The sequence below is a fragment of the Salminus brasiliensis genome, chromosome 22 (genome assembly GCF_030463535.1).
Source record: "Salminus brasiliensis chromosome 22, fSalBra1.hap2, whole genome shotgun sequence".
NCBI lineage: Eukaryota > Metazoa > Chordata > Actinopteri > Characiformes > Bryconidae > Salminus > Salminus brasiliensis.
This window is the reverse complement of record NC_132899.1, coordinates 27522836-27667014: the sequence shown is the minus strand read 5'-3', so window position 1 is coordinate 27667014 and position 144179 is coordinate 27522836. Positions and strand designations below refer to the sequence as shown.

The 144179-nt window shown below is 37.7% G+C and overlaps 3 protein-coding genes across 6 annotated transcripts; 2 read left to right on the top strand and 1 right to left on the bottom strand.

Annotated features, from left to right (window-relative positions):
* Window positions 1–71024: 71024 nt before the first annotated feature.
* Window positions 71025–119364, top strand: LOC140543577 (cadherin-20-like). The gene is made up of 12 exons (XM_072666667.1): window positions 71025–71229; window positions 106489–106793; window positions 108018–108312; window positions 109153–109272; window positions 109719–109886; window positions 110599–110786; window positions 111503–111756; window positions 112545–112681; window positions 113138–113259; window positions 114371–114488; window positions 117106–117357; window positions 118131–119364. Exons 2-12 carry the CDS (start codon window positions 106587–106589, stop codon window positions 118649–118651), a joined length of 2382 nt encoding a protein of 793 aa, XP_072522768.1. The 5' UTR covers window positions 71025–71229; window positions 106489–106586; the 3' UTR covers window positions 118652–119364.
* Window positions 119365–127163: 7799 nt separating this feature from the next.
* On the bottom strand, window positions 127164–132011 carry LOC140544432 (bucky ball-like). Its single transcript, XM_072667954.1, has 7 exons — window positions 132005–132011; window positions 131687–131845; window positions 130732–131318; window positions 129572–130475; window positions 128646–128756; window positions 127967–128089; window positions 127164–127195 (listed from the first exon to the last, which is right to left on the bottom strand). The coding sequence occupies exons 1-7, from the start codon at window positions 132009–132011 to the stop codon at window positions 127164–127166; spliced, it is 1923 nt and encodes a 640-aa protein (XP_072524055.1).
* Window positions 132012–133136: 1125 nt separating this feature from the next.
* Window positions 133137–143602, top strand: kbtbd2 (kelch repeat and BTB (POZ) domain containing 2). Of its 4 annotated transcripts, none has more exons than XM_072667665.1 (4): window positions 133137–133199; window positions 137355–137972; window positions 138716–138881; window positions 139373–143602. In XM_072667665.1, the coding sequence occupies exons 2-4, from the start codon at window positions 137797–137799 to the stop codon at window positions 140933–140935; spliced, it is 1905 nt and encodes a 634-aa protein (XP_072523766.1). In that variant the 5' UTR covers window positions 133137–133199; window positions 137355–137796; the 3' UTR covers window positions 140936–143602. The 4 variants fall into 4 exon arrangements, with proteins under 4 accessions (XP_072523766.1, XP_072523770.1, XP_072523767.1 ...); XM_072667669.1 differs by having other exon boundaries at window positions 133154–133173; XM_072667666.1 differs by lacking the exon at window positions 133137–133199 and adding an exon at window positions 133208–133815.
* The last annotated feature ends 577 nt before the right edge of the window (window positions 143603–144179 follow it).

The window sequence follows — 144179 nt, the reverse complement described above, 5'->3', positions numbered from 1 at the left end:
AGACAGCCCTCACATGTCGGATTCTACTTCTACCTATTTGTGTCTCTTTAAATCAGTCATACATTCAGCACTGGCCATCTGTGGACGTGTTTTCATGGTGTTTGGATGCAAAATACAGTGTAATGCACTGTTATCAACTGGTATCACTAACAATGCTAACCTGGTACAATGCTAACCTTAGATTGACCATAAAACGCCAGTAATGAATTGCCAACCCGTTTGTGGTAAACTTCTAAGTCTTTTACTTACTGCTTTTGTAAAATGTTTTGACATAGTGTATAATTATCTGAATGTTTTTCTGGAAAATGTTTGGCTCGAATGTGATGTCTATCCCAACTCCAACATGAAACTTCCAAGGTAAATGTAATGCACAATAACAATATAACAGATGGACTACAGTTTGTAATTACAGAACTGCAATATGCTGCTGTATGATAGGGGGGGCTGATAAAAATGGACAGTGAGTGTAGAAACAAAGTTGTGTTAATGTTATGATCAGTGTATAAATATGACAAAGAGAAATTTGGTGTATTATATGGTATTTGTATTTTGTTTAATAGAAGCATTATATATATATACAAAAAAAAACATAGAAACTTATACCATAAGTTATAGCACTGGCGGATCAATAGGAAGAGTTGTTTGGACAAATTTAGAAATAGAATAGAAAAGAAAAGAAAAAAAAAGGTTGTATGTCACTGATAAACATTAAAAACATAAATTAACTTTTGATGTGGGAAAAAAGCTCTCTGTCATCTCTCCTCTCTGTTTGCAAGACAGTATGAAGTCCTGTTCCTTTTGTTTTTCCACTTCTCATTTATATTGTTATTTTGTAAGTGTATTTTGAGTGTGTGTGTATTTCATGTTGTTAGACTGTTATCTCTGCTATTATCACATACAATATGTGTTAGTAAAACACGAGCATCACATATACAAAAAAAACAAAAAAACATTCTAAAGACCTTTATTAACATTGGTCCTCCAAATGACAAAATACCCTTCCAAACAGTGTTAATGCCCATGCCACAGGACTATGCTGTAATGTGTGCTTAGCTTTGTCTTATTTTGTCTAAAGTAGCAAGTTTCTACTATCTCTAGTGCCAGAAACCTGGGTTCTTTTGGCATGGGTGAACATTTAGTAGTTAATAATGAAGCCATTTGGCCTGCAGGCTAAGGACAGAAGCTGTGGAAGGCCATTGGAAGTGAAGGACGAGAAGGGGTGTCCAGTACAGGTCCAACAGCTGTTATCATATTTATCTTAGTTACAGAACATAGCTCCAAGCCATATCAGCAGGACAGACATTTATTTTAAAATATTTTCATCCTGATCATATGAACTCTCTCTTGCTCAAATGTGACACTGCAAAGTGTTTTAAAGAATCCCTTTAACCTTAAGGGGTACTAATGCAAAAAAAAAAAAAAAAGGAATTCAGAATTACTTGGATTTCTGCATAGGTGATTAATAGTGTGGTCATAATGATAGACAAACCAAATCTAAGACTTGTACTGTTTATGTATTTTATTAAGATCATTAAGTAAACATCCACAGTTTAAAAAAAATAAATAAAAGAATTTGATAACCTGCTGATCCCTATTTTTGTTTTGTGTTTGAGGTCTTCTGAAAGTTGCTTGCACCAGGGCATTGCTTAATACTAACTAATTTTTCTTGAGAGGAACAATGTGTCTGTACATTCTTCATTTGCCTTTATTTAACGGGCACACAAAATCTTCTCTTTAACCGAAACACCTGTTGCAAATTAACTCTTGGAAAATCATTAACACAAAGGTTAACATACTTTTTTTCTAGCCTGCACTGTGATTGTTTGCTCAATGTGCACAATAAAAGACACAAACAGTACATTGTTTGTATAATAATTTTGATAGATTGTGTTTGTCTATAATCGTGATCAGACTTTTAATACTACCTTTTTAGTGAGGTTTTCTAGCATAACAAGTTGTCAAGTTTCTGCTGGGAGATACTTATGATGTCTTTCCAACTCTGCAAACCTTGGATGGTGGCTAGGTGAAGATGCAGGTTGTAAATTATGTGCTGGGAATGGTACATTGAAATACATTTTATCAGCTACAGGTTCCACGTTGCATTGTGGTAACTACACTGAGCCCAGATATTATGGTACACTCAGAAAGTAAACAGACAGATATAGAGCTTACAATTGAAACAACGAAACCAACCATACAGCTTGGCGTAGCAAGTATAATTCTCGGCAACGAGAATGTCAGCGTGAGCTCCCTAAGTACCCCAGCCTCAGGTGAATCCAATCAATGAAACAAAAACACGTGAAAACTGAAACCAATGAACATGAACCTAGTGAACCTAGACATGAACCAAACGTCAACTTAAGAGTCCTTGAACTTGAAGCCTGTGGACCGCGGCTCGGGACCGGACCTGACACATTTAGATGGAACTAAAACGCTGAGACCACGTAAGTCACGTAAGTTTAGTTGCGTCTGACGAGCGCGTGTATGTATGTATGTATGTGTGTGTGTGTGTGTGTGTATGTGTTTATTATTTTGTTTATTATAGTGAACAACTTTGAGTAAATGGATGTCCACTTATTCAGCCTAACCTGACTGCTGGGGTCCCCTTAACCTGTGTCAGACCAGCTGCCACCCACCATACTGACCACCAGGCTCCCCTGCCACCCACCAGACTGACCACTACTAGTATTACCACCATTATTCTTCATTATTCTTACCATGACTATTATGATTATATTAGTTATACTATGTTATCATTATTACAACAGGGGCTTTATGGCCACAAAGATCTAAAAAATATGTTTGCTTGACCACAACAATAATACTTAATTGGAAACTAAGTAAAAATGAAATAGGTAGTAAACTAAATGTGTTATGTAAAGTTAACTTAAAGATATCTTTGCAGTATAAAAACTTGCCATGTAAAGGGAGTATACTTAAAAACATTACTAACAAAAGTTTTTGAAATAAAAGAACAGGGCAAATTGAAACTGATTTAAAGCTTATTATATCTTACATCTTTATATATGTAATTTTCAAATGTTCATATTTATTTAAAATATATTATACAATGCACTGATATAAGGTTCTGCAGGGGCAGTGAAGCTGTTTAAGACCCAACCTGATTGGTACTGGTCAATTAAAAGAGAACGAAAAAAGAATGAGCGTGTGAGTCAGTCTATTGACCTTGTCGGGCTCTGGTTGGGTAGCAAACCTCTACTCTGAACTCTTATTTTCTGTTTTACATGTCTGTGGCTAAAATCTTTTAAGGTTGACTTGAACATCTGAATAATACTCTACCTCTGAGTATTTTGAATATCTCACCAACATTGTGTATTTAGGGGATGTGGAGTATATATCTGTAAATGCATTTGCTTCCTTAGATTGTGCATTGTGTGCACTCTGTATGTATTAATGATATATTTGATACTTTTGTTAAGCCATATTCATTCATGTCAGTGTTATCATTTTTGCTAAAATAAAAATAATGAAAAAAGAAACGAAAAATAAGAAGTGGAAATGAAACTTTGCTCTCTTTTTCTGGGTCATGTGAATAATGACACAATTTTGAAATGAATGGACTTTAGACCCCCTAATGAATAGACCCCACACAATAAATAATCTAAGGATTCACCACTGATACAGAAAACAAAAAAGGTGTTTGTCTGCCTACTTTTGAGATTAAGAGATTTTTATTTTAGAGAACTAAAACAGTATTCTTATTCATTCCTATTCACAATTCATAACTGCATTATCCTGGGGTTACATTTAGAGAGATAATGGATTCATTCAAAATAATTGTTTCAAGGCTATTAGATTTTTACCACAGAATGTGTCAATCCAATGAATGAAATCATTGAACTGTTCCAGTTATATAAAGACTACTTGTATTTGGTGCTTGAGACCTGATGATGCTTTTGGGATGTTTTCTGATACAGGTTGGTAATATGAGCTACACATACACAGTTAGTCTATCTAGAGCTCCAGGGGTGCCTGGAGCTCCAGGCTCAGCCGTCTGCTGCTGCTTGTTAATTCTGCCCTTGAGAACATCTCTCCCAAACCTTTCTTTACTCCCCTGTCTTTGGTCCTGGTGATTAGAAACTTTTAGAAAGTCCCCTTCCCCTCTCTTCCTCCTCCAATTTTCTCTTACTTTTGGGCAGAAGAAGAAAACTAGGCTGACATTTGTCAGGTATAAAACTGTAGGGGAGGGAACAGACAGAAAGCATGTTACTCATCATTTGCATTTTGCTTTGAATCTCTGGAGCTTGCTTGACACAGCTGTTTTGGCACAGCACCTCTCATTTCTTGCAGTCTCAGGGGGCAATGTGTTATGGAAGAGTTATGAATATGCAAGCAAGAGAAAACTTAATAAAACAAATTGTGCAGGTTCATATTTTGATAGCCCTCACATGAAAGGGTTCATATCATGGGAACCATAATGTTCAATCGTTTCTTTGAATATGTTATTTTTCTTTCAAGTGTTTGATTTAGTTTTCAAACAATAAACTTCAAAATGTAATATTTGGGGTGATGTGGAGTAGTGATCATCAAACATCCTGACCTCACTAATGCTCTTGTTGCTGAATGCAATTAACAAGAGCTGAATGCATTGAGTAAATACAGTTATTCAACAAAAGCATAAAATACCTTATCAGCACATGGAAAGCAGTAGACGACACCCTGTCTATGCCCCCATTAAGGTATGAACCATATATTATTTATAGAGCTCTAGAATAGGGAGGCCCAAGTCAAGGTAAACCTGATTATTGAACCGGGTTGTTCAAATAAAGAATTATATAAGAATAAAGAAAGAATGCATATTTGCCAAAAGAGTATAAAGAAACATAATACATTTTTAGTAATCTATTAGTTGTAAAGTCAAACACAAAGTGAGAAATTAACACAATATCTAATGAGAAAAAGCTATAATATAACTAATATATTCTGTAATCTTTGCAATTAGTTAAGAATATCATCTGCAAAAAGTGAGGTTGTGTGGATGCCAGGGAGAACCTCAAACCCAGCAGAAACTGAAACTACTCTAATCGGGTTAAAAACTGTCCTACGCATTATTAAAAAGTGGAAGGACAGTGAGGAAACATCATCTCTGAGGAAGGAATGTGGTCGGAAAAAAATCTTGAATTATGATGATTAGCAATCACTTAAATGCTGAGTGAAATCAAATTGTAGAAAAAACAAGAGTAGATCTTAGAGATATGTTTGTGTATGTAGTGAAAGTAAGAGTATTTCCACACACAATGTGAAGGAAACTTAAAGGATTATGACTAAACAGCTGAGTAGCCACTTGTCAGTGAGGCTAAATGGCAAAAACGGCTTCAACTTGCTAGGAAACATAAAGATTGGACTCTGGAGCAGTGGAAGAAGGTCATGTGGTCTGATGGGTCCAGATTTACTTGCCATGCCTAGTGCCTATTGTACTAGCCATAGCTAGTCTATGAGGGCAGTGCTTTGAACTGGGGTTGCTGCAGTTGGTCAGGTCTAGGTTCAGCAGCGTTATGTTCCCAAAGAATGAGCTCAGCTGACTACCTGAACATACTGAACGACCAGGTCATTCCTTACATGGATTATTTCTTCCCTGACGGCACAGGCATATTTCAAGATAACAATGCCAGGATTCATCAGGATCAAATTTTGAGGGAGACGTATTTTAGTCAGGCAGTGTATTTCAGTGTAACATTGTTTTCTTCCTTAGTATATTCTTCAGTATATTGTCCTTAATAGCTTAGTATTGGACCTATCCAAAGAAGAACTATTGTTCTAGAAGTTAATTTAGGAAGATTTACATGCATTTGGAACATATATTTGACAAGCTCAGTTGTTAGGTGTATAGCTGTCCTTGTATTAAAAAAAAACTGCCAAATGGGTCAAGAAATAAAAGCTTTTGCTACCAGTGAGACTCTTATATATCTTATATTCCGACCAATCATCAGCTTCCACCTGTCATTAAAAGATTTCTACTTTCATGCCTGCTTTGCTGTTTCCAGGTCTGCAGGTCCTCTGCTGCTCCGCACTCCCCGCCTCCCCGAGACTGGCTGCCCTGAAACTCCAGTTGACTCAGGATGTGCAGAATCACATGGACTCTGTTTGGGGCTTCGAGTGTAGGTTGTTTGCCCTTGAGAGGCTAACAGACTTCAGCAGACATGCTCTGCCTTTGGCTTCAGATCTCCCCTGCCCTTCTGCCACCTCCACTGTGCTGCGCCCCTCACTGGTGCGTCTGCTATCTTGACTCTTGACCTTCCTTCAGTCTCTTCAGTGCTATGCCTGTTCAGGCCTGTGTAGGTTTTTCATTTCCCCTGATGCGGTAACTGTGTCTCCCTTTTTAATGTGGTCTGATATACTTCAGGGTAAAGACATTTGCCGTCTCTGCTTCCCCTGATTCCAGCTGTTGACCAAATGGTTGATTGTGGTGACGTTTCTGTTTTTCTTAAAAGGGCTGTGCAATCTGTCTTTTGGTGAGTCTGCTATGACATTTGGGGTCTACAATGTTGTTTTGTTTTGCTGGACTTTTTATTTTTTTTTTTTATTATTCTGGACTGGACTGGTCTATCATGGACACTGAATTGCTAGTTTGCCACTTTGGCAGCCACTGTGTTCTGACTTATGCCATTAATTATATTCAAGAATGTCAGCCTTGTGCTCTAGAACCTTCTATGGTGGGGCTGCTGTCCATTGTGCTGAATCCAAATGCGAACCCCGCAATAAGCATAGCAAGCAAACTTATTCATGCCCACTGCAAATGAGGTTTGACATTTACAAACTTTCAGCTGTTTGCAATCTGGTTGGCATTAATAGTGTTTAATTAGGGTTTCACTTGTTTGCAAAAGTAATATTGCAAGTTTATGTTCTGTGTCTGTCTAGTACATGGCCAATTACCTTCATTCCCCCATGTACATTTAAGATAAACTCACGGTTGATTTCTTTTTTTTTTTTGTAACAATCCTGTATCCATAACTCATGAAGCAGTAAGTCTCTGTTACAAAAACCTTGTATCTCTAAAATGGAAACACCCCTAATCAAATTAACCACCCTTCAAAAACAAAAACCCCATAGCCCCAAATTTTTACCATTACTTTTTTCTCTCATCAATTATAGTATATTCATCATCGGACAAACAATACAAACCCTAGATATAGAGCAACTATAGGCTTGATATAGAACAAACCATCAGCAAAGACTTGACTACCCAAGACCTTATCTTTACAGACAAATCAATCAGAACCCATGAATGTTTCAAATATAATACAATAAATACTACTTTCTTTGCCTGGTGGAAAGCAAATTAAATACTCAACCTGCAACTCACCCTGTGTAAATTCACCCCAATCAGGCACAACTCTATGTTTAAAATGAACAATAAACCTATCATCTATCACCACTTTTTAGTGGGAAAGTTTTGTGTTCTCTCCAGCAATTAAACTGGGCCATCCATGGGTCATTAGCCATCTGTCCTTCAGCAGAAAAGCTCAATATCCAGTTAGGTACTATTTAGGTTATATTTTTTTGTGTGTATATGTATGTGCATGTTTATAGAAGTTTAGCATCCCTGCAAAACAAAACGATTAACTAAAAAAAACAATAATTGTAGAATTTATAACACTGCAATAGAGTCTGTTTATATAAAAGTGGAACATATTAAAACTGTAACACTCCCAGAAAAAAAGTCTGCTCCATTATGTCTTCCCTTGATGTAATAACAGTATCAATCCTGTCAGATAAGGATCACATTAGTTATTTGAGATCATGTTCATGTTAGCACATCGTCTACTAACATTGTGCTTTATGTCCAAACAGCATAGCCATTTCAGGATGACATCCGTTGCGTTTATAGGTTCATATCAGGTTTGCTAGTGTACCAAACAATCAGACCGTAATTATCTGGAACAGCACATGAAATGTCAAATAGGTATACTTGAACCTTGGGTGACATACAGTGCCCTCCATAATTATTGGCACCTCTAGTTAAGATGTGTTCTTTAGCTTCTAATAAATTTAGTTTTTTTCTAAATAATATAGGACCACGATGGAAAAAAGAGTAAAATCCAAACTTGAAAAAAATCCCACATTAAGAAATAATTGTTTAACATCAAATCATGTGTGCCACAATTATTGGCACCCCTGATGTTAAAACATTGTACAACCCCCTTTTGCCAACAAAACAGCACAACAATCTTCTCTTATAATGTTTCACAAGATGGGAGAATACAGATAGAGGGATCTTTGACCATTCCTCTTTGCACAATCTCTCTAAATCATCCAGCGACCTGGGTCCTCTCCTCTGCATTCTCCTCTTCAGCTCACCCCACAGGTTTTCAATGGGGTTGAGGTCTGGGGACTGAGGTGGCCATGGGAGGAGCTTGATTCTGTGTGTGGTGAACCATTTCTGTGTAGATTTGGCCATATGTTTTGGGTCATTATCTTGCTGAAAGACCCAGTGACGACCCATCTTCAGCTTTTGGGCAGAAGCCACCAGATTTTGTTTTAAAATGTCCTGTTATTTAAAAGCATTCATGATGCCATGCACCCTAACAAGGTTCCCAGGGCCTTTGGAAGAGAAACAGGCCCACAGCATCACTGATCCTCCCCCATATTTCACAGTGGGCATGAGGTGCTTTTCTGCATACTCAGCTCTTGTGTTATGCCAGACCCACTTAGAGCATTTGTTGCCAAAAAGCTTGGTTTCATCTGACCAAAGCACACTGTCCCAGTTGAAGTTCCAGTACTGCTTAGCAAACTCCAAACGTTTGTGTTTATGATTGTGAGTGAGAAAAGGTGCATGCCTCCCAAACACCTTGTTGGCATGCAGATAGCGCCTGATGGTTGTTTTGGAGACTTTGTGACCCCAAGAAGCTACCATTTGTTGCAATTCTGTAACAGTGAGCTTTGGAGACCTTTTTATTTCTCTTATCATCCTCCTCACTGTGTGTGGTGGCAAAATAAACTTGCGTCCTCGTCCAGGCTTGTTTACCACTGTTCCAGTTGTTTTAAACTTCTTAATAATTCCTCTGACAGTAGATATGGACAGGTGTAGGTGAGTGGCTATTTTTTGTAGCCATTGCCTGACTTGTGAAGGTCAACACACATCTGCCTTACTTGAATGGTATGTTCCTTTGTCTTTCCCATGTTGAAGAGAAATGGCCTCTGTGTCACATCATATTTATACCCCAGGGAAACAGGAAGTTGTGAATTACTAATGAAATGTTCCTACATACTCTGATCAACTTCGTAAACTACTGTAGAATTGACAGAAATACTTTAATTACATTTATTTCCTAAGAAATGTTAGGGGTGCCAATAATTGTGGAACAGGTGATTTTATGAAAAATAATTATTTCTTAGTCAGGGTTTTTCCCTTAAAATTCACTTGAGTTAAAGGTTGGATTTTACTCTTTTTTTCCATCGTGGTCCTATATTATTTGGAAAAAAACTCAATTTATTAGAAGCTAAAGAACACTTCTTAACCAGGGGTGCCAATAATTATGGAGGGCACTGTATGCCCCCCAGTGAAAGAATGGGTAAAAATAAACATTTTCAGAAGCTAGGTGGAAACTTTACAGGACAGGACTGATGCTGATTTTAGGGCAAGAGAATGCATAAGCAAGTAATTAATTGATAATTTATCACCAATGTTTTTAATGTGAATAAAAAATATTACAAATAAAGAGCATGCAAATTACAGTACATTTATTCATGTTACATTTCAGGGCTGTAAAGGACAAAAAAGAAAACAAACTGTAAACAATCAGAAAAGAAACATTACTTAAATTTGTGTGAACAGTTACCCACTTAATTTTAACCCACTTGCTTAGAACAACAATAATGACAATAATAACAATAACAACAATAAGTAATAATAATAATAATAATAATAATAAGTCAGACCCATATTTGGACAGTGACACAGTCATAATTTCCTCCTAGGTATATTACCATGGATATATTTACCTTGGATATATTCTAGCCGTGGCGCAAACTTTCCCCCAACCTTGTAAATCTTCCTCTCAAAATGGCTGCCTTTACCATTTCCTGTTCCAAACTAGTTTTTTTCTTTCAAAAATAAAGTCTCCCCTTTATATGAAACCAACATAAGGGGGGAAATGGGGTTCCAGCACCTAAATATTGCTTTAGCAGATGAAAGTCCAAAGTGAAAAATGAGTTCAGGAAAATGGAGGATATTATGGCGCTTTGGCTTAAGTGGGTGAATTGGGAAAAAATGTAAATAGGCTAATGACGTAGTCTAATAATGCACACAACTGTTTAATAAAATGACTGGACAAATTGTGGGCTAATAGGTTAGATTATATTTGTAACACATTTTAAATTATGTTAAATAAATACATAAATAAGATAACCTCAAACAAACTTTACAAAGGTCAAATCCTTTGCTGCTTGCTAGTTAATATTGCTACAGAGCTTTTACAATAATTTTAGTAACATTAACATTTAGTAGCATTAGTAGCATTGACAACAACTAATCCTAAGAATCTGAAAATTATGCAGATAAAACAATACTGAACACTGTCGACATCAGGAGACCTAACATTAGAAGCTACCCCCTTGCTTGAACTTAACGTGGACTGCTCTTACTGAAGCTGTGCAGTCCAAATGTGTTGGCTGATTTGGTCACTCACTTTTTGCTATCTATTTCATATGCTCATTTTGTTTTGTTTTTTTCAGCCAAATTATGCCCTCCTTCACTTGCACTGACATCTTTTTGGACAGCATATTATGAGTTTCCCTTTAACAGCTGCCAAACACAAATTCAAACTGCTCGAACTGAGTGCTTATCAGTCAGTTGTCCAATTTCGAGATGGAGGGACTATGTAAAAATGCCCTAAATTCCTAAACAGTTAATGTGAATACTTAATTAAATAAATGAATCAGAAATAGAAATACTATTGATCCCAGGAGGGAAATTGCAGAGAGTGAGAGTCTGTAACAGGCTGCATGCATGGCCTGCGTATGCACACTTTTGAATAGGTTGAATAGGTACTGTAAGGTACTGTAGTTACTGTGTTTCATGGATTATGTGATGAAGGATAAGTGCAGTGATGATAAAAAACACATTCTTACATTAAATCTCAGTTATTTAATGTTATTAGTTATTATAATTGGATTGTTTAAACGTATATCAGCCTTGTTACGCCTTATAATTACAGTGTGGGCATTCATAATGATCATGAAAAAAAATTAATAACAGGGAAAAAAATCATTATTTCATTAATAAATTGTCATTAACACCATGGCAACTTAAATTATTTTATTAATGTAAATGTTGTTAAGTGTGTCTTTATTTGTGTGTGCATGAAAGAGGGGTGGGATGGGTTGAAGACAAACCACCCTAGTAATACTGAAACAAGTATAGATGAAAAGGTATTTACATATTCTTAAATTGTACAAAAAAATCCTAATCATACAGAAGTTTCGAGTTTCATTATTACGCTAAGCAAGCTTCACAGTGTTCTTTTAAAGCAACAACAGGTTTCATTATATACACGTTCTTAAGATTTGAGTGTAGTGCAAACCACACACTTCTAAAACAGAATTAATGTTCTTTATTATGCTTAGCGATCATAAAAAGCCCTTTAGATGCCTTCCAGTGCACATTCCCTGAGCTTTACAAACTGTTATTCATCTTCATACTACCTCAATGACAGCCTATTTACATTCACAAATGAATGGGCTCAGGAGGAGAGGGTAAAAATGACCTCTGTGTGTATAAAAGACAAACAGTCATTCTACACAAAAGGCTGCCTTTAAAGGACCCATATCATGGGACACATAATTTACCTTGCTCTTGCAATATACTTGTGTAGTATTTTTATTCCCAAATGAGCCATTCTCTCTGTAATCTGTAAAGTCCATGCATTGAACGATGCTACAAAAACAGCTTGTTAGTAATTATCATGGTTGTGGTGTCACAACCCTGTTCACATTAACATCTAAACCCTGCATTCAGCCCACAGCATTTTATGATGAGCTGCCCCCTTAGCTACTAAATCAACCAACTGACTAAATTCAAGTCAAGTGGGTTTTATTGTCATTTCAACTACATACAGAGTACACAGTGAAACGAAACAACGTTCCTCCAGGACCATGGTGCAACATAGACACAATGCATACAAAACACAAGTGCAACACAATACAAGTGCGGACAGACAACACAACACAGTACAGACAGAGAATAATAAATAATTGGCGGTAGTGTGCAAATTATGCAGTGTGTAATAAATATTGAGTCAAACACTTATTTTTTGGAAGTGGTGAAACATCATTTATTGAAGGTAAAGATAGATTTAAAATCTGTGTGAAAAAGTAATGTAAAAGCTAAATAAGTGAGTCTTTACATCACTGTGGAGGAATTTACTCTTTAATTTGGGTACATTAAAGGGCTTATGAGCATGAACTGACCCTTTAAGGTCCTGCCACATCATCTCAATAAGATCTTAATAATAAAATCAAGACTTTGACTTAGCCATCCCAAAATCTTAATTTTGTTTCTTTTGAGCTTGTATTGTCTTCAGCCTTATATGGTATTTAGTCTTATAATATGGATTGTTTAAATTTGAGAGTTCAAGGTCCCACAATAGCTGGGCTTCTCGCTCTTTCTTTCTTTCAATTCCAGACCAATGAGAATTCAGTTAACAATTGGGAGAGTTGAAAGGTGCAAACCACAGCTGACCAAAAAGAACACAGGCTTATCTTTCATTTGCTAAACAAACCATATCTAGATGACCCCAATCAATTTTGGGATAATATTCTGTCAAAGGTGGAATGTTTTGGAAGACATGTATCCTGTTACATAAGCTAACACCACATTCCACCATTATCATCATACCTACAGTCAAACATGTTGATAATGTGATCATCTGGGCAACTTGTCATAACTGATGGGACCAGGTATTCTGCTCTGTCAGAAAATGTTGAGAGAGAATGTCAGTTTGTGACTTAAAGCAAAGTGCAGTTGGGGCATGCAGCAGAACAATGATTCTAGGCACAAAAGCAAGACCATCTCTGAATAACTTGAAGTTTATTTTTATTCAGCAATGATGTGCAGAGGATGAGGAGATACTGTGTTGACAACATTTTATTGTGCATAAAAAGTTTATTACAAATAAGTACTTGATCAAGTAAGAGTCTATGATGAAGCATTAGAAGTTTCTGCTTGAGATGCACAAGCCAAACTGAATCGTCTCTCTCTCTCTGAGTAACATCTCTGGGTTCCTTGCTTACATAGACAAGTTGTTATGGTATGGTTGAGGTGATGCATATGGCCCTATATGGCCCTTGCTTAAAACTATTCGCATTGGTCTGGAATTGAAAGAAAGAAAGAGCGAGAAGCCCAGCTATTGTGGGACCTTGAGCTCCCAAATTTAAACAATCCATATTATAAGACTAAATACCATATAAGGCCTTCAGACACTACATTTCAAAACCAAAAAGTCCAGATACCATATAAGGCTGAAGACAATACAAGCTCAAAAGAAACAAAATTAAGGTTTTCGGCTGGCTAAGTCATGTTAAGTGAAGTCTTGATTTTATTATTAAGATCTCATTGAGATGCTGTGGCAGGACCTTAAATGGTCAGTTCATGCTCGCAAGCCCTTTAATGTACCCAAATTAAAGAGTAAATTCCTCCACAGTGATGTAAAGACTCACTTATTTAGGTTTCACATAACTTTTTTCACACATATTTTAAATCAATCTTTACCTTCAATAAATTGTTTCACCATTTCACCACTTCCAAAAAATAAGTGTGTGTCTTTATATTAAAATGAGTTGAATGATCTGTCATTTTTACATGTGACAAACAGGGGCGTAGCTAGCCCTTTTTCCTGTGTCTGATCTAGTCATACCGACGCATTCATCATTTTTGATGAATCATTTTTGCTTTGCACTTCTGATTGTAATTTCTACTGCAATATCTACCTCATACTGCCTATAATTCCATTGCTGACGTTGCAGCTAATGTTAGCCCAGTCAGACATTCAGTAGTATTTATACTCTGCCTCATCCAGCTCTCTCGCCAAATGCATTGTCTGGTAAGTCCAAATACAATATAAAAAATTATTTTTCTTCTTTTAATTAATACTGGTGTGCGCTGACTTTCTCGCAGCAGCGTCTCAGGTGTTAAGCTGGACTGTTGTAGCTTCAGTTCGTCTAATAATAATAATTATGTTTTGCAATAAAATATCCACACCTTTTATGTAATATTTGACTAACATGAAATTGATAAAGAGGATTGTTCATATTTGTCATTTAAAGGTGATCTGTTAAATTTAAAGCAATTACCTGTGTTTTTGATGCCAAAATAGTCTACAGTATGAAAAGTGAGATTTAGTACAAATTAAAATAATGTGGTCAGAGGCTAACAGCTGGATGTGTTGTGAAGTAGATTTACTGTTCAAAGAAAAGTGCCCCATACATAGAGCTTAGCTTTTCAGCTGCGCTCTAAGCATAATGGCAGTCTGCGACGCTTGCTCTGAGGAGTGGGGCTAGCCAAATGAGTAGGTGAGTCAGGCTCTACTGTGCATGCTTAAAGTTTACAACATGGTGAACAATTTTTTCTTAATTTCTACAGAACAGAAGGAAATAGAGCAATGTTTTCTACAGTCATCAAAAATATTTAAAATGTGAAAAAAATGTCTTGTTATATAGTTGTGATTATTTTCCTGAAATTCTGGCTGTTTAGGTTATATTTTTGCAATATGATATGTATTCTTCTTTGTAAGCTTTGATTTTGATATGCTCATGTTATGATCAGATTTAACTGTATGCAACTAATTTGTACTCAGAATCAATTATATTCTTGTCAAATATCATGTATTTATATAGTTCACACTGCATATTATTCTGTAAGGGATAACTACAAAGCAGACAGAAGCGTGCATGACCCAGAAAAACATGCCTGTCTGTGTGTGTATCTGCGCATTGTTTGTTTCCTGTCGTCTCCAATTATCTGCAGTAATGTTTGGAGAGCAGGGAGTGACAGGGGAAATTAGCTCTTTTAGACACGCAGGCTTTGGTGACCTGTTCAGAGATTCTGTGCCAACTCTACAAACACAAGCACAAAGAAACAGGCTCGGTCCAGATTAAAGGGCTAATGCAGACAGGCAGTTTAAATCCACATTCATTCACAACCTGGGCCAGGTTCAGACAGCCTGCCGCAGTGGGGCCTGTTCAATTAAAGCAATCTACAGCTCTGCAACAGCACATCCTTAAGAAAGTGCTTTACTGTAACACACACTTTTTTTGTTTTTTATCATTAATATTGTCCATAATACTCTATAAGTATATATTTTTATATAAGTAAGTATATACTTGATGAATGAAATGTATGAATGAAATGTAATAATTTACCTGTTTTTTTTTTTTTTTTAAGAAGAGGCATATTTTTACCTAACTAAACTTTTTATATAAAGCTGTGATTGGGGAATGGGAAATGGGAAACTAGGCATAATGAAAAGTGCTTTTGAATATTACTTTTCTTTTATATTCATGACATACATGCAATTCTTGTCTAGAATAGACCTCTGTAATTGTCCATGGTTTTGTGGTTGGCAGCATGCTCAAATAACTCTGAGTCTAAGCCATGTTTCTAGTCACCATACTCTAAATCATTTTGTGTAAAATTGGAATTTGTTAAAAAAAGAATAACACATGAGGATTACTGATTAGGCAATGGCATGAATTACAGGAAATGTGTTTTTTCCATGTTGAAAGTCCTCTTTCTAATATAATGTATTAGCTGGCCAAAATGTAAACAACGTATTACAAGTATTAGTTTTTCACACTGGGCACATGCTTATTGTTGCCTGCAAACCCTGCATAGTAATTCAGGAATAACCATTCTGTTCTGTAATCATTTTGTGCTAACTTTATCTTGGAATGCTGAAGTAGGGGACAATTTTGGTTCTCTCTCTGCAGCCTGGCTCTTTTGAGAGCTGTGGGTGAATCATTTCCTTCTCTTCTTTCTTCTAGATATTCTTCAAGGTCATTGCCTTCTACTTGCATCGAATGCAAGTATAGGGTATTCTTTGTATGCATGTGTATCAGTAATTGATACCGTCTCTAACAGTCTATCAGCTTTTATCAGTACTTCAGTAGTTCAGGTAGAATTGTGCCTAGCATTTTCATTAGCCTATTTTTGTTACTCTGGATAAAAGCATCTGATAAATGCTGTACGTGTTACTGATTTTTTTTTATTACCATAATTTCATTTTAGCACTTTTCAAGTGCACTGGTCAGTGCAGTGTGGCAACAAGTACACTTTGGTGTGCTGTAGCATAATAACGTTTAGCATACTCAAGTCTACTTTTTTCACTAGGGATAGGCACACAAAGCTGGCTAGTTTCACTGGTTATGAGCCATTGCAGCTTGAGCCTAAACAAGCTAATGTTTGCTTATGCTTTCATTTTACAAACAATAACTGTAACATTCCAGGTTATAAACATGCTTGCTCAACTTTAATTCTGTGTACAGATCCAGATGTTTGTCTTTGAGGGTGTGTTAGGTAAGTAGGTTTGTAGTGTTTTTGGTCACATGCCCCAAACAATCAGAAATGTTAATAAATAAGAATAAACTTGCAAACTATGAAATTATAAATAGGCATGCTTATAAAAGCTTGCTTACCTTTGTAAGCAATGCAGTATCACTGGTTATCCAACAGTATAATTAAGTACAGGTATATTACAGAACCATTTAGTTTATCCACAGTTTATAAATACTTTAGGCACATCAAAGTATTGATGCTTGAGCAAGTGAGACGCATGTTTGCTTGTTGCACAGTGATCTTTCAAGTCCTAATGTCAGTGTTGCAAAATGTGGCAACAGTGGTTCATAAACAGTCACACTTCCTCAGTGCTCTTCCTCTTCTACACTGCAGTCATTGAATCCATCCTGTGCACATCCATCACTGGTTTGGAGCAGCCACAAAGCTGGACAGGAACAGACTGCTGCGAACAGGGAGGACAGCTGAAAGAATCATCGGTGCTGATGCCCTCCATTCAGGACTTGTACTGCTCAAGAACCAGAAAACAGGCAGACTCCTCGCACCCTGGTCACAACCTCTTTCAGCTGCTCCCATCTGGCAGACGCTACAGAACTTTGTCCATTAAGACTGTCAGACCCAAGAACAGTTTTTACCCTCAGGCCATCACCTTCATCAACAGCTGATCACCATCATCAGCTATAGGCCATAGATATTACTGAAAGCTATTACCACTTTTATCCTACAGTTACTGCATTACTGCACCATTATTCATTTAATGTGTACACTATATATTTAATCTGTATAGTGTTGCATACTGCTATTCTGTATATAACACTGTAAAGCACACTGTATAGAAATGTCCTAGTAAAGTCTATGTATACTGTGTAGACTATTGTACTATTGTTCTCTGTATATTGTGTATTGTCTCTTTATTTGTAGAGTAATTATATGTAGAGTAGCTGTATATTGTTAACACTAGAGAGACACTAAAAGCCAGAATAAATTATTTGTGTGTGTGAACATACTTGGCCAATAAATTCTGATTCTGAGAAGGTCCTCTCCCCCATCAGCACAGTGCCAGCCAGGGCATCTGTTTACTAACATAACTTGTAGTTAGCACTCTCCTCCAAGTCTGTTCAGCTGTCCAATGACCTTGCTTAAGTGGCAGAAAATAGTAGCTTTTGCTTGTACACAGACTTGTACACAAAGTATTGTTCACACTTGCAACACTGGTGGTGCTGTGTGATGGAAGAAGTCCTAGCCACTGGAGAATTACTAAAACTATTGTGAGAATATAGAAAAATATGTAGTCAGATAGTCTACTGACTTGCTACTTATTTTTATGACTTTTGTACCAGATCATAAATTATGTATAAAGAAAGTGCGACAAAGAGGTAAGAGGCAGTCTGGAATGGTAGAAAAGTGTAGATGAAATGCTAACATTGTTTGTTTTTTTTTTGCATAATTGTGTATATGTTACAGTAAGTATTACAAATGATTTGTTTTTTAATTCAATTAGCACAACGTGTCTAAAACCCTTCTTTCACTTTGTCATTGTGGGCTACTTTAAACTCACTCTATTACAGAATAAGTCTGTAACGTAACAAAACAAGAAAAAGGTAATAGGGATGAGCAGACTTTGTTGGCGGTATATATATACACTATATTTCCAAAAGTATTCGCTCGGCTGCCTTTGCATGCATATGAACTTGAGTGACATCCCATTCTTAATCCATAAGGTTTAATATGATGTTGACCCACCCTTTGCAGCTATAATAGCTTCAACTCTTCTGGGAGGTCTGACACAGATCTTTGATAGATAGGACTGGCTCACAGTCCCCGCCTAAATTTATCCCAAAGGTGTTCTGTCCGGGTGAGGTCTGTCAAGTTCTACTACACCAAACTCGCTCATCCATGTCTTTATGGAACTTGATTTGAGCACTGGTGCGCAGTCATGTTGAAACAGGAAGTGGCCATCCCCAAACTGTTCCTACAAAGTTGGGAGCATGAAATTGACCAAAATCACTTGGTATGCTGAAACATTAAGAGTTCATTTCACTGGAACTATACGGGCCAACCCAACTCCTGAAAACCTCCCCCCTCCACCAAACTTTACACTTGACATAATGCAGTCAGTCATATGACAGAGATGGGTCCAATGCATGGAATTTATTGACAGAACTAGATAAACAAAAGAGGGCAAGAGAGACAAAACGGCAGCAACTACAGGGCACAAAGACAAACTAAACCCAAACGTGACAAATCAAAGGGCCAACATAAAACACACCTGAGACTGGGGGGACTCCGGGAGGTGAGCTTGAACGAAGGGCAGGAACGGAGAAGGGAAAACCAACAAAAGCCAGCAGGCAGGGCCTGGGAAGAACAAAAGCTGTGCTATCCTGGTGCTGAGTCTACTAAGAGAAGGGGAAACGAGAGCTGGGGGACCAGCAGCAGAACCAAAACGGCAAGGCCAACCAAATCTGGCACTGCCGAGTGAGCGTGGGTAGTAGAGCTAGACGCGATAGTCGTAAGTCTATGCCGGCTTGCTCGCAGAAGGGGTAATTGAGCTGAAGCTGGCCTAATCAAAATGTGCTCAGAGACGGGAACCTCTTGGGCTACCTCAAGGTTCCAAACCATTTACAGTGGGGAAAAAAAGTATTTACTTAGTCACCAATTGTGCAAGTTCTCCCACTTAAAAAGATGAGAGAGGCCTGTAATTGACATCATAGGTAGACCTCATACCAGGCCGTGATGCATCTGGTCAAGATGCTCTCCACAGTGGACCTGTAGAAGTTGCAGAGTTGCACTCTGCTCCCCCTTCTACTAAAGTCAACTTGGTTTTGCTGATGTTGAGTCGTTGGTTGTTGTCAGTGCACCACTCTCCATGGAACTTAAATTTCTTTCTGTATGGTCCATCATTATCTAGGTACAGGTATTTTTTTGTACTGTGTACTGTTACTTATTATTGTATTGTTATTGTGGCTGTGTCATCCACCCAACATATCAGACTGTGTTGTCTTTTCTGTACATCCAAATTAGACTTCTTTGCAGCCCCTTTAAAGGGATGTTTTGAATGTAAATTTGTTTTATTGAGGAACAAAAATGTTCAGTAATGTTCAATTGTGATTCTGTTTACTGTCCAATATTTAGCAAATATAAACATGGTTGGTGTTTGTGCCTCCTCTGCAGCCCCTGGCCCATTCCGCCTTCTGTAGGGTCAGTACAAAGAGCAGCGCACAATCATCAACACCAAAATCGGACCCAGTAACACCAGTCACCTCAGCATCATCAGGGTACAGGTCATGTAGAGTGTGAACGCTGTTACAGTTCCTAAAATGTACTGTTCACGCAGGCAGTCCATAAATGGAAACAGCCAAATTACTTGTTTTGTGATGTCGAAACCCAACTTCTACATCCTTCCATTCAGCCTACAACAATTTAGCCCATTTACTTAGAGGTTAGGAGGAATTTTTAACCAGACTGTTTTATAAATGGGACAATATGGGACAATCATAACTAATTTACATATATCAAAGGCACAGGACCAGCATTTTTAATTCTAGAAGATAGAGAGAGGTTGGTAACTGTCAATGGTAAATTAGATTATGACATAAATTGACCCAAGTGGGGACCTATCCTTATCCTAACCATATGTGACTGTTGTTATGCTCATTTGTACTGATATAATCATAGTAGTGATGGTAAGAATAATGAATTATTATTGGCAATAATATTGATCATAATAATAAAAATAATAACAGTATTAGAAGCATTAGAAGATCCATAGTTAGAGTAAATGTAAACTTCAATGTAGTCAGTAATTGAGGGTGGGCAACTAGCCAGAGGCAAGTAGCAGTAGCCGGAGGATGAGCAGCTGGTCTGACGTGGGTAGCAGAACCCGACATCAATCTTCCATCAGTCACAGGCTGGACAGGTGGGCAGTGATATACCTGGAAGAAGGTAAAGAGAAGGAGTTCAGAAAAAGTGTAGCTAGTGACTCTGGCAGATAGGACGATAATTGCCTAACTAAAAGCAGAGATCCAGAAGGACATGAGAGCACGCTGAAACACTGTCATCCACCCAGCTCATCATCCACAAACTTGAGTGATCATGTGCATCTCAGTTTACCACAATTCCCTATGTCCATGAACCACTGGATCTGCAGCCGGGACCTAAAAGATATCCATAACCTCTTAGATGCCCTTTCAAGTGAAATAAAAACATGCTACAAGTGTCCTTGTAATTTAGATAAAAGAAAACCCTTTGAAGTAATGAGATGCAGTGTGGTAGAGTCTGGGGCCTTTGGGGTAGGCTTTGCCAAAATGCATGCTGTGACAACATCACAAAAGCAAAAACTTTTGCTATGATTTTGAATTTACCTCTCAAACCCTCCTTATTAAACATATATACTTTAAAAGCATCCAAAACACATTATATGGCTGCTAACAGATCTTTTCTACATTTTTGTAAGAGGTTAATAAATGAGGGTAATATTTAGCTTGCATTTTGATGTTATCTCACCTGCTCCATTAAATCTGATGTCCGAACGGCCGAGTCGCTCGCTGTCTTCAAACGCAAACTGAAGACCCACCTCTTCCGAGAGTACTTGGGCGAATAGAGTACTATGGTTGCCTTATTGTATTGTGTTTAGTAATGTCTAAGCTTAGAGGTCTCTTTGAATTATTAGTCTATTCTAACTAGCTAAGGTTTCTTTCTTGGGTAAATAGCAAAGCACTTTGTAAGTCGCTCTGGATAAGAGCGTCTGCTAAATGCCTTAAATGTAAATGTAAATGCTCTGCGTGTGTGTTTTTTTTTTATTTTTATGTACCCTTTAGGTCAGATTAGACCATGTTAGGTTAACTGTATTTATAACTGTACAAGACTTGAGAGTGCCTAAACACTACAATATCTAGTAGTCTGCTTATACCTCCCATCAGTCTAGCCATAGTGTGTCAGTTTTGTTTATTCTAAAACAGAAGTACTCCAAAAATGATGGCCAATCAAAAGATGGTTCACTGTATGTTGTGTCCTACCTCCTGATATTTGGGGATATTACTAATGAACAAGATGTTACTGTGTTCTTCCTTAGGAGTTAATGATGATCAGAAACAGTGTTATGAAGTGAAACACATGGTAAGTCATCAGTAATGATCCAGGTTATATAAGCATTGATTTCTGCATTGATATTGATTCAACATATTAAACTATTATTTTTTAATCAAAATTTAAATGCCGTAATGATTTCTGGTTTAATATAAGGGGATTCAACATTGATTCAAAACAGAAAACAACTTAGTAATAGTACCCCCTTCTAAAACACTCCATAAGTCAGTTTAGTTGAATTACTATAGCTTTTTGCCTAAATAATATTTGTAATATTAATGACAATAATTACTATAAAAGCATTTAAGAACTGTTATATTCAGTCTTAATTGAAGACTGTAGGGGTAGGATTTGATCGTGGAAGGAGATGGTGAAGCTTTGGTACAGAGTTGCATCTAGCAAGTGAAGAGATTGACAGCAAATGAAAAGCATGGAGCACATTAGTTTAGTGTTAAACTTACAGTGTTATGAAATAACAAAATTTTGGGAGAAGGACCACCCCGAACTCCTCCTGTCCCTCAAGCCTCTTATGTACCCCAGCTTCTCAGTTCAACTCTGTGTCAAACAAACAATGCAATCGTCTCCACTCTCTCCACTCTCCACTCCCTCTCCTCCCTCTTTCATCATCACAGCAGACCACAGGAAAGCTGACCTGGAATCCAGGCCAAAAATATACTCCTTTCATTGCTTCTCAAGACGTGGTTCACACTAGCAAAATATATTTGTAGTTTACTATACACTGCTTCACCAAATACAAATATGTAGCATACTGATATTTACTACCGTCTTGGTACTGTTCTTGCAGTTTTAGCCAGTTTAGTCTGCACATTCCAGCTGTGTGCTTCCAGTGATTTGACTTTGGAGAGCATCTGAAACAACTACATTCAGGGCATTTTAATTATTGTTTAGTTAATAGTGAACTACCATAGTCATTACTATTACCTATTGAGAAATTAATCAGTACCCCTTGGCACTGAATAGTAGTGACTTAGGGGTTGCAGCACTAACTAGTGTGTTAGCTAGTTAGCTAATGTTATCACTACTTATAACTGTTACATTTATACGCTTTAACAATGGTGTCAAATTGTGCAGTTGGTTGCATTAACAGACACACAAGTTCTTTGCAGATTTTTTGGAATGTGTTATGGTATTGTAAACTAGCCAGCATGATCTTATTAATTGTTAGCCAGCCAGCTAATGTTAGATCAGAAAGATGTGCTGGACTCAGTAGTCTTTGTACTCGGCCAGTCTTTGTACACGGCCAGTGGTCTCGCCAAATTTATTTTCTGGTCTGAACCAAGTCCACATACAGTTTAAAACACCATTTAAAACAAAAAGAAGTGTCTGTTTTTTAGAAGAATAAAGGGCTGATTATATTGAGTAAATTGCCCTCACACACATCATTTATGTTTACAAAGCTAGCATAAAGGTGACATATTACTACTTACCCTGACCTTTTAGCTCTCTATATTTTCTTTTACCTCCATTCATTTTCTTATTTCTCTTGCAATCACTGTTTGTTTGCTTGTTAAATAGTTTTTTTACTCTCTGCATGCTCTTTCTCCATGGGTCTACCAATCACAACTCTATCCAACTGCACTTCTGCATGCCACTCATCTCTCGCTTCCCTGCAATTCTCTCTTAGCCTCTGTGCGTAGAGTGTGATTAAGGTGTGTTTACATGTGGTCAATGGGCCAGCGAATGATCCACCTGATTACAGGCAACAGCTTTTTCGATCGCCAAGGTAACCTAGGGGGGTCTTACTGCACAGCTGGGTCAAAACCTCACTCAATTCTGTTGAATTTAGACAAGAGAACCATATTTATCGTTTGTGTTCTGGCCTCTGCCTTTAACCCATCCATGCAGTGAACATACACATACGCACTAGTGATCAAACACACACAGTCACACACAGTGACCACACATAAACTAATTAAGGTGTGCTGCAGGTGACTTTAAACCCATATGATGACTAGGGCATTAAGAGGAAATCTAAAACCAAACCTGTGCTTTTTTAGCCCAATTACATTATATACTTTCGAATATATAAATATATAAATATATAAGTTTTTAAGACTTAATTCATTTTTAAGTTTAAAAAGAATGTTATGACATGAGCGAGCAGCGACAAAACCAAATACTCCATACAATACCATTATATTGACCGAAACACAAAACACAAGCCATGAGTAGCCATGTACACCCTGTGTCTGATTGCATTGTATTGATGTTCTACCTCAGGAAAAACCTGTGATTTAAACTGGTCAACACTTTTTTTGAGAATATTAACTGTAATCAGACAGTAATGAAAAATTTTAGTAACTGTTTCTCAACTGTCCACTAATATTGCTTTTAAATGTAATGCAAAGGGTTAAATGCTTAGCTAAATTTCCTTTAAATATAGATGTGAAGATATGCAATAATAAATATCAATAATAAACACTGGTATAGCATTCTTGAGTGTTATTGCATAATTGTTTCTTCAGGAGACACTCAACTTCCAATGGAAGTCAACGTAAAATTTTATTACATCATTCTGGAGTGTTGCTATTGGTCCATGCATTATAAAATGTCAGGTTCATATAATGTCAAAAAGTGAAAAACAGTTAAAAAGGTTATATGCATAAATGTAGTATTTGTCATTTTAAATAACCCTCCCTTAACTTGATACACATCCATAGTTGACAACATTCTTTGACATCTGTTTCTTATTGCCAGCTTAGTTATTCTATTTATTACATTGACATTGTTAAGAAAGCATATTAATTGTAATAGGATCAGGACAAGAGTGCACTTCTGCCCTATAAAAGATCATCTGGAGGACTCCTTCCTCTGTTTATCTCTGCTCTACTGTCTTTCACCTGAAAGCTCATCACAATGTTTATAACAGACTGCATTCTCCTGACGAATCCGGCAGTGATGATAGGTAAAGAGAAACAGCTTGGGTATAAAGCAAACAGGCTTATATGAGAGAGAGAGAGAGAGAGAGAGAGAGAGAGAGGAAGGGTGAAGGCGAGACAAATAAGGAAAGCAGTAAAAAAAAAACAAAGCAAGCAAAGAAAGAGACAGGATTGATGCAGACGCTATCTGTTAACATTTACTCAATTCAAGATAGCACCATCTGTCCTAAGTCATATTATTTACAGAAGGGACAGGATACCCTTACACACCTTGAACCTTGTACCCCTCCTTTTTTCTCTTTATTCAGCTAGTCATCTTTCACTTCTTCCCTTTCCTCATCTATCCACAAATTATTGTCAGTGACAGCTATGAAATAGTCAGAAGCATAACTGACAGCTGGGCACATTTACCACGTTGAGTCAAAAGATCTCTAGTTTTAGGTCTGCAAAAAAACCAACATGAATTCTTATTGTAAGAGCATTGTGTGCACTTAATAACCTGGGATAGATTTTAAGGCATTTCATTTTCATTTATGTATTTAAAAAAAAGACCCTTATTTATTCTACTGCAAGAAATGCAGGAAGTGATTTGTACCTATTGTTTAATTAATCATTTCTAAGAAAAAAAAACACACATGTACTTTTTTGCTGTTGTTTTAGATTAACAGACACTGATGTTGGACGAGAAGGCCTGGTTCGCAGTCTCTGCTCTCATTCAAACAATGCAAAGTTGGCACGAAATGGACCGAAATCACTTGGTATGCTGAAGCATTAAGAGTTCCTTTCACTGGAACTAAGGGGCCCAACTCCTGGAAAACAACCCCACACCATAATCCCCCCTCCACCAAACTTTACACTTGGCACAATGCAGTCAGACAAGTACTGTTCTCCTGCCAACTGCCAAACCCAGACTTATCCATTGGATTGCCAGATGGAGAAGCGTGATTCGTCACTCCAGAGAACATGTCTCCACTGCACTGAGTCCAGTGGCGTTGTGCTTTTACCACTACATCTGCTGCTGGCTGTTTGCATTGTGGTTAATACTTTTGTATTAATAATTCATTTTCCTTGAGCTTTGTTCTGTCCTTAAGACACGCAAATCATAAGTTTGATTTCTTAAACTGTTTGTTTTAGAACAACATGTTGAGTCAGGTTCCATTGGTTTGCACAAATCTACTAATCGTTAGACTCATTCCTAACATCTTGGTGGTCCTTAATTATGTTCTTGATTAAGAAGAGTAGTGACCTGTAAAGCCATCATTCATCATTTTTATTTAGGGATAGCTAATGCCTGAGTGTCAAAAGAGTCCTCCCTACTTCATTCATTCCCAAATTCTTTACTTTAGAGCATATCTTTTGCATGTTTGTTCTTCTCAACAAAGTTGTCTGTCCTTTAGAAACACTGGAAATATAATTTAATGTAACTCAAATCATTATTTATAAATACACCAAACACACTAATGTAACTGAAGACAAAGTAATGGAATATAGGCAATACAAGAAATATACCAAACTATTTTTGGTTCACACACATTTCTGAATGAATTCAATTATGTCCCACAATTTAAATAGTATATTTAGCATACAGGTTTTATTCATTTAACAACAAATGTAATTAGAATTAATGTTGACATTTTCATTTTGCAAGTCAAACAGCTCTTTTTTAAGGGTATCTACAGGCTTATGCTTGTTCTCTGTTTCCCTGTTTCTTTCTCTCTCCCCTCATTTGTCTGTTGCTGTGTTGAATAGGTCTCAGTGTAATAGGTGCCCACTGCACCTTGCATGAGCTTTTTTCTTTCTTTTTCTCTGGATGAGATAAAGCCATTGTAATATCCTTTTCCCCCACTGATGTAACAGATGAAAGCCTTGCTATCATGTAATAGCCTACTTAAGTCTATCAAGATGAGGAAGCAATCATTATTCTTTTCTGTATTTTCCACCTCTGTTGTCCTCTCCTCAGTTTTTCCTTCTTTTTCTCTCCATCATAATACTGTAGGAAAAAGAAAAAAGTCATTTAATTTTGCAGTGTATGTACTTAGTATGCTTAATTGATGTAACTAGGACCCATTAGTCATTGTGGCTAATGCACTATATCGACAAAAGTATTGCTCATTAATTGTTGATTAGAACATTGTTAGAGATGATTGTGGAGGTCCTATTTAGACTCTTGATCACTGAAGTGAGTGATCTCACCATAGTGAGATCCAGAGAACTTCCCAAGGCCTTCAAAAGGAAGGTTGTAGATGAGCAAAGCAGAAGAGTCTTGAAAGGCATTTAAAAAAGATCACAGAACAATTAGAAATCAGTCGTTCCACTGTCCACCAAAATTGTTTAGTGGAGAACATTTAAAAACCATGTTAGGTTGTCCTAGCAGGTTCAGCACAAGAGCAGACCACAAGAAGCATTAGTCTTCAGCAAATCTAAAATGTCATCACTGGACTTAGGCGGTTCCACCGAGCACATTGTATACATACAGTGGATATAAAAAGTCTACACACCCCTGTTCAAATGTCAGGTTTTTGTGATGTAAAAAAATTACATTGAAAAACCTTTTTTCACCTTTAATGTGACCTGTACAATGCAATTGAAAAACAAACAGGAATCTTTCATGGAGGTGAAGTAATAATAAACAACTGCGATAATGTGGTTGCACCAATTACATTATTTCAATTACATTACATGTTCAATTGGAGACAGCACACACCTGTCACCAATTAAAGAGCCTCTGATCAACCCCATATAAAGTTTGGCTGTTCTAGTAGGCTTCTCCTGACTTTTTTGTAGCCACATCTTCCAGCACAGAGGGCTGTGCACAGGAGATACCCTCGCAATCTGTCAGATGTGGAGCTGTTTTGCAAAGAAGAGTGGGCAAATATTGCCACATCAAGATGTGCCATGCTGATAGGCTCCTACCCAAAAAGACTGAGTGCTGTAATAAAAGCCAAAGGTGCTGCAAGTTTTTATTTTATATTTTTTCCACTGTAAAGGTTTCTGTTTGTTTTTCAATTCCATTGTACAGGTTATAGGTCACATTAAAGGTGGAAAAAGTATCCACTGTATGTCATATACTATATATGCCAGAATAACTGGAAAAAAAGTTAATCATCCAGAAAGTCATCATCCAGTCATCATCCAGAAACATCTTAGCAATCCCAGCAGGAGCCCACATCAAGGCTTTTGATTTGTAGCATATTTCAGCAGTTAAGAACTTACTAAATGTGAGAAATTAATGAGAAATCCTTGTAGAAGTAAATATAAATTGAACATAAACATGCATAATTGAGGAGAAAAAAGCTTCCCATTATTTCTTCATGTGTATTTCCAAGGCTGTACATGTTTTGGTTACTTTTTGGGTAATAATTATTTGTTAATTAGATGGCTTGTCAAAGTATTTAATGTCTAGGTGCCCTAGAATGTAAAAGTGTATTTACCTTGGTGTAGTTGTATAACGAGTTCAGCACATGGAAGTAATGTACTATCATGTACTCATTCTGTATAGCTGCATTGTGACTAATTCCAATTGTAAAAAGCACAATACAAATACATTTAATTTGATTTGATTTTATATGAACGGCAAACATAAGAAATTGGCATAACCAAAACAAAGCTGTAAAATGAGCCAATTCCAAAATCCCAAAACTCTGGGCTGAGGGATATACTCACAAGCCACTTTATTTTTACATATTTGTACATGTAGCGATGGCTGAGTTTGAGTCAGATATGTAAAAAAGGAGTGATGATATGTTTTCTTCTGGTTACTGCAGCTATGCATGAAGTGGTATTTTTAATCTAGTGGTTGAAAGAGAACCTGAAATGTCCTGTGACAGACGGGCCTAGCGCATGGCTGTCGTAATCCTTATCTGATCTAAGATTAATATGCAAAAATTTATTTTTTTTAAATCACAGCATCCTGTAGTTTACTGATTTCCAAATGAGTTTCAAAAGCAAAACATTTTTCAAATATTAAAATAGATGTTTTGAATGAGAAGAGGTTGAATGAGAAGTATAAACATATATTAACATATATTAACATATCTATTTAGACACCCTATTGGTTTGTAAGGGATCCATCGCATCAAGATATCTTAAAATGTGTACATATACCAGTAAAATGCACCCCAAGAAATTCCTAACATGTGAATGAGCTCCATTTCCATACCTCTTACATATTTTATGATTCACAAGGAGCTCCCATCTAATGCTGGTGCTGTGTTGCCAAATACACACAACCCAGCCTGTCATGGGTACCACCAGCATTTTTCTTTTCTCTATTACAGAGATTTAGAAAAAAAAGGTATCAATGTATGGAAATTCTTACAGAAACAGTAAAAACCTCTCCAAAAAAATTCTACAATGGTTATGGTTTTTTTTATTTTTTTTTATTATTATTAATTACTGAAATGCTTAGCTTTTAGGGTTTTAAGGTCTTTGTGGTGAATGTAGTGAATGAAGCAATCTTGTTGTTTGAGAGCTTTAAGTGGTGTTCTGCTAGAAAGTGAGCACAGAAAAACAAGCTGCCAACATTGTGCATTCTGTGATACCTTATGTTAAACAATTCTGGCTGCTCCACTGAGCTCCTCTGTACACATAAATCCCAACAATGGTCATCTATCTCTATGCCAAACTGTCTAAATGTAAACAAACAAGCAATTGCTCACTGCTACTGAAGCACTGTCAAATTAGTGAGTGTGACTACTGTTGATCACTGGATTAGTGATTCTAAACAATGTCTCAGTGAATATGGGCTGATGAGCATGTACTACGTAGAAATAATTCAGCCACTTCTTGACCACAGAGAAATGCTTAAAGGCTTTAAATTAAAATGGTTTTGTATGAGAATGGCACTACTTCTGGAACTGCAAAGTCAGCAGAGTTAAATATCTGGTGCTGGTGAAATGTTTGAGAGTACAGAGACAATCTGACTAATGCCTGAGTCAATTCAACACTGGACTGAATCTCATCTATTTGGTTTCACTCCCAGTAAAAAAGAAGACTGAAGTGGAGTGTTAAACTTGCTCTCTTTAAATGAACTCCGGGAGTGTTAAATCAAATATTACTACCAGAGTGGTGACCCCACCCTACAGCACATCTAATCCTACAGGAGAGACATCTCATTTCTCCTTTGTGTGTCGGTAAGTTAATGTTATATATATATATATATATATATATATATATATATATATATATATATATACATTAAAATATTCTTCATTATGTACACCGTGTAGCGTATACTATAAAGTGAACACTGCCGTGTTTCCTAGCTTGAAGGCCAACACAAGCACACACCGCCATGGAGATAAGAACACGGGCAGTTTGAGCCGATAAATGCCGAGTTCAAGGTTACACACTTTTTGTATACCAGATGTACTGAGATAAAACAGCCAGAATCATTTATCATGACGTCGGGTTAATTTGTATATTTTTTATTTAATAGCTGCCCATATGACAAAATAAGCCCAGTCAGCAGGTTATAGCATAGCAGTGTGCCATGCTGAACAGACATTGCAAATTATACTACAGGGTGGGCCATTTATATGGATACTCCTAAATAAAATGGGAATGGTTGGTGATATTAACTTCCTGTTTGTGGCACATAAGTATATGGGAGGGGGAAAACTTTTCAAGATGGCTGGTAACCATGGCGGCCATTTTGTAGTCAGCCATTTTGGATCCAACTTTAGTTTTTTCAATGGGAAGAGGGTCCCGATCTGACCCCCTTAGACTTCTTCTATCTTTGGGGTCATCTGAAGGCAATTGTCTATGCTGTGAAGATATTAGATGTGCAGCACCTGAAACTACGAATACTGGAAGCCTGTGCTAGCATTTCTTCTGCTGTGTTGCTATCAGTTTCAATAACTCATGAAAGAATAAAGTTACAACCAAGCACACCATTGTTTTTCTTGTGAAATTCTCAAAAAGTTTGATGTGTCACATGACCCTCTTCCCAAACAAGAGTATGTCATTCATTTTTCAAGCTAAAGTGAATTAATTACACACACTTAAAGACTAGGCATGCACAGTTGACCTCTGTTTTGATCAAGATTGGAAAAGGAGAGTATCACAACTGTCCAACGAGATTTGGCCTCAATTGGCGTTTGTATTGCTACTTAATTTAGTAGCATTCCATATATAACAGTCCAGTGATCTACACATGTTGAACTTCACATGACTAGAAAGTGGAAAACAAGGCAAAATGATAAAAGGTAAATAGTGACTTTAAAAGAAGGTTTATTACTGTGTCATAGATGTCAAAAACGTCTGGATAATAGTTTCTGTTGGAACAGTGATTAATTAATATATCCATTTACACATTCATGCCAGTCAGTACAGTCTGAATATTCTAAACTTCATCCTATAAGAAAACATTTCTATATTAATGGGAGTGATGTCTTTCAGGATGACAGTGCTCTCATTGACAGGGCATAAGCTGTCACAAAATGATGAGCTTGATGAGAATTATCTTATTCCTATGTTCTTCACAGTCACTGGATTTCAACCCAATTAAACACTTCTGGAAAATTTTGGACTCATGTCTTAGATAAAAGTCATCATTTATCCAAATATCAATCGAGGAGGTATTCCTTCCCTCCAGTATTCAGATAATAAATGCCAAGGCACACTGAGGTAAGTCTGGCAACTTAAAGTGGTCTTCCCATGTTCCAATATCCTCCCATGTTGGTTTTCCTTTGGTTTGTTTGTGTATGTGGGAGAAATTGTGAAAATTAAAATATTTGTTGTACCCTTGCTCAGATGGGCTTTTTAGAATATAAATGCAAATGAGTACATGAAGGGACTAAATTACAATGTTTTGTGCCAGCCCTTGTTGTAATAGCTCAGCACGGATAAAAGAAAAAACCTTTACACCACCGCACATGAGCCGTGTATTATATAAGCAGATATATTTAAAGGTACACCCACAGCCATATAATAATTAATTGCATGTATTGCGTATATCCGATTAACATTTTGTATTTTGATTTTTTATATTACAAGTTGTATTATAAATTCATACATTTAGATTTATTTGAATTATTCTCCAATGATATTTCTTAATAAAAGTTAAAAATCCGATTTTTGAGGTCAGTTAGGCCTTTACTGCATATTGAAAACTTTACAACATATGTAGTGTATCAGTGTAATTTTCACTTTGAGAGCATGTTTACTCAGTGTTAGTCCAATGTGTCACATACTATTAATAAAGGGCCCTGTTCTGCCCTGTGTCTACTATAGTATTACACTGCTAACTTGCAAAACCTTCAAAATGAAGGGTTGTATATTCATTGACTTGCACAAGACATATCTTGGAAAAATACTTGTGAAAGTCACAATGCATCTTGTATAAACATATACCATGATAAACTACCAGTCAAGCTACACTGCTACTTAATCAGTAAGAACTGTCAGAACATTTTTTGACAGACAATTCTGACAGACAACGGGAGATGCCTGTTGCACTACTGACAAGATATTTTTCAAGAACACTCTCTTTTACATGTGCACTAATATCTTAGCATAACTCTTTGTACAGACATTTCAGAACTAGCTGACCTAGTCTCAAATATAGGGCAAGTATTACATTTACACAACTTACTATTTTGAGACATGTAACATGCTTAACATGCTGTTGTTAAATAAGCTGCAAAAATGAAAACCAATACATATATTTATAGATCCTCTTGTTTAGTCTATAGTAGTTTAGCTCCCCCTATTCATGTTGAAGATATAGGCCCAGACAGCTTTTTGAATGAGGCAGAATCCAGGGTGGCCAGACTGAGCAATGGTCATTTACGTATATCCATCTTAAAGGTACAGTAACAAAAATACCTGTTTTATCCTAAGGGATAAAAAGAGGTTGGAAATGTCCATGTAAAAATGAATTACAGCCATTGTTGGAACATACAAAAAACCCAAGACATCATAAACAGTGTATTAAAAATGCAAGCACTTGCTGTTATCATTCATTTCCAGTCCACTCACTATCTCATAATAAAATCCCTTTTAAGGCACATATGCATTGTTGGTGGAAATATATCAGGGCTGAATGCTCCCTCTTTCATGTAACATTCATGAAAATCTGAATGACTGAGTGGTAGTGGCAATGCAGAAAAAAATAAACAACAGACAAAGAACAGAGAAAACAATGTGCCAAAGAAAACCATGTGCAGAAAGCACCAGCGTAATGATGGGTAGGCATTATATCCTTATTAGCCTATGTGCCAACCCAAATTAAACAACAGCACCTAAGCAATTATGAAGCTAGGATAAATTAGTATAATCATACAGTGTTGTTACAGAAAGTGGAGGCAAAATGCAATCTATCTGCTAGCAATGATTTAGTTAAATGAGTTAAGCTCAGGTGGCCTGTGAAAGAGTTAAACACTTCTGCAGTTCAAAATACTGCTCATAATATACAGCCTCCTCATGCGGAAATATCATTTAGCTGCTCTTCTGTAGCACACTGACCGTGCATATATCAAAACATGATTAGCCACGATAGCCTAATTGGCCTGAACTCCTCTCGAATGCATTCCGAACCAATGTCGTAAAGCTTTTACACATCATTTACTTCAGGCTTCAAAACTGTGGAAGGATTTAAATATCATTAGAAACCATGGCCTCCGGTCTGAGAAAGGAAACAATAACAGAATTGGCTCCTGAGTTACAAACATGCACATATATTTTTGTTTGTTTTTAACTGGTACAATGATATGTTACTATTTAGTTAAGTGTACTTGAATGTAAAGGTACTTACACAAAATAAATAAATTAGTATTAATGTGAAATGACAGATAGTCGGAAGTGTCAAATATTGAATGTCTTTTGGCCACATCCTCCCAGAATCATTATTTATTATCCATGAATCCATATCTATTAATCATTATGCATTATTGCCACTAGAATATGTAGCAACCACCACAATAAAAAAGTCAATTTCCAACTTTATTAAGCAGTACATTTTGCCCTCAATATAGCCTTCAGAAACAAAAAGTGGAGTGTATCAGTGTAATTTTAAATCCACTAGCATAAAAAGCATAGAAATGTGTAATGTTTACTTAGTGTTAGTCCAATGTGTCCCCAGAATACCCCAGTGTCTACTGTGTTACCACACTGCTAACTTGTAAACCCTTTCAATGAAAGTAAGGTTGTACATTAATTGACTTGCACAAGAATGCAAGTCTTGACATATGAAAATACAAATACAGAGGTAAAAACCAATACAGCTTAATTGCTTTATGTGTCTAACCAACATGCATTGTGAACTCACAATGATCGTATTTGTGTCCATGTGGAAGTAAGAGCTAAAGCTACAGTCAAGCTATGTTGCTAATTACTTCATCAGCAAGAACTTTCAGATTAAAATAGAAATGGAAAATGACTTTCAGGAAACTTTCCGCTAGAGAGTTCCTGGGTCTGTAACTGAAGGCAAAATGCACTGCTCAATAATCCTGTGTTGTCCTGGTCCTGGTTATTATAATTCCAATAATCCTGATCATTCATTGCGGATGGTTACTATATATTCTAATAGCAATAATGCATACAATGATTCTAGAAGGAGGTGACAAAATAAAACATTTTCTGCAGGTTGGGAATTTTATTTGCCATGCAACACTACTGGATGGCTGTTACTACTGATTTTATCTTTAGGATGTACTTTTGTCTATGGTTATATTATACAACACAATATCACAAACCACAAAAGCAAGTCTGTGAAATTTGGTAACAATCAGACACTGTTTGAGACAAGTGGGAGATGATATAGGCACTCTACTGTTGAAATAACTGATGGTGGATAATCCACCTTTACATTATATTGTGCAAAACCAAATAACATACATGTCATAGGTAGTGGCCATACAGAATCACTAGTTGATTTATTGATTTTTAACTTCTGCCAGTGACAGGCTACCCTACTATTGCGAACAGCACATATGTGATGTAAATTTTGTTATGGTAAAATATATAATTTGTTATTAACATTATAATAAACTATAGTATAATATACAATAAATACAATATTTTGTAATTAAATACTAGCTACTCCGAGAGGTGTGAACATCAAAATAAAGTGGGAAAGATATTTTAACAACAACCACAAATACACTGGAAGTGTTAGTGGGTGTGAGGACACTGAGATAAACAGTATGATACAAAAAGATGGCTGACCTAGTAATAATGATGAAGGTAATTTACAGAAGTGTAAAGTATTGAAGTACAAATACTTTGATACCTTACTTAAGTAGAAATTTTGGTTATCTATACTTTTTAATTATAATTATAAAAAATTATATATTATAATTAAAAAATAATTACTGAAGTAATTATTTTTCAGTCAACATTTTACTTCTACTCCTTACAGTTTCATGCAATTATTTAAAAATAGCCTTGATACTCCTATTTCCTTTCCGTTTTTTTTTTTGTTTGTTTTTTTCATTCCGGCTCATCATCATTCAAAAAAAAACAAAAGAAACTATCCAGATAAATCTCGCCATCCAGAAAGTGTGAATTTGATTGTGGTTGGATGAGAAGTATAAACATATACCATTCTGACACCATCGCATCTGCACGTCACATCACACTCCAGCAAAGGACGTATGTAGCCTACTATGAAGATGTCCATGGTAGAGACTCAAGAGAGCTTGAGTGAAATGTTCCAACTAAGCACTACATTCCAATCCATTCCAAGGTTACTGTAAACATGCCTCTAAAGTTTCACTTTTTGCACCATTACAACCACTCATAATATTTTCCACTCCATGAAATGCTTAGTAGTACACATACATGGTCCTTTAACTGTCCTTTGATATTACTAAAATGTATTCCTTTTCAATAGGCATATATGCAGCTGAAACAGGTAGCTTAGTGCATTCCAACATTTTTCATCATTAATGTTTTAATATAACATTATAGTCATTATGGCTTTTAGAACAAAGCCAAAAACGTTGAGAGAAAATATGCCCCATTCTAAGATCAAGCATACCGATGACCTTTGATATGTGATGACCATCAACCCCCCTCAACTTCACCCACCTCCTACCCCTCTTTAAAGTGATAACTATCACCCCCTACTGTTGACACTCCAAGTGCCCTCAACTTCACCCACCTCCTACCCCTCTTTAAAGATATAACTATCCCCCCTACTGTTGATACTCCAAGTGACCTGTCCTTCATCCCCCTCCTACGCATCCTTAAACTCCTCTTCATCAACCTTCCCCTCCCACAATTTCCAATGTATATAAGGCCTTCTCAAAATACCCCTAATCAGACTGGGTTGACCGTGACCAATCGAGTTGTACATCTCTGTGTGTATCAATAAACTCATCAACACTGAAGATCTAGTCTCCTGACTCCTGAATCTGCCTCCTGTACGCCGGATTTCTAACAAAGTGAATACTTTTGATACCGTTGGAGATTAATAAGGGACAAAATTTCTTTGCTCAAGCACATACAATTTAACTTGTTTGTCTGTGCCTTTGGTTAATTTAGAGGTTTGTTCACTTTGAATAAGATCCAATTATAAATATATAATATTTCTTTATGTAAATGATACAATCATGTTTAGATCATTTACAGTATTCTGTGCAATAGACACCTACAAGCAATAGTGTTTGTTAATAGTGTAACTGTCAATCAGTCGCAGAGAATCCTTACCACATAAGTGGTTTCATTCATAGCCCAAAGCAGGGGTCAATGCGGTTGGTGACCCATGGCCTAAAGCCTTATGACAGAAGGCAGTAACTTACCATTTGACCAACAAATAAAACTAATGTGTAGCCTAGCTAGCCAGACAAACTTTATAGATTGTTATCGTAACTTAGCCAAGTCTGCATTATTAAAAATGTGTTTTTCAAAGAACTTATAATAACTTATAAAATAAACACTATGGAAAATTGGTATTTCTTTCCCCCCCTTCAGTCAGGAAGGGTAATTCGCACTTTACTAGACAATCTGAGAGATACAGAATTGTTACCAAAAATGAAAAAAAAAAAAACAAGGCAGAATCATTTTACAGAATTCTACAAAACATTCACAGTGTTATGCGGTTTTCGCAAGCGTTATGCTGCCCGCTTCTTCAAAAGTTACATACTACAGTTACTGGGAGCATTTAAGGAGCCTTGTTCTAGCCTGTAGGTGCCCTGAAATGATCTGTATGTGTTTGTGGCGTGGTCCTGTAAGTTGGCATCTTGTCGTTGTCAAACTATCTTCAAGTCTGGTTCTCGAGGCAGTACCGTTACGTCGTGTCCAGTTCATGCTCCCAAGCGGCTCCAGCTCACAAGTCTGTTCCACAGTGCACTCAGGTTAGGCTTGCCCAGTTATCTCACTCAGTTAGCCAGTTTTCCAGTTAATACTGGATTCACGAAGAGCGTTGCTCTAGTACTCAGTTCTAGTCCCCTAGTATTGCCCAAGCTCAGCTTGTGGCTGTTTTGGGTTTCCCAAGCTAGGCTTGCAGTTTATGTTTCCTCGTTATTCCCCTGTCTCCCCAAGCTAGGCTTGTGGTTTTCGTTAATCCCCTTCCCTCGTCATATTTCCAGCATATCACGGCTCATTCTCTTCGCTCCCTGCTCCTCCTAGTCCCAGGTCTGTTGTGTTTGCCATTTGGTTTGTCACGTTCTGTTTGAGTTCCAGTTTTGTCACTTACTTTGCTGCACCTTGTTTGCTCCGTTCCTTGTTTTGTTCTCCCTTTGTGTTGAAATAAATCTTGCTTAGATCCATCTCTGCAAGTGTTCACCTTGTCTCTGTCTCACCATACACGCCATGACACTGTAGAGGTGTTATAATTTTATACATGACCACCCTTTAAACTTGTGATCCATCAGAATTAATCAGTCTATATGTTATAGCTTTTTAATGTGTACATAACATCTATTCAGGCTGATATCTTCAGGAACAGACATTCTGCATAGTTACAATGTTGGCTTGAACTGACTGATTTGTTGCCTCAATTAACTGGGCTAATACACTTACTGCACAATTTATTAGGAAGACTATATTATTACCTTATAGGACTGTATTTGAAACATAAACTTTGTTCATACCGCAAACAGGACATTTACTATACAGATTTATAAACAGATTATGGCCATTGCAGACCTTATGATCACGTGGAGCTGAACACGGCCACGGCTGTTTCACTCAATATTTTCATATCTGTGCTGAGGAAAAAGTATTAGATGAAATATTTGAAGAGCCTATGTACTTTTTTTGATTGCACACTGGCCAGAGGCAGCAGGACATGTTTCAGACCAGCAGTGGCTGGCCAAGCTCAAATAATTTTGTGGAAATCTTTGGTGTTGAACAGCCAGGATCTATCCATTTAGGGGAAGTACATGTCAGTCTGCAAGGTGACAGAGTTTAATAGAGAATCTGGACACAAAAACAGTCTGCTGGTGACGAAATTGCTTTTCATTTTGCAGCACTGCAGGACTGTTTCATTATGTACTTTGAGTAAGGCTGGCTTCTCTGGATTTAGATTTTCAAAAACTTTCTGACAGTAACTTTGTTAAACAGAACCTACTCTTTATAAAGCATTGCTGTTTTTCCCAGCTCTTACTGCTCACAAATAAAACAGTTACATATATGATATAAATCCTTTTAAATCTATTCTATATTTTCTGTACAATTTCATATACAACTGGACTACTGACTGACTGAGTGACTAACACTGACTCTCAGCTCTACACAAATATTTCTGTCAGAGCTGTAATATAATAACAATAAACCTGTTCATAAACAGCGTTCAGTGATCAGTGATGCAGTTTTACTCAAAGCCCTAACTGTGCTACCTAACATAGAACACATCAAGGATCGATCTTAGAGACAAGTAACATTATACAAAAGTATGATTACTGGATTAATAAACTGAAGCAGTTCTCTAGCTGAACTCATATTCTATAACTGTAAAGACATGTTGAGGTAAGTTGTGAGGTGCCATTCTTTCATTAGCTGAGCTAACCTTATTTAAATTAGCTGCTAGCTGTGCTGCTCTATCAATGTCCTTTGTAACAAACCCCCTCTAGACTAATTTAGAGAAATGTATTTTTATGGAATAATACAGTGTGCAGAATTATTAGGCAAGTTGTATTTGAGAGGATTCTTTTTATTATTGAACAACAACTATGTTCTCAATCAACCCAAAAGACTCCTAAATATCAAAGCTTAATATTTTTGGAAGTTGGAGTGTTTTTTTTTTTAGCTTTGGCTATCTTAGGAGGATATCTGTTTGTGCAGGTAACTATTACTGTGCAGAATTATTAGGCAACTTAATAAAAAACAAATGTATACCCATCTCACTTGTTTATTTTCACCAGGTAAACCAATAGAACACAACATTTAGAAATAAACATTTCTGACATTCAAAAACAAAACCACAAACAAATCAGTGAGCAATATAGCCACCTTTCTTTACGATGACACTCAAAAGCCTTCCATCCATAGATTCTGTCAGTTGCTTGATCTGTTTACGATCAACATTGCATGCAGCAGACACCACAGCCTCCCAGACACTGTTCAGAGAGTTGTACTGTTTTCCCTCCCTGTAGATCTCACATTTTATGAGGGACCACATGTTCTCTATGGGGTTCAGATCAGGTGAACAAGGGGGCCATGTCATCATTTTTTCTTCTTTTAGACCCTTACTGGCCAGCCACGCTGTGGAGTATTTGGATGCATGTGATGGAGCATTGTCCTGCATGAAAATCATGTTTTTCTTGAACGATACCGACTTCTTTCTGTACCACTGCTTGAAGAAGGTGTCTTCCAGAAACTGGCAGTAGGTCTGGGAGTTGAGCTTCACTCCATCCTCAACCCGAAAAGGTCCCACAAGTTCGGGAGTTCTCTGCCCTTTACTGATCCAGCCTCAGGCCCATCCATCTGGCCCATCAAGAGTCACTCGCATTTCATCAGTCCATAAAACCTTAGAAAAATCAGTCTTAAGATATTTCTTGGCCCAGTCTGGACGTTTTATCTTATGTTTCTTGTTCAAAGGTGGTTGTTTTTCAGCCTTCCTTACCTTGGCCATGTCCCGGAGTATCGCACACCTTGTGCTTTTTGATACTCCAGTAACGTTGCAGCTCTGAAATATGGCAAAACTGGTGGCAAATGGCATCTTGGCAGCTTCACGCTTGATTTTCTTCAATTCATGGGCAGTTATTTTGCGCCTTTTTCTTTCAACACGTTTCTTGCAACCCTGTTGGCTATTTGCCATGAAACGCTTGATTGTTCGGTGATCACGCTTCAAAAGTTTGGCAATTTCAAGACTGCTGCATCCCTCTGCAAGACATCTCAAATTTTGACTTTTCAGAGTCCGTCAAATCTCTCTTCTGACCCATTTTGCCAAAGGAAAGGAAGTTGCCTAATAATTAAGCACACCTTATATAGGGTGTTGATGTCATTAGACCACACCTCTTCTCATTACAGAGATGCACATCACCTGATTTACTTGATTGGTAGGACAACATGTATAAAAAGGATGATGTGATCAAAATACTCATTTGCCTAATAATTCTACACACAGTATATATTATATATTAATATATTATAAAAGTTTTAAAAGTTTCTATTTTTTTGTTAGATTTTCTGCATAATCCCAGTTTAGATATATGGATGGCAAGGAGTCATAAGATAGCAGTTAAATATTCACATTCAAGTCAAGTCAAGTCAGTCAAGTCACATTTATTTGTATAGCGCTTTTTACAACTGTTGTCGTCACAAAGCAGCTTTACATAATTAGTAATAAATAAAAGACAGAGACAAAGAAGAAATAACATAACACATGAAGGATCAAAGACCCCCAGTCTTGAGCAAGCCAACGGCAACAATGGCAAGGAAAAACTCCCTCAGAGCTGGAGGAAGAAACTTGCCCTAGAGCCACCCCTTACAAGCGGTCCTAAAACTGAGCCTTGCAGGACTCCATTTCTTACTTTAGTGGAATTTGAAGATAAATCTTTTATCTTTACGAACTGATAGCGTCCCGTTAGATATGATTTGAACCATGATAGGGCTGTTCCTGTGATTCCAACCATTTTCTCTTATCTTTCTAGTAATATAGTATGATCTATTGTATCAAAGGCTGCACTAAGTAGGGCTAATAAAGTAGGGCTAATAAAGATACGTAGCCTTGATCAGAGGCAAGAAGGAGATCATTTATAATCTTCACTAGGGCTGTCTCTGTGCTGTGATTGAGTCTAAATCCAGATTGGAATTTCTCATACATGTCATTTTTACTCAGGTATAAGCAGAGTTTGTTGTGCAAAGCACTGAATGTGTAAATCTGCAGCCCAAATTCTTAAAGTATTGATAGATGTTTACAAAAACAAATATAAACAGTGGCGCTGTTTTTTAGGGCCCCTGTCAGTCATAGACCCTTAGAATAGTCATAAGTCCCCCTTCCATGCAGTGCCTCTACCTAGCTTATCTCAACACCAGCATGATCAATAAAGCAGTCACTATTACGACACCATTATTTTGACCCTATAGGCAGAGGTAGGGTGTTTATATTGTGTGTTTTTGAGCACGTTGCTATGCAGGTGCAGAACTGAACTGATAGACACTGAATAAGTGGCCAAACTCTCACAGGTCTACCAAGCACAGAGACAGACCAATCAAGATGCTCTCTGTGTCACTCTCTTGCTACATCTGTCACTCATTCACTCAATCAGTCTCCTACTCACACGCTTTTTCACTCGCCCTCTCTCACAAACACAAGAAGAAAAAACAACCATCTTGCTTGGACGTCTAGGCCAGTGGACAGGTCAGGGTACCAGGAAATCTCCCACTTCTCCTGACAGTCAGTCTGTGCCTGATGGTTACTATTGAAATATCAGCAACTACCAGAAAATACCAGCATCAAAACTGTACAATAACAACATTTAGTGATGATATGTTAAGTGCTTTTCAGTTTTGAAAAAGTGCTAAATGAACATTGATTTCAATATTGTTGTTGAATCAACACTGATATTAGGGGCAGATTTCAACAGTAAAACCTAAATCTGGTTATATTAGTGTTTGGGTTATGTCAGACAATGTGCTTAATGTTAAATCATAAAATAGACTATGATGTGTCATTTAAGTCGTCATTGAATAAAAACATTTTAATGGGGAGAATTAGAAGAGTTTTTATACTGTATTGCATTGTTGTATATAGACAAATACAACAATATGTTTTATGTTTATTAAACATCTTCATGGTATTTCATCAGCTAACTTGTATATAAAGGAACAAACACAAAGCTGAAAACTTTCACTAACACAAAAAGCTGTCTAACTGGAATAATTATTTAGCAGATAGTAATTGTCCCACTTAGACAGCTAAAATAATGATTAAATTCCGCTTTGTTCTTGCCAGTTTTCTAACTGGTCACAGGGGAAAATGCCAACTAAATAAAAAAAATAATAATAAAACATAGACAATCCCAGCTGATATCTTATGTCTTAAGTTCTGTTATGTCTTAAGTCTTAAGTTCATATGACCCTCTCATCTGCAATTAGATTGAAAATACTCTGGAAAGACAAAGGTCTTATCACTGTGGAGTGAATGACCTGGTGCAGAATTGTCCATACCCTGGTCGTTCTCTCTGTAATCCACATAGCTCCTGCTGTCTGCTATTAATTACAGCCTTTTATAGCCTGTCACTCTTTACAGTCAACACACATCTCTTTAGGACTCTTTTTAAAGTCCCCTCTGTAGAGGGTCAGGTCAAGGAGAGACTAGGGCAAATAAAGAAATGAGCTGAATTGAGATAAGAAGCTGAACTCTTTAATATGAGAGGAGCTTTTCCTGAAACAAGTATATCTGGGTGCCTATTCATACTTATTTATTCTTTTTCCTGTCTGCAAGAAACCAAAGAAAGAAATGTGAACCACTCCAATTAACTTAAACAAATAAATATTATTCAACTAACCTTAAGATTACTGACTGCACTGACAGAAGTTAGCATTGGTCATAATTAGCTTGCATTGCTATCTATAGTTTTCTGAAGAACAGGGTGCTACCCACAACAGAAATATATGTATATTGTTGCAACATGCTTATCACTGCATTCCATAATACTTGACTTTGCTCATTTGTGATTTTCTCAGACATGTAGTACACTTAAATAGATGACATTATGTAAACATGTTTTTTCATCATGTATAAGCCCAGGTTATTTGGAATAGTAGGGTTATTACAATATTTACAATGCTGGTAATTTTACTGGTCACCTTACTGTACCTTTCCCAATATAGACTGTATGTAAAAAACACATTCCTAAATTGCTGTAAGATAAACAAGTGACAAAATACTACTTTGTCTCTCACAGCTATTACACAGTTTATTTAGTTTAGTATCGCAAGAAGCCTGTCCATGATTATCTAGGCTTACATAGGTTTCCTTGACGCTAATCTCTGGGTCATAAGCTTACATTATAACTATTATGTTTCTACAGAGAATGAGGTTTTAAAACTTGAAGGATGTTGTTTCATATATTCACATACTGATTCTAAACCATATAATTACTCATATTCATATATTCTGTAATGATACTGTTTCTCACTACAGCAAGGTTTTATTCTGATTTTCAGACATGAATTATCTGCCGCTCAATCAAATGACCTGCTGTAGTTTAGTCGGTTTCCGTGACAACCTTGCCGCTAGGCAACAGAAGCACAGTTGTGAGAACAGAGCACAGTGTGTAATCCTGAATGTGTGTAGCCTCAGGCCATACACAGCCAATGGGCTTTAAACAAACATCATACACAACTGACACCTGACAAAATCAAAGCAGTGTGAACAAAATAACCAGACCAGAGCAATTTCTATCCACAAAAAGTCTATGAGGATCCAAGACTCAAAAAGAAAAACATAAATGGGAAATATCAAGTGGACAATGGGAGAACGAGTCTTATACATGATTATATTTGCTAGTAGCTTCTTTAAAAAACATTACTTAATATAGTATTTAATTAATGCATTTCTTTTAAGTTATAAAATATACTTTTAGTAATTTAAAGACATTGATATATTGAAACTTAGAACACCAACTATTCTCAAGAAGATATTTCTTGTACACTGGTACACTTTGACATGTACCAGTGTTTTCTTATTTAAGATTTGTTCAGTTTATGAGGACAATGAGATCCATCATTAGAAAATAGCTGCAAAAGATTCTGAGGAAGATATTGGTGAATTGGTGGAGGCCCAACATCTTACTAAAATGAAAAAAAAAGTATTTTTTGCACACCATGTCTATGCCTTGAAACTTTGACATAATGTGAAGATGCAAATGTAACATAATAATGTTCCGTAATCAAAAAATTACTTAATATTTTTAAGCTACGGCTCATGCAACTTTTTTGCCAGAACTCTGGGCTAAGCGGCATGTTTTAAATCTTCCCTTAAATACTAACACCTGTGACAGATTTTCCACTCTCAGCATGCAGGTATTTAAACCGTTCCCCAGTCTGCCTTGCTTCTATCATAATTCTACTCCACTATAAACCTGTATTTTGTGTTCTTGTATTTATATTTTGCTATAAGTGGTCATATACACTATGCCATTTTTCATACTTACAATAAAAAATGTTAAAAGTGGAAAAAACTAAATAGAAAATTATAGGGTCCTCTTGGCATACAGTGGAGTAGTAATGTATTCATTTAAGTCATTTTAAAATTATTTTGGTTTAAGATCTCTGGAAGTTTAGTCTTCACCAAAATGCAAATAATATGTATGAGTTGTCAACTAGGGAATGTGTCTGTGCTTGCCAAAATTCAGTGGACCATTTCCAGTTGCATTGACAAATGTTCGTAATTAGGGCTAATTAATATTCATACATTTTGCACATTCTGCATGAGAGGAAGCAGCAACCCAGCAGCAGCATGTCCAAACCAATAGACAATTAGGAATAGTCCCAAAATGCTGTTTTCAACAGCCGGTCAGTGGTGGATGAGTATTATCCATCGGCCAGAGAAAACATTCCACTACTACAACACACATAGGACGACGCAAGGGAAAACACCAGAGAAAGAACACCAGTGATTTCCACACACCAGCTCTAACATAGATAGGTCCACATAGAGAGAAAACAGACAGAAATTAAAAGTCTTGCCACTTTCCTCATGTCCTTCAGGTTCCCCTGACTTGCTGGTCTGTGTAGGATACTGCTGCTGTAAATTATTAGAAGTTGCAGTTATCGCTGGCATGCTGTAATTGTAACGAAATAACGAAAGCATGCTGTAATTGTTTTATTATATCTATGAATGTATTTTTCGCACTTTATTGAATTAAACAAAGACATTCTGTGTGAAGTACATATTGTAAAGTTTCAGTCAATCACAATCAATCACATTTTGTGTTTATAGAGAGTGACTTTCTTTTTAAAGATGTTACTGAAATCAAATGTAAGTGTGTGTCTGTATGTTTTAGACAGTAAAACTGAAGTAAAGAAATACACAGTAATAAGCAAGCAGTACGTTTTAAGACTTCTTCAGCCTTCTTCAGGCAACTGTGATGGCCACTCCAGAATATCCCAGCCCACCAAGCCTTGGTGGACTTTGAGGTATGCTTGGGATAACTGTCCTGTTAGAAGCTTCAATGATGTTCAAGCTTTAGCTTCCTTGCAGAAGGTATACATTTTTTGTTAGGCTTCCCTGATACTTGATTGAATTAATCTTGCCCTTTACACGCTGCAGGTGCCAGAGGAAGCAAAGCAACTTTACATCAGGAGATTAGCATGCTAACTGTAACTTGTAAATTGCCTTTGCTATTGTTAATCAACTGGTTATCATCTACTATCATCTACTATTTATTATCTGGTATTTGTTAACATCTATTATTAGTGAGGTGTGTTATGTAATAATTTACCACAGTTATCCATTTGTCTAGGGTATTTTGCATGTTACATTTTGAGAGTTGGGGACGGTGGGATGGTGAGGCCCAGTTTCATATCTTTTCATGGGGTTCACAATCCCTGGCAGTTCTCCTGAGTACAGGAGGCTAATGGTAAACTTCTGGTGCAGTGAAAACCACCTGAAGCTTAACATCAGCAAGTAACCTGGTATGGATAAATGTATGTTTACTGGTGAGCTGGTTACTGTGAGCTAATATATTAACCCTTACATACACAGTCATGAGCAAAAATACTGGCACCCCTGTACTCCTTTTAGAAAATGATACCACTTATCCTAGACTTTTGCTGCAGTTACAAATACATTTGTAGTCACATTTATTTATTTTGTTTGCATTGTAAGAACACATGACTTGCTATCATTCCATACAGAACTCCAGAAATGAACTGTAAATAATTATTGTCACCTTTTAAAAAAGGAAGGATAATTTGATTTTTAATAATGTGGTGTTTCTTTAATTTGTATAATACAGAAGTCAGATTTTCAATAAGTTTAAATTGAGAAAAGATGGCCCAATCTTTGTGTCTATGAAGAGTTCAAATGGTGACTAAAGAATCTCAGAGTTAAACCAGTGGACCCTTCTTCAAGTGGCATACTCCTAGTTTGCTGATCGCATAGACAATAGAGTTTAGATTAAACTACAATTTGTCTTTTACTGGAAATACATGCAAATACATGGAAATGTAACGATGGACAGAATGCACAAATGAAATATGAAAATTTGATATTTATTTAAGGTATTTAGTTAGCTAGCACTGTCACATGGGAGGTTAAGGCTTTCTCCAGTTTAATTGTACTGCTAGCTGACCAGCTTGTGAATTGTATTGTTGTATACACAATACACATTAAATATATAAATAAAAAATAGAATATAATAAAAAAGAATGTTTAGTGTGTGTGTGTCTGTGTGTGTGTGTGTCTAGGAGTAGGAAAAGTAATGTTTTTTGTTTGGGGTTGATCTGCATCATTTCACTTCCAATTTAAAGCCCTGCCACCATGGTGGGTTTCTGGCATGTTGTGAAACAGGTCACCATGCACCAGGGGATGTGGTCCTGTTGTACTTCAATACCTGGAGATCTATCTGAATGATATTACAAAGGAGTGCGTCAGAGAAAAGGCTAGTGCAAGATTTTCTGTCTGTGCCAGCCCAGGTTTTTCAGTGTGTACAGCATTTGTCTGCTAAGAGACCCTCGCCCCACAGTGGATGATCTCAAAAAATTAAGCATAGAAGCAAACATACTACAAAGTAGACCTATACCTACATCTCCTTTCCTTTGCCTTAAACCTTAAAAAAGAGCAGAATAGGTAGAAAAGGTTATGTTTTCTCATGGAGTCTTACCTTACTGGAATCTAAATTGTTTGTTTAACAGTACTAAATAAGATAAATAGATTTTTGCGTAATTTACAATAGGAACTTGATGTGTTGGGAATGAATGTGTTTTTATTTAAGGTTAAATTAATGAAAGTTGTTATACCACTTAAGGTAAAATATGTTTAGGCTAATCACAAAGATACATTTTACTTCTTTACACATTTGCTGTATTTTATTTCTTTCGAAATAAAAAAAAAATATTGCCAGCCTATTTCAAATAAACAAGTCTATGTCTTTTTCAAATAATTTATTGTCTACTGCTTTTAACTGTGAATGGCCCAGGTGTCTTTTTCCTCTATCAATCCAAGCCAAATGAATGATGTCGTGCTGAACGAGGTGCATTCATAAGCATCAGGGGAACTCAATGTATTATACTTTTTAGAATATTACCTACCTATTAGAATACCTATTACACTTTTGTATTTGCACTTGGAGTGACAGGAAACACCTGGAGCTCCATTCAGCTAATAGTACTCCTCTTTTCCAAACAGAGAGAGAAAAAAAAAAACTAGATGAAGTAACAGTTTTGACCATATTTGACCATTTTCAACTAATCTGTGTGTTAAAAAATACCTTTCACTTTTCAATTTTGACATGACTCTTTCAATAAGGCTGCTTATTGTTATTTTACCTCCAAGACTGGTACATATACACTTCTTCTGTTCTGTTTTATAATCACATGACTGTTCTGTATTGTAGGCTTTAATAGAACAGTAAAACAATATTTAATAGTTAGAAGAGCATTATGAACATTAGCAGGCAGAGGCTTTAAGACAAAATATGCATTAAAGAAAACATGTTTATTTCAACTTTATTGCTGTTTTACATTACATCAAATTTTACGTGTAAGTTTCACCAATTCTTACATAACTCTGCTAAACTACATTCATACATGTAACTGTGCAGTGCTGCTTAAACATGCACACATTCTTTTCAGGTATGATGTCAAGCATATCACAACCCAAAAACCTTGAATCTCGATTATTGCTGTTGTTCATTTTTGACATACAATACAAATCAAAACCCTGATTAAATCCTGTGCATAAGTTTCATAACATATTCTGTACTATGGCATGATTGTGTAATGTGCATTATACAGTAATAAATGCAAAACATGAAATATTTACTATTTTAAAGATAATTAATAACACAAAATGTTGTGTAGGCAGGAGCTTTTTTTTCAAATTTACAGCTATTTTACTATTTTTCACTATCAACATTACATCTAAAACATTAATTAAAACAGCTATATAGCATAGATGTAGCATAGACAGCTGTATGTATATAGAAAGAACTGTGTAACGCTGGATAACTCCAGTAATATCATGCATGCACATGCTTCTTTCATATCCAGTTATAGTTCTGCATCAACTCCAATTGTCAACAAATGCAAAGTGCAAATTCTTATTGGAAAATATATCTATATTATATTATATGCTGTAATGAATATAAAATATTCTGTCATGACAATGTGCATGATACTTGTGAAACATTATATATTTATTATTTTAGAGATAAATGATGATACAAAATTGTGTGTTTTCTTGAAATACTACCTCATCTGCCTTACCATTCTTCTCATTTTTATTGGGCTAGGATTAAATTATGGTAGCCAGGCACACCATTCTACACCATTAAGAGTCCTTGAGCAAGACTCCTAAGACTACTGCCCACCGCTCCAGGCACATGTAGATGGACTTGTGTCTCCTAGATGGACTCGTGTCTGTCTGACACTATTAATATCACCACTATCAACTTTCTGTTGTATCTGCTTTGGTCATTTTTATCATTAATGTTTAAATAGTCTGGCCAGAGGAGGATGGGTCCCCCTTGTGAGTCTTGGTTCCTCCCAAGGTTTCTTCCTCCAGCTCTGAGGGAGTTTTTCCTTGCCACTGTCGCCGTTGGCTTGCTCACGGGGGTCTTTGACCCTTCATGTTATTTCTTCTTTCTTCTCTGTCTCTGTCCTTTATTAAGTACTTATTATGTAAAGCTGCTTTGTGACGACAACAGTTGTAAAAAGCGCTATACAAATAAATTTTACTTGACTTGACTTGACTTGACATGTGCTCAATGTCCACCATGTGTGTTTCACTGGTGTGTATGTATGTTTTCAAACGGTGAATATGGTTGTCTTGTCTTGTCACAGAGAGGATTTGGCTTTAGCTTTTCTGCTGTGGTTTTGTTTTGCTAAAAACATTGAGTTTATACTTGATTAGCAATGTCCAGCACTACTTTTGAAAACTTGGGAGTTTGCAAGCATGACATAAAAGAAGCCATTACTAAAGAAAAAACATATCAAAGCATCTGACTGGCCCAGCCACAATGTGGGATAAGGGTTTGTAGCCAGATGAGACCAAAATGTAGCTTTTTTGCCAAAATCCGAAGCACTATGTGGAAAACAAAACTAACATCCTTAAGAAACACCCACCCGACAATGTATAGGAAAGTATAGGAGTGGCAGCATTTTGTTTTGATGAGAGAAATAAAAATATGAAAGAAGCAGCCAGTGTGGAGCAAGAGCATGACAATAGAGATACAGTCATGGTCACAAATATTGGCCCAGCATTTCATTTTTTTGTTTGTTTTTTGTTTTTTTGCAAAAAAGCTGAGGATTAAGGTCAAATCTATTATTATTCCACACAGAAAGGTAAAAAATGGACAAAATATTTAACTTAATTTTTGGGGGCAGTGTTGGTCATCTATTAGAGCACATTGATGATAGGGTAATGAGTTTGTTACCCAGGCTTGGCAAACTGACACTTAACACTCTTTCTGCTCCCCGGGCACTACAGCGATGGCTGCCCGCCGCTCTGGGCATGTGTGCTCACTGTCCACTGTGTGTGTTTGTTTACTGCACACACAGGTTAAAGGTGGAGGCTAAATTCCTTCTGTGTCCAACACAAATGGTGAATATTATTGTCTGTGTAAAAGTAATTGTCAAAGTAATTTCTTGTAGCATGCCCTTTGAAAACAATGGGTAAAATCAATCACTTCCTGCAAATATGAACTAGGTTCTTACATCTCTCATTGCTGGCCAATAATTTTGTCCAGTCCATTTCTGTTGTTCCTTGTGGAATGATATTAGATTTAACCTCAGCATTTTGTGTTGTCCTAAAGCAAACAAAAGAAGAAAACATGTAAATAGCAAATCAGTTGTAACAATGTAACAATGTTCTGGGAGAAGTGGTGCATTTTCTGAAAGGAGTGGAGGGGTGCCAATATGTTTGGCCATGTGTGCAACTGTGCTGGCAGCCCTGATACAAAGAGAAGCTAGATTGAACATGTGGCATGAAAGGGTTTCTAAGAATCTAATGCCCAACAAATAAAAAGGCATATGGAGAGGAAAGGGAAAGAGAGAGTAAAGAATAAAAAGAATGCTTGTTTGCTATCACCTCAGCATATAATATTGTAGTTTACGGAATGCATTAACATTTGCCTGCTTTTAAGTTGCTCTTTATCTTAACCTGCTACTGCAAAAAATCCATTTTGCAATGCTTTTGTACACACACTGATGTCAAAATGAGATTTAGGACTAAAACAGTGTTGACAGGAAATGCAGGGTATCCAAGGACTATGCAAAAACACAATTGGAGCAGCCTTCTGTTATTAGGCATCACATATTGTCAACACATTCATATTTTTCAGACCAGTCATCTACAATGACTAGTATTAAAGTAGGTGAAAACATTTAATGGGTACAGTAAGTGCATGATTTATAGCCTTTAAGCTGTGTCCCAAACAGGAGCAGGACAAATAATTCAGATTTTCTTTGGGAGCAGAAAATCTTGCAGGAATGGGTGAGAGTCGGCCTAAAGAACAGTCATTTGCAGACCTCTACACCCCACCCATTCCTTTCAATGTGCAGCTCCTGAAGCACGAAAATTAACTTGCTAAAGGTGGTCCCAGAAAACAGGGACCAGAGAAAATGGACTGGGCAGGGATAGAGACAGGGACCAATACAGACATGGGGATAAGAACATAAACAGTGACCAGAAAAGGGCAAGAGCAGAAACATGAATGGCAATAGGAGCTAAACATGAACTGAGAACCATGGAACTGGATGGAGACAGGACACTAGACGTGAAGGCCATCTGGGCAAGAAACTGCCAATGTACTTGCTTAGGTGCTAGCTGCTTAGGGAACAGGGAGTGATGTCCTTGATCAAAGGTGGTACAGCAATAACATCTTTGGCCACATAACTGTCTTGAGACCCTCAGCCTCAGAAGGGGATGCAGGTGGGGCAGGGGTGATGTTTTTGGCTTGGACAGGAGCACTGGAACATCAGCACCTCCGCAGTCACTTCTCTGCACTATTAAGAGAAGATCTTTGATGTTCGCATCCACCATAAATTCCTACATTCAGTCCCCCACTTTAATAAGTGATGATGGCTGCCAGAAAGTTGACATCTTCAGACTTTAAGATAAGTGGTCTCATTGGAGAGGTCAGCTTTGGGCCAAGAAGTTTGAGCAGAGGATGTTGAATGAGGAACTGCTTTCTCACAGTCAAACATACCTAACCAGGAGCTAGGGTCCAACCACCCAGCACAATAGGGACTAAAGCTATGCCCGAACCCGGAACCTGCCGAAATCCATGCTGCTTTCTTCTTCAGCAGTGGGAAAAATGCAACTGTGGCATTTTCTGTATAGAATACAGCTGCTATAGGAGGCATTTCCCTGGGTGTCTTTTTATGCCATGCAAAATCCACTTGGAATGAAGGGTTGTAGCCTACAAAAAAGGTTTGTAGCCTTCCTGCAGCCTGGATGGCATTCTGTGACAGTGGAGCGAGGCATATAAAGAGACTAAATGCAGTTGTGTCTTTATTAGTGACCACATTGCAAGATATGTAACAGACTTCACTCATGGTATAACAGAGTAAAGACACTACAGTAGAGATAGAGCCTGCCCTTAGTGTAACCCAGCCATCAACAAACATGCCAATTCTCTTGCAAGCACTGAAATTGGCCTCTTTACAACCACACTTCAGTTTCAATTAAAACTTGCACAGCTGTTAAAAAAAACCCACATAGATCTGCAATAAGCCTGCAGCAGCAACTGGAGAATGGAAGCTGTAACAGCGAACAAATCAGTTCATTAATCTCTCTCTTTCCCTAAAGAGACAGTTTTAGGCATAAAGAAACTTAGTACCTTAACAGTGGATTGGGACCTATTAAAAAGATTACATTTTCCTTATTATAACAGTAGATAAAGTAATGTGCATGAAAGTAGAGTCAGGGGACCACACTTCCAAAAATCATGGGACAAATTGTAAAAGTTAAAAAAATCCCTCTTGTTGGAGGGTTTTTTTTTTTTGGTGTTTAATTAAGCCTAAATTAATCATTTATAAATGGGTTGTTCAGTATATAAGTGTAGGTCTGTTCAGTGAAAACAACTAATTGCATTATTAGTTGTAATTATGCACAAAAAAACACTGTTAAAACACTGTTGCATGTCATGTTTCTAATTAGCGATATAATAGAGTATAATGTTCATGCAAGTTTCAACTTTTTAACCATCAAATGCTGATAAATGGAACTGCCATAATATACAATCAAAGTACCATGAACAGATACTGAATTTGTGATGAAAATTACTATGAATTACATACTTATTTAATGCTGTTTAGTCTACAGAGTGTTAAGTAGAACCTCACTTTAGAGTATGGGACAGTTCCATGTGCTCCCAAGCACATAGCTCTGTTTGTGTCTTGCATGCCCTAGCCATGCCTGTCTATTAGTGCTTCTACCTGTGTCTCCTCTTTAGCCATGCCCCCTTGTTAGTATGAGGTGTTCCTCGTGGTTTGATTGTCTGTTCTCCTGCCCCCTAGGCAAAAAGCAGTCTTTAACTGCGTTCAATTCCCAAAAAAGAACTCCAATATTCTATACACAGTGAGCACTGGGTGAGGGAAAAAAAAGGGCTGCATTATAAAAAACAAAATGTAAACAATTACTACATTCAGTGCTCTGCAACATCATCATACAAAAAGGATTACAGAAGCTCTTCAATATGTAAGATGAATTAACCTTCCTGCTAAAACTTCTTTTGAGAGAAACTATTGTTCACTACTCACAGCTGAACAGTTTAAATACTCTTTTTTTTAACTTAATTACATTAATGTACAGTGGGGAAAAAAGTATTTAGTCAGTCACCAATTGTGCAAGTTCTCCCACTTAAAAAGATGAGAGAGGCCTGTAGTTGACATCATAGGTAGACCTCAACTATGAGAGACAAAATGAGAAAAAAATTCAGAAAATCACATTGTCTGATTTTTAAAGAATTTATTTGCAAATAATGGTGGGAAATAAGTATTTGGTCAATAACAAAAGTTCATCTCAATACTTTGTTATATATTCTTTGTTGGCAATGACAGAGGTCAAACATTTTCTGTAAGTCTTCACAAGGTTGGCACACACCGTTGCTGGTATGTTGGCCCATTCCTCCATGCAGATCTCCTCTAGAGCAGTGATGTTTAGGGGCTGTTGGCGGGCAACACAGACTTTCAACTCCCTCCAAAGGTTTTCTATGGGGTTGAGATCTGGAGACTGGCTAGGCCACTCCAGGACCTTGAAAAAACATAAGGTCATAAGACATTCTCCCAATACTCTTCCGGAACATCCAAATGCTCTCTAGCAAACTTCAGACGCACCCGGATATGTACTGGCTTAAGCAGGGGAACACGTCTGGCACTGCAAGATCTGAGTCCCTGGTGGCGTAGTGTGTTACTGACGGTAGCCTTTGTAACGTTGGTCCCAGCTTTCTGCAGGTCATTCACTAGGTCCCCCCGTGTGGTTCTGGGATTTTTGCTCACCGTTCTTGTGATCATTTTGACCCCACGGGCTGAGATCTTGTGTGGAGCCCCAGATCGAGGGAGATTAGCAGTGGTCTTGTAGGTCTTCCATTTTCTGATTATGCCTTCCACAGTAGATGTCTTCACACCGAGCTGCTTGCCTATTGCAGATTCAGTCTTCCCAGCCTGGTGCAGGTCTACAATTTTGTTTCTGGTGTCCTTCGACAGCTCTTTGGTCTTCACCATAGTGGAGTTTGGCGTGTGACTGTTTGAGGTTGTGGGCAGGTGTCTTTTATACTGTTAACGAGTTCAAACAGGTGCCATTAATACAGGTAATGAGTGGAGGACAGAGAAGCCTCTTAAAGAAGAAGTTACAGGTCTGTGACAGCCAGAAATCCTGCTTGTTTGTAGGTGACCAAATACTTATTTTCCACCATTATTTGCAAATAAATTCTTTAAAAATCAGACAATGTGATTTTCTGATTTTTTTTTTCTCATTTTGTCTCTCATAGTTGAGGTCTACCTATGATGTCAATTACAGGCCTCTCTCATTTTTTAAGTGGGAGAACTTGCACAATTGGTGACTGACTAAATACTTTTTTCCCTCACTGTATGTGTTAGACACAAACAGGCATGTCAAGTGTGCTGCACTCATAAGAAATAATAAATAAGCTACAGGGTTCAGAATTAATGTTATTTGGACAGATCACATGCGTTTTGATTGACATGAGTCTCTTGGCATTTAACAGCAGCACTGTGTCAGCAATTGTTCAATTAACTATTTATTAAAACATTCCTTTGAACAAAATCATTAAAAGAACATTCTGCAGTCTGAAGGTCATCTATTTGTAAGTTGAATTAAAAAACACAGCAGGGTCATGCAGAAGGACAATGATGCAAAACATCAATGTAAACCCACAACACTTATTATGTATGAAGAATTTCCACATTTGCAAAACGACCTTGTGAATGCACAGACTTGTGTGCAGTTTGTGTCCATAAAAATCCACAAATCTCTTTGAGTTAGGACAGTTCTACATGAACGATTGCCACATCAACAAAAGACAAACACACCTGAGCTTGTGATTATCCTGACAGGAGAAAAAGAACAGGCAAATTCCAGGCACTCCATCATCTGTAATTAAGGGAAATTATCTCTCAGTGTTTTGGCAGCAGTGCCACTGCCTCTGATTTGCTTTAACTGGCAAAGAGCTGCTGTGCCACCATAAATAACTGCAATGGTGACACACACACATATATATATATATATATATATATATATATATATATATATATATATATGAGGCACTTAAAAGTGAACAACTCAGTGCAAAGTGACCTTGGAGAGAAAGCATAAGTGAGTTGAGTACTACACATGGCTAATGGACAAAAGAAATATCAAATAAAAAACCAAATGCAGAGGAGAATAGTAAGGACGTGGTGTAAGTAATGGAGTCAGAAGAAATTACAAGTATTAACTCGTATATTTTAATATGGCTAAGAATGAAACTCCAGTGTTATGGACACATATTTTTTTAATGAGACAGAGGACAAACCGTTGGATAACGTTTAATACAAGAGAACAAAACACAACAAACAGAAACCAAACAAGCACAAACCAGGAACAGGAACAGGAACAGGAACATTTGCTTGCCTGCACGCAAGACCAGACAAGGGACAAATGAAACAAAGGGGCACTTATACAGACACTAACAAGGTAGTCACGAGGAACACCTGGGACTAACAAGGGGGCGTGGCTACAGAGGAGACACTGGTGGACAGGCGTGGCCAGGGCAGACAAGACACAAACAGATGTGGGAGCACATGGCAACACCAAACAAGGGCAGACATGACAACAGGGGCAGGCATGACAGTTCTGTTCACTCATTTGACTCGTCTCTCGGTTTACTCGCTTGGCACGACTTTCTTGCTGTTCTGTTTCATCTGCTTGTTACTGAGTTTGTTACTTTGTTTGTTAGTCTAATAAATACTTTAAAGTGAAAATCTTACTCATCATTTTGGCTTTTTAATCCAACATATGTAGGCAAGCCACATAATACTGGATGTATTGTATTATATTGTATTCATGCAGATACTGTGAGTTTGTGTGTAGCCTGAACAGCCCTGCCCTACAATAGCAATTACTGTTTTATCTACAAAATAATATTAGTTGGTCATGTCTTGTTGAAACACACTGACCTGGTTTGTTCATGAAATGCATCACTACAATGCTCAGTTGTTCCAATGACTGTGATTATCCATCAGGGACCAACTGAACCACTCAATGGTGTCATGTCCATACAACAAGATCTTCAACAAGAATTTGTATATATACGACTAAAAGTGTACCCCACGAAATTCTAAGTATTTGCAAGAAATTCTAAGATATTTCTTACATATTTTATGAGTCACACTACAGCTTCAGTCCACTGTTTTGTACTGTTTTGCCATATACACAACCATGTAATCTATAATGAATTGATAAAACAGTGTTGCTTTTCCCATTATGGAGCTTCTAAAAAAGCCATTAATTGACTTCTCAGTATATTTTGCTAACACACATAGAGAAAGCCGGTCAGTTCCCTATATTGCTGCAGGCAGAAACCTGCTGTGCTGCACAAAAACCTTTTGACAAGAAATGTTGAGAAAATGAGTTGGAAGTGCTGTTTTTTTCAGACAGAGAGAATTATTACATCTGAATGGAATGTAACTAGACATTGAATTCGCGATGTTACAGATATATAAATGCTGTACATCTGTATTATGCACAGAACTGTTTGTGTTTCAGACTTCACATAACAAATGGAGTAGATCTTTGTCATGCACAGAGCTGAGTTCACTTTGGGTGAACCTCCTTTTGAGAAATACAGAGTATGTAATACAGATGAGCTGCAGCTAACGATGCCAATGTGCTAAAATGGGTAGCAAGTGTTAGCTACCTAGTCTGCTCATTGCAAAGAACTACAGGACAGCAAATCCACTCTTATTGTGCTCACAGCAACAAATTGTTATAAAGCAGTGTTTATAAATCCATTGTCAAGAAACTAAATGTCATAGTAGGAGTGATACAGATCAGGATGAAATGTTGTCTTTGGCTTACTCACTAGATAGTATCTGGGGAACACAATTGTGCCTAAATAATAGATTTTTGAGACATGCTTTATTAAAATGATTGGGAATAAAAGGTCAATCAGAAGAGTTAACATTGTTCCAGTGTTGTGTTCACTGCCTCTTAAACACTTGAACCGTAGATGTATTATTCTGTTATTAATCCTAATGCAGAAACTTCTATGAAGTATTTGATTGCTGTGTAGAATTTCTTATGGAGTCCCATGGGATTCTATTATAGAGCACATGAAACTTTTATTTTGTTTAATTATGTTTAACTTGTTAATTATGACCGACGCAGGTATGAGGGTGAATAACTAAAGTGTGGGCCTACTTAGAGGGGTTAAGGAGTTAACAGCTCGAAGTTGTGTTTCTTGAATCTTGACTATTACCCCTTTAATTAAGTGGATGTGGAAGTTTCCCATAATTCAAGCCCTTGTTGCCACTGGTGATTCTACTTATGCAATTTAACACCAAATTAGCTCTTATGGTAAGAGTTCTTTGTAAGGCTGGTGGTATATTCTCTTTGAAAAATCGGTTCTAATCCTTATTTTGTGTTCTGCATGCTTGACAATTGAATCCCTTTTGAGGATCACTATAGGGGGACCAAAAGCAATTTTCTAAAACCATGTGTGATACACATACACACACATAAGACAGAAACAGAGGCAGAGTTTTGCTCAGTGGCATATCTGGTGGGCCAAGGTTGGTACTGACCCCTAGAGAAATTTGATTGGCCTCTCTGGGTGCCCCCTTCTGGAGCTGGTAATTGATAGGGTATTAGGTTGTCGGTCCAGTCTTCCATTGATTCTTTTCAGAGATCGAGAAAAAATAGCTCGATTCCTCATTTCGATTCTCTGCATGTGTTTAGCTTTGAATGGCAAACTCTTTGAGTGTAGCAAAATAATGTGGATGAGCTGCAGATAAGTATTTGTGACTATAAAGGAAAATAACGTTTAATTCCTTTATTTTACATATAGCTTTGTGTTTCAATGCACTTTTAAAGTGAAATGTGTATTTTTGATTTTTCATGATTTTCTTTCTTTCCAATTCTCATTCTAAAGTTAGGGCATCACAGAATGCAACCTGCACTTAACACGCTTAGAGGAGAAGGTTAAATGCCAATTCTGTTATATCAGCTAATAAAAAGTGAGGGAAGGCCATTCTGTTTACTTAAAGAGAGCAAGGTCAGTTATGATTTCTGGGACTTCCTGCTGGAGACAGCTTTGAAATAACCACATATTGACCCTGCATTTTCCCCAGTCATTGGGCCAATGCTCTATAACTATAACAAAACATTAACAACTAAAAACTGAGGAAAAGAAAAATTATTCACTACTTTCACTACAGGACACAATTAGTACATATCAGTTAAATACCATGGCTAAATAAATGGGAATTTAATTTAATGGAAAAACCTAAAGTTCTAATGTTATTTTATCTTATCCCCCAACTGTGCCCTGACCATAAGCCCTGACCATAAGCCATCTTTTTAAATTGGTCTGGATATATTTTCTTTAACTCTATCCCATTACTGCTTTTGTTGCCACACAATAAGCCTTCATTTTCATCTCTCATCTTGCTCTCTGAGCCACCACACTTTTAGAATGGAAAAAAGCATGACAAGACAAAAAAGACTACACTTAAATGCTATGATAAATTTCCCAAAGAAACAGCAACATAATGTCTAATAGACTTGTTTATGTGGTTTCTGACAGTTATGTTATGATGGTGTTACATAGTGGGTAACAACAAGACCTTGCCAGTGGCAGGTTAGGGTTAGATTCCCTGGTTGGGCTACATTTACATTTACATTTACATTTACGGCATTTAGCAGACGCTCTTATCCAGAGCGACTTACAAAGTGCTTTGCTATTTACCCAAGAAAAAGCCTTAGCTAGTTAGAATAGACTAATAATACAAAAGATACCTCCAAGCTTAGACATTACTAAACACAATACAATAAGGCGACCATAGAACTATTCGTCCAAGTACTCTCTGAAGAGGTGGGTCTTCAGTCTGCGTTTGAAGACAGCGAGCGACTCGGCCGTTCTGACATCCAGGGGCAGCTCGTTCCACCACTTTGGTGCCAGGACAGAAAAAAGCCTGGACGCTTGTCGTCCGCGGATTTTGAGGGATGGTGGGTCGAGCCGAGCCGTACTTGAAGCTCGAAGGGCTCTTGGTGCGGATCGGCTTTTGACCATTGCCATCAGATACGGAGGGGCTGGTCCGTTCTTGGCTTTGTAGGCCAGCGTCAGGGTTTTAAATCTGATGCGGGCAGCTACAGGAAGCCAGTGGAGAGAACGCAGCAGTGGAGTGACATGGCTAAATTTTGGGACATTGAAGACGACCCGTGCCGCTGCATTCTGGATGAGTTGCAGGGGCCTGATGGTGCGTAGAGGGAGACCAGCCAGAAGAGAGTTGCAGTAGTCAAGTCTGGAAGTGACGAGAGACTGAACAAGCACCTGGGTGGCCTCTCTAGAGAGGAAGGGTCGAATTCTCCGGATGTTGTACAGAAGAAATCTGCAGGACCGAGTTACGTTTGCAACATGACTTGAGAACGATAACTGATCATCCATCACTACACCAAGGCTTCGAGCTTCAGTAGAAGGAGTGACCAGCGAGTTCTCGAAGGTGATGGCAAGATCGTTTCTTGGTCCAGCAGTTCCCGGGATGTACAGCAGCTCCGTCTTGCTGGGCTAGCACGCCCTGCTACACTAAACTTCTAACTGTACCAATTTCCAGGAATTTAAAAATATATGTCTGTATGTCTTAACAGTTTACTTAGTTGTTACATAATAGAATGTTTGTTGCACTGTAGTAATGTTCATAATTTGTTTTTAACGTTTTGTAACCTCAGAAGATGTGGTATAGAGATGCAGGGAGCTACAAAGGTGTTGCTAAAAATCTGCCTGTATATCAATGTATGGTTAGACACATAGTCTACATATAAGAAAAAAATGTTGCAACTCTTTCGTTAAGATCACTCCAAGAGCACAACGGGCATTCCTGACAGAGAGAGAGAACCCAAGAGAAAAACAACAGACTATCCGAAAAACTTTGTCAACTTTTAGAAAAACAGGTGTTCACAGAAGGACACCATGAAGGACGCTGATGCTTTCCAAAAAACACTAACACCAAAAAATCATACCAACTGTAAAGCATGGTTGAGAGAGCTTCATTGTGTGGGGCTGCTTTCTTGCTTGTGATTATTTAGGGCAGAATGTATTATATGGTGTATCTAAACAGTTCACAGAAAACCATGAGGTCAGTAGTCCATAACCTTAAGCTGAAGAGATGTTGAGTGATGCAACAAGACAGTGACCCAAAACAGAAAATAAATTAACTAAAGAATAGTTGAAAAAGAAGAATATCTGTGTTAAAGTTCTGACCTTAACCTTATCGAGTTGCTGTATATGAGCTGAAGAGGGCTGGAGTCACAAGAAATCCCAGACATATCAATGCACTGAAACACATTTGCAGGGAGGAATGGTCCAAAATTCCTCTTCATTGTGCTTCCCCTATTTGCAACTATGAGAAATGTTTGGTGGAGGTGATAAAGGTGGATTTACAGGTAAATATCAGGCTTCTTTTTTCTCATCACTGTGAGTGTTTGCTTAAAGTGTTCTGTTAAAGACATGGTCAGTACAACTTTGTGTGTTATTCGTTAGGTTTTTGTTTTTGTCTAATTCTGACTTGGATAACAATTGGAATTTCAAAGGGTTGCTTTACTTCTTGCAACTGTAAGCATGATAAAAGCTACTGAACAAAAACTAAAAACACACTTTAGGCCAGCTATATACAGAGGCTAACAACAATCTCTTTTGCCAGTGAAGGTCCATGATGGTCCATGCAGTGCATTAGCACAGCATCATTAATCAGAGATGTTGCAGGTGACCTAAATGCTTGTGAGTTTTGAAATATTTGTGTGTGTGTGTGTGTGTGTGTGTGTGTTTTGGTGTTTATTTGTTTGTTCTATATTTATCCAACAACCTACCACAATGTGTGGTTTCTCAGTTAGCCAAATCTTAAGCCCTAAGTTGTCCAATAGGAATGCTCCTCAGCTCTTTTCCTATTGAACAGACTTACACAGACTTTGGAATTAAGTTATCTGGCTAAACTGACAGTTCATGCTTTGTGGTATACCCCTCTAGTCAAGTAGCACAATAAAAATGAATAAAGTTTTTGACATGTCAACTTATCAAGTACAAACTTCATCTTTTTCATTAATATTGGCAAAAGCATTTGTATTAAAATAATTAAGGTATTATTAGGACTTTTTCTTCTGTATATCCTGTAGTAACATTCTTTCATTCAGTCTCCTTTAGCACTTTAGAAGAGATTTAAATGAAATACTGAAAATATTTTTTAAGAATTCTACATAATTAAATTACCATGATATAGAGTGAATTTTCATTGTGGTGAAAATGAAAATGTTCTGCTTTCTTTTTTAAATGTAAATCTCATGTAGCTTTTAAAGGCAGTAAACTCTTCTGTCCACCACCACTGTGAAGAACTCCATCTAAGTAAGTTTCTCTGCTTCATACCAAACCACTCTGAATGACAATTTACATCTTTATGATTGAATTGTTCAGACATTTGTCAGAATTGTCCTATAACAGTGTAACTTCCTTCAACTGTTGGCTGCCAACTTTACAACTAAACATCATTACTCATTAGCTATATTAGCTAAATTTCTGTATTGGCATTGAATGACATGTATAAACACGCCAAATGGCAGACATGTTATGCAGCTAAAGGAAAAACAGCATTATGCTGTAAAATGCTGTATTGGCTAATAGCGACCACAATAATTGTTGCATCTCCTTTGAAATCACATTTTATAATAGGCTTTAGGTGAAACTTGCTACATATCAGTTTGATTAGATGTACGGTTGCTGAGAAACAGTTTTGTAGCACTGGCCCTGCACTCTTTTGCAGAATATACGCCTAACTTGGTGCCACTTTTCACAGGACTCACGATTCAGAAGTTATTGATCAGAACCCCTTATGCTGTGCTGTAGCGCCACCATCAGGACAATGAATGTCATTTTCCTTGGCTCATTTCACACCTTCTGTACCTAGCTGCCAAGTTTGATGTTTATGGAACGTATAGTCTAAAATATATTGCAACATAAAATACTACATGGTAATTATATTTATTATGTAATGTTTAAAAAATCTGTAAAATGTAGGTATAAACTGACAATAAGTATTCTTGTAAGGGTTAAAATACTGCAGATAATACAAAATAATATCCACCAGCATCATTCCTTCTTGTAGGGAAGGGTGTGTGTGTGTGTGTGGTACCATACCTGTCTGCCATCATAATGGTTATAGTCTGTGATTGTTTGGCTTTTATCTGTCCTGCATGTTCTCTGGCCTTAAGCAGGTGGAGCCTGCAGAAAACATTTCCACTCAACCTGAATATATTCAGGTCATATCTAACACACAGAGATTCTAATATGGAATGACAGAGCAGAGTACATGTCTGTGTATGTGTGTACTGTATGTGAATAAATGAATACTGTGTGCGCATAAGCAGAACTGTCTACGGTATCTAGTGTTGTTTACCTGGGAAATGAAGGCTTACTTATCAGAAAACAAGACTTTTGAGCAAATAGAAATACATCTTATAGTGTTTCAGCTGGCAACAGTTTAGCTAGTTTTTGTTTATTTGTGGAAATGTACAAATATACAATCAACAGGCAAAAGAACACTGTTTCCACAGTTCTTCCAATTGGCACTACAAATAGTAATAATAAAACATTATCATATCTTTTCTGTATTGTGTAAGTTTGTAGTGTATATACTGCTATTCCATTCTTATATATTTTAGTTAGTAGTTTAGTTAGGTATGTAAATTGTATATAAATTGTAGGTATAAACTGACAATAATAATTCTACAATTGCGAGAGTTAAATACTTCAGATATTACACAATGTAACAAATGTGTAATATAATCGTCTCCAGTTTAAATAAAATAATTAGATCACAAAGCCATAGTGAAGACACTCAAAATCCACAGTTATCTACAGTTGCAATTAAAAAACATATTTTTGCAAATTAGGTTCATTAACAAAATTTATAAACTTTCAACACAAAATGCCACTTTTAATGACTACTGTAGTCCCAAGCCTTGGCAAATGTTTACTTTTATAAGGAATTTTATTCAGGAGTTTGAATAATTCTGTAACTGCAGGATTAAAAGTGGTATTTTGTGTTGAATTTGGAGAAATGTTATATTAATTGGCTGTTAAATTGTCTTGTTTAAAACATTATACATTTTGCACATAAGCCTAATTTGCAATTTGGTTTGCATAATTTCAATGTGCTGTGTATGGTTTTATGTAAAATACTGTTTTACTGTACTCTGTCTAAACGATATGACTTTTAATCATTTTTTATCACTTCAGGATGAATGAGGAACTCATCAGAAACACATTTTTATACACTTGTACAGAGACAGACTAGTGAAAACTGGAGGGCACCAACAGTGTGTAGGGTAGTGCATTATTGACTGAACAAGCAACATTAAAGACATTTAAACAAGTTTAAACTTGTAACTGCACTTAACTACACATGGAAAAAAACAATTACTTTTGTTTTGTTCTTAACAGTGTGAGGGATGCAAAAAATAAACACACTCCACTTCACTGTAGGAAATATCAGTGAAAGTTACTGGCTGAGGAATGTGAAATGCTCTATCAGAGCCAGTCTGCGTTATGTTCCTGCAGGCGTCTTGACATTGGGGCTGTTTTTTGTTGTGGCTGCCCTCAGTAGGTTTAGTTCTTTGAGTTATGATACTTCTGTGCCTTATGATGGATCCTATATTGGTTTCATGACATTTCCCTTCATCTTTGTGGAAGTGCTTTTATTGCTGAGACGTATAATAACACAGATGGAGCAGATTGAGGACCTGGCGCTTTCCTCCATTCAGAATTATAGCATATCTGCAGGCTTTCCCCCATTCACTAAAACCTGTTAGCCACAGCTGGAGTCTCTGTAGACTGGATTCAATGTAAATGGAGCAGATCACATTGCGAAATTGAACTCAGTCAAATGCGATATACAGGCAAGTGAAAGAATCTCAAATCCAGCATATTCATAAAATATTTTGGTAACACGGTTTGAAGACTACTCACAGAAGACGAACACTTCAGAGAACTAGAAAATGCATTAAAAAAAACAATACGTTATTTGCTTTAGCATTTGAGAAGTTTAAAGTCACTATCACACAAAAACATCCTAAATAGCAACTTTACAGAAGAAATAAATCTTTTTATTTCATCTTTTAATGGTGTCCTGTTTGATTGTGCAGTATGCAGACTGGCAGGTATTCACTTATAGTGGAAACATTGCCTTTAGATAATTGAAAACCAGTTTAATTAAGCATTTCATCTGACTGTTAGCCTTATGCATTTCAGTGGATTTGTTGCTGTCCCAAACTCTTGTAAACCTGTACCATCATGCCATCATGATACCATCATGCCACAGCATCTCAATAAGGGTCAAAGGTTACAAAACACACATCTTCATTTTCTTTTTGCGCATTTGTTCATTGTCATGCAACATGTCTCTTCAGTTTGATGTCATTGTCTGCAGCCCTTAAAACCTCCTGTAAATTGTTTTGCTTAAATTATTAGACTAAAATGTCCATGTTTGTACATTAAAAACATCTGGTAAATTAACTTTAATGAACAGAGCATATGTGAAACCCACACTTCCAATCTAATCCACACTATATGGACAACAATATTGGGACCAAAATCAAGTATGTGTCCTGCTTTTGTTGGAGTAACTGTCTCTACTGTCCAGGGAAGTCTTTCTTCTAGATTTTGGTAGCATTGCGGTGAGGACTTGATTGCATTAGTGAGGTCATTCAGACATTTAGAGCCCATGTCAATTATTTTGATTTATTGTTTTTAAGTCTGTTGCCCCATTGTCTGTGTTTAGGTACTTTCCAAATAAAAACATACTACCATGTGTATAGTCATGTGACTCCACCCCATCCAGTCTGAAGCATAGAAGCAACATAGAGGAGAACAATAAAAAATTTATTGTGAATTTGATGTCACTCAACACAAAATGGAGGACCATCATTCCAGAGAACATGATTCTACTGCTCCACTACTTATTGCTGGGAGCGCTTTATACCCCTGTAGAATTTGGAGAGGTTATTGTTACAGATGTTTACTTACTTTTTCTAGCCTGCACTGTGGACATTTCAACAATGTGCTCAATAAAAATAAGTGAACGATATAACAAACAAAAATCAGAGCAATCTGTATTACCCAATGCAATGCTGAAATATGCAAAGGTATCAGGGAAATCAGAAGATTTGGGGGTAGTACCAGACCACACTTGTCTTGTATTTTTTTCATACCAGGTCCACTTGCAGGGTTTTTGTCATTCTATGAATGAATTAAGATGCAAATTATCAAAAAAAGGTTGTGAAGCAACACTCCTTAAACTAAAAGCTGGCATTAGTAGCAGTTGTATGTGCAGACCAATTTTGTAATTGAGTGTCAGGAACCACATATGGAGATCTAGCCAATTTAGTATGTTTTGAATGTGTGATCATTTTGGCATGCAGTTTGCATCATTCTAACTGGTAGCTACAGCAGCCTCATAACTCCAGTGCAAAATTACAAGACAAGAGAAACGATTAACAACTTTTGTGTTAAGAGGAACATTTTTTTCTCACCTTTTTTGGTAGAAATGTCAGGTCCTTGTAATTATGCCCTCCCCCGAGGGCCCTTTCTGCCCAAGTTAGGCTTGAGGCTTTATGTTTAGTCCCCCTTTTTTAGTTCACCCCTTGTTATTCACCTGTTCAGTTCCCAGTCCCAGGTTCATTGTGTTCGCCCTTTTGGTTGCATTTGTTTTGTGTTCACCGTTTTCCCACACCTTGCTGCATTTATCTTTTCGGTTCATGTTGTGTTGCTATCTTGCTTTGATTCTATCTCTGCGAGTGTTCATCCCTTCTTGTCTGGCCATACACGCCATGACAAGAAGGACATCTGCTACATTATTTGGTTTGGTGTTAACAGCTATTTTTGTGATTAGCAGAAAAGAAAGTATTATTGTTTTTTGGGTTTTTTTTTTACTCCACCCCTTCAAGACATGTGCACCATGCTGCAGGTGGTTATAATTGCCAATTAAAATCTCACTTAACAAGTAATACAGCATGTCATCTGATCATGCAATGCCTTAATCACAAACAGATGGGAAAAGCCCCATTAAAATTATACCTAAAAAACTAGAAACTGAAACATAGAAACTGCACCCCTTCTGTCTAATTAAGTAACTGGTGACTTTTCTTCAAAACCACTTGATTTTGTAACAAGTTAATTGAAGATCATTTTATTTATGTTCAAAGTTCAAGTTCAAAGTCCAAACACATCTAAAATTAGTCTGTTCTCATTGCAGAACACAGAAAGTGTGACCTTTTACATTCTTTGGTTCTGTAAGTTTCATACTTTACTGGGGCAACAAAAAAACTAAATAGCATTACAAAAAAAATGAAATGAATGAAAAGAGAATAGTTACTGTTTGTCAAAACCGAGAGAGTTACCGATACAGTCTATAACCGGTCCCCTATAGCCTAACTAATAATGTCACCAGATCTGAGGCCAACATACAGCACATGTACTTATCCTCAGAGAGCACTGACTCAATTTGACTCAGTGATGCATTCTCAAAGTCAACATTATCATAATTTAATTAAATTATATTTAGTAATAGCAGGTTTAAAGGGAGCATGCTTATTCCATATTTCTTCCATTATTATTACACCAAAACACTCAATCAAAATCTAAGAGAGCAAGATGGTGCAAGATGTTATCTAGCACTGAGACCAAGGGTAATGGGACATAAATATGTGAAAAGAGGTTCTTCAGACCCTGTGTCCTCATATGGTGTTAATACATTTCTGCTTCTCTGCACCATGATCCTTACTTTTTCAAAACGTTGACCCTTTGGCCTCATATGAGGACATAGTCTTTGTACAGCACGTTTTTGAAAAAAACAAAACAAAAAAAAAAAACGAAGTTTAGTTTTCATACTTTTAGGTCCTACTAATTTCAAATAGAAGAAATTAAAAATGCACACCAAGCAAAAGTCTGGGTCTCAGGAGGTTAAACTCATTTCCAAATACTTCACTGAATATCTAAAGCTGTGAATAAAATTACCCCCCGGTTAATACAATTAATACAATTAATAAAATTCATTAAAATAAGTTTGTCTTTGGGTGGTGAGATTTGAATAATTAGCTATGTTTAGGATAAACTATTCTGTACAAGGCTGTGTATAGTTATATACATATATTAAAGAGCTTTATTTTGTGGATTTCACAATAGTTGAAATCATTTTTAAAGCATTTACAAGCTTAAACAATCATTGAGCCCTCATGTCCTCCTATCTTCCTACTCCCTTGTTTGTTGGGGATGGCATAGCAAAGTAATGTTTGGGGATTGGAACAGCAGCACAGGGTTTGCTTGTATTTCTTTAGGACAGCAGTATATAATTTGTGGGGAATTGCACACTTTTTTGCACACTTTTTATTAAACTGAATTGGAATTAAGGAAGGTGGCTGAACTCTTTGTTTGTCAGTTGGTTTATGCAACTAGCATGTAAATGATAAATGCACATTAGATTAGAACTCTACAGTTACAACAAACAGGGTAAAACTGTTGCTATTGTGACTGTGCATTTTTTTTGTGATTAATATAGTGTTTGCATTTGTCTGCTGCATAGCCTTTGCTCTGCCTGTCTAAGTCCAGGTTACTGAGATCAGCTTACAAACATTGCACAGCCGTATCTAACTCGGAGCATAGGACACACTCAGTTATCTTCTGCAGCATTCGGCACGCGTGACAATCAATTACACAATCCCTAATCCGCCTCAGCTACTGCAAGCCAAAGCACAAGTCAGAACAAATCTGCTCTAATGTATTCTGTGGTAGCATAGTTAATATAAGCTAAAGTCAGAGAATAGTGTAGAGCAACAACCATCACCTTGTGATGAAGGGGGGGGGGCTCCAGGAGGAGACTGGAGAGGAGAGATAATTCCATGTTCATTTCAACGGTAATACATTTAAGAAATGCACACCACATGTATATTAACATGTGTACTGAACTATGGTTTGTATGTATCAAATGCTTCACCTGATTATCTTCTTGGTAACTTTAAAGTTTGTACATGTTTTACATGTCATTGCACAATTTTCCATTTGAGTTATTGAACCACAATTCCAGCTTTAATGAATGAATTTGCAAGACTCTAAATGAAAAAGCTAAACTTTTATACTGCTTGTATGCAACGTATTTAAAAGCATTGTGGTGAATTCATTGTGGATTTTGTAGAAGCAGTATTATTATAATTCATAATTAAAAACCTGTTGTGTCACTTTAAACAGTACAGCACAGTTTTGAACACTTACTAAACCAGGCAATTAACAGGTGAGTTAAATCATGTGTGCTGATGTGTAAATCTGTCCTACAGATTATTGTCTTCTTTCTAGCCACCCACCCATACAGGCCAATGTATGCAGAGCTCTTAATTGTTATTGACTGATTTACCTTCATTTCACACTGAACTTTTGCTGATTGATGACCTCTTTTCAAGTGTCATTCTTGCTCTGACATGAATTTTGAGGGAAGACTTTAAGCAGGCAATGCCTGGGTGGTGAGATGTAGCTTCATTTTCTTACATATATCTCTAATTTCCTTAGACTGCTCTTTTGTCTTTTTATTTTCACATAATTCTGAGACTATATTTAAGGGGTCCTTTATACAGAACATTTGAAGCTTTTTAGCTTTTAGACAGGTTGTCCAAATGTGCCCACGTGTGTCCTTGACTGAGCAATAGCTTTTAGATGTGTAAACTTGGAGCTTTAGTCACAGGGGGGTTGGATATTTATTTCATTTATGTGACATTAAACCCGTATCACTTTAAAGTCGTTACCTTTTGCAGCTTCATTATACATATCTGACTGAGCAGCTAAGTAGCTCATTTAGAAACATTTTATACAACAGAGGACAAGTTTAGTTTAATAAAAGAGAGAAATATTATTTTTCCCCATTATATGACCTTGTGTACCAAGCTACACATGCAGTTTGCCCTTTGCAACTCAGCAAGTCATCTTGTTTAAATATGTGTGCAAACTTCCATAACTCAATCAAGCAGCAGAATGAACACTGAACAAGGCTTTGAATGAACTGAATGCACTCATAAAATGCTATGAATGTATTTGTGCAGTTTCAGTAACAGAATGGTCTGTGTAATGCATGAAATGTTTACCCATCACTCTTTGGGACAGTTCCCCAGTCTCAGACTAAATTGCAATCCTGCTGGTGATTCACCACTGAAAATGCAATCCAGCTTTACTCTCAGTCTTGGTGTGACAAACAGGCTCTTTGGCTATTAGGAGTTAAAAATCCGTTGGCATTTTATATGTAGAATTATTTTAAATGTTCTTGGGATATAAATAGGTATTATTTGTTTGACCGAGGTGATTTCTCCCCCTCCCCTCCTCTTTTTCTTCAATAGAACATTTCTAAAAGGACTGCTGCCACTTTTCAGCGAAAGTTCTTTCAAAATAGAAAATAGAAAGTTCTCAAACAGCTCTATTTGACAAAGAAATGTGGTCTCTGATACATAAAGTCATAAATGGAAACATGACAAACTGAAATTTTAGCAGTCTAGGGTTGCGGTGATATGGGATTGTCACTGTATGATAACTGTCTAAGAAAATGTAATGGTAGATGGTATTTCACATTGGGTATATGGTATTTTACGTTTACAGATAAAGGAATGCAAACTGGAGAATCTCTGCTTGTTTTCTGCTTTTTTCCCCCCAAGACCGGTAATAAGTAAACATATCCAGTACAGTAAGCATCAATCATTTATACTATGGTGTACCATGAAACCAGATACCGCTGCATCCACACAACAGTTACTTGCAAGAAATCATGTCATAACATAAAGCATTTTCCCTCAATTTAGTCATTTTAATTTCCCATCACTACCTTAAACTCCTCCCATCTCTGCTCCCTACGCTACCAGTGCTGAAAGGCTAAAGAACCACTACACCACTGGACAGCTGAACATGCTTGGAGGAGAGCCCTGACAGCCAGTTCTGTTATGTCAGCTAACATATGCTTACAAGTGATGGGGGGAGTCCACAGATGACTGTGGCATCACCAGGATTCATGTCAGTTTGATGAAAACAAGCAAAGCATACACATTATATGCATGTTCATTTCATTGCTTGTAAAAAGAATGGAAATGTCGCTAGTGAGGATTTTGATTTTGTGTAATAACATTTGTAACAGTAACTCAGTAATTCTTTAATGAAAGTCAAATCCAATATTCTGCGAAAAGTATTTTCCAACAGTGGTTGGAATACACTGGAGAGCATCCCTAACTAAGGGGCAGATGGATATCACCACAGCATTTAACTTTCTTTTAATATTATAAGATGCTCTTCAGTTCAGCTTTGCACACCAAGATGTATTAAGCTCCTGGTTTATTTTTAGTCCCCTTAAGTGTCCTGCTAATACTACAGTATATTTTAATGACCTTATTATAAAAAATCTTTCCTTCATCACTCAGTGTGATGCCTGTAAATAATGTACCGGAATTGGCACTAAGCATTCTCCTCCAAACATGCTCAGCTGTGTTAGCAGCAGTTCAAACAGATGCACTAATTGTCTGTTAGCCCTCACCTTCCAAGCTTGGCAGCATCATGAAATGCAGAAACCTACCTAACCTACCAAAGCATATTTATGTTTATGTGACTGACAAATACGTGCACCTTTACCTTTACCTTTACCTTATTAAATCCACTGAGTTAAAACATAGAAATGTACAGTGGTAAACTGCAGTCTAATAGCATTTCATAAGCAAATTATGAGCATTTTTGACATAGAAGGTGGAAAACAGAAATAGATCAACAACAGAAAAAGAGCTAAATGGAATTAAAAGTAGAAATCTATTACGTACTTGATAAGAGGATTAATTAATTAATTAATTTAAGAATGGATTGCCATTGCTAACACCTACTAAAAAAAAACATGTCATTTAGCATAACCAAAAAACGTATAAGAAGAAGAGAAGAAGCAAATTAATAGAACAGTTAATGTTGCCTTTACTGCCACTGAGTGCATAGAGGGAGGCACAGGGAAAGAGAGATAGGGAGAAAAACAAGAGGGGGAGAGAGAGCAGGAAAGAGACACTGAGGACTGAGTGCGAGGAGGGGGTGAAAGGAGGAGGGAGGGATACACTGACATTTTTCACCTGAAGATTACTCCAGCTTCACAGTCGCTCAGCCTCAGTGCAGACATGCAGGATTAGAGCTGTTCTTCATCAGGAGGTGCAAAGCCTCTCTCTTTCATCCTCCTTTTTTCATCCCTCGCTCTTTCAGCACATGCATTGGACTCTCGCTGAAAGACAGAGTGTGAGGGAGAAACAGAACAGCTGAATAAAACACAGGTTTTGGTATACAAGAAGAGCAATGCGAAGAGAAGTGAAGAAACAGAGAGAGAAATAAGTGAAGATTAGCTTAGGTAAGAAGCTGTTTTCTCTTTATTGTTCTACAGGTTATGCTCTGATAAGTGAATATTGAGAAGTGCTGAACACAGATTGATCTGTCCGGTAGGGTACTGGAGAGAATGTAGGTGCTAATTGTGAAGTGGCCATTCTAGTTGATAGCACAGACGTGAAACAGTCTGATAATTTTGTGAAAAATCTAAGACTCATGCTTGAAGTTAGCTTCCTTAATTCTGTTCTGAATATACAAGCCTAACGTGGTTGTGTAAAGCATTTTGGCATTTTGTGACTAAAACGAGTATACTATATTAGCATGTTTTTGGCCAACCTTTCACTTATATTGCATACAAATTCAACAGATCATATCAGATCATAAGTTAACTAGTTGCCCATTGTGTGTTATTTCTGCAGGTCTTTCTAGATGTGACACAATCAATATAGAACATTAGCGAGGGAATGAAAGCGAGGAGGAGTGTGAAAAGGAGTGTAAGAACGATGTTATGTGGTAGTAATGCTGTAGAGGATAAAGCATGGGCTATCCACCTTGTAAAAGACAAATACAGAAAGAAATTGGACCGCTCAAGCATAATTAGCATAATTTACTTTAAATGTTGATTTAGTGGTTTCACAGCTGGAACAAGAAGTGAAAGAGTCGGGAATAAATATTGTGAAGGAAAGCAGAAAGTGAAAGGATGAAAGAACTGAGGACTGTAGCTAAGCACTGGAAATGTCTTCACAGCATGACAAGCACTGGTAAAGTGCTGAGAATGAGCTGAATCAGAAAATAAAATCCACTTTATTCTGCAATACAATATGCAATAATAAGATGTACAAGCATGTGTGAAAAACTTGTTTTTCCTTTTATAATTTCACACCATTTGTAAATGCCAGCTATCCTTTATATTCTCTAAATCTGGTGAATAGATTAATAGAAGTCGCACAAAAACAATGAAAATTGTTTTGTCATAGTAAGCATGTAGTGTAAATAGTGGACCTCAAAAAAGTCCTCAAATAGTACTGGATCAAAGGGATTTTCTTGTCAAAATCGTGCATACTCAGGTGCTTAAAGACAATGTGTAAACATGTAGCAGCTGGTAGCTGTCTGTTTTGTCTGTTCTATTCTGGATTATAAAAATGACACTATTGTATGAGTTCTCACCCTGGATAAAGGTGTCATTATATGGCTTGACCAGAAGAATTGTAAGAGTGCATCAAAGAACAGGGTGCTTTTTTTATTGTTTGTTTTTTTAAACCACACAACCAGTTGTTGAAATGGGCTAAAATGTTGAAATAGTAGTTAAATTGGGATTAAAGGCTCATGTTTTTTCCTAGAAAACCATGTATAGTTACTTTATTCTGCTTAGAAAGCATGTTCATGAACCAAAGTATAAAGTAAAAGTGAATATAATATTGCGTTGAACACAGTAAATGTAGATTGTCTAGTTTTAAAACCCTTTGCCATGCCCTAGATTAAAACTGTGGAGTTTAAATCATTATTGGAAGTTTCAGAACATACTTGTAGTTACTTACTTTACACCATGTTATTTGAACCATTGTCCAAAAACAGTTTTTTAACCAAATTAGTCTAATAAACACACATTAATATGCATGGGTAAATATACATAGAAACACTAGACACAAATAATACAGATATAAAGAGAAACTGAAAGAAGAAATGTTAAATATGTTTTTAGAATGCATTGCTTTGACGGTGCTTCTGTAAAATATATTTAATGATTGATTTTAATTGTGCTTGTTTATTAAGGTCATTTTAAAATAATGCAGGTTAAAGTGGTATGTAATCTACATAAATCTCAGTATTTCCCCTGCAAAAAGTAGTATTTTTTGCCTCACCTACATGCTTAATGGAAGCATTCAGCCATGCCAGTACATGGCAATCCAAGCATGGCACAAAAAACACGCTTAGGTGGGTGGGCAATGATGTTTCGAGTTTCTTATGCTTATGCTCTTAAAGAACATATGTTTAAATTTATTTGTGAAATAACTAGCGGACCTAGTCCTAGTTTTAAGAGACTGAATATATATTTATCTATATTTAATACAAGCATGCAGCAGCTTTAAGAATGGTAATAGTCTTTAGTATTTAAATAGCAAGGCTTCAAAAGTCAGTTCAGTGAAACCAAGTGGAGAGCAAGGACACACAGTGCCATTGATGTGAAGCGTGTCGCTCTTATGAAGCACCAAAACCTACTTGAATGCTAAATGTGCCGTGTGTGTGTGTGTGTGTGTGTTTGTGTGTGTATTCAGAGCAGATTAAGAGAAAGAAAATCAGATATACTAAACAGATATATGTCAGTTCAATATATTCCATTGGCCAAACTGTTAATAGATTAACAGTTATTCCTCTTTCTACACATTTCAAATACCAGTTTCCAAGAAATGGAATTTAATGCTCTAGCAGGTGTTCCAGGCTGGACTGGCAATGACTGAGACACCATACTTTTCACATTATTTATGTGAGTGTACCATCAAAATGAATGACATTTCCTTTAAAAGGTGCCAAGGAATCATTATTTTAAGTGAAGTTAATGCGGTTTTACATGGCTATTTAAACACTGTTATGACTTTGTGCTCTCATGTCTGCTGCTTTATCTTTTAAATGTGTGTGATTTGAGCCACAGTTAGCTGAAATGCAGTCTTTGTTATGGTGTTTAGAATGCTGGCCAACTAGCTGGCTACGAGACCAGGCACTGTAGAATCTCAAGTCTCATTTCGCCTTTTTGTTACTCCCAACACCAGTCGCTTGACTTCACTATCAGAGTTTATATCCTCAGTTTATATCCTCCTTGTGTTGGTAGCTCAAAAGTTAGTTAGCAGAGCAGCTGTGGCTGTCTAATGCTCAATAAATCTGTAGCTGAGCTAGTTAAGCAAAACCAGTGGGCTTTGGATCTAAAACCTTTAAAAATGTTATATTAGCTTTTTTAGTTGCTCTGTCTCAGTCATTATCATCTAATTGTTTGGTAAAAAAAGTGGGCTTTCAGTCAGCCAGACTAGCATTTGTTCTGTGGTGAACAGTTCGGATAGAACAGTTTACCATTTGCAGATCAAAAATATATTTAATGATTGATTTTAATTGTGCTTGTTTATTAAGGTCATTTTAAAATAATGCAGGTTAAAGTGGTATGTAATCTACATAAATGTAGAACCATCTGCACTACTTTGGCAGCTTACAACCCCGCCCCGATCATACCATGATAATACTATGATAATACTACTATAATAATATGGGGCAGTGGTGGCTCAGCGGTTAGAGCACCGGGATATTGATAACAGGGATGTGGGTTCGATTCCCGGGCTCGGCAAGCTGCCACTGTTGGGCCCTTGAGCAAGGCCCTTTACCCTCTCTGCTCCCCGGGCGCTGGAGTTGGCTGCCCACCGCTCTGGGTGTGTGTGTGTACTCACTGCCCCTAACACATGTGTGTGTGTGAGTGTGTGTTCACTACCAGATGGGTTAAATGCGGAGGACACATTTCGCTGTACAGTGTACAGTGACAAATACGTGCACCTTTACCTTTTTTACTTTGAACAGTATGGCTGCGTGAAAACAGTGGATGCTGTGCTTTTGAATTACCCTGCTGATGTGTAGTCAGCTCCAATCTGAGATAGTCCAGTTTGTTTTCAAGGGAGTGGACATTGGAGAAAAGAGATGTTAAAAACCAGCCAGGCTAGCCTAGCACAGTACACACATGCTTCCCCAGCTTTAGCTTTGTTGCTTGCAGAGTTTTAGTTACCTTTCTGCTGACACTCACACATAAGAAGCCAGAGTCATAAGGCCTGGTTTGGGTAACATCCTGTTTTCCTTGCTTGCAGAGTCTGGTGGTGATGTGCTTGCTCAGACAACTGACTAACACAATTTTCTCCCTAAGTGGAAATTGTATTTTACTACTTCGGCTACTTTGGATTAACACAACTTTCGTTGGTGGGTTGTCAATACATAACACAATAAATACAGAAAATACATGTTGACTGTTTGTTTGCCCAGTACTGTCATCTGCTTTTGTTTGTTTGCCCAATCTCTACTGTTGACTGTTCTGCGGGATAGCTAATGTAATTATATTAATTTGGCACTATGGACTGGCAATAATAGTAATAATAAGGACCAGGACTTTATCTAGTACTGAACATAGATTAGTGAACACTGTATTTTGTTTTCAGTATGTTGAAGAAATACTGTAGTAATACAAATTCTGTCAAAATCAACTAAATAAATAAAACCTTATCCCCCCTGCAGCTTTGTCTAGAAGAGGAATGCATATACCTGAACTTTACATTTCATCATCACATCTGTGGCAGCCAAATCCCTCACACCTGCCAGTTTAACAGCTTTAACTCACAGACAAGAGCACACACACATATAGTGAATTGTGTTTCAATCAGAGGCAGGTCAGAAGAGACTTTTCGTCTAGGGAGATTTCTGTGAAACTTCCCATAGCTCTCTCTCTCGCTCATTCCTCACTTACACAGACAGGTATTGTAGTGGATAAGGCAGTAGCTATGAATTCTTTTTTCCTTTCATCATTGTTTCCTCTCTTCTGATTTGAACACATTCTATATGGGAGTAAATCTAATCAACTATTGCATCATTTTTTTTTCTTTCTTTTTCCAATTTGAACACATTTTGTCTGGTATCAGTCCAACCCAGGAAGCCTTTATCTATTCTAACACATTTAAATGTATGGACATTTGATTTTCATTTCAATAATATTGAGAGATGAATGTAATGAACTGAATAAATGGCTCCCAAAGCTTGTATAGCTTTATAACTATATGCAAAGATTAAAACCACTTTTAAAGTGTTCTAGTTAGCAACATTCACAAGTACATGTGAAGTGCATCAACTGTTCCATGAGCAACGATGAAGGGACACTTGAGATATCTTGTGTGCACAACTGTGTGAAATTCCACTTTTGCTGAACACCGTGAACGCCATGAACATGCTGCTAAACATTTGTCCAAAATAATGCTTTCTGTCTGCAGTGACTGGTTATTATCCAGTAACACACCAGTAAAACCAAATCTAACTGTAAGAGTGATCAGATACAGGGAAACATTTCTCTACAGATTCGTAGTATTAAGATTGCCTTAAATGACAGAGAGAGTGTTTTATGTGGTGATTTTCGTTCTACCATTCCACAACATTGATCTTTAATTTGTACTAGTATAATTTATTTATTTCCATATACTAGGGATGTCCCGATCAACATTTTTTAAATTCTCTTAAAGCTGACTATCGACCAATTCCGGTCCAATCTTTGTGTTTGTATACATAAGACTTGACGTTTAAACTCTATAGTGTTTAAAATCTTACAGCCAAGCCTGAACCATTTATGTCCTGTGTATATATCCTGCACTCTCCCCTCCTCCCTGTGCTACTCTTGAGTAAACAGAACAGTTTAGTATACTGGCTGGGAATTGGTTTCGGTGACTAATTTTGTTAGTAACGGGACTCGTGTCTGATCCTAGTATCGGATTGGTGCGTCCCCAAATGGAATTCAAATATCTTGGTCGTTGCACAACTACAACTAAACTGCTTGGTTTTGGCAGCTTAGACAAAAACAAAAGAAAATATTTTAAGTATATTTTAAGAATGAGTGGTTTAAATCATCCTCTTATGACATTAATAGTTACACACATGGACAAAATTGTTGGTACCCTTTGGTTAATTAAAGAACACTGGTCCACAATGGTCACAGAAATAACTTGAATCTGACAAAAGTAATAATAAATAAAAAATTCTGAACAAATGACATTGATTTTGAACCATGAAAATGAATTATTAAACAGAATTATTTTAAAAAGTAAACTCATTAAATATGCCTGGACAAAAATGATGGTACCCCTGAAAATATTGTGACCAAAAGTACATATTTAATCAAAGTGTGTCCGCTAATTAGCACCACAGGTGTCTGCAATCTAGTTATCAGTCAGTGTTGTTTGAGCCAAAGTGGACTTCATGGGAGATGACCAAGGAGGACACCATTGTTAAAAAAACATAAAAAAGCCTGGAAAAGACTGTAATTTGCCAAACTACATGTTGACAAGCCCCAAAGCTTCTGGGAGAATGTCCTATGGACAGATGAGACAAAAATGGAACTTTTTGCCAAGGCACATCAGCTCTACAATCACAGACGGAAAAATGAAGCATATCAAGAAGAGAACACTGGCCCTACTGTGAAACATGGAGGAGGCTCTGTTATGTTCTGGGCTGCTTTGCTGCATCTGGCACAGGGTGTCTTGAATCTGTGCAGGGTACAATGAAATCTCAAGTCTTGCAACAGGATAATGACCCAAAACACACAGCTAAAATCAGCCAAGAATGGCTACGAGGAAAACATTGGACTATTTTGAAGTGGCCTTCTATGGGCCCTGACCTAAATCCTATTGAGCATCTTTAGAAGGAGCTGAAACATACCATCTGGAAAAGGCACCCTTCAAACCTGAGACATCTGGAGCAGTTTGCTCATGAGGAGTGGGCCAAAATACCTGCTAAGAGGTGCAGAAGTCTCATTGACAGTTACAGGAAGAGTTTCATAGCAGTGATTGTCTCAAAAGGTTGTGCAACAAAATATTAAGTTAGGGGGACCATCATTTCTGTCCAGGCCTGTTTCATGAGTTTATTTTTTTAAATAATTTTGTTGAAGAAGCATGGTTAAAAAGCAAAGTCTGACTTTCTCTGGTTAATTTTCATAGTGTTTTTATTTATTATTACTTTTGTCAGATTCAAGTTCTTTCTGTGACCATTGTGGGTTTTTCTTTCATTAACCGAGGGGTACCAATAATTTTGACCATGTGTGTAACACTCTTTTAACTGTTTTGTGTGTCGTTTGTTGTTTGCTGTGTCACAGCTAAGTTTTCCCCTAAACTTTCTGCTCCACCTTAAATAATGCAGCAGTTTTGTTCTGTGACTATGGCATTATTAAAGGTCAAATGGACAGTTAGAGTTAGCTTTAGCCTTTAGCCTTTTATTTTGGCTGCTAACTGGTAATGTCACAGCACTTATCAATTAAGAGGAAGCTCTTTTTTGTTTTGTTCACCGAAATAATGTGCCTAGGGTAGTTGCTGATAAAATAAGACGTTTATCTGCAGCAGCTGAAGATCATGTCTAATAATGGTGCCTGGAGCAAACCTATTGATCGAATGGGGACTGGATCCTCAAAAGCCAATATCTGACCCATTTAAAAATGCCTGGATCAGCCCCCGTTCACTGGATTGATTTTTCTCCTGCTGTACCTAAAACTTATCGAATCATGAGGTCCGAACTGTAACTTTTGAGTAACATTACACCCCTGGTAATAAAGAGAAATGCAGTTTTCTTGTGAGGAAAAAGTTAGAACACCCTAATAGCTATGCCCTAATAGCTGGTATTCCCTTTAACTAACTTCAATTAGACATTTAGACTGGGAGAAACATTTTTTCCCACTCCATGCAGAATTCTTTCAGCTGTGTGATCCTTGAGGGGCTTTTTCATAGCAGCACTAAACCATGTGCTAAATGTTGTGTTTAGTGTGTGCTAAACATGTCTTCTGTCAAGATGCCCACATAACTTCTCTTTGGACTCATCTGTCCAGAAGCTATGTGTAACAAAAGGAAGAAACCTCTTGCCAAACAATTTGGAAGCCCATGGCTGAGGAAAAATTGCGATTACAGTCAAGAAATTCAGGCTGAAATTTGCAATGGCCTAAATCTGTGGATAACCTTACATACTGTATATACAGTTTCAACATATAGAACAGAGTAAGGTCTAATGAATAAGAGCTAATTACGCTCTCTTTCTCCGTCCTCAGTTTGTGGCACTAAGAAATGTTAATGAGTAAAAGGAGGGGATACATTTAGAACAGTAAAAAGAGCAAGCTTTAAATAACTTGTTTATTTTACTGTTAGTGTGTACTAGTGGATATAAAAATTAATTTTCTCATAAACCCATTTTCACACTTCACATGTTTTTCAAGGTGAACATCTGACAAGTGCTTGAAAATGTCTTACAAACAAACTGCACTCACTGAGTGTAGTTTCTGATGATGTATGAAAGGCTTTTTATCCCAAAAAAGCATTCATTTTTGTTCAGTGTTGTAACAGCAAGGAAACTGTAGATCAGTTCCCACTAATCCTGCTCCTGAGGGTCTACCCTTTTGCAGACTTTAATCCCAACCCTAATAGATGGTAGATGGATAATAGTAGGCTATTTCAGTATGGAAGTGTGCAGTATCCACACAATCCATCCACATTATATCTGCCATCTTACCACTGACTTTCCTTTTATGCATGACCTCTTGTTACCAGTGTGAACATTAAGAGCTTTTACCAAAACTATCTTCTTTTAAAAAAAAAAACAGTTTATTGACAGACCAGTCATATTTAACAATCATTGATTGGAAACATTGGCAATAAAGTAGTGCAAAAAATAATGATTCCTGCTGACTGAGCATTATATTTCACTCAAATATAATTATTTAGGATCACAAAAGAATTTGAGTATCAAATTACTGTAAATGCAAAAAACAAATAGTATAGGTCCTAGATGCATCACAGAGGTAAATCAAATCAAAATAAAAAAAAAACAATCTTTAATTCCTGCTTTACCTTTTTTCAGCTCAGTAAGCCCTTTACATCATTGTTGTCCAACAGAGTGCACCTCCCATTTCCAGTGAAAAGATATTCATAGGACAGATATTTGCACTACATCTGTCTTTTACTGTCAGCGCTAACGAGGGGTGCAATGACTAATCAACTTAGTTGACTAAATTCGCTGATCAAATTAGTTGGCAACTAATTTAATAGTCGATCAGTGGTTGACATCATTGTATATAATGACCTAAATTGACCTAAATAGGAATGCATGTGAACCACAGATTAAATACAAAGTTAAACAATATCAGTGTGGAATACAGTTTTCGGTCACTGTTACATTTTACAGTAATATTTTGCCTCAGTCTGGATGCAGAGCTGAAGACAAAGAACGTGTGGACAAAACTGTTAAGGGGCCATAACGCAACATGGCCACATCAGCTGCGACATCACTCTGGTGTGTGATAGGAAAGTAGAGTTATATGAGTGTAAAAGACGAAATCTCTAAATAAGTCATTATAAATGAGGAGAGCATTCAAATAATTGATTTGCAGCCATGCACTGAGCAGCTGTGTGTCATGTAAACAGAGCATGTGGGTAAAAACATTACAGTTTGTAAACCTTGTAAAACATTGAGCATGACTACACACTGTCTCAAAAAACATGATCCACTAGCATCCGTGCATTTTGTGATCTGTTACACCACTAATTTAAATACAGAAGGTTTACTTTAAAATGCAAACCACTGGTAATACTTAAGAACAAAACATTCTTAACAAATCAAAAACATCTAAACCAAGATAAACTAAAAGTATGGCGAAGGAAAGGAAGGATTTATGATTCAAAACATTCCGCCTCTGACTAACATGATGGAAGCACTGTTATGGAATGGGCATGTATGGCTACCTTGATAATGTCTACAGAGTTCTACTTTTGGCTCAGATACTCCAACACATTGTACAGATTGGTAATACGGCAAGGAGAAAATAAGGGAACATTCACCCAACTTCCTCAAGGGCCCGATATCAGGCGTCCATCATTACGTTATCAACAGCCCATGTATGCAGGTTATAAGGCTGCCAAAATAAAGCCCAACTTATAAGATGTCGACTGTGGCTTTGAAGAGAGGGTAAATAAGTAAGAGGGTTATGGCCTGAGTGAACAACTGGAAGTGCGCCACCACCCACATACACATCAAAGTGCCGTAGAGCTCAACTAGTGCCAGTGCTTCCTTCTTAATTATTGAATAGCTCATGATCCATCCCTTCATGTTTCTGTAGAAGCACTGCTGCAGACCCTACTTGACTAGCATCTACCTGCAACTGAAAGGGTTGATTAATTGTAGGAGGAGGATAACAGCCAATGGCATGTACTTTAGCACGTAAGGGACATACCTGTCCTTGCCCCACCACTTTGGGGCAACATGTTTTTTATTTTAATTCCTCAAGGGCATCTATAATTCCAACAGTTGCGTACGTAAAGACATTACCATAAGTAGGCTAATCCTTAAAAAATAATTTAGTAACACAACTGACTGCCATCAAACCCAGAGCCTGTCTATGAAATTAATAATTAATATCTATTACTTAACCCTAATCAAAACTACTAACTAAACAAAAAGAATGTACCTATCACAGGGTTACAAGTTTTCTCACCGAAACCAGCAAAACCCTGCACCTATGAAGACTAGTAATATCTAATCCAACATCAGTCAAACATATCTGAATTAATGGCTAAACCCAACTGTACCAAAACAAATGCACAAGCCCCCATATGTTACACTCACACGGCTCACAGCGGGGCATCATAAATGAGAGACCACACGTTCATTATAATTTAGGAAAAATGTTTTTAAACAAAAACAAAACAAGTTGCAGGAGTTTCAGGGCACACTGTACCTTGTTCCAGCTCCACACTGCTAGGAGCACGGAAAACACGAAACGCAACCAGGAAAAAAGAAAAACATGAAACAGAACTGGGTAGGGCTGTGACACCCTATTGAGTATTTAGTTCTTTAAACAATATAGGTAAAGGTGATATAGTTACATTTTAATACTGCATCACTTTTACAAAAACATTGTACATTTGTTTTTGTAAATAATATATTTAACAAAAATGTCATATTTCTTTTGAGAGCAAAGTTAGGACACCCAATGCCTTAATATCTAGTATATTTAGTATTGGATTGACTAAAATATTTGGGTCATTGTCACGTTACATGGTCCACCTCCACTTTATCTTCAGTTTTTGAACAGATGGTCTCAATTTTTTTTTAAGCAGCTTCTGATACAATAAATAATTTATAGTGGTTTCTATCATTGATAGCTTGTCAGTCCTTGCTTCAGCCTAAAACCATGACATTTGCATCTCTACGCTTCACTGTTGGTATGATGTTCTTGTGCTCAAATGCTTGCCCAAACATGTCTTTTGGTACTATGCCCAAATAATTCAATTTGGACAAAAAGTTTGGATTTATCTGTGCAAAGAACATTGTTCCAGATGTCCTGGTCTTTGTCGATCTGTTCTCTGGCAAACTTTAATCATGTCCTAACAAATTTTTTGAAAGCAATAGGTCAGACTTGTTTGGTTTCTATCTGATTCTTAATACTGTACATTGACATAACCTGTGGCAAAAGCTACCTGTAGATCCAGTGATCACATTTTAGGATTGTTGGAGACTGTATCTTGCTGTCTGCTCTTGTGTCTTGAACTTACTAGGACAGTCTAGGTCATGTTGTCAGTTTTAAATGTTCTCCATTTAAGGAAGATTGACAAAAGGGTGACAGATTTTCATGGGAAAATAATCTTGTAGAAAATTCATTTTCTAGCTTTTTACATGCAAGGTCTTGTTAAATCCATTTTATTTTTTGCCCATTTTCAGTTTTCTTTATTTCTCTCTCTAACTATTTATATTTTTATTCAGATTATTCGGATTTGTACTCATTTAACCTCTAGGAAGCAGGGAGTTAAAATAAAAAAATCCTTAAAAAAATACTTTTTTGACTCACATTCTCTCAATAACTGCGATACAAACATCACAATACATTACACTGACATAACACACCAGATGTACAACAGACAATTTGGTGTCAATGTTAACCTTTTATTCGTTAAACTACAGTAAGAACTAAAAAGGCAAAGTTAGTGGACAAAGTTTAAGCTGGCGTGTCAAAGTGTATGTGGGTAGTTGTTAAGGTGTTCTGAGGCTGCTGTTTTAGTATCCAATGTAATTGCCAACCTTTTGCAAGGCATTTGCTATGGTGAGTTGAAGTTGCTATCTCAAACTGTAGAAGGAGTAGCATCTTAAAAAAATAAATAATAAAAATTAAATAATAAATTAAATACTGAATACTCAACCTTACCTCAGTCACACTAATAATAATACTATGAAAATAATAAAACTTAAGAATTGTGTGACTGTCTACTGCAATCACAGTAATAACAAGAAAATGAAGAACAGTCATGACATACACATGTGCAGTGAATAAGTGTTAAATTAGTGAAATCAGTTAAACTAATCAATTGAAACAAAACATGTACCTATATACTAAAAATGGCTGTGGATTCATTGTGAGATTTGCATATTCACACTGTTAAGTTAGCTGGTTCCAAAGACTGGAGTTTGGGTTTTAGAAGAGAGTACACAGAATAATTAAAATTATTCAAACCTAAGAGCCATTAAAACCTGCCCTGAGATCGGTTCTGAGAATACCACTTCAGTAACAGGGATGAATACTGCTAATTTCTCGTAGGTGGATTTGAGGAGGCTAGTGTGGATTTTTTCTTTCTTGTTGCTGTGTATCTGAATACTAAAGTTATGGTTTTAAACATACTATTGTTCATTCCAACCAATGATTTGGAAAAGGTTTGGGAAATATGCCACATTGTTAAAAGGATCAGGCTTGCAAGCAAAGAGTCATTCTGCATTCATATATTTTTGATGAGAAGAATTTTAGGTTTAATGAATCTAACTTGACGTATCATTTAGAACAGAATATTTTGAGCATAAAGACAGGAGTGTCAAAATGCATCTAAATGGAACTACTTTGAGTTGTGGTGGCTTAGCTGCATGTGTTTGCACACTATTTCTTGTTTTTATACCCAGAATCCCATCATTATTTACCTATAATTCTGAGCACTTGGGCATGCTTCCATACTGGAAGCATTAGCTTAGTTAGCAGCAATACATGACTTAAAGGGCTGGTGACTAATGATTGAGTGACTTTGGTAGCCAGCCAATGCATTAATGTGACACATAGGATGTATAACAGACATAAGACAGGCATAAATTTAATTTAAATTAACAATAATAATACTATAATAAATAAATACACACGTTTTCCCCATGATACAGTGGGGAAAAAAAGTATTTAGTCAGTCACCAATTGTGCAAGTTCTCCCACTTAAAAAATGAGAAAGGCCTGTAATTGACATCATAGGTAGACCTCAACTATGAGAGACAAAATGAGAAAAAAATTCTGAAAATCACTTTGTCTGAGTTTTAAAGAATTTATTTGCAAATAATGGTGGAAAATAAGTATTTGGTCACCTACAAACAAGCAAGATTTCTGGCTGCCACAGACCTGTAACGACTTCTTTAAGAGGCTTCTCTGTCCTCCACTCATTACCTGTATTAATGGCACCTGTTTGAACTCGTTAACAGTATAAAAGACACCTGCCCACAACCTCAAACAGTCACACGCCAAACTCCACTAGGGTGAAGACCAAAGAGCTGTCGAAGGACACCAAAAACAAAATTGTAGACCTGCACCAGGCTGGGAAGACTGAATCTGCAATAGGCAAGCAGCTTGGTGTGAAGAAATCTACTGTGGGAGCAATAATCAGAAAATGGGAGACCTACAAGACCACTGCTAATCTCCCTCAATCAGGGGCTCCATGCTAGATCTCAGCCCATGGGGTCAAAATGATCACAAGAACGGTGAGCAAAAATCCCAGAACCACACCAGGGGACCTAGTGAGTGACCTGCAGAAAGCTGGGACCAACGTTACAAAGGCTACCATCAGTAACACACTACGCTGCCAGGGACTCAGATCTTGCAGTGCCAGACGTGTTCCCCTGCTTAAGCCAGTACATATCCGGGTGCGTCTGAAGTTTGCTAGAGAGCATTTGGATGTTCCGGAAGAGTATTGGGAGAATGTCTTAGGGTCAGATGAAACCAAAGTAGAACTGTTTGGTACAAACACAACTCGTTGTGTTTGGAGGAGAGTGAATGCTGAGTTGCATCCAAAGAACACCATACCAACTGTGAAGCATGGGGGTGGCAACATCATGCTTTGGGGCTGTTTCTCTGCAAAGGGACTAGGACGACTGGTCCGTGTACATCAAAGAGGGCCATGTATTGTGAGATTTTGAGTGCAAACCTCCTTCCATCAGCAAGGGTATTGAAGATGAAATGTGTCTGGGTCTTTCAGCATGACAATGATCCCAAGCCAGGGCAACAAAGGAGTGGCTTCGTAAGAAGCATTTCAAGGTCCTGGAGTGGCCTAGCTAGTCTCCAGATCTCAACCCCATAGAAAAAGTCTGTGTTGCCCGCCGACAGCCCCAAAACATCACTGCTCTAGAGGAGATCTGCATGGAGGAATGGGCCAACATACCAGCAACGGTGTGTGCCAACCTTGTGAAGACTTACAGAAAATGTTTGACCTCTGTCATTGCCAACAAAGGATATATAACAAAGTATTGAGATGAACTTTTGTTATTGACCAAATACTTATTTTCCACCATTGTTTGCAAATAAATTCTTTAAAAAACAATGTGATTTTCTGACATTTTTTTCTCCTTTTGTCTCTCATAGTTGAGGTCTACCTATGATGTCAATTACAGGCCTCTCTCATCTTTTTAAGTGGGAGAACTTGCATAATTGGTGACTGACTAAATACTTTTTTTACCCACTGTAAGTGCATTTTCCAATCGGAACCTTTGTGACAATCACAATGGCCTGTAGAGTTACAGTTAATCTTAATCTCCCTGTGTTTACCTTTGTGTTTGTGTGTGCTCATGCTTGTGCTTATTTACCGGTAGATGTGAACAATATTATAGAGTTTGGGCACTTGCATTTTAAATAGTCTGTTGCATTGAACCATCTACTATGCAGAAGGCAGATTTCATCTCAGCTTTTGCTTCTGCTCGGTCTCTAAACTTCCTGGCACTGACTGAGACGTGGATCACCCCGGACAACTCTGCAACTCCAGCTGCCTTGTCGTCTGCCTTTGCCTTTTCCCACTCTCCACGAAGGACTGGCAGGGGCGGCGGCACCGGTTTACTTCTCTCTCCTCTGTGGCGCTTCACCCCGCTCTCTTTTTCTAATCTTGACATTTCCTCTTTTGAATACCATGCTGTTACTGTCTCTTCTCCCACTAGACTTCTCATCATTGTTCTCTATCGTCCTCCTGGTCCTTTGGGCAGTTTCGTTGATGAACTGGATGTTCTCTTGAGTGGACTCCCTGTTGACGCCCCACTTATTCTACTCTGCGACTTCAACCTTCCATCAGAGAAACTCCAGTCTTCATGCCTTCTCCCAATCCTATCCTCTTTTGATCTCGTGTTCAACCAGTCTGCACCAACTCACAGAGCAGGGAACACTCTGGACCTGATCTTCAGCAGACCTGTCCCTGCTCTGGATGTGGCTGTGACTCCTTTGGACTTCTCTGATCACCACTTTCTCTCCTTCTCACTCCCCCTCTCTGCTCCTTCAACCACTACTTCTGCAAGTTCTTCCACTCTTCACCGCAATCTTCGCTCTGTTTCCCCCTCAGCTCTTGCCTCTACTGTCCTGACCACTCTTCCCCATCTTGAATCTTTCTCCTCTCTCCCACTTGAAACTGCTACAGACACTCTCCTCTCTTCTATCTCAACCTCTGTCGACCTTCTCTGCCCTTTCTCCCCTAGGTCAGCAAATTCTTCCCCACCTTCCCCGTGGCTGTCAGATGTTCTCCGCAACAACCGTAGAGAGCTAAGACTGGCTGAAAGGAAGTGGCGGAAGTCACAACACGACTCCGACCTCCACTCCTATCAGTCTCTTCTCTCCAGGTTTAGAACGGAAGTTGCTGCCGCTAAAGCATCTTACTACAGGGGGAAATTGGAATCCTCTGCATCTGACCCACGCAAACTATTCACCATCTTCTCCTCTCTCCTCAACCCTCCTACTCCCCCACCTCCCACTACCCTGTCTGCAGATGATTTTGTCTCCTTCTTTGAAGAAAAGGTTGACAAGATCCGCCGATCTTCCCCCCCGCCTCTACCCCGCTCTCTAGGCACTGCCCTCCTCCTCCCTCTTCTCTGACCTGCTTCTCTCCTCTTTCCACAGATGACCTCCTACATCTTCTCACCTCCAATAATCCTACCACCTGTCCACTAGACCCTGTTCCATCCCCTCTGTTCCAAACAATCGCTCCAAACCTCCTTCCCTTCATCTTTTCTATCATAAACAGCTCTTTGTCGTCAGGTCAGGTACCATCGGCCTTCAAGTCTGCCAGAGTCGTGCCCATCCTAAAGAAACCAACTCTAGACAGCTTGGACATCGGCAACTACAGACCTATCTCTCTTCTCTCTTTCCTCTCAAAGATTCTTGAACGTTCCGTCTACAACCAACTGTCTCTCTTTCTCACTCTGAACAATCTTCAGGACCCTAACCAGTCTGGCTTCAAAGCTGCACACTCTACTGAAACTGCTCTCATTGCAGTTACATGCAGCTAAAGCTGCCAGACTGTCCTCGGTTCTGATCCTTCTTGACCTCTCTGCAGCTTTTGACACAGTGGACCACAAGATCCTCCTGTCTATCCTTGCCGGTCTTGGAATTACCGGCTCTGCATGGCAATGGTTTGCATCATACCTGCAGGGACGCTCATACCAGGTAACGTGGCAGGGCGACACGTCCGCTCCTTGTAGTCTCTCCACTGGCATTCCACAAGGCTCAGTTCTTGGTCCTCTTCTTTTCTCACTGTACACTCACTCTCTTGGTAAAGTGATATCCTCCCATGGATTCTCTTACCACTGTTACGCCGATGACACTCAACTCATGCTCTCTTTCCCACCGTCCGACACACAGGTTTCTGCCCGTATCTCAGCATGCCTCACCGACGTCTCGTCTTGGATGGCGGCTCACCACCTCAAACTCAAACCCAGCAAGACGGAGCTGCTGTACATCCCGGGAACTGCTGGACCAAGAAACGATCTTGCCATCACCTTTGAGAACTCACTGGTCACTCCCTCTACTGAAGCCCGAAGCCTTGGTGTAGTGATGGATGATCAGTTATCGTTCTCAAGTCATGTTGCAAACGTAACTCGGTCCTGCAGATTTCTTCTGTACAACATCCGGAGAATTCGACCCTTCCTCCCTAGAGAGGCCACCCAGGTGCTTGTTCAGTCTCTTGTCACTTCCAGACTTGACTACTGCAACTCTCTTCTGGCTGGTCTCCTTCTGCGCACCATCAGGCCCCTGCAACTCATCCAGAATGCAGCGGCACGGGTCGTCTTCAATGTCCCAAAATTTAGCCATGTCACTCCACTGCTGCGTTCTCTCCACTGGCTTCCTGTAGCTGCCCGCATCAGATTTAAAACCCTGACGCTGGCCTACAAAGCCAAGAACAGACCAGCCCCTCCGTATCTGATGGCAATGGTCAAAACCCGATCCGCACCAAGAGCCCTTCGAGCTTCAAGTACGGCTCGGCTCGACCCGCCATCCCTCAAAATCAGCGGAAGACAAACGTCCAGGCTTTTTTCTGTCCTGGCACCAAAGTGGTGGAACGAGCTGCCCCTGGGTGTCCGAACGGCCGAGTCGCTCGCTGTCTTCAAACACAGACTGAAGACCCACCTCTTCAGAGAGTACTTGGACGAATAGTTCTATGGTCGCCTTATTGTCTTGTGCTTAGTAATGTCTAAGCTTGGTGGTATCTTTTGTATTATTAGTCTATTCTAACTAGCTAAGGCTTTTCTTGGGTAAATAGCAAGGCACTTTGTAAGTCGCTCTGGATAAGAGCGTCTGCTAAATGCCATAAATGTAAATGTAAATGTACTATTTTTACAGCATTCTAGAACCCCCACCATACCTCTAGATTGTCCACATTCTCAATGTTTATTTTGTTCTAGTTTTTGTAATGTATATGTGGCCTGGGTATTGTTGTAAAATAGATGTTTAGTCAGATTATATAATTGGTTGAATTAAATGCAATAAATATTAAAAATCTGAACTGGTCATGGTTAAAATAACATTTAGTTTCCTATAATGACAAATTATTGCTGTACAGAATTGCTTTCCGAGCATATTAAGTGCATCATTAGTACTTCTGCAATATGTTTTCTTTTTTGTGTGGAATCACAAGAGGAACATAATTAGTGATTAGTGGTAACTATTTTTATCAGATAATATAATTATTTTGTATATCCTGAACATGTAAACAAACTGTAAAGCTTTCCATAACTAGCCATTTAATGTCTTTCTCAGCCCGTGTAGCAGTCTTGGTTTAACTTAACAGTCATCTACTTCTTAGTTCAGCTATTTGATCATTATAGAACATAAACATTAACATGGCAAACATGTGCTTTACACCCCTCTAACCCACACCTGGCTTTAGACAAGATGCCAGCATGTTAATGTTCATCTGCTCCAGAGAGTCCTATTCTATTGGCAGTACTTCTGTACAGGGACTGGACACACTGTCTGTGTGCATTTTTACATCTGTGTCAGCCATGAGTACAACTTAAAGCAGTTTAATTGATTTAATAGAAGGGGTGTCAAATAACATTGTACATATAGTGTAGTTTAAAAAAAACAGTTGTAATGGCTGTATTTTACATTTGGATGATTTTTAATACAATTATTTCATCTTATTAAAAAAACATGCACAAGTGGTGATTTCAGTTTTGCAAAAGTGGTACTTTACGATAAGATGTTTAAAGAGGAATATTGAATCTTTTAGTTCTACAAAAAATATTTTTGGCACTATTTTGACTTTGGTTCTGAACTTTAAAGTCCAGCCAAACTTTTCAACATGATATATGGTTCCACAGCCGCAGTTGACTGATGTAGTAGTTTGTTGTTGTAATTCCTCAAAAGGATCATGTACTCGTTTGTGACTACTTTAAACATTAGGCCCCATTAGGAAAAAATATTTCTGAAAAAACTTACGTCCACTTACGTAAGTGAAATATGACCACTTACATATGGATACATATGGACATATGGACACATATGGACATATGAACAACCCCCTTCACTGTTGTCACAAAATGTTTTTACCCATGTTGTCTTCTGCTGAACCTATTTTCTAATGCACTGATCTTGACCACTATGAAGACTGGAATAATGTGTTTTTTTGTTGTAGGCTGGGGAAGCCTGTACACTCTGTAGTCAATGTGGGGGCCTAGTGAGGGGTAGTCTTACTGTAAACCTGTATTTCTGTTCTTTTGGACTATATGTTGTTTCTTTAAATCTGCACTCTGAGACTTTTAAGTAATGTTTTTTTCCTTTTACTTTGTATCCATTTAGCGTTTGTCCAATCATGATGGGGAAACATATGTAATCAGCTTTTCAGGCTCTTGTGGAGAATGGAAAGTTGTCTTTGATTGGTTAGTGCTATTCAGCTACCACATGTAATTGTAATTGACATGCCTAAACCAGCACAGCTTTTCACAAGTCAAGCTCAAAATTCTTGGAAGACATTGTTAAACATAACTGAAAGACAGTGCTGGTTCAAAGGAGGCCAGTGGACTTTTTTTGGTCTGTGTGGAACCCAGCTGCAGTCCTTTATTTGCCCCCTTATGAAGGTGGGGATGATCGTATAGACAAGCAGGGTTGTAGCAATTCAGCTTTCTTCTGAGAGACTGTTCTCTCATGATAATCTGAAGTAACAGAGCCTGCCCTTTTGAGGACATCTGCGGTTGTAGGGCTGGGTTCTCAAATGTTCCTTATAAACCCCAGTGGACTTCAACTCCCAGGGCTTTCAGACTGCAGGTTTACCTCCAACCCAAATCCAACACACCTAATCTAATCTAGCTAATCAAGGATTTCTGAAGGCAGTAAGATTAAGATTAGATTTATCTGGTTGGGTTGATTAAGGTTGGAGCTAAAATCTGTTAGAAGGTAGATCTCCAGGAGCAGGATTGAAGACCACTGTAAGGCATTCAAGATGGCTTAAAACTGTACACGAAAGACACATAGAAGCTGTAACCTGATGTAGGAGGAGCCTATTTTCCACAACTCAGAGAAAAGGATAGACTCAGTGTGGTCACAGCGGGCAGCACAGTTCTTATGACAGCAAACTGGTAAGAAATCTCTGAGACTTATGGGGAAAAAAATGAGAACTGAGATGCAGTGTACACTTCCTTCAGCGATCAGAGAGATGATGATCCATTCACCAGATGGGGCACAAACAGCTTTTTCATCAATGTTAATTTCTGCAGCTGCTGTGGACTGGCAGGAGGGCAGTTCTGAGACCTTCACTTTACCAAGCCTGGGTGAGTTTGAAGAAGGCTTTTGGTAATACAGCAGTTATAGCAAGGAGCAAGGAGGGGTTGGTGAGCACAGTGTTAAATTTGTGCATTAAATTTGATGCAAAACAATCCTAAATTGAACATCTCCACATACTCAAAACAAAAAAGCACATTACGTGCAAAAAAAGATGATATACAAAATCTATTCTGAAACAAAATTCATTTGTGAATTTGCCTAGTGTCTAAATTAAAAATGGCCATTGGTAACCAACTAACAGCAGGAGTGATTTGAGTAGTTTTGCAACCCATCATGGTGTTGCCAGTGAATATCTAAGTTTTTTTTACAAGCATGTGTCAACCATCCACATTATTATAAGTTTTTTATTATTAAGTCCATTAATTATTTTTAAATGCCAACCAATTCTCCATACAAGAAAAGCAATCCTGAACTGTTTCTGATAAATTAATAACAGAAACAAAGCACCGTTGAAGTTTCATACACGTCCTACTCTTTAACTAGATCATTTTTTTTTTACTTATTCAAGTACTTTACCATAAAACTTCAAAATTCCTTTCAATTGCTGAACATTCAACCTGAGCTATATATACAATACTAATAGGGTAGCTGCATTCTGTAGAATATTCTATTCATATGGATGACTTTTCTAATTAGCTGCACATTGGTGGAAAATGTAATTCTGTATGACAGTGTTTTTATCAATAATTATTGTATGCAGTAATACTTATAATGCCCCTTAAAGGGGAAATTGTCATAATTATAATTTTGAAAATATACACAACGTCATTAAGACTGATTTGCTGCATTGTACAGAAATTTGCCTTAGAATTGTGCAGAAGGTTTCCAGGAGCTATCTCACAAAAAGTCAGAACAAGAAATTTTCTGATCCAAGAAACTTCAGATTTTGTTTCAAAATGTGTTCACTCATGTCAGAGAGGTACATGCCGATTCAAACACTCTCATCTGTTTATTATTAGAGCAAGAATGAATACTGAAGCATGCACAGTGTAAAAAAAACACATGAATTCTGATTTCACCTTTCTCGTCAAGGTTGCATGATCAGGAATCATATATGTATATGATCTAAAATGACATAAAAAAGCAAAAAGCATAAATGATGAAAGTAGCATAGATCTAGACAAGATGGTTTGGCTATCAAGACAGTTACATCTTGGAAATGTTAATGTCTGTTGACAATATTATGACATTTCATCATTTACAATGTGCCTAGCCTGGTCAGAAATGCAACAACCATTTTTGTATTCCTTTTTTATTCCTTGTTGCTGTCTTATCAGCGCTCGACCCCGTCGGGGTCAGCTACTGGAAGACATTATAGATGGTTGGCCTATGTTCTTCCTTCCCAAGGCGTTGCGTAGAAATATAATTGAGTCAAGAGTGTTACATGACAGTTTTGGGGTATTCAGTGCAGTTGCAGATCAGTTGTATGTAAATAAGTTTTTCTTTTGAAGGATGCAGTTTTTGATGTATGTCAATTCCATGTACCAAACTTCCATTATTCAAGTATGCCAACATAAATACACTTTTTTGTTCTAGGTCACCTTTAAAGGAGGGTTGTAATGTATGTATTAATTATTCAGTCTAAGGTCTCCCTCCATATGTTAATTCTTTCGCTCTTTCTCTTACTCCTTTCTATATTCTGTATCTTTTTTTGTCTTTTGTTTCATGTTCATGTCTAGCCATCCGGTGCAGTTCTTCTCATACAATCACTACTTTACCAATTTAACCAAAAGTTAATTTTTTATCCATGACTTACTATATTTGCTTGTACACTGTCCTTTTATTGATATTTATATTGTTGGTGATTTTAGCAGGCTTTGGCATGGGCATACTTTAGATCTTGTGATTTTGCATGACATACCTATGTCCTGTTGTTATCACAGATTCATATCTTTATGCAACTACTGCTAATATTATAGCATTACTATCAGTGGCGCCAACTCTGAAAGCAGCAGTCAAGACCAGTTTGAATTTGCCAAATAAACATGCCAATTGTGCAACTATATATATATATATATATATATATATATATATATATATATATATATATATATACAGTCATGCCCGAAAGTATTCATACCCCTTGCAAAGTTTGACTTAAATTTACTTTTATTTAACCAGAAGTTATATTTTTGCCTTGAAACGACACAGGCATCTCCCAGGAGATAACACGATGATGTACAAGAGGCATCATTGTGGGAAAAAGTATTTCTCAGCTTTTATACACATTTGAACAAAAAGTGGCATGTCCAAAATTATTCATACCCTTTGAAAACTGTCACAGTATATGGGAAAATCCAAAGTTCTATACCATTCCAAATAGTCCAAGCTGTTTTAAAGCATCCTAATTACCCTGATTCATTGGGAACAGCTGTTTTAATCAACTCAACAGGAGAAAAACAGCAGCTCTCTGCAGTTGGTTTGTGGACAGTCATGGCTAAGAAAGCTCACAAAGGACCTGCGGCTGTGCATTGTGGCCGCTCACAAGTCAGGAAAGGGCTATAAAGCCATATCAAAATGTTTTCAAGTTCCAGTGGCTACAGTGCAAAGTATTATTAAAAAATACAAGAAGTTCCGCACTGTGGAAAATCTCAGAAGATGTGGTCGGAAGCCAAAAGTGACACCTGTGCTGGCCAGGAGAATAGTGAGAGAGGTGAAGAAAAATCCAAGGATCACCACCAAGGCCATCCTGGTGAATCTGGACTCTGCTGGTGGCGACATCTCAAGGCAGACAGTTCAACGGACACTGCACACTGCTGGGTTCCACAGACGCAGGCCAAGGAGGACACCACTTCTCCAGAAAAGGCACACAAAAGCCCGCTTGACCTTTGCAAATGCTCATCTGGACAAAGAAGAAGACTTCTGGTGTTCTGTTTTATGGTCAGATGAAACAAAAATTGAATTGTTTGGCCACAATGATGTGTGCACCATTTGGCGTAAAAAAGGAGAAGCCTTCAACCCTAAGAACACCATCCCCACTGTCAAACATGGTGGTGGGAACCTAATGTTTTGGGGGTGTTTTTCTGCCAATGGACCAGGGAACTTGATCGCAGTAAATGGCACCATGAAAAAAGAGCAATACATCAAGATTCTCAACAACAATATCAGGCAGTCTGCAGAGAAACTTGGCCTTGGGAACCGGTGGACATTTCAGCACGACAACGACCCAAAACACACAGCCAAAGTGGTGAAGAAATGGTTAGCAGACAAAAACATTAATGTTTTGCAGTGGCCCAGCCAGAGTCCTGACTTGAATCCAATTGAGAATCTGTGGAGGGAGCTAAAGATCAGGGTGATGGCAAGGAGACCCTCGAACCTCAAAGAGTTGGAGCTCATCACTAAAGATGAATGGGCAAAAATACCAGTGGAGACATGCAAAAAGCTGGTCAGCAATTACAGGAAGCGTTTGATTGCTGTAATAGCCAATAAAGGCTTTTCTATTAATTATTGAGAAGGGTATGAATAATTTTGGACATGCCACTTTTTGTTCAAATGTGTATAAAAGCTGAAAAAAAAATTTTCCCACAATGATGCCTCTTGTACATCATCGTGTTATCTCCTGGGAGATGCCTGTGTCATTTCCAGGCAAAAATATAATTTCTGGTTAAATAAAAGTAAATTTAAGTCAAACTTTGACAGGGGTATGAATACTTTCGGGCATGACTATATATATATATATATATATATATATATATATATATATATATATATATATATATACTATTGTTTACAGATATAACTAATTTGCTATCTGTTTTATTCCTATTATTTGATGGATGATGATAACCTGCTTTCAGTAATCTGATGGGTGATGATAACCTGTAATTAGTCTAATAAGTCTGGCCCACCCAAAAAAGCTTTTCACACTGCATGGCATTCAAACAATGGTTCACTTGATCTGGAAGTTCAGCTGTTTTGGTCTGACCAAATTTTGGTCCTGTGATCCAGACCAAACAAGGTCTGTGTGAAACCTCTTTAAGCCAAAACATGTTGTTGTTTTGCATTCTGTGCAATGTCTACAATGTCTGAAAAAAAATGATATGATAAAATGTCTATAAACAGTCTTTACAATATGCTCCTGAATGAACCTGGGTGAGTACACGAAAAAAGAATAAGCTGAAATGTAAATAAAGTAATTATGTAGATACCAGCATTGTGGAGAATTGTTATTTATTGCTCCTGAGCTCCCCCTACAGTCAGGAAGTGTAATTCATGATTTAAGCCAATTTTGAAGGACACACTCTATGTAGGATGTAGAATGTATTTCTGGACACACTGTAAGATACAGAGCCCTCTCCGAAGGTAAAAGAAGAATGTGGACTGTCACAGTAAAGCAATTATACCGGACTGTACACAAATTTGCAGGTTATGCAGTGTTTGCACAGTTGTCGCAAGCATTGTTCTGCTAACTTCAGCAAAGTTACATCATATCTCATTTATCACATATATCATTTAAACAATCATAAAGTCCAGTCAATGTGACAGAGATTGCATGCAAGTTTGGCTGTGCTTTACTGAACTCTAGTAGAAATTGGCCATATTTAGTAAAAAAAAAAGATGCATTTGAAGCCAGGCACAGGTACACTGCACGAGAAGCTGTTGCATTCAAAACTCACCATTTTAAGTTTAATTATTTTAAATGAGACAGTTTGTTGTTGATATGAGATATACAGATATATAGATAAAAGAGAAGATCTGGAGAATCTGAGGGACCTTCCTGGTTCATACAGCATTTCAGTGAGGTAAGCATTACAGTGAGGTAGTCTGGTGCAAGACCATGTAGTGCTTTATAAACTAAGAAAATAATTTTAAAATCAATACAAAAACAAACAGTTTTTGGTCCTTTCTATTATGATTTTAATGGTAAAGGTGCACATATTTGTCACTGTACTATGTACAGCGAAATGTGTCCTCCGCATTTAACCCATCTGTGGTAGTGAACACACACGCACACACTAGTGAACTAGGGGCAGTGAGTACACACACAACCAGAGCGGTGGGCAATCAACTCCAGCGCCTGGGGAGCAGAGAGGGTAAAGGGCATTGCTTAAGGGCCCAACAGTGGCAGCTTGCCGAGCCTGGGAATCGAACCCACAACCCTGTTATTAATAGCCCAGCACTCTAACCTTTATTATATGATTATTTTGCACACCTGAGCAGTATAATATATCTTATGCGGTGGTACGGTGACTTTTATCAATCATTGATAAATAGTTCTGACCAGTGGAGGGGTGGGTCCTTCCAAGGTTTCTTCCTCCAGCTCTAAGTTTTTACTTGCCACTAACCCCCTTGGCTTGCTCGCTTGGGAAACTTAGGTTATGTCTTGTTGATCTCTTGTCCTCTTACTGATTACTGATTCTGTAAAGCTGCTTTGTGATAAGGCCAGTTGTAAAAAGCACATTACAAATATTTTTGTTGATGATACAGTATCAGCTAAAGATGAAAGCATGAATAAATCAGCTTGATTGAACTTCTCAGAAATGTAATTCTAAAAGTGTTCAGTTTTAGTGCTTTTTACAACTGGTGCAAAATCCAGTAATAGAGATCAATAAAACAAACAGCCCCGGTGAGCAAGCCAAAGGGAAAAACTCCCTCAGAGTGGAAGGAAGAAACTTCTCACAAGGAGGACCTATCTTTCTCCAGACAAAACTATAAATATTTATAAAAAGTCACAGTACCACCATATGTTCTTCTGCTTATGTGTGCTAATATGATCATAATATAATATAACTAATATTATTAGTAACTACAAGTTACGATGGTTAATGGTGGTGGTAATAATAATAGTAGCAAATGGTTAGAGTCCATGTGTCCCTTGGGTTCCAAGGCGACCCACGTTCAAGGCAGTAAGCTGCAAAGCCAGGTTAGGTCGGCCTTGCCTTTTGGTCTAGCGGCTGGTACACACACCTTTTGTACACAGAGCACAGCTCTGTCCTTGGTTTTGTGTCTGCCCTTTAGTTCTCCCCCTAGTTTCACTCTCGTTCAGCTCCCTGCTCCTCCCAGTCCCAGGTTTGTTCGCCATTTTGTTTGTCACATTTTGGTTCTGTTCATGGTTTTGCCAACGTTGCTGCACTTCACGTTTCTTATCCCTTTGTTTGGTGTTTGGTTTGGTTTATAAACTGTCTTGCTTTGATCTCCATCTCTGCGAGTGTTCATTCCTTTAGGTCTGGCTATACACACCATGACACCATGTAAACTTCAATGTAGGTGGCAGGCAGATGACAAGGGTATCAGGGGAGCCCAGTGGTCAGTCTTACATTGGTGTCAGGCTGGACAGGTGGGCAGTCATTTACTCAGAGAAGGTAAAGAAATAGAATTGATTCTAATTGGATTCACAAAGTATATTCACAAAGTATTCTTTATGTTCAGTTAAAGAAGAATTAAACCAAAATATGTCTGTTTTTGTGATTCCAACTTTGTTCTCTAATCATTATAGGAGGACAGTGTGATTTATTGCAGTACTAACAAGTATACACATCCTTGATCAGAGGCTGGAAGCTAATTTATTGTAATTTGTGGATTTTTATTCCATATGTTGTTCTTATGCAGGTATGAGGTAGGTTAGAAATGGGTATATAATTAGAGAGTATGCTAGGATCAATATTTGGTTTTGTGATCAAAGGTTTATTAACTGCTAACTTTGGGTACATGTCCCAGGCTAAGGAATGAGTTTACTACTGTTAAGAGATTTTTTTAAAAAGAGATCATAACTGGAAGTATTTCTTGTAGCGGTTTTGAAGGAATTGCATCAAGTGTGCAGGTTGTACAATTTACTGGGGAGATCATTTTCTCTAATTCTAGCTGTGGGAGTGTGTAAAAAGCTTCCAGTCTTTCCTCTGCAACTAAACCTTCGCTCCATATCAGCCATATGACAGATAGGTTCAAGTTGATAAGTGTTGGCTTTGTTTCCTAATATTTTTAATTTATTTTTAAGTAAGAAATCATAATAAAAAGTACTTTAGGAATTGTTTAGTTATTTTCGACAAGCAAGGCCAGTTGTGCTGAGCACAGTTTAGTGAGTGTCATTTTATACTCTATAAGGCTGTTCTTCCAGGCAGAGTGGAATGGTGCAACATCTATCTAACATAAAAAATGCTTTTTCTATTTGTTTATTTATCTTGACATTTATGACACTTTGGAAAGGATAGCAGACAGTTTCCAATTATGACAATTGTGTTGTTGTTAACTTAAAGATTGAATAGACTTGAATGTGTCAGAACAGCTTTGGTAAATGCCCAAATGCTGTATGCCCAGTGAGTCATTACAGTGTTCTACTTGCCCTGGTATTCCTGTCTACTGCACTACCAACTACTCAGCTTTTTAACTTTTACAGGAATCAGTGAACAAGACAATTAACAATTAAGGGAAGAAATTAACCTTAGAAGGATTTCACTTTACGATGTTTGTGCTTCATTACATCGACAAGTGAATTTGTCAAATTGTATAAAAGAAAAGAAGAATTCAAGTTTGGCCAAAATGGAATAAATCAAGAAGTAAAACAGTATTTGCTAAAGGGAAAATGGCATATTGGCTGGTGCTTTTATATAAAATATTCAGGCTTTACACTTTAATCCTTAGAAAAGTTATTTTGCTATACAGTCAACTGTAACTGTTGTTAACATGATATTGTCAAATATATGTATATATATGTCAAAAAGTGAGACAAATTGCAAAAATGTAAAGGACATGAAGACCCTACACACAATAATTAGGTTCTACTTGTAAATGCTGTAACTAGGTTCTACTTGTAAAAGTACTGGGGACAGTTTAGAATCTGTTGTTTTAATGAGCTACTAACAGGAAGGTTAAAGTAAGAACACTGATGATCACTATGTACCTTTAAAACCCATATCCTTCTGATTGGATGTGGAGTATTCTAAGCAGCTTTGACTGTAGCTAATCTATTTCTACGCTACCTCTGGTTCTTTTGTAGCCTTCCACTGGGAACATGTTAATGTTAACCCCATATACTCTCAAAGAGGCCTCAGCATTCCTAAAAACTTTTGTAAAGCCACATTACTGCTAGTTGGCATCACATTTGTTCTGCTAGTTAGCATTTTTGCTCATTAATTCCTGCACTTTGCTCAGGAAGCCACGGTACGTTTGGCTAGAATGCCATCAAAATCACATATACACCTCTTTTCCCACACAAAAAGGGGACACTGTGGCTTTTCTGAGTGTTTACCCAAGCATGCTGTGACAGGTAAGTGGGGGCACTAACCAGCCAGACCCTCAAATAGACAAAGAGACTCAGAAGGTCCAACAGAAAAGAATGGCCTGCCAAATGGGAGTAGAACATATTGAAAGGAGGGAATGGGCTGTTGGGGAGGTTTTGTGGGGGTGGTGGGTGGGTGTGTGGGTGCCACAGAGCTGATGGAAGAGAAAAACCTTTTGACCATCTGTTTTGACCAAGGACAATAAACCCTCATCTGTATTTTTAGGGAAAGCTGCAGAAGCTAAGTAAATTAGTCTGTCAGGAAGATTAAAGAGCTACTAAGAGGAGAATGAAGTGAAGAGAGGGAGGGGGGAGAAGTAAAAAGTGTGAGCAAGCGAGAGAAAAGTATAAAAGACGAATGTACCCTTATCCCAAATTGTATCACCCTTTTTGTCCTCTCTGCATCTTCCACTCTTTAATCTCATTAAAAATCTGTAATCGTGCAATGTACAAGGGTATATGTAATATCAGTAATTAGAAAAGAGCCACAGTAAACATCATTTAACAGACATGCAATATCCCTGCCTTTTCTCTTAACACTACTCTTGTAATTTATTCCCAAGCACTGTAACTGAATGTCATTCTCAGCAGTATGTGTCTCTCTCCTCACACTGTGCAGGGCAGGCCGGAGTAAGTTACTTTAGTTACGGGAAACAGCAGTAGGTAGTGAATAGTGGGGAAAGCAGAGTCTGGTCTCTTTAGGTGAGATTAGTTTACTTTCTTCTAAAACACAAATACACCTACCCATTCAAGCAATTATCCAATCACCCAATCATGTTAGCTTCAGATGACATTCAAATCAATCATCAGAATGGTGGGGGGAATGGGATTTTTAGCACAATAGTCTCTATGGGATACTCTGAATCGAGTAGTAGAGAAATACATCTAGTGAGCAGCGGTTTTGGGAATGGAAATGGCTTGTTGACAAGATCAATGGAGTGGCCAGACTGCTTTGAGATGACAGAAAGGCTAGGGTAACTCAAATAATCACTCTGTGCAGTTGTGGTGAGCAGAAAAGCTTCTCAGAATGCATACAACAAGTCCAACAGCTATTGTGTTTCACTTATGTCAGCCAAAAACAGAAAGCTGGGGCTACAGTGGGTACAAGTTCACCAAAACTGGACAGCTGAAGACTGGAAAATGTCAATCAGTCAACATTTACTTACATCAATCATTCATTCATCACTAGATGCTGGTAATAGCATCACACATAATAAAATAATAGCAAAGCATTTGATTTAGTCACATAAATGATAGACAGATTGTGTGAACTAATTGGTTCAATCTGATATATAAACCACCTATCTAACACTTACCTTAATCTCAATGAGGAACTAGATGTGAAACAAGGGTTATTTATGGGTAGATTAATACACTGTATTAGGGAAAACTATATATGTGAGATAGATCTGGAGTTTATACTGTGATATGCTAATGAAAAGAATAACCACACATAGTGCCCATGGTGACACGGACTGGACCACGGATTCATTTTATGTAGCATCAAATGTGTTCCCTGTAAGGCTATGATAAATTCTCTGCATTTGCTCATGCAGCTCATTTCCCCAATCTATGCACTGCTTTAGAAAACTAATTGCTTTGCTGAGTCTGTGCTAATGCAGTGATCTGATGTAACTGTAAGATCTGTCCATTTTAAATCCCCTCACTCTTCTAACAGGGTCATTAAAATGCATGAGGACTTGGTTTAGCAAGAAAGAAATGAGCAAAATGACTTCTTTTCTTCCATTTTCCCTCCACTGACTTCTTTACTCATGCTCCACCAAGACACTCACACACTGAGACCAGAATACTTTTGAAGTGTTTATTCACTTGTAAATGTCTGGAGACGAAGTAAGTAGCTTTGGCAGCAGTGGTTGCAGCCTTTCAATTCAATTTAATATCTTTCTCTCTGTCTCTTCTACCTCTCTTTCATTCTACCTCACTCTAGGTCACTCCCTTTTCATTCTTATCTCTCATTCTCTTTTTTAACATTTTCCCTTTAATTCTTTTGCTATCTGTCTCTCCTCATCTCTCACCTTTTCTCTTCTTCCTATTCTCATCTTTTTCCTTTCCCTCGTTCTCTTCATCTCTCTTTTTGTCTTCATCTTTTTTTTGTTTACTCTCTCCCTACTTTCTCTAACTTCCCCTCTCTGTTTTTGTGGTCTCTCATCTTTGTCTCTCTTGCTTTGTCTTTTTCTTCTGTTACTTCTGTGTCTGTCATCTCTTTTTTGTCTCTTTTCCTTTTCCCATGGTGACACGGCCTGGACCACAGATTCTCCTTTCTTTCTCTCTTTCATTTCTCACACACTCTCTCTCTTCCTCTTTTTACCTGCTCTCACTTTTTCTCCAGTCACCCCCCCCCCTTCCTCGCTCCCTCTCCATCTCATTCTCTCCACCCCTTTAGGATTCTCCTTATTTCCATTGGCTCATGCTGATTGTTAGACAATAACTAGGTTACGTTTGAATAGACAGTTTGAACTGTGAGCAGTTTGGGGTGTAGTGATGCACTAAAACAGGAAGTCTAACACTCTTCTGAAGGAAACAGAGACAAGACTTGTAGTTACACATGGGAAAGAAAGGAAAAAAAGAAAGAAAAGGGTAAGGAAGTTTCTTATTTTAAAACATTTAAATATTTTAGCAAGGGAAAACAATATGCAGATTATTGTCTTGTAAATGTCTTGAAGGAATAGTCTCATGAAAAATTAAGTTCTGTTACTTACAAAGAAATTATACATGTTAATGTGATTTCTCTCTTTTGTCCATAAACATGTATAAAAGAACAGAAGAAATTCAGGCTTTACGATGGCTGCTACTGTTTTACAATTTTTTTGTACAGCATATTTTTATAGATACCAGTATGCCACAAAGTGTACCCACAACTGGATGATAGGTTGAGATGAGTGTGTAATGCTTTAATTAGGTACAATACTTTATAGTTCCAGGACTAACTAAGGAAACATCAGATAACAAATATGTTATGTTTGATTGAGTACTTGGTTGACTGACAATAAGATTGTGGCTTCAAAATGTACGTTTAAAAAAGTATTTGTTTAGAGACCAGAAAAAGAGTGTACCAATGCAATTTGCTGTGGCCAGAGCACAGAACTGTCTGAACACAGAACTGATGGAGTTATCCATCAGACAAATTTTTAAAACTACTTTAGCTAGCCATGAAACACGCCGTTGCAGTCTCTCTTGTATCAACATGCTCTGCTTAGCTATAATGACACACATTCACATTGTGTCTTTTGCACAACATCATGAATACACAATGTAGATTAACAGGCGTGTAAATATATGCTGTAGGACAGATTATCAGTGATTGTTAGCATTAGGCGTAGGCCTTGTGTAGCTGTAGAGAAACAGATAAAACATTTTTGCAACACTGATGATTACAGACTTCTGTGGATGGCACTCATGCACTGTGACATGATAGTTATGCACCAGTGCACAGCTTGAATTGCCGATTAAATTTTCCCACTAATGACAAGACCCCCGTTTTGAGCCAGTTACAGTGCTAAAGGAATGAGCTGAGACAGAGGGGGAGTTAGCACTGCTTAGTGAAGCATGGCCATTCTAAAATATGTCTAGACATGGTTAGTGTCTGAAGGTTGTTTCTTTAGTTTTGCAATTAAGCTAAAGTCTAATGTAGCTAACCAGTAATGAAGGCATTGTGCTTATTAAACCTAAAACTAAACCAATTAGGATAACTCTTATGTAGTTTCTGACACTGTATGATTTATTATATATACAAATGGTCAACAGTACAGAAATATGACTTACAAATAGATCTTACTATTGTGTTTAGCTACACATCTATATTATAAACTTGTTTCTGTAAGACCAAAACCTCAATAATGGACTAGTTGAGAAAAAAAAATGACACAATGTAAGGGTTCGAATTATGAAATTTACTTGTGCTTGTGTATACGGGTCAGTGTATACAAATTTGACTCCGCGCTTTAGTCATGAAAGCTAAGGAAGTGGATGGGGTTTCTGGAGTGTGAAATTTGCTTGGTCACTCATACATCATATGTCTTCATTAACCTAAAGAGACTGGGCCACTAGGAAAATATTAACCAATATCATTACAAGTTTATGGAATAAAGACCCAATTACTGTAGTTATGAATAATACACAAGTGAAAAGACAAAAATATCTTTACTTTCTAAAGGGTTTAAGTGGTAACTTTATCCTAATTTTAACAGTTATTGGGCAAAATTAAATTTAAAACATCTCTCTATACCCTTTTTTCATTCATTGCTTACATATCTCTGACACAGAATGGCATACTGTTATCTATAAAACAAACAGACAACGCATAGCAAAATCAAGTACTAGCAGCCACCTTGAAAACTTGATTTTATTTACATGTTTAACAACATTTTTAGAAATAATAGTGTATGATAATGCTCGGAGCAAACTTCAGACACCAAACATGGTGTGCGAAATTGTGAGAAAAGGAAAAGATTTCCCCCCTTTCTTCCTCCTTACCTCTGTTAAGGTTTTGGGACTATACAGAGGTCAACAACATGAAATGGTGCAGTTGTGATATTGGCCACCATGTAAAATCAATTGAGATTAACAAATTAGCCATGACACACAGCAATGTGTGTGGGTTTGAATCAGTCATTCACTCTCTATATCTCCATGGCCCCTAGCCTTAAAAAACTCAATTTAGGCTACAGAGATTGGAGGATACGGTCATGCTGGGTGTGAAATCAGCCCAGGATAATGCTATACAACACCACACACATAGACTATCAACTCAGCCACCCACAATGCAACCAAATCGAGCCAAGTTTTCAGTCCTGAGTTTTAACAGTTGTGATAATATACATTGTTATATAATGTTACATTGTGTGTGTGTATATATATATATATATATATATATATATATATATATATATATATATATATACACTATAGACTATTACTGTACTGACTTTTTTTTTGGTTTACTCTGTGTATGTGTGTGTGTGGGGGGGGTGAGTGAACAAGCTTGCAGCTGCTGCAAGAAGCTTGAAGGAACATATTGTTTAGTAGATCTCATTCTCAGTCTGCCTGCGTCTTTAGGAAATCTTGCTTAGTAACGGGGTGGGAGAATGGTGCCAAAGTACACACCAGCATGCACAAATACTCACTATAGTACTAAAATAGACTAAATTGAGTAGTACTCAAATGTTCTTTAGAACTCTGTAGAATGATAAACACAATGTCATTGAAATGCATTAGTAATGTATGACTTATGCTGACACTCTGTAGTCTAGGACAACACTCTGTAGCATTCAACTCCCCACTGTAGTACTCAGATACATGTTTAACTCATATACACAGTACACAAATATGCTCTGCATTAATGAAATATGTACTAGAAGAGTGTGCATGACTTTTCATGTCTAAAAGTTAAACTTTTTTCAGCTCATTTGCTTTCTAATTAATACCGTCCTTGTGATAAGAATGGACTCTTGTCCTCCATGAGGCAAATCTCACTCATTTGGTCTCTCTGTCCTTCAAATCCATCATCCCTGTGTGGGTGTTCCACAAGAACCAGCTGCTCTTTCAGAAAGAAAAGCTATAAGATTAGGCACTGAAAGGCGTTTGGAATGTTTAGCCTCCACAATAATATGGCATGTCAGCTTATTAGCTGTGACAAAATGCTGATGAATGCAGGGGGGTTAGATTTGACCTTTCATGGTCAAAAGAAGCTCCTTTGCCTTCATAATGGCAGCATGTACACGCGGAAGAGAGGAATCTGCTGCTGATTACTTAAAACCTAAAGTGATTGTTCAGCCAAAATTGTCATTTTTACCCAGCCTAGACATATTTGATATCCACACAAAATTTAGCAGTAAAGTTTGTACACACAAACCGCATGCCTAAATCTCCACATTCTTTACTATCTGTGTATGGTTGTTTAGTAATCTCAAATACTTGCTCATGTGGTTTCTGGCATTGTGTGACACATCTATGAAACTGGGGAAAAAAGTGTGGAGCATAGCTAAAACAGTAGAAAACCAGTATTTCTGGGGAATACATGAGCTTCTATTACTTAGTTAAATTAGCCTTGCAGCTTCAGCATAAAACGTTCTTGACAAGTCAGAAAGAGGGCCTCAAAGACCTAGAACCAACGAAAAAACTGGACAAAAAGAACCGAAGTCACCACCCATGCTCTTGACCGACTCTTATGTGTCTTTAGTAAAGATGAAGTGAAGGTTAAGAGTGTGATGGAGTGTGAGACACCCTCTCACACACTCTTCACACAGAATAATAGAGTCAGGAGGCTCTTTTTCTGCTATTTTTGTTTCACACACTCTCTTTGCAGTCTATTGGTGGTCCCACCCCTAAACCCCCACCCTCTCTACACACATAGTCTTTTCATAAAAAAGACTTCTGTCAGTCTGTTGAATCCAAAATTAACAGATGGCATCTGTCTGATTTGAACAAAAAACAAACGTGACTAAAGGTTAAAAGTGACAAAGCTTTCTGCCTTTGCTGCGTGCATGAAGAAAAAATTATTAAATGAAGAGTTGCTGTGAAGTTGAACCAAGTAAGAATATCCATCCACCAGTCTCACCAAGGAGGAAAAAGTGCATCACCCTTTTGTATCAATATAAACAATTTAGTTACAGTACAATTTTTGTGTCATTTGGTTACATGCTTTGACTGAATAAGAAAAGAAATTTCTTATTAAAAACAGAAAAGCTAACGCTTTAATTGGATAGTCCATTGTAGATGCTCACCTGGAATTCAACTATTACTTAACTAAATGTCTCTTAAATGCTACTTGGAAAGATATGATTCAAGGTTTATTTCAGGACATTTTAGTGATCCTGAATTGACACTCTGGATTGTTTTGCATTTCTGTTTTATTTAGAATTTCAAGATTATTGACAATTTCTCGGTGTCCATCATTCTGCAAACTTATGTTTTTGTTTGTAGAAACAGGAAGCAATATATGACAGTATAATGTTTGTGTTTAACAGAGTGAGACCTGAAATTAGAGACTGCAGAGTAAGAGGATTTCTCTGGATCTTCCTTTCATCTAAACTGACCAACTGCACTGAGTGATTTCTTCATTACAATGGCCAGTGTGTCACTGAGCAGAAGGAACTTTACCATGATTATGATGGTGTTGATGTCATTAAACCTTAAAGAGGCCCTACTGGAAGATAAAATGAAGGACGGTCTGAAAGTAAAATCTCTGAGCAGAGTGAAGAGAGGATGGGTTTGGAACCAGTTCTTTGTTCTTGAGGAGTATACAGAACAGAAACCTCTTTACATTGGAAAGGTAAGGAAGACCCAAGACAGACTATACAACAAACAATGAGTGGGATGTCCCAGTCCAATCTGAAAGATTCAAGGTTCCTTGTACCTTAATTTTAAATGGGGCTGAGCTAAATTGCTTTCGACTGAATAAGCAGATACAGTGGCATGCAAAGGTTTGGTCAGTTTTTCTGTTGCTGTAAATAGTTAAGTGAGTAAAAAGTTAACTGATCTCAGAAAATGCATGAAGTGAAAAAGAAATAAGTAGGAGTTCTAGAGCATTTCGGATGGTCTATTCATCCAGATGTATTTGCACTACAGAGAAGCTACAGGGTTCATGCAATTGAGAAAACAAAAAACTGACAGCACCATGCAAGATATTTGAGATCACAGATAACATTTACCAACTTTTACCTTAAGCATCTTGTTCAGGCTGTGTTTTTTTTCATAATCACCATTGTGAAAGAACAGGTGATCCACATTTTAAAAATATAGAAATACTACTCAAAATCTTTAAACGTCTTCCCAACAATCAGCAGCCATGGGCTCTTCTTACCCATTGCCCACAAAACAGGAGACAGCTATAGCAAAGCATTTTCAGTTGTTGTTAAGACAGTTTGCCACAATATTCAGCTTTCAAAGAATATCTAAACAAGCCTAATGCAAACTAATGGAAACTAGTCCAGTAGACTGATGAAATTGAAATAGAACTTGTTGGACGCAATGAGACAAGTTATGTTTGGATAAAATTGTGCAGAATTTAATGAAAAGACCTCACCTATCTCTCCAACTGTTGCACACATATATACAGAATATATATACTGTTCCTACATATATACAGACCAAACTTTTGCATTAGGCCTGTTTCTGTTTATTATTTTTGAAACTGTATATAGTATATGCATTCCTAGGATATTCTGAATATGTTTTTATGAGACTGGTTTTTGAGACTGGTTGCCCTGTATTATGCTTAATTCCGAAAGAAGTCTAGCCTGAAATGTTCAGTGATGAAACTTATGCCCCCTTACAGGCAGTCATATAGAAATAGGTTTAACATTGCAACCATAATAAATACAAAATGTGATGTTTTTGCTGCTTAGTTTGCAGGAAATGGTACAGTGTGAATCTTTCTTCCATTCAGCAAAAACTCATACAACCTATGTAGCCACCTTGGATTCTGTACCATCACTAGTAAATATAATTGAAGCCTCTTTCGTTTTCACACTGACTTTTTGCAACTCTCTTTCAGCTTCACTCAGACATGGATAAAGGTGACGGCTCTATTAGGTATATCTTGTCGGGTGAAGGTGCAGGTACTACTTTCACTCTGGATGACAGCACGGGTGATATCCATGCCATCCAGCGACTGGACCGTGAGCTGAAGGCACAGTATATTCTCCGTGCTCAAGCCAGAAACCGCGAGACAGGGCGTCCGCTGGAACCAGAGTCAGAGTTCATTGTGAAGATTCAGGACATTAATGACAATGAGCCGAAATTCCTGGATGGACCCTACAGGGCAACTGTTCCAGAGATGTCTCCTGTTGGTACAGTATCCATACACAATTATGCTGCTCTTCCTAAACTTTAACCCATGAATGAGCTAAACCTATTTTTTGTTTTCCTGTTAGGCTGTTTTTCCATTCTCATTGTGTGTAGTTACATTGTGTGTATGCATATCCAGCTTGACTGATGGATAACTGGCTAACACACACCTCCAGTGAGTGCCCATGTTGTAAAAAAAAACAAAACCCAGCGTGAGAAGTGACTCCTCCTTAACAATAACATTAAGAAACAGTAGCAATAAATAGCATTAATACAGTGGTGATACAAACAAAAGTACAGGTTTCTGCCTTTGGCACTTATTCATGAGTACATGACAAAAACAGTCCATGACCTCAATGGAAAATTCTATGTTTTATGATTTTATATTTTGAATTGTGCAAGATAGACTTGGTGGGATTTTTAGTCCTAATTTCAAAAGTTTCTGAAGACATTTTGACAGCAACTGACTCAAAAAAATCACAAGTTTATTCTGCCCAGTGTCTCCTTTCATTATTAGATGTACTGCAATTTTAACCTGATGAATCAAAGAAAACCTGAAAGCCTTGAAACAGGTCATGGACATTGATGCTTTAAACTTTTTTTTTTCTTATTTTTACAAACATCCTTATGTATTACAAACATCGTAACGTAAAAGGTCTAATCAAAACAGCATCATGGCCATATGTGTATCTAGAATTGTGGATTAGATAGCAATCCGACCACATTTCATTAGTAGTTAATTAGAAATCCAGATATTTCCAAAGCATTCACTTACTTTTTCTTGCAACTGCATGTAATAACTTTAGTTGTTTAATTCTCTCTCTTTTGTTTTCTTCTTTTAGGCACATATGTGATCCGGGTGACAGCTGTAGATGCTGATGATCCATCATATGGTAACAGTGCACGGGTGGCGTATAGCATTCTAGAAGGACAGCCATACTTCTCTGTGGATCCAAAAACAGGTACAAGCAATCATACATACACAGATATAAACCAACTTTCACCATACAAGTTTTTGATTAAATAGTTTTTGTCAGGAACAACTGCCAGTAATTACAGTATTAATTATTAGAACTGTGGAAATGATAACTTTTGTCATTGTCATAGCTTTCATTTAAAAGTGCAAATCAGTATAATATTAAAACAATATTGTTTACTTAGGCATTGTTGTTGTTGTTATTATTATTATTATTCTGACAATATTTTACATTTAATTATTAAGCTGTTATATTTATCCATTTTTGTTTTCACTGTGTGAATGAATCAATCGAAATAGGCAACATTTTGATCAAGTAATTTTTGTAAATGATGTTTTAAAATATTTAGATAAAGCATTTATTTAAAAACTTCTTAAATGTATTTGCCTAATTATCAACCTACTCTACTCCTACTCTACTACTTTCTGTAGGTGAAGTGCGTGTGTCTCTGGCAGAAATGGACCGCGAAGTCAGGGAGCAGTATCAGTTGGTTATTCAGGCTAAAGATATGGATGGCCAGCTGGGTGGTCTGGCAGGAACAACCACAGTCAACATCACACTTAGCGACATCAATGACAACCCACCCAAATTCACTCAGAGTAAGATGCGGTCTATTGTCCTCATTTTCAAATGAATATGCTTAATTGACAGTCCTCTGCTTGTGTCTCTCAGCTTGCTATGCCAATCATGCACAACAGTGCAGGCTACATATGCAGGTTATGTGTAGATTACCCTGCTATACCCAAGACTAAGTAAGAATAAGTATTTTTAATAATTTTACTACTGGATATGCATTCAGGACATGTAAACACATTAGCATGGCCGGTCAGATTGAATCGTTTTAATTTTTAAAATACACTATTTATGTTGTATGGCCAGAAGAAATGCGCACAACATATATGCTTTCCAGCACACTGAAAAGACGGTATATCCTCTGCAGAAGGTGTATGTCCTCCACAGTTCAACCCAGTGGTAACATTCTAATATTTAGGCACAACTGCATATACAGACTTTGGATTTTGTAACAGGCCATCAAAAAGGCTACATTCCTCGGCATTCAAGGACATAGCAGCTTAGTAATACAGCCTCAGCAACCTCCTTGGCTTTGTAGACACATCTACTGTACCAAAGCATTTCCTTTCAGTGTTGCATTAGTAATTAACTGACTTGTTACATTTAGTCCCCATACAGTATTTATCTTAAGAGACAGATTAAGGCTCCCTCTACTGGAGGAAATATTTAGCAGCCATGTCAATTGTACTATAAAGAAGAGGAGAACAATTGTAGCACCATATACTTTTTTCTCCCCAGAGCTGTACCAAATGAGTGTTTCAGAGTCAAGTCCCGTGGGCTCAGTGGTGGGACGAATCCAAGCTAAAGACCATGATGTAGGCATTAACGCTGAAATGAAATACACCATTATCGATGGAGACGGGCGAGACTCTTTTGACATTAGCACTGATGCCAGCAACCTGTATGGTGTCATCACTATTAAAAAGGTAAACATTTACATTAAATCAAAAGGTTTCTCATGAATAAAGTTTTTTTAATGTTTTTATGTTAACAAATAAGCCTTGACATTTAAACTGTCACTTTCATACCTCAAAATAGTAAGAGTTTGGTGATTGGCTGAGTGTTGTGGAAAGACCGTAATTTAGCTTAAGTTAAGTTCATGTTTGGTTAACAATGATCAAAGTGACATTTATATCCTACACTTTATTCCCTACATTCCTACCATAAAAATGCATCCATTCTGTTGAAGCTGAAGAACAAAAATTTAGCCAGTGGCCAGGTTACAGTTTTTGCCTTCAAGTTATGTTTTGGATAAAAAGTTTATCATTTATATGTATAAATGTATAAAAGTTATAAATTTATAATATTTCCTTTACTTATGTGGACAAATAGTTTTTTTGAACTTGAAATTGGTTTACCAGAGTCTTAGCTTCACAAGCAGTAGAATGTATGACTAAAATAGTATATGAATGGCAAGAGGCAAAAAGACTGGGTAAACAAATTATCATAGTGTGTCTAATAACGATATACTACACGTTATTGTTGGAATTATTATTTATTTGTCTATAATCATATATAATCATATTTGTCTATATATAATATATATGGTTTACCGTTAGTTTCTTAAACAGTAAAAAAAAAACTAAGCGTTCTTCTTTTGCTCTTTATTTTCATTTATTTTCTGTGTGTGTGTGTGTTTCAGAGACTGGACTTTGAGAGAAAGCGTAGCTACACTCTAAAGGTGGAAGGATCTAATACTCATTTTGACCCACACTTCACGAATAAAGGTCCATTCAGTGATGTGACAATTGTCCATGTGACTGTAGAGGATGTAGATGAGGCTCCAGAGTTTGATTTTCCATTTTACTACATAGAGGTTCCTGAAGATGCTGAAATCGGAACAGTGTTTAAAATTGTCTCTGCCAGGGACCCTGACGCTGCAAACAACACTATAAGGTGAGAAATTCAGCTAGCTAAAAGTTATCCCTATGCTAATACGGATTCTCACAATTCATTGATGTTTTTACAATCTGAATCAGAGTTAGTCTGGTAAGATGATATTGGCCAAGTATAAAACCAGATGTCAGTTGCATGCTCTGCCCACAAGTTTTGAGGATTAACAAACTTTACAGAACACTGGAAATACCAGTGGATTTATTAGTGTAGCATTCATACATAACAACATGATTCCACTGCTGTGGTATTGTGTAACATTTTTAAATAATATTTTAGTAAAAGATTTATTTATGAGCATTCTACTGGTCCATACATTCTGTACAGATTATTACATCTAGTTCTGAAAGTGAGTATCTCTGTTCTGGTTTAGTCAAAACAAAAGACAGTTTAGAAAAAACAAAAGAGTTACCACTGAAGGTACAAACTTGTGTAACTTACCAAAACAGGGTTAGTCACAGAGATGATAGAAGTAGCAAGCTGGAAATGTAAAAAGGTAGAAAAACTATTAGTTCAGAGCCAAAATATCCATATAAATATTGCCATCTGTTATTCTTGCTTAGCTGAATGAGGTATGTTAGATTAGGAGGGTTGGTGACCACAATATATCAACTGTAAAGGCAGCAAAACTGTCTGTTAGGAATAAATTATGTAAGGTCATCCACAAAATTAATGATGTCTGTTTTGGTGCATAAAATCACACAAATATTAAAAAATTTTAATGCAATATAGAATGCCGTTAAATTAAATTCATTATGCATGACTTTATCCTTCCTGTGTATTTCACTCAGGTATTCCATAGAGCGTATGAGTGATCCTGATAAGTTTTTCTATATGGACATTACAAGCGGCTCTCTGATAACTATGCTACCTTTGGATAGAGAAGAGGCCAGCTGGCACAACCTTACTGTGTTAGCAATGGAGATGAGTGAGTACACACACACACAACGTCACTGTGTTAGCCAGATAGATGAATAACTCTACAGGTTACAGGCTGCAAAAGTGTTTTTAGCTCACAATTAGAATTTCTGCCCCCTCAGCTTTGGAGGACACATTTAAACAGCTTACACATAGATGTAAGGTTATAATGAAATTAAAGTGTGTGTATCCACCTGAAGTACCTCAAACAATAATTGTTAAACAATTTCAAATTAGAAACATACTTTATTGTCATTGCACCACAGTACAACAGAAGTCAACCACCACATGTGCCTCTTAGAGTGATGCTAGGCTAACATACCTAACAAACACTGAATTTGGATTGTTGTCAATTTCATCTAGCAAATGAATTACATAAATCATGATTTATTTGTTGTCAAAAAGCTACATGAAATAGTATTGATAGAACTTTCGATTGATAGAAGCATTCGTGTGTTCACTGCAGATAACCCTTCAAAGATTGGAAGTGTATCGGTTGCCATAAGAGTTCTGGATGTAAATGATAACCCACCATCACTGATGCAGTATTATGAGGCTTTTGTATGTGAAAATGCAAAAGCGGGACAGGTAAGCAAAAACTCAGCAACTTTTGCTGATCTCCGGGATTCATAGACTATAAGTATAGTTAATGAGCACTTTATTAGGAATACTAATACTGATGAGACCTCAATTAGCTCTTAAAACAGCCAGGAAATTCCCAACAAATATCTTTGTTGGCATGATTGCATTAACTGGTGATTTTTCAGGAGCACTTTTATGTTGTGAATCTACCACATTCCGTAGAGTTTCTGGGAAGGCTACTAACAAACACTGAATATTCTCATGTTCATTAACCTTTTAGTACTGTTATCCATTTTAAGACATTTTTTGTGATGTAGTGCAATAACATGCTGGGAGTAACCTTTGGAAGAAAAGTAATTTTCCTGATACTGTATTTCCTGGTGCTTTTTTTATTTTGGTTTTAATGGTCCAGCATCAGGATCTTCCATTGTAAAAAAAAACAAAAAACATTTTTTTTATTACATGGGGTTTTCTATAAAAGACCTTGGTTTTTATCAAAACACAATTTATCCATAATGCGTAAAACTTAACAAGATAGAAGCATTTTACTCAGACTTGCACTAATGAACATAGCCAGCAACTTGTTTATTCTGTAGAAATCACCTAGCGACAGTCATTCACTTATTTTGGCATTGTCGATATATGGGAAGGATTTTTAATTTGAAAAACCGGAAAAAATAAATCAATTTTTGACCAACGGCTCAGCAGTACCACAGCGGCACGGCCTACATGTTGAAAACCACTGGGCTATGGCATTCAAGCAATGAGTGTTTTGGAATAATCCCCCACACCATTCCACCACTCCATCCTGGACTATGGGTTCATGCTGTTGGTGTCAAATTCTGATCCTACCATCTAATCTACCACAGCAGATATCAAAATTCTTTAGACCAGGCTAAGTTTCTTGGCTTTCAGTAAAGGAACCTGATGCGGTTTGCTGTACATTGAGTTGTTACCGTTTATCATACATGCGCAACAACTACACACACACAAAATGCAAATGCAGTTGATTTTTTTTTAATTATGCACACTCACATATGTAATGCATTGCAGTTTGGATAATGCCACATTAACATTAAAAACAACTGATTGATCGATTTACCATGTTTTTGTCCAGCTGATCCAGACAGTAACAGCTGTAGATCCAGATGAACCCACAGGGGGGCAGCACTTCCACTACAGTTTAGCTTCTGAAGCAGCAAATAACCCCAACTTCACACTGCGAGACAACCAAGGTGAGAATCAACATAAACAGAACACAACTAACTGCTAGTTACTCTGATGGTGTCTGATAACTGATTCTGTATAATGCTGTTTTTCATCAACTGCTTAAAATAAACCTTAAAAATAAAATTGAATATGAATTATTGTGAGATGATCATAACAATAGCAGTGTATGTTTGATTACACCTTCCACGAGTTTAGACTTTGTTTGTATTTGTAATTCAGATAAAAGTAAAACAAATGAGCAAGTAACAACTAACTTTTTACAGTCCTTGTAAAGATACTTTGTGAGAAGAATTTGTAGTGGATTTAGGTTTACGTGTGTTTAAGTATAATTAGCTATTTTAATGTATTTACCGTTAATAGAGTACAAAGAAATCTTATATTTTCCCAACTGTCCCCCTGAAGAATTAGCAATCAGCTTATCTAAATAACAAGTAGTTCATCAGTTAAGACATGCTTGGTATCTGATGTTTTCTGAAAGACTGAATAGAAACAAACCAATTCAAATTTAAAAGGGAAATTAATAAAAGGAGAAATCGTACTTCAACGTCTTGTCTCTGTCTGTGATGACGCCTAGAAGATGATGTTTGTTTTGTGCTTGGCTATTCAGGCATGTGTGATGAGGGAGTAATCCACAGCCATGGTAGTTTCCCACCACTCCTTGTATAATCTTGTGTGATCCTTGTATGATCTTTGTCCTTGTATGATCTTTCAGCCAGCCTGATGGTTCTCTAAAGGTCATATCTGGTCTTCTTGTAGGTTCCCATGTAGTGCAATGCAGATACAGGCCAACATCGTATTGTTCCCAACAACCTTCAGAATGTGTGTGTGTGATTGTTAGATCTTGTTGTGAGGCAGAATCTATGATCTTTTTCTCTAACAAGATTGAAGTGGTTTTCAGAGGGCAGGAATTTCGCATTTAAGCGGCAGTGATGTATATAAGTGAAGGGACATGAGGCGTGAAGTATGTCGCAATTCTGCTCTAAACTCTCCATTGACTTGAACATTTACACTCCTTTTACCTGCCCTTCAATAACTTCATAAAAGTGCACTGTCAGAAGGGGCTTAGGGCTTAGACCAAGAATTGGTACAGGGTCCGTGTATGTGTGTGTATAGATAGAGTGGACAAGAGAGTACAGAGCCCCCAAAAGGACATTGGGGGTGGGCATATGGCATGGGTTTTTTTTTTAGAATGGGTAAAAAATATATATATATCTTATATATATATCTAATTTGAATTGATTTGAGAAACAGATCAAAAGTGATTTTCCAGGCAATATCAGGGAAAACCTAAAGCTCACTATAATCTGAGGTGCCCAAGTTCATTCAGTGATTAGCAATGTTCTAATTTTTATTTTGAACTTGTTATGAAATACTTTTTTGCCTCATGTCCTTTCAGGGGCTGTGTTTGTCTGGGTTGTGTCTGAAGTGTCTCACTCCAATAGCCTATTACGACTCTACTGACCTAATCTTGAATTAGTTTATACTAGCAGTGGTTTAATCTCCTCTGTAATCATGATTAGCGAGAGTAGCGAGTGGGTTGACCTTAAATTAGGCGGCTGCGAAGACAGCCTGGGGTCCGGCAGGAGTGAGCATGTGTGTGCTAGGCAATTTTTGCTAACAACACATTAGTGCTAAGCGTTTGTGCTGTTTGTACATTTCATTCTGGGCATCTTTTTAATTTCAAATGGTATACCGAATGAACCGTCATTCCGCCCAGCACTACAACTAGGTAGTCTAAACTGTTAGTTTTCCTCCGACATCTGCATTAACCCGGGATTTCTGATTGGAACAGTGTTATCATTTACTAATGTAGCCTGCAATGCATTCACTATATTTGTTGATTTCAGTGACTATTGCATTATTAAATATCTGCTAGTTTCAAAACAGTACTAAAGAAAGAAAGAAAGAAAGCCTCAGCACTACATTGATAAACTGATCCCTGAACCAGTGTTACCTGTTTGAGTCTGTATGCAGGCAGGAGGAGAATCGAAGTGTGATTAGGGTGGAAGACGAGTTTGCAACTGTCCTTAATTATTGTGTAGCAATGATCAAGAATCTTTTGTCCTTAGGTAGGGAAGTTCATGTGTTGATCATATTTGGGAAGAACCCTTTTTTTGAGTTTGCCCTATTAAAGTCCCCTATTTGCCCTATTAAAGTGGAATGTACATTGCTGTGAAAATAACTGCATTGAATTCTCAAGGGAAAAAGAAAGGATGTTACTGTAATAAACTCAGTACTGTAATAAAATAAGTATCCAAAAAGCAGTGTCTGGCTAAAACTCACCAACTCTCGCCGCCAACATGGAGGCCACTTGTCCTGACGGTAGATGGAGAAGTTGGTACAATGCATTTTTTTATGTTACGCTGAAACTTAAGCTTATCTATTTTGTTCTTCAGTAACTCATCATTTACCAGGAAAATACTGGGACGAGGAGAATTTGGAGGAGAAAAGTGCTATATAAACATATCATAAAATACATAAAAATAAAACCTGAAGAAACTCCTTTTAAGTGTATTTGTGCCGCAATAGCAGTACACTAACTCTCTTTCTTTCTACTTTGCCACCTTCTTTCTTATTCTCTCTCTCGCTTTCTCTCTCTCTTTCACTCTCTCTTTTCTCCAGATAACTCGGCTTGGATTTTAACCCGCCGTGGTGGCTGGTCATTTCAGACTCAGAGTGTGTATTATTTGCCTATCCTTGTGTCTGATGGAGATCAGCCTGCTCAGTCCAGCACCAGCACCCTCACCATACGTGTGTGCAGCTGTGACACTGAGGGTAATGTTTTATCCTGTGATGCTGAAGCTTACTCAATGCCAGCCAGCTTGAGCAGAGCTGCTCTCATAGCTATCCTCACCTGCGCCTTCATACTTTTTGGTAAGAAATTGATACACTGCTATACTACACACTGACATACTACACTACATGCAAAATATTATGGAGGAAAGCAGGGGTTTTGTAAAGTTTTAAAAAAAAGTTTTACCCAGTCCACCCAGTTTTCACTCTTCTCACACTCTTCGCTTCAGTTAAAGTTATAATAATGTTATTACAAATTAGCTGTATTTATCTAGAACCGTTCACCTTTCAAAACATTTCTCCCCAGTGTTAAAAATTGGTTGAAAAACTTAACTTAATTTACCGAAACAGAGCATAACTAAACATGCAATAAACATTTATGAAACTCTTTTATTGTATAAAAACACAGACAAAATAAATCTTAAACATAAACATGTTGTCCAGATTCTCCCTGCTTTCTACAGTCTTTACTCTTAGTGGTAGAGGAAGCAGTAATCTGTAATTTAAGTATTTCAAACCCTTTGTTTTTAAAAATCATAGGGAGGGCCTACCCTCTGTACTGTCTTGCTATCTTGGTTATTTATGCGGTCTATCCTGGCCGCGAATAACTGTGGCTATATCAGGATCAAACTCACAACTGCTGATGATGGTGCAATAAACTACAATATTTTAACATACTTTTTATTAATGATTCGGTTGTAAGTATTACAAACTTTTTTTAAAAATTACATAATGTTTTATACAAATGACTTTGGAGCAATAAAATTTAGGATATGTAGGTTATGGCCCTTTTACATGAAGGTAACATCCTAATTTCTAGCTGAAAAATGTCTTTCTCTCTTTCCGCTCCATAGTGATGATCATCCTGATGTTGTCCTTACGCAGTCATAGCAAAAAGCCTTACTTGAGCAAAGAGGAGGAAAATGTGCATGAGAACATTGTGCGTTATGATGATGAGGGCGGAGGGGAAGAGGACACTGAAGCTTTTGATATTTATGCTCTCTGGAGCCCCCGTGTGGAACCACTAGCCAACTACAGTAAACTGAGACAGGACATGCTACCTGAAATCCAGAGTCTTTCACGCCATGTCCCTCAGCCTTGCATTACCGGAGTTGGGGAGGACGGCACTAATGTTCACAGCTACGTTCTAGCTAAACTCTACGAAGCCAATTCAGACCCTGGCGCTCCACCATATGACTCACTTCAGACATACGCATATGAAGGTGAAGGATCTATAGCTGAATCTCTGAGCTCCCTGCAGTCTCATGCTTCACACACTGACCATGACTATGATTACCTAAACGACTGGGGTCCACGATTTCACAAACTAGCAGAAATGTATGGGGTTAGCAACAATCATGGCCCAATGTGGTAGAGATTGAACTGGGTTAGACTATAAAAACATCAAAAAGCGTGCTGTTTATTGGAAATGCAAATAAAAATACGGGAAAATGTAAGAATGTCATAGATTTCTAATAGGCAGAAAGTTAGCAGTTAAAGAAAACATGTATTAAGGAGTTCCTCCTGTTTTAAAGGTACTAGGTCTATACACACAATAACAAAAAAGAGACCGTATGAATTTAAGAAACAGACAAAATGAGAATAGACAGGATTAATTGGTATGGTATATTCACAGAGGAAATAAAAAGTGCTACATGTTGCCCAGTCTTCAATATCCACTTCCACTAGAAGGTGTCCAAACCAAGCTTGAAAAGTCTAATCCACCATTTTCACCATTCCTGGAAAAGGAACGTTTTTGTTGTTTATTGCTTTATATAAATCTAGTAAATCAGCTTCCCACATGTAATGATGTTATCTAGCCTTTTTATAGTTTACAGACCATTTGATGTAACAAAAAACAATGCATTTACTTGTTTTGCCTACAAGAGGTTAGACCTCTTACTGACACGTTTGGAGTGTTTCAGTTTGGACTTGTTAGAAATCCGGCATACAGGAGACAGATTCAGGAGTCAGGAGACTTCAATGCTGATGAGTTTATTGATACACACAGAGATGTACAACTCGATCGGTCACGGTCAACCCAGTCTGATTAGGGGTATTTTGAGAGGGCCTTATATACATTGGAAATTGTGGGAGGAGAAAGGTTGATGAAGAGGAGTTTAAGGAGGGGTAGGAGGGGGATGAAGGACAGGTCACTTGGAGTATCAACAGTAGGGGGTGATAGTTATCAGTTTAAAGAGGGGTAGGAGGTGGGTGAAGTTGAGGGGGGTTGATGGTCATCACACATCAAGGGTCATCGGTATGACCACTTGATTGTTGTCACCTTATACAAAGAGAGAGAGTGACCACTTTAGGCCGGCAGACAAAGGGTAACAAAAGGTGAGACAGGATTAATATAACCATTTGATAACTAGTTGAAACCACATGAAAGTAATGTTAGAAAGGGCCATATGTTCTCTCAGACTGCTTATTAAATGAGGCACAATACAGGACAGCCAATTAGAACACAGGACATTTAGATATTTCTTTCTTAATAGAATGATAACTAATTTCATTAGGGGGCTTGCTAGTGTGCTGTAACTGAGAAAAAAAAACAGGTTAGAAAATGATCTATAAGCCTAAAACAAGCATCTTAAGTGAACCTCAGGAAACCAAAACATGTACATTTACATGTACATTGTGGAAATTATACTGCCACTCAGTATCCTTCTGGATTTTAGCATGGCTGTACAACAAGTATTAGTTTGCATGTTAGGGAGCAAAATTTGCTTTAAGTCATGCTTTCTATAAAATTTCTGATTTGACTTGATTCATTCAATGTATTGTAGATTCATTTCCATTACCCATATACATTGTATCAGCACAAAGCTTAGCACTAAAATAATTTTGTATTGTCATTTCATCGTTCTTCAGGAATTTATTTATACTCTCTTGTTCTGTTATTTATTTATAAATTATTTTTGTAGTATGTTTATCAAAACATGAAATTTGCAGCAATGTGACATCTGAAGTCAAAAAGGAAACATGCTTCATGTTATGGTATTACATGCTGTGTCAGGTGCTGTTATTAATGCATTGTTGTCAGTGGTTCATTTTCAATTGAATCCAAGTTTTATGTTACACTTTGTGAGGCTGTATTTATACAGTTTGAGGAAAGTAGGAAAGCCTAAGAATTTCAGTGGTGGTATCTGTTGAGGCAGACCACCATAAAATCAGTTGAGGCTTGTGGAAGCAAAAAAATCTAAATATCCCACTAGTATAGTTCCTTTTTACAATGATATCTGCATTAAATGCCAAAAAAAGCAAAATACTCTGAACAATGCCAAAAAATCTGACATGAAAAAGAGTTCTTTGAATGCATACAGTGAGTTGTGTATTACTGGTGGAAATCTACTTGAAAGGCTGTATACTGTATCAGTCACATCATGTGTGAATTCGAATGTACATATTTTTTGTATACTTATTAATAAAAAAAATCTTTTCAGACTTATGTATCAGTAGTTTTATCTCTGGGTAATTGCTTGGGTTAGGTGGTCAATTCATGATATGGACTTAGTCTTATTACTTATTACTGAGCGTTTATGCAACCTGGCAATAGTATTGGTTTAATCTCTATTGTAATATTTCTAGACTAAGACAAAAATGCTGACCCATTTTATTTTGGCATTGTCACGAAGCAGCTTTTCAGGAATCAGTAAAAGGACACGAGATCAACAAAACAAAAAACCTAAACCCCCAGTGGGCAAGTCAAAGGCTCATAGCTGGAGGAAAAACAAGACTCACAAGGGGGATCCATGCTCTTCTGGTCAAAACTACTTACAATTTTTTTATTTTTTAAAAAGTCACTGTACCACCACATTTCATTAAATACCTGTGTGTACGTCCACCTCCAAGATCTACACACCGCAACACCTGGTCTGATGCGGGTGGCAGGGGAGCATAGCAGTCAGTCTGGTGGGTGGGCAGCTGGTCTGACGCTGGTGCCTGGGGAGCACAGCAGTCCCCATCAAGTCAGGCCGGCTAAGTGGGCAGTCATTAACATTAACATAAGACGACAGAATTAGTTCAACTAACGACCCTGGCAGATCAATAATATAATAGCCTAATTAAAAGGAGAGAGCTTGAATATAACACAGCCACAGGAGCACCCTGAAACACTGGCATTCACAGTCCACAAACCTGAGTGATCACATGAAAGTGACAGCTCCATTACAGTGGGGAAAAAAAGTATTTAGTCAGTCACCAATTGTGCAAGTTCTCCCACTTAAAAAGATGAGAGGCCTGTAATTGACATCATAGGTAGACCTCAACTATGAGAGACAAAATGAGAAAAAAAAAAAACATTCTGATTTTTAAAGAATTTATTTGCAAGTAATGGTGGAAAATAAGTATTTGGTCAATAACAAAAGTTCATCTCAATACTTTGTTATATATCCTTTGTTGGCAATGACAGAGGTCAAACGTTTTCTGTAAATCTTCACAAGGTTGGCACACACCGTTGCTGGTATGTTGGCCAATTCCTCCATGCAGATCTCCTCTAGAGCCACATGTTTTGGGGCTGTCGGCAGGCAATACGGACTTTCAACTCCCTTCAAAGGTTTTCTATGGGGTTGAGATCTGGAGACTGGCTAGGCCTCTCCAGGACAGTGAAATGCTTCTTACGAAGCCACTCCTTTGTTGCCCTGGCAGTGTGCTTGGGATCATTGTCATGCTGAAAGACCCAGCCACGTTTCATCTTCAATGCCCTTGCTAATGGAAGGAGGTTTGCACTCAAAATCTCATAATACATGGCCCCATTCATTCTTTCATGTACACGGACCAGTCGTCCTAGTCCCTTTGCAGAGAAACAGCCCCAAAGCATGATGTTGCCACCCCCATGCTTCACAGTTGGTATGGTGTTCTTTAGATGCAACTCAGCATTCACTCTCCTCCAAACACAACCAGTTGTGTTTGTACCAAACCGTTCTACTTTGGTTTCATCTGACCACAAGACATTCTCCCAATACTCTTCCGGAACATCCAAATGCTCTCTAGCAAACTTCAGATGCGCCCGGATATGTACTGGCTTAAGCAGGGGAACACGTCTGGCACTGCAAGATCTGAGTCCCTGGCAGCGTAGTGTGTTACTGATGGTAGCCTTTGTAACGTTGGTGCCAGCTTTCTGCAGGTCATTCACTAGGTCCCCCCGTGTGGTTCTGGGATTTTTGCTCACCGTTCTTGTGATCATTTTGACCCCACGGGCTGAGATCTTGCGTGAAGCCCCTGATCAAGGGAGATTAGCAGTGGTCTTGTAGGTTTCCCATTTTCTGATTATTGCTCCCACAGTAGATTTCTTCACACCAAGCTGCTTGCCTATTGCAGATTCAGTCTTCTCAGCCTGGTGCAGGTCTACAATTTTGTTTCTGGTGTCCTTCGACAGCTCTTTGGTCTTCACCATAATGGAGTTTGGCGTGTGACTGTTTGAGGTTGTGGGCAGGTGTCTTTTATACTGTTAACGAGTTCAAACAGGTGTCATTAATACAGGTAATGAGTGGAGGACAGAGAAGCCTCTTAAAGAAGAAGTTACAGGTCTGTGACAGCCAGAAATCTTGCTTGTTTGTAGGTGACCAAATACTTATTTTCCACCATTATTTGCAAATAAATTCTTTAAAAATCAGACAATGTGATTTTCAGAATTTTTTTTCTCATTTTGTCTCTCATAGTTGAGGTCTACCTATGATGTCAATTACAGACCTCTCTCATTTTTTTAAGTGGGAGAACTTGCACAATTGGTGACTGACTAAATACTTTTTTCCCCACTGTATCTCAGTTTAACTCAGACAGTTCCCTATGTCCATGAACCCCTGGATCTGCAACCTTTATCTAAAGGGAAACATTACCAAAAGTTAAACTAAACAGATTTGTTTTCAGCTTAGACTTTTTTCTGAACATTAACTGGAAGGTATCTGCGGTAGCTTTCTAAATTGTGGGAACTAGTAAGAAGCCAGCACCTTGTGATCTAGGTAACTGTGATGGTAATCAGTAATAAGATTCCGTAGGTACTCAGGAGTGAGGTCGTGTAGGGCTTTGTATGTCAATAGAAGAATTGTATAGTCAATACGAAATTTAACTGGGAGCCAGTGCAGTATTAATAGAACTTGACTAATATGGTCAAACTTTCTATTTTTAGTAAGGACCCTGGCTGCAACATTTTGAACTAGTTAAAGTTTACTGAGGTTCCTGCTAAAACAATCTGACAATAGTTGCAATAGCCCTTTAGGTCATAAAAGCATGTACTAATTTTTCTGCGTCATGTAGAGATAAGGCATTTCTTAGCTTGCCAATGTTCCCAAGATATAGAATAGTTGTCCTAGTAATATTAGCTATATGTTGGTCAAATGATAGATCTGAATCGATTATGGCAGCAAGATGTTTAGCTGCTGAACCAGAAATAACAGAGAAATCAGCCAGATTTAGCATTAAGTTGGATAGTTTATTTTCATGTGGCTTTTAGACCCAGAAGGAGAAAGTGATGTGACATCCAGCAAATCACATCTTTTACATTTTCTTTACTGTCCTTATCCAGATTTGTCATGTGTGTATATCTCTATATCTCTGTGTATAAATCTCTATAAGTGGAAGTTAACATTGTGTTTGCTTATACAGCGAGTGAAATAGGTATTGATCACGTCACAAATTTAGTAAAGTAAATACATTTCTAAAGGTGCTATTGACATGAAATTCTCACCAGATCGGTAACAACCCATTCGATCCACACATGCTATCAAACCATAGATGTCCATGAATTAAGTTATATGTAATAATGAGAAATGACACAAATAAAAGTATTAAACACATGAAGAAAGAGAGATGCAAAAAGCCATAGAAAGTCACAACACCAGCTGAAATCTCAGTATTTAGAAAGCAATTCTGCCACTTAATTGCAAATTAATATCAGCCAGTTCAACTAATGGTCTATATAAAGTTGTCTCATGGTGCCACACATGAAACATCTTATGATGGGTAAAACCAGTAAGCTCTCAAGACCTTTGCAACATTATTGTTGCAAAACATACTAATGGCATTGGTTACAGAAGAATTTCTAAACTACTGAAGGTTCCAGTGAGCACTGTTGGGGCCATAATCCTGAAATGGAAAGAACATCATTTTACTTTAAACTGGCCACAACCAGGAGCTCCCCACAACATTTCAGACAGATTTCAGAGTATCAGAAGAGTTGTCTAAGAGCTAAGGACCACCTGTGGAGAGCTACAGGAAGAATCAGCAGGTACATTTGTTTCAAAGAAACAAAAAGTAAGGCACTTGACCGCCTTGAACTGTCTGCACACTCACCATGCAAGACTCCACTGCTGAAGAAAAAACATGTTGAAGCGTGTTTAAAGTTTGCTCAACAACATTTAAACAAGCCTGTGAAATACTGGGAGAATGTAGTCTGGTCTGATCAACTCTTTGCATGCCATAATACACACCATGTTTGGAGGCCAAAGGCACTGCATAATCACCCCAAAAACACTATACCAACAGTGAAGTTTGGAGAATATTATGGTGTGGGGCTGTTTTTAGCATACAGCACTGGCAAAACCTGCTGCCATCTACCAGGATAATGAAGGTGAAACAAGAGTGGCTATTTCAGCAAGACAACGATCCCAAACACACAGCCAATGAAAATTTCAGTTGGTTTCAGAGAAAGAAAATAAAGCAGCAATAATGCCCTATCCAATTACATGACCCAAATCCAATTGACAATCTATGGAAGGAACTAAAGCTCAGGGTTCATAGAAGGAGCCCACAGAACCTTCAGGATTTGAAGACAGTTTGAGTGGAAGAAAATCACACCTAAGCAATGCATGTAAGTCATCACAAACAAAGGCTTTTGTTCTAAGTATTAAATACATTTAAGTGAGCATGTTCAACTTTTTCCGTTTCTCACTATTACACATAAATTATGGACATCTATTGATTTCTTTGCATGTGTGGATTGAATGTGTTAAAAAATATATATTTCAATCGTGAATGGACAGTTAATCAAGTGGACAATTTCACCCAATAGAACAGTCAGGTGACAGATAGGATGTAGATAACTGTTGCTAATCTTTGTTAGCAAGCTAACACACGCTAAAGGACCTAGCATAATAGCTAGCTTTACCTGTTGGTATCAGCTTTATATGCCAGCATAGCAACAACATTATTTAGTTGAACTTGCTAATATGTGATTCACATTTAATAAATAAAGTTAAATAGCAACGCTTTATCAAGATAAAAACTTCTCAGTAATGATCAGTAAATACCTTTTGATACATTTTAATCTGTATGACAGCCGCGTGAAGATGGGCAATTAATCACAAGCGATTTTAACCAATTGAACATTCGAGGGGATATGATGTCCAGGAGGATAGGATGTGTCACGACAACGGCTGCTGCTGCTGCTACTATTGCTGGCTAGATGTGTGGTAGAATTTCACACTTTTTTCCTTTTGGTTCAGATTTTATTTTATTTAGACAAAACGTATGGTTTGGATGCTATTTTTTATTTAGAAATGTTTACAAACGTAACTATCAAAACTAATTTGTTTGGGTTAATCTAGCTATATTCTCTTTGAAGTATCAAATATGGTTTGTCAAAGGCATCATTTGCATAATTGCTGCACTTTTTAAAGGAGAATCAGACAACTGGAAAATGCGAGTGAGCTAACCTGCAGTTAATAAGAACAACAGATATCATAATCAATAAAAAAAATGATCTTGATAGAAAGTCATGCGCAATGCAAAAATATTTTCTTATTCTCCCTGTAAACAATTCCAGACACTGGGCAAAAATAACATAAATGGGAGAGTTGTAATGCACAAACCATTGCTGACCAAAATGGCTCATCTCTCAATTGCCACCCCCCCAAAAGAAACTATAGGACATCCAAGACTTTGGGAGTAATCCTCTGTGGACTGATGAGTCAAAGTAGGAACGTAATTGAAAGACGTGTCCAATTAAACAGTCCACAACAAGAACATCCTACCAACACTCAAACATGTTAGAAGTAGTGTGATGGACTGGGGCTGATTTGCTTGTGCAGGCCATGGACAACTTCTAATACCTTGAACAACTTGGAACCTTGAATTATGCTCCCTCAGAAAATCCTGAAGGAGAAATGTCCACCTTTCAGTTGATGACCTAACATTGGGTTAGCAGCAGGGCAATAGGCTGAAGCATAAAAGCAAGCCCACATTAACATGGTTCAACATAAACAAGATTAAGATTTTGCAGTGGCCAGGTCAAAGTTCTGCCTTTAATCCTATGAAGATACTGCGGCACAACTTTAAATGGGCCTTTCATACTTTAACAAATCTCCAGAGTAGATGAATTAAAACAACTTTGCTGTAATAAAGAATTGCCCAAAATTCCTCCATGTCAAAGACTCATCACAAGTTATTGCAAATGTTGGATTGAAGTTGTTACTGCCCAAGGGTGGCACAACCTAAGGTTAATTTTTCACACAAATGAAATTAGTTGGTAGATCTGAAACATTTAAATGTTATAATAAATATATATATATAAATAGAATAATTTGGTAAAGGGGCAGAAACAGTACAAGGTTGTACAAGCGCTGTACAAGGTTTTTCTATTATTGGTCATTCAAATCACTTTACACCACAGCAATTCGCAATAAAACAGTTCAGGAAACAGGATTGCAACATTTTTAATAATATCAACAACTTCAAAAGGCATCCAGTATCGAAAATGGCTTCAATATTTTTCCTTAAGAAACATGCTAGTGACTTTCAGAGTTAGTGTGTACTGTAAACATTAGGCAATGGTATATAATTATGTTTGTGTCAAAACTAAAACGTCATTGCTCTTCAATAAACAATACAAAACAGGTGCTTATTGTTCTTAATTATTTTTGTCTGATTTTCACTGCTGGCACTGTGCACTAGCATCTCACACCTCCTCTTTTCGTAGTCCCTATAAAGCAGGTAAATACAACAAATTGTAAGGTCAGTGAATTAAAAATCATAATACAGTGTCAGTCATAATGATGTGTCATATTTGCAAGTGAAACAAGATATTGAGAAGGGTCTCTGAGCTAACAGTGCTTATACTTGATCATGGAGGGGGGGGTTGGAATATTATTGGTTATTATTTTTCTTTATCAGCTGGTGCATGGGGCTGATAGTCATTACATTTTAACAGAAGGACACTAAAAAGACACTATAAATATTAAACAAAAATATTAAACAAAAACCTAAAATAGTGAAAAAGAGATGTTAGTTTCTTGCATTTAAAGTTTAAAAGTAAAATCCTTTAGGCAGTAGGGAGGTTATCTGAAGGAAGGAGGTTATCTTAGAAGGTGTTCTAAGCAGATAAAAAAAAAGCCCAAATCAGAACAGAATGGCTGGATGTTCAATTCAGCTAAAATTTACTTTACAATGGGCATTGCCACAAATCTTGAATAACTCAAATTTCATTTTGGATCTGTTTCTAATAAGACAAGTTATTAGCATATGTATACTAATTGATTAGACAAATAACATTCTCAAATCTGTAATATCTATAACACACTGGCATGGCTGTACAGTAAAAATGTTTTTTAAAAATGTATTAAAAAGTGCTTTAGAATGACTTAAAATACTAAGATTTTATCCTTTTAGGGAACAAATTGAACACAGTGACCGCAACAGTATAATAAAAGCCAATGAGCACCTTTTCCCCTGTGGAACGAATGCATCTCCTGACCCTCCTTTTCACCCACAATCTCTTCCTCATCATCATCATCATCATCATCACCATCATCAGCAGCAGTACTGCCATTTCTGGATCCCTGAGGCTTAAGACGAGACTTCCTCTGGCTCATTCTCTCTGTAAAAGCAGCCAAAAGTGAATGGTCCAAAACATCATCCTGAATGAGTTCAGCTCAAATCTTACCTGTTCGACATCACTTTTGAATCCTTTCAGGTCACTGAGCTCTCCTCTACCTTAAAATATCAAGTCAGTGTTTATCCTTCACCAGGATTAGTTTAACCTGGTATTTTAGCAGGTAAATTGCATTTCTATGTTAAACTCCCTAGTGCCCTTTCAAATATTTTTCTCTATATTTATTTTTATTTTTAATTTAATCAATCTTCTCCCTTATATGATAGGACAGTCGGACTTAACAGATATGACTGTTAGTGTAACCATGTGACAAATTTGAATTGGAATGAATCAATGCTAATGACAACCAGTGTTGAATGCCTATGTCTGAAAACTGGTAGGAATATTTGTGCTAGATGAAACTTATTCTAGCTTGTTGTCCACAGAACACAAACTGATTTGGATAAAAGTGGATATACTGTGCCAGAAAATAAAAACCCATTAGAATGATTGTGTATGAAAATGAACAGTAGTTTGCATCAGAATACTCTTAGAATTTTACCTTGCCTTTGTGGTAGCGGTTGAGCTCTGCAGGCCTTTGGTCTGGCATTACCTCCAGCACTTTCCCACACAACCTGATCTGACATTATTCCCATTGTTCTGCATCGCCTCTCTGTAAATTACCAGACAACCTTTTATAGACAATCTGTGAATTATTAAAAAGTTAAGTAGAAAGGAAGATTACACGTTTGTTGAGACATTAGGTGGGCAGGAGGTTAGCTAGATAGGAAGTAGGCAAGATAGGACATTAGACAGTCAGGAGGAAAGTTAAATAAGTAGGTATAAAGTTATGAAGATATGCAAGAATGTAGGTGGGAACTACCTGGTTTTATATAGAACCACTGCTTTCTCTAAAGAACAAGGACATTGATAGTTAGGTAGAAAGGAACTTCAGTGGGTAGGTAAGAAAGTAGGTAAAATTAAGTACATTACATTAAATGTAAAAAGTTGAATAAATATATTAAATTAACTGCATCTCCTCCAAAGCTCAACTAAAAATCAGTTTATTTACAAATGGTTCACCCTCACGCAGTCCAAACGAAGTTTCCAAGTTACGAGCCAGCTAGCATGCTCGGTTTCATTCATCACCAAAAACAAACGAGAACAGATAGCTGTTCAGTATATGCTTGAAAATAACAGATTATTTATCTTTATTAACAATAAATATTGGAAGACCATGAGAAAGGGAGGAGCAGAATAAGAAGGAAAAGAGAAGGAGAATAAAACTAAAAAGAGGAAAAGAAGAGAATGAGAGGAAAAACAAAACAAAAAGAGAGGAAGAGGACAAGAAATGAGGACTAGATGGTAATTTAAGTAAAATGTCTTATTTTCAATAATATTAATCTTCAATATTCTGATTTATTTTTCTTAATATTACAGAATTCACTTTAGCTTCAAATAAAACAAATCTACATTAAAGAAAGTTACCTTTACAAAGCCGAGTGTTGATTCCTCTGGCAGAATGACCAGTGCTCTTTTCTGGAGGACTAATACATTTTTCACAATAGAAGTGTTCGGTATAAGTTGCTTCTGTCTGACCTGGTCTCCCCTCAAGCTCCGCTCGGTGCTTAAATCGGTGTTTGGAGAGTTGGTGAGGTTTTTTTGAAGTGTGTATTTTTGTCATGGTGCCTCCAAGACAATGCTTGCAGGTTTGCATTGCTTGCCGGCCTCCAATGTTAGCTTCTACAGCCTCCTCATCAGAGTCATCTGCATCTCCATAACAACATGTCCCACAGTGGAAAGCTTTTGGCCTGCTGTGGTCCTTAAAGACACTTGACCCACACACAGAACAGGCCAGCCTCTTTGGATAAAAAACACACATATCAGCATGGATCTCACCAACAGATGGGTTACTTTTCCTCGATGCAACCTCAGCCAGTCTTCCTCTGGCATAAATTCGGGTTGGAAACAGGCCCATATCTTCCAGGTCAGTGGACAGAAGCTCATCATGGGATGAAAGTTCATCTAACGACGGGCTTAGAACACTAACTCGTTCACGGGATAGTTGGGGTGGGCAGTAGCTGTAACTGAAAGGGGAGCCAAGTGATCGGGTGGTAGAGCCAGATCCATAAACACTAGTATTCAGAACCTTCTCAAATGGTAAGTGGAGGATACAGCAGGAGTAATCGCCAGAAATATCCGCTGGAGCACTCTCGGTACCCTGAGATTCAGTTGTTCTGGTGGAAGGAGGTTGTACTGGAGATGACTGTGATGAAGGCCAGTTGACATTGGAATCTTCCCACTCCATTTGCTGCCTGGGTTCACGCTCCTTTATGTCTGGAACCTTCTCATCTCGGTTTTTCTCTGGACTATCACTCGATACCCCTGTGTCCTAGAAGGATTGCAAAGAGACAATTTAGCATGGCTCTGTTGTAGCAAGTTTCATTAATGCAGCAAGAATTATATTAAGAATTTGGGACAATGTGCCGTCAATCCTTATTACATGGACTAAACTGGACTATTTCAGCTTCATAAGATTTGTTTTTATTGATAAGACTGCGGCACAGTACAGTATGTGCATATCTGTTTTATGTTTTGCTACCAAAAATAAGTACCTTAAAACAAAAACAGACATTAAAACATGGCACCTGGGGCTGGTTTTGAGACTGGACACAGAAAGCTTGATGTAGGTAGTCAGCTGCCTCTTGTACCTTACAACCTTCCTCTTCTGCAGAGGAGTTCTCCAGCAATTGCTCCTTTTCTGAACTTACAGGCCATTTCTCACGCTGGGTAGAGAACTTATTCCAACTACAATCAGCTGTATCTGTTTCTGCTGTTTTAGAGCCACTAAGATCAATTTTTTTGCTTGCATATACTCCAGTCTCTTCCTCACTCTTCCCCTCCTCAGCTAATGGCAAGAGGGTCTCGGAGGTTTGGGAATCCATTCTGGAGTGCAATTCCTCTCCGGCACGGAGCTGATCCAAACACTCTATTAGTTTATTTAATGCTTCACAGGGGTCGGTCTGTGCCCCTGAACATGTTGTCTCTTTCTGGGTGCCACTAGGCTGGTGCTGGCGGAAGCTGAAGTCATAAGTAGCGGCTGATGTTCCTGGTGGAAAGCTGCGTTCATAAATTCTTCTGTAATCTACAGGGTGCACGGCAGCATGAGGCACAACATATCCAGGATACTGCAGGTAGGAATAGGGCACCATGCAAGGTCGACCAAAATGGAAGCCTGTAATAGCAATCACGAAACAGAGTTCAAAATACAAACTGAGAGCCATCTCATCACCGCACTTAGAATATACACATGAATGTATATGTTGTATTGTGTACATGAAATGCAGGCTGGTGCACTGTTGAGGAAATGACATCTGTAGTCATCTGTATTGATTTACACAACTATTTCCATTATTTTGGCAGACATGGCATGCATCATATCTTATTATTATATTATAAAGCCTGTTTTGGCTGGTTAATGTATGATGGAGTACAGAGAACCTCCAATTTTAAAAACCTGGCCCCACAACGTCATCATATTGCCGGTCTTTTCCTTACTACCTAAACACAGCTTATCTTAGCGTAGCTTAGCTTAGGTCTTACCTGATCCATGGACATTGTGACTGTACGGGTTGTTCATGTGCCATTGGTATGTATAAAAAGGCTGCATGGGTGGTTGAACATAGAAAAATGGCCTGGAATGGGTAACTGGACGCTGATGCGATTGTCCACTTCCTGCTGACTGTGAAGCTTTGTTTGGTTCTATGCACACATGAGAAAATGAAAGGTTTTACTATACAGTGGCTGTAGTATTAAAGCTAAAAGTGAAATAAGATAAAACAAGGATGCCTGTTCTAAAAAGATCTAAGAGAGCTAAGATCTTTTCTAAAAGTTCATATATTAAATAGTCGTCTTATTTACCGTCCATTCTGTTGATTTCTCGAACTTCAACCGGCACCACATACAAATGAAAATTTCCAACTATGTACGCACACTCCCAAAGTATCCAAACTAAGTTACCAAAAATTAAGTGTTAAAAAACCCCAAAACAATCAAGCTTCTAGAGTAAAAGGCTCCAGCGTTTAGCTACCGGTTGACTTTATCGGATTCACCTGTGAACACTAATTAGCTAGCCAACTCCAAATCTGTTTCTTCTCTGCTGCAGAGGCATTTAGACACTTTTTACATCATCCGTTTACAAAAAGGTTATATTATATTTTATATTGAAAGTTTTTTAATAAATAAATAATAAACACCCTGATAATAAATTCGCTAACAATTCCGTCATAGCAACCTATATTTGTTTTATAGTATTAGCAAGATCATGTAAGATCAGCATAAGTATCTGGATAAAGGAACGCAAAAAATTTTTTTTAAACGTGTAGTTCAATGAATTTATAGACGCTTTAAAGATGTAGATGCTTAATAACAATGTGCTATTAGAGTTTTCCAGCAATAACCTTTTTGGCTTACACTCTTTGGAAAGGATGTTGATGATTGTCTTCTGGACAACTGTCAAGTCTTCCCGATAATTGTGGTTGTGTGTGCTGAACTAGACCGAGAGATACACAGTAGGTTTGAACAGTAATTTACTCAAACGGAAAATAAAATATTCTAAGAATTTGAGATACTGGATTTCGGATTTTTATGAGCTATAAGCCATACTGATCTAAAGTAAAATAAATAAATAAATAAATAAATAAAGGCAATATGTCAATTTATGTGTAATTAATAGAAAATGTATTACAGTTAAAATTAGTTACGTAATTACATTAATTACGAAAACTTAATTTTTTCACAATAGTTTTTATGCACTTGTGTGTTTGTGTATGTGGGTGTGTGTTGTAATAGCAGTTGTTTAGATTTTGCGAATTTGTGTTTTTACTGTCTTTTTTTTATTTTCCTTCTGGTGAAAATATGTTGAAAATGAAATATGACAGTTTTACGGAAACTCCACACAGTGGATCACCCCACTGGAGTTGATTCCCATTGTTCAGGTCTGTGGAAACAAGATCCGATTCGTTATTAGGATCTTCAGTATACTGAGTCCCTGTGGCCAGTTGACTCACTTCCGTTCCGGAGCACCGAATGTACGATTTGGAGTATAAACGCTTCAGTAAGGTCGCCGATTATTTATTAGGTTATCGACTGCTGATTTTGTAGGTTGTAACCTTGTATTTAGAGTTCAGGCTAACGTTAGTCAGCCAGTGTTATGCTAAGGGAAGTTTAGAAATAAGTTTACGAATTAGCCGACTAAAGGTAAGGTAGATGCTAGCTCGCATGTTAAAGACTATTTCCAGTAGCTAGAAATTTCGGATAGACCATTGTATATGTCAAAATGAGCCATATAGGTGGGGTTAGTAGTTAGGACATACAGTGGTATTATTTGTGTAGTTTGTAGGAGTATCTGATGAGTGTTAACTTGATAGTTTGCAGGCGTTAGCCAAGGTTCAGCTGAAGATTCTACAGCATTAGCTACTAGTGCTAGCAAGAGCTAGCTAGCTATTCTAGCTTAGCAGTTAGCACAGTGTGTGGATGAGTGGGTGTGAGGTGCGGGTTTTGAGCAGAAGAATAAGAAGCCCGGAAAGGAAAGGAAGAATAACTGCTTTCTCTCCTAGGGTCCACAGTAAAGTGTCTGCTGCCATCATCTGCTTTTAAGGGCTGAACTGGCCTTATATTAGCCATTCGGTTAAACTGCGGTTGCTTTTGGAATTAAAAATTACAAATCCGAGGTAAGGTGGCCGCATAGTAATGGTTGGGCCTTCATAGAAACTCTTGTTTGTGAGTGAAATGGGTTAACACAGGACTGAGCTAAAGCTATTAGCTGGACAGTACAATTCACCTTAGCTAGCTGGCCGCATTGGCGCTGTGTTAGTTATGTTAGTTATGTCACGTATGTTAGTTTAACGTTAGAGGCTTGCCTTTCGTCATGCAACAGAAAAATTCGTTGCTGATTGCATTAATGATTGTGTAACGTTACATGCATTCAGACGATTAATTGACGTTCCAAGGCTGATCGTCTCCCAATGTGTCGTGGTTTGCTTGCTAAAATAGTTTATATCGTGGTTTGCTGAAAGCGAGCTTGCCGTGCGTTTAACTGAATGCTGAGAATCCACGAATACACACAGTCTGCACCGGTTAATGCATCGTTCCTTTAACTGAATTTGTAGTCCTAAAAGGACTAACTTTTTAAACGTTTCGCGTTGATTTGTGTGATATAACTTGGGCCTTGCCTTTCAAAAACGAACTATACGTAGTAGGCTAATAGTATAAGAAACTATATTTTTTAATGGTTTTAAACTTATTTTAACGTATAATTGCTGTAATATAGTACCTTAATCTGCTGTAATATTTTAATAGGAATACAGTAGAAGCCCTAGAAATTAATGGGTATAAATATAGTTATATCTCTCTATTTCTCACAGGAAACACTTAATCAAATCAACAGTTATCTTGCGATTTTGAGCAAAACATTCAATATTTGCATTTGTGTGTATTATTATGTATGTTTTTTTCCATTATTAGTAAATCATGCCAGGGCTACAAGCTTTTCTTTAGGAATTACATCTGTTCTACTTTTGAAGGTTCAACCTACTGACCAAATACAAAACAGAAATGCTGCAAGTGCAGCAAACTTTAGAAACATGAAATTCAAGGGACAGTATTTGCTTCTGATAAACCTTGAATTTGGGAGGTTCCCCTCCCATCCTCTTCATTGATCTGAAGCACCCAGCTCTGACAACAACGTGGCCATTTACTGTGCAAATCAACACAGGGTCAGAAATATACATAGATCACACCTAATATTTGGTTAAATATCCCTTAGCAAGTTACAGCCAAACAGTGCTTTGGGTTATTTGGATATTTGACCTCTTGTTGACTGAATTGGTAGTTTAATTAAATTTATTGGTTTCCTTGCACAGACCACATGTTTTGAAAAGAGTTTAGATCAGGATGTTGGGGAAAGTCGTTTCAAAAGGTTATCCTGCTTTATCCCTTCTTCAACCATGTGTGATGTGCATTTGGGGTCATTGTCCTGTTGGAACACTTTGTTGTGTAAGTTTCCACTGTCTAGCTGATGGTAGTGTGCCTTCATTATTCCATCCACTTTGTATGATGTACCAGTTTTGGCAGCAAAAATGCCTCAGAGCATTCCGCAACCACCATTATGCTTAACAGCTGGTATGGTGTTCTTGCAGTTGAATGTCTCATTTGCTCTTGAACCGCAGCCTCTCAGTCCATGGATGTTAAACTGTCAGGACTTAAGATAGTGACACTGGTGTTTCAGTAGCTTCCAGTTCATTGCATCCAGTTGGTGCCCGTGTACTTGCACTGGAAACACACATGCTGAATAACCATGCAAATTCTGTTTTAGGCATGTGTGGAAATGTTCAAAGAGCATCCCTATACTGTTCTGTTTAAATTTACATGCAATATGTGGGTATTTTGTTTAATTTACCAAACATTGGCACAGGAATGAGAGCAACTTGAAACATACAGCTCAGAATAACAGGTCATCAAGTTACCTGTTAGCATGCATAGCATTTGTGCTAACCGACTAAATAGTTCAGCAGAATGAAAGAAAATCTAAACAGACATGTAACATTGTGCTGTTCAGAATGTATACTGGCTTCACAAAATGTCACTGAATGGTAAGGTAGCAGGTTTTTAATATCATATTTGTCAAAAAGCTTAATGAGTTGAAAGTGTAACAATTTCAGGTAATGCAGAATGCCGCAATCAAAAACATAATTCCAGCAGTCAAATAGAATAGGTACTGTGATAGTGTAGGCATTCTTTTCTGCTAAGGGCTTGAGTGACTGCATAATTGACATCTGTTTACCAGGCAGCCTTGCTCCTGTAGTGTCTGGTCATCAGTCTGTTATCTGAAGTAGAGTGGCTTAATCAACATCCTGATTGGTTTCCTCATGTCCTCATATTATATTGCGCCTGTTTGCATCTGGAATTAACATGCATTTTGTATTTTAATATTCTTTGAATTAATTATTTTTACACTTGTGAGTAAAATGCACCCACAGTGCACAGCCAAAAGTACAGCAGCTAAAGTCAAAAATATCTAAAGGAATCTTATTTAGTGCTAGATAAACAACCCTTTTGTGTTGGCAACATACACCGCAGTCAGGCGGGAAAACAACAGGCAGGGGTCTGCAACTGACCCCCCAAACACTGATTGGTTCATCTCAAGGTCAGCATTTTTGAAAATGGTCAGTTGTAATTTTGTGGCACCACAACCTAGTTTGCTGCTTATTATTTATATTAGCTTATTAAAACCTAATGAAATTTAAGTGACAGTATTTCTGCCCTTCAGTGATCTTACTGAGCTTGGACTTGTTTTTTCCACAACTGACTTATCCTTACTTATAGTTGCAATCAAAGTTAAGTAGCCCCCATTGCAAATTATTAGCAAGATGTACAGCTCTTTGCTATAACGATAGCAAAGGATTCTTGGAAGGTCCAATGACATCCAAGCTTCAACATTCTCACATAAGTCATTAAGTTTTCTTTGTGGCTTTGCTGATACTTGAGTTGAATCTGTTTTGCCCTCCACATATCACAAGCATGAATGTGGAGATTTATTGCAAACAGCTGAACATTTGTGAATTTAAACAAACATTTTGCAATTCATTTCAAATGAAACCATTGGCTTTGTTTTTAAAGTGCTCCAAACTGGGCCCTGAATTGCCCCTCTAAAAGGTAACAATGTGACCCAGGGACACCATAAATCAGATTGAATGCTTTTAACTATGGAGGCGTTCCGCACATTTTTGGTCCAGTGTTGATTCCTCTACCTTAGATAGCACCTATGCTCAAGGCATAAATTATTATTTTATACAAAGAAAGCTAAATTTATGTCCAGTATTTAGTTTAATTTTCTGAATATCAATACATTGTGAACCGACATTGGAAAAAGTCTGTATAGCTGCATATGGCTGAAGGATGAGTCATTAGTTTAGCTAGCTAGTAAATAAAGGCAAATGCTCAGGTTTTGTACCAAAGCAATTACAATGTATGGTAGGAAATGGGAGCTAACAAGGTGCTATCTATGTAAAATAACCCTTTGAATTATGGCGATTTAATAAATGTGTGCGTCTGCTTGCCCTATTACACACTGATGCTTACATGCATTAACATGCATTATTAGAACCTATATGAGAAAGTTGGTTGGTCCTTTCTTTACTATAAGTGGTCTTTCAGTTATTTCTATCAGTTATATGTAAACTAATGTTTGTTTGTTTTTCCTTTTTTGCAGACACACTGGACTTCAGTTAGCACTGATGTAGAGAATTCTTCTGTCTGACTCACCCGCTACCTCAAACCTGTTCATTAAACAGCGAAAGGAAAAGGCCTCATTCCATTTGTCTACTGTGGAAGTAACATGATGTTTATGCCTGTAGCCTCATTAAGGCCACTGTCAGACTAATAATAACCCTTGGAGAGTAAAAAGATTTTATGACCCAAGATTTTCAATCTTCAGTTTCTAAAAGTATTTTGCACATTGCCCTCTGAACAGTTAACCTGTTGACAAGAAGCACCTAATTAATGTTTTGGGGGTTTTTTTGTTTTTTTTGGCCTTACGGAGTCCACAGGACTTTTAGGATTTTTTTATTTTATTTTTTTTTTGCGATATCTGTTGAGACCGGTTAAGCCGGTGGTTGTATATTTCGAAGCTGGGGTGTGACTCATGGGCTGCGATGATGTCGGAGGCAGGAGTTTGCCGTCCGGTGAACACAGAGTATGCTGTTTCTGTGCTGGAACAGCTCAAGTTTTTCTACGAGCAGAAATTACTGACAGACATCACTTTGTTGGTGGAAGACAACGAGTTCCCTTGCCACAAGATGATTTTGGCCACATGCAGCTCTTATTTTAGGTGAGCTGTGTCTGTGTGTATGCGTCTGTCTGTCAGAGAGATGGAGAGTATTTCCTGCAGATGTTTTGTCTAGCAGTACAAGTTTCAGCTATACACAACCTAACATATAGCTGTGGTTTAATCATTTTACAAAAGCAGTAAAGAACTTCCTCTGTCAACCTAGTTTTAAATGTTCAAGCTGTGTTTAATCCATGTGCGCATGCACATGAAAGCATGATGTTAGGATCAAACAGCTTGTCTCATAAGACATGAGGAGCTGAACAGCTGATTTTAGAAGCATTTATGACAGTAAAAACCGTGCTCTCTGTGTTGGTCTTTATTGGAGCATCAATGTGGAGTATGATGCATTTCCCTTGCTGATCTGTTTGTGACATGATATGGTTAGATCAAAACTCAACTTTGCACACAAAACATGGTAAGACAATCTCTAGTTTAGTTTTAGCAACTTTAAACAACTTTCCACATTACAGTACTCTGCTAAAAGCATTAATCTTCAACTCAGTTGTTCATTTTCCTAGCTCCAACAGACTTATTAAACCGGGTAGTTAACAGGACCCAGTCTCTCAAAACGTCAGTTTTAGATCATCTTAGTTGGTAGAGGTTCAGTGTGTTGCTCGCTTGACCATTTAAGAACCATTGGTGCATTTAATCAAGTATATGCGGGAAAATTGCCAAACTGTGTTGGACGCTGACCCTCAATTTAGTATTCTAAATTGTTTTTTCTCTCTTGTTTTTGTCTTTAGAGCCATGTTCATGAGTGGATTGAGTGAAAGTAAACAGTCACATGTTCATTTGAGAAATGTGGATCCTGTCACTCTGCAGACAATCATCACCTATGCTTATACAGGCAATTTGGCCATCAGCGACAGTACTGTGGAACCTCTTTATGAAACTGCCTGCTTTCTCCAGGTTAGCATTTTTTTTAAATAAATGGCATAGGTTATGGAGAAATGTATAATAATAATAATACACTAAATGGTATAAAGATGGGGGAGGGGGATTTGATCATTAGATGCTGATGTGGACAATACTGAATTGAGTCAAAAATCAATTTTCTAAATGTTAATTGATAACAATGGTGATGAAACAAACACGGCAGAACATAACATAAGACAAGGTGGATGTCTGAGAAATCTGCCCTCTTTGCATTAAAAGCTAGCTTATGGCAGCACTTGGTCTGCTTTGATAGCAACTGCAACAATGTGTTTTTTTTTTTTTTTCAATCCATGTCAAAGCTTCCTTCCAACTTGAAAAAGGCGAAGAGGATTACAAACTCTATCGCAACTTTTATTGCGGAGGATTTGCGTCTGTATTAAGCCGTTGAGAAGAGGGGCTTTGTGCTATGATGATAGAATGTCAAATTCTTCCTGTCTTAAACTATTCTTCTTCTTTTTGATTAGGTTGAGGATGTGTTGCTGCAGTGTCGTGACTATTTAGTGAAGAAGATCACAGCTGATAACTGTGTGCGCATGCTGAGCATCGGTGATATGTTCAGCTGTAGTGAGTTAAAGCAGAGTGCGAAGAGGATGGTAGAGCACAAGTTTCCTGTGGTATACCGTCAGGAGGCCTTTCTGCAGCTTTCTCATGAGCTTCTGCTAGACCTGCTCAGCAGTGACAACCTGAATGTGGAGAAAGAGGAGACTGTGCGGGAGGCAGCAATGTTGTGGCTGGAGTACAACATGGAGGCTCGTTCGCAGTACCTGTCGTCTGTCCTCAGCCAGATTCGAATTGATGCGCTTTCTGAAGTTACGCAGCGTGCCTGGTTCCAGGGCCTTCCTCCCAATGATAAATCAGTGGTGGTGCAGGGCCTCTATAAGTCCATGCCCAAGTTTTTCAAGCCTAGACTGGGTATGACCAAGGAAGAGATGCTAATTTTTGTGGAGGCAGAGTCGCCTGGAGACAGTCAGCCAGTGGTGGTGGGTCCTCGTCACACGGTGGTGTGTTACAGTCCACAGGCTGAAAAGGTTTACAAACTGAGCAGTCCACCTGGAGATCTGCAAAAAGTTGGTACATTGGTCACTCCGGACAATGATGTCTTTATTGCTGGTGGACAGGTACCACTTAAAAGTGCATTGGCCAGCCATGGCAGCAAAAGTGGCAAGCTTCAGGCTGCTTATTGCTCAGTAGACAGCTTCTTCTGGCTGGATGCCCAACAAAACGCCTGGGTTGCCAAAACACCCATGCTCTGTGCTCGCACAAAGCCTTCCCTGGTCTACTGCCAGGGCTTTATATATGCTATTGGTGGCGATAATGTAGGCGGGGAGCTTAATAAGCGCACAGTTGAGCGATATGACTGCGAGCGAGATGAATGGAGCATGACTAGCCCACTGCCCTGTGCCTGGAGCTGGAGCACAGCCGTGGCTGCCCGAGATTGTGTCTATGTTATGAGCCATGACCTCATGTACTGCTATTTCCCCCACGCTGACACGTGGGTGGAAATGGCCATGCGGCAGACTAGCCGATGCTTTGCTTCTGCAGCTGCGCTGGGTGACCTTATCTTTTACATTGGTGGCCTTCATGTTGTTGGAAACTCCAGTTTGCGTCTGCCCACCAGCACCATTGATGGTTCTTCTGTTACTGTGGAGATTTATGATGTTAACAAGAACGAATGGCGGATGGCTGCTAATATCCCAGCTAAACGCTACTCCGATCCATGTGTTAGAGCAGTAGTTTTGCTAAATTCTTTATGCATCTTTATACGTGAGACTCACCTTAATGAGCGTGCAAAGTATGCCCTTTATCAGTACAACCTGGAGCTGGACCAGTGGTGTCTGCGGCAGCCTGTCTCTGAGCGTGTGCTATGGGACCTGGGTAAGGACTTCCGTTGCACTGTGGGAAAACTGTATCCATCCTGCTTGGAAGAGTCACCATGGAAACCACCCACCTACCTCTTTTCTCCTGATGGAGTGGAGGAGTTTGAAGTGGACAGGGACAGGGACATGGTGGCACTGCCACATGTATAGCTATAGAGCTGAAGGCTTGGAGCTCAGAACATCCATCCCCTTAGCTCAGGGGTATCTAGTTCCAGTTTTTAAGGGTGTAATTCCAAACAGTTTAGTCATTTTTGTCCATACACACTTGATTAAACCTGGGTACTGAAGGAATACTCCACTTTACTCTCTGTCTTATGCATCTGTAGTTGTTAGTCAGTCTCTGTACTTTGACCAAAAAACCCCAAAAAACTAAATGCGCGCTAGCTCGCTAAGAATTCGTTGGGCAGTTGAAAAATTGCAACAATAAATGTTTATCCATATTTTTGTACTTTGAATTCTTGAGTTAAAGATATTTGTTATTAAACTGTAAATATGTATATTTGGTTCTTTTAGAGATTTGACAACTTTTCCAGAGGGAAGAATTACAACCATAACTGTGAGTTTGGCACCTCCTGCTCATCATGGATACTGGAAAACAAAAGTAACCAAAGCTCTTTATACTGTGCTGCAAAGTTGGGTTAAACTAAATAAAAAATACATCTCTCGCATTAATTGATTGTTCATAGTAATTGTCTGTATGCTATAGATGCAGAAAATTGAGATTATGTTAAACTCATTGGAGTATTCTTTTAATTTCCTGAATCATCATGTGTGTTGGAGCAGGGAAAGCGCTAAATCCAGCTTGACTTCCTGCAGGACTAAAATGGACAAGCCTAACATCTGACATCAAATGACTACCTGTAGGATGTCCTAAGATAATTAAGGAGTTAGAAACCATTCTTCATAGCAGGTTGTCAATGTTGATGTTGTTGGACTTCCATTAAGAATTGAAAGTCTTTACTGTGGACATTGGGGGGAGGGAACCCCACCCATGATGTCCCTGGAGTCACCACTCATAACTTATTATACCATGTCCATTATACACTTCAGCATTGATGATGATGATGATGATGATGATACTCCCTCAAAAGGCTGGCACAAGGGTTATTTTGGGTTGGTTGTATATGCTAGTCATTATTACGGGTTTGGCATACTGTTTGAACAATGATAATGTTAAGAAACTGATGATGATATAAAGGTAAACCTCCTGCAAACTGACATTAGCAGTAAAAGTCTGAGGTTGTACTTTTGTAGTCAGTGACGTGCCCAAATAAGATGCTGAATTTCTAGAACCCTGTACTGAACAAAAATGTTTGAAAGCTGAAGTTTCTTACACACAGTAGTTGAACAGCTAACATTACTACCTGCAGGTTACATGCATGTGAACTGACGTCATGTTCTTGTTATGGCTAGTGCTATTACTTGGTTCTATTTCAGCACTATCATGCACCAGTCAGCCATAACGTTGAGTAGGGCTGAGTAATATAACTTTTAATGTATCGCTTACATTTTCTGGCCACGTTTCAGAACACCCCACAAAACGACAGAAGTGCTGCTGTAGCACAAATTGTTCAAAAATGCAATGTCGGCTTTGTCTTGTCAAGGTCTGTGCCTCAACGAGCTGTTATGGCCGAGTGGTGTATAACACCAGCTTCTCAAACTGTTTCCTATAGCTTCCAACGCCTCTTAACTACCATGCTGGACAAAATTAGCTGGTTTGCATGGCAGTTCAATAAGTTAAGATGCTGGCATGTTTAGGCTGTGAACCTAGCAATATTTACATTTTGTCCCATTAATGAGCTTTTATTTCACAGGATCCAGTGAAGGGAAATGTGGGGCAAAGCGCAAAACATATCTACTTTGCAAGAACACTTCATTTTTCCCTATAGAGGAAAACTGCCTAAGGCTTGCTCCTTACTTGGGCATTTTAGCAACTACTAAAGAACAAGTTTTTAGAGGGCTGTTGTACAAAAAGCCCTGTTTTTCTGTTGTTGCCTTTTTACTTGGTTTCTCCCTTCCTTACTAACCATAGAATGCAATCTTCAAGTTGTTGGCCATTTACAGTATCCATTGGTGTATGATGTGTACAGGTCACGTAGATAAAAGTGTGCCGAGAGTGTTTTAGAATTTTTAGGAGCTGACTGCTGGTTCAGTCGGTGGCTCATCTGTTCTTTTTATACATCTCTCAGCTCCAATCCTCGTTGCCTCTACATAACCACAGATTTCTTTACACAATAGGCACTGAGTCATCTCCTCTTTTGGGTTCGCTGGAAAACTTTTCTGACACTCTCCTACATTCGTACTATGTCTAATCTATTTATCTGTCTTTCACATTCATCACAAACCTGTCTCCACTCTCAGTTGTACTGGACTGCATATATTTGTCAGCTGCTGAAATATTGTCTCTCTCTGACATTAAAAACATCTTTCAGTGTGGGGGACAATGATCAGGTCTATTTTGTATTTAGTACCTTTTATATTATTTAATATCAGCCATTACTGTAGTAAATCTCTTTTTTTCCTCTTCTTTTTCAGTCAGAATTGAGGGGTTGTGCTGCTAATTGTTTTTTGTTTTTTTTTTGTTTTTTTTTATGGGGGGTGAAAAGGACACGCCCAAGGCTGTTGCTCTGGCAAATGTTTTAACAACCACTAGCAGTCGGGAGGGGGTGGGTGCGAATGGGATACTTGTACCTTATCCATTTTCCATTTGAGCACAGGTGCCATCGGCAGAGTCCTTTACTAGCATGTTCAACTGCATCCTGTTCTTTTGGCACTGTATTTTGAATTTCCATTAATTTATTAAAAATCATACCAAAATATTTGTTTTTCTTTTTTTATATACTATAGTCTTACTGTAGCCCCGTATATATTCCCCCTTCTCCATACAGTGGCATGCACTCCTGGTCAGAATTTCGGTTAATAGTTAAAAGAGTAGAAGATAAAAAAGAAAACTTGGAGAGAACTGCTTGTAGGATTGTTAGAAAGGCACCTGTAAGAAAAAGTAATCAGAAGAAATGTTTCCTGTGTTATTGCCACAAAATTCAGCGTACGTTTTCAAAGCAACATTTAAATAAGCCTGCTTGCTTTAGAGTGTTTACTATTATATTTCTCTATGAGCTCATCATGTGAACTCGTTACACAAAAAAAAAAAAACTTTCTGGCTTCAAAATGAGCAAAGAGATGTTCAGAGAACAACGGTGCAGAACATCATGAAAGAAAACATCTCTCCAACTCATGGTTTAGATTAGTGCTTGCTTTAGAGTGTTTACTATTATATTTCTCTATGAGATCATCGCAGAGGTGGACTACAGGGTTGATATGTAATATAATGATGATAATAGTATTCTTTTTATTATTGTCGTTATTCTTTTTTTTTTTTTTTTTTTTAGATATA

Bases quoted from the DNA above. Each gene is read 5' to 3' on its own strand.
- LOC140543577 (XM_072666667.1), top strand. From the start codon at position 106,587: ATGGCCAGTGTGTCACTGAGCAGAAGGAACTTTACCATGATTATGATG. The intron at 110,787-111,502 runs GTAAACATTTAC...TGTGTGTTTCAG, and splicing joins GTGTCATCACTATTAAAAAG to AGACTGGACTTTGAGAGAAA. The intron at 111,757-112,544 runs GTGAGAAATTCA...TATTTCACTCAG, and splicing joins GCTGCAAACAACACTATAAG to GTATTCCATAGAGCGTATGA.
- LOC140544432 (XM_072667954.1), bottom strand. The intron at 130,476-130,731 runs GTGCCATGTTTT...CAATCCTTCTAG, and splicing joins AGTCTCAAAACCAGCCCCAG to GACACAGGGGTATCGAGTGA. The intron at 127,196-127,966 runs GTCAGGAGATGC...CCTGCTTTATAG, and splicing joins GATTGTGGGTGAAAAGGAGG to GGACTACGAAAAGAGGAGGT.
- kbtbd2 (XM_072667665.1), top strand. From the start codon at position 137,797: ATGATGTCGGAGGCAGGAGTTTGCCGTCCGGTGAACACAGAGTATGCT. The intron at 137,973-138,715 runs GTGAGCTGTGTC...TTTTGTCTTTAG, and splicing joins ACATGCAGCTCTTATTTTAG to AGCCATGTTCATGAGTGGAT. The intron at 138,882-139,372 runs GTTAGCATTTTT...CTTTTTGATTAG, and splicing joins AAACTGCCTGCTTTCTCCAG to GTTGAGGATGTGTTGCTGCA.